The sequence below is a fragment of the Anolis sagrei genome, chromosome 12, assembly GCF_037176765.1.
Source record: "Anolis sagrei isolate rAnoSag1 chromosome 12, rAnoSag1.mat, whole genome shotgun sequence".
In the NCBI taxonomy this organism is placed as follows: Eukaryota; Metazoa; Chordata; class Lepidosauria; order Squamata; family Dactyloidae; genus Anolis; species Anolis sagrei.
This window is the reverse complement of record NC_090032.1, coordinates 19,382,722-19,509,589: the sequence shown is the minus strand read 5'-3', so window position 1 is coordinate 19,509,589 and position 126,868 is coordinate 19,382,722. Positions and strand designations below refer to the sequence as shown.

The 126,868-nt window shown below is 40.9% G+C and overlaps 1 protein-coding gene across 2 annotated transcripts; it reads left to right on the top strand.

Annotated features, from left to right (window-relative positions):
- The first annotated feature begins 26,107 nt into the window (after window positions 1–26,107).
- RASGRP2 (RAS guanyl releasing protein 2) lies at window positions 26,108–121,466 on the top strand. Of its 2 annotated transcripts, none has more exons than XM_067472524.1 (17): window positions 26,108–26,213; window positions 54,519–54,617; window positions 57,825–57,927; window positions 58,176–58,238; window positions 60,317–60,448; window positions 62,355–62,505; window positions 66,536–66,709; window positions 78,029–78,145; window positions 78,258–78,539; window positions 84,385–84,462; window positions 87,110–87,232; window positions 87,533–87,648; window positions 98,444–98,585; window positions 100,799–100,835; window positions 102,495–102,653; window positions 119,351–119,448; window positions 121,124–121,466. In XM_067472524.1, exons 2-16 carry the CDS (start codon window positions 54,545–54,547, stop codon window positions 119,407–119,409), a joined length of 1,809 nt encoding a protein of 602 aa, XP_067328625.1. In that variant the 5' UTR covers window positions 26,108–26,213; window positions 54,519–54,544; the 3' UTR covers window positions 119,410–119,448; window positions 121,124–121,466. The 2 variants fall into 2 exon arrangements, with proteins under 2 accessions (XP_067328625.1, XP_067328626.1); XM_067472525.1 differs by lacking the exon at window positions 26,108–26,213 and adding an exon at window positions 32,624–32,774.
- The last annotated feature ends 5,402 nt before the right edge of the window (window positions 121,467–126,868 follow it).

Below are 126,868 nucleotides of genomic sequence, written 5' to 3'. Positions count from 1 at the left end.
ACCTCGCAAAGCCGCCGATGCAAAGAGGAAGGAGGTGGCCATGGCCAAGCACAGCCCTCCTTGGAGGCCTCGCCCCCAGCGACCTCCGAGGAGCGCTGTGCTTGGCCACGCCCACCTCTCCCTTTGACAGCTTGCCAGGGAAAAGAAAGGTGAGAGATTTTAAAAGTGTTAGTTTTAAAATCTCCAAAGAGTGCTGTGCTTGGTCGTTGGGGGCGAGGCCTCCGAGGAGGGCTGTGTTGGCCACACCCACCTCTCCCTTTTGCATGGAAGCTCGCCGCAAGGGAAGGAAGGGAAACTGTGAGATTTTAATGGTTCTGGAGGGAGGGAAGGGCACCTTCCATTAATGAAACAAAGGAAACAATTCGTATTTCCTGGTATTTCCGATCTTTTTTTAAAGAAAAAATTGGAAAAATTTTAAAATCGAACCTCCAGCGCCCCCTACATACGAAACGAGTTTAGAACCATTTTTTCTTGATCAACCAAGCCTTATATATATATATATATATATATATATATGTATGTCAGAGATTGGCGATCCCCAACGGAAGGAATGCTAGATCAAGCAGACACTGAGTTGCAAAATAAGGACTCTGCAGGCTTTGAGTTACAAAAAAAAACAACAACTAAGTTTACTAAGTACATACATCAGACACGTCTTTCTACAGCGAGCTACAATTCAGGAAGAACAAAGAACTAGTCAAAACCGAAAGTCTCTGCACGTGTGCTTATCTTCTCTTGCTGAGACTGGCAACTCCCTTCTGTTCTCAGCAAGAACACACCTTATCTTACTTTTCTCAAGTTCACTTAATCACAGCCTCAAAGTAAACATTTCTGCATGGCATTTACAATTCACAGTGGCATCCATCTTGGCAATACATAGAAGCACATTGAAAAACACATACATAGAAGCACATTGAAAAACACATACATAACTAAATTAATCCTGACTCTCTCTCTCTCTCTATATATATATATATATATATATTTATATTCACTGAATGCAGGTGGGAGTTGTAGTTTAGCAAGAGCCTCCAGTCTTCCAAAGAGTTTGAGGCTCTTGCTAAACTATATATGACCCCTAGGATTCCATAGCATGACGCCGGCGGCAAGTCAATCCACTGTTATTGGGCCGAGGAGGCAAAAGACTGTGTCAAACTACAACTCCCATTAATAATAATCAAACGGAGCGGTGCGGGATTCGGGAGGAAGGGGAAGGCTCGACACAAAACAATACAATAAAGGTTTTTGAATTACAACCATTTCCTGGAGCTTTCGGGGATTCTCGTCGTTCTGAGATTGTCGAGGTGCGGTTTCTCCGCAGACGAGAGACCTTCGAGGCACGCTATTAACAGCCTTCCGTCATCATTTATTTATATACCGCCATTGCTGTACATGGTGCCTTACGAGTAAAAGGACCGCCAAGCCGTTCCTTGCCCTCGTTTTTACACTCTAATTAAGATGTGATATAAAAGGCAGGATGGCAAGGGAATCAGTCTAGTGGGTACCATCTCTTCTTCTTTCTCTTGCTCGGTCCGGGAAATGGCTGGAGGGATCTCATTCTAAACCAGTGTAAATATTTTTATTTATTTATTTTGACTTGTATACCGCTATTCCCAATTTGGCTCGGAGCGGTTTACAGAAACAGATTAAAACAATACAATTAACTTTAAAATACAATAAAAACAAGAACAGACATAGTCCCGAGTTATTCAGCTTGTCGGAATGGAAAGGTTTTACAGGCTTTCCGAAAAGCAAGTAGGTCTCGGATAGTTCGGGTTTTCAACTGGGAAGGCATTCTATAAATAAGGGGCTACAATCGAGAAGGCTCTCTGCCTAGTAGAGGACAGATGATAAGTCCGGATGTCGGGGACTTCAAGCAAATTTTGGTCTTCGGACCAAAGAAATCTCTGGGGTTGGTAGGGGGATAAGCGGTGCGCCAGCCCCAGACCATATAAGGCCTTAAAGGTTAGTACAAGCACCTTGAAAGAAATCCGGTACTCAATCGTTAGCCAGTGCAGCTTTTGTAGAATTGGGGTGATACGACACCTCGCCGGCACCCCAGCGAGAAGACGAGCCGCCGCATTTTGCACCAGCTTCAGTTTCCGGATCACTGCCAAAGAAAGGCCAATGTAGAGGGCGTTACAGTAGTCAAGCCTCGAGATGACCGTCGCCTGGATCACCGTAGCCAGGTTGTTCCTAGATAGGAAGGGAGCCAGTCACCTAGCCTGACGCAGATGGAAAAACGCAGATCTGCTCACCTGGGCCTCCATTGTGAGCAGAAGGTCCAATAAGACACCAAGGCTCTTTACAGAAGATGACGGACGTAGTGTCTCGCCATCCAGGGTAGGCAGCTGGATCTCCCTCCCACCCGGACGGCCCAGCCAAAGGATCTCCATCTGGGTTCACCCTCAACCTGCTGGCACGCAACCATCCAGTAATGGCCTCAAGGCACGGATGGAAATTTTGGGTACAGAGTCCGGCCGGCCCTCCATCCTCGTCAGCGTACTGGTGGCACTCAAGCCCAAAGCTCCACACCAGTCGGGCAAGTGGTCGCATATAGATGTTGAATAATAGAGGAGAGAGAATAGCGGGACCCCGCAAGTTAGCGGAGATCTCTCAGAAACCATCCCTCCCCTCACCACACGCTGTCCCCGATTCTGGAGGAAGGAGGACACCCATTTAAGGGGTATCCCCCTCACCCCAGTCATGGCTAGATTGTGATCCGTATCCAATGCTGCTGTGAGGTCCAATAACACAAACAGCGCTGATCCGCCTTGATCCATCTGGCAGCGAAGCTGATCTGTGATGGCATCTAGCACAGTCTCCATCCCGTGCCCCCTACGGAAGCCAGACTGGAAGGGATCGAGTCCGGCTGTGTCATTAAGGAACTGCTGCAACTGTTCCACTGCTGCCCTCTCAACCACCTTGCCCAGAAACGGAAAGTTCGATATGCAGGATGTATTTTAATACATTGGACCAAATTGGCACAAATACTTGATACGCCCAAGTGGGGTTGGGGATTGATTTTGTCATTTGGGAGTTGTAGTTGCTGGGATTTATAGTTCACCTACAATCAAACAGCATTCAGAATGCCACCAGTAAGTCTTCTTTCTCTTGTTCAGTCCGGGAAATGGCTGTAGGGATCTAATTCTAGACCAGTGTTTCTCAACCTCCCGAATGCCGCGAGCCCGTAATACAGTTCCTCATGTGGTGCCGACCCCCAACCATAATATTATTTATATTGCTACTTCACAACTTTGTTCCTGTTATGAATTGGCATGTAAATAACTGCTATGCAGGATGTACTTTCATTCATTGGACCAAATTTGGCAGAAATACTCAATACACCCAAGTTCGAATACTGATGGGGTTGGTTGGGGGGAATTGATTTTGTCGTTCGGGAGTTGTAGTTGCTGAGATTTATAGTTCATCTACAATCAAAGAGCATTCTGAACCATGGCATGGATCACCGTAGCTAGGTCGTCCCTGAACAGGGAGGGGGCCAGCCGTCTAGCCTGTCGCAGATGAAAAAAGGCGGTTCTGCTCACGGCGGAGACCTGGGCCTCCATCATCAGCAGAGGGTCCAAAAGGACTCCCAGACTCTTGACCAACGATGACGGGCATAGTGCCTCGCCATGCAGGGTAGGCAGCTGGACATCCCCACTGCCCGGTTGACCCAGCCATAGGATCTCCGTCTTTGCTGGATTCACCCTCAACCTGCTGGCACGCAGCCATCCAGTCACGGCCTCGAGGCACCGATGGAAATAATCGGATACAGAATTCTGGTTGTTTTGTTCCTTATCGAGAATGGGAACTTCTCTTTCCCAACTGATGCTCGGTTAGCAACAATAAGACCAGAATGCGTCAAGATATTGTGACTATTGTGAACATATACAGAAATGCCACGCAGCGATCATACATATAGGCTCCCCCCCCCCTTCCTCTCCACTGTTTACATTTTTGGCCCCTTCTCCATGCCCATATGTGTCTATAAATCTGCCAGCTGAGAATAACACAAATTGGATACGAATTCACAAAAGCTTTGTGCCAAAATAAATCTGTTCCTTTTCCCCTCGGTGCCAGGAGAGTCTCGGCTGCATTGGAGGCAACAGACTAGCGCAGATCTCTCTCTCTCTGGGATCCCAAGAGAGAGAGAGACCAAACTTGGCCAAGCAAACTATAGAAGCCCAGCGATGTTTTGAGAACTTCAGAAACTTTGGTTTGGCTGTACGTCATTCACATGGCAAGGGAATCTATTCTTCACGGTGTCTTTAAGTGGTCTCCAAATCGTGTTGTCAAATCCTTCCAGTATTTTCTGTTGAACGTGGGAATTCTGAGTGCCAAGTTTGGTTCAATTTCTTTGTTGGTGGAGTTCAGAATGCTCTTTGATTGTAGGTGAAACCGGGCCACTACAACTCCCAAATGCCAATGTCTATTTCCCCCAAACTCCACCAGTGTCCATATTTGGGCATATTGAGTATTCGTGCCAAGTTTGGTCCAGATCCATCATTGTTTGAGTCTGCAATGCTCTCTGGATGTAGGTGAACTACAACTCCAAAACTCAAGGTCAATGCCCACCAAATCCAGTATTTTCCATTGGTCATGGGAGTTCTTTGTGTCAAGTTCGTTGGTGGCATCCCAAATGCTCTTTGATCGTAGGTGAACTACAACTCCAAAACTCAAGGTCAATGCCCACCAAATCCAGTATTTTCTGTTGGTCATGGGAATTCTGTGTGCCAAGTTTGGTTCAACTCCATAGTTGGCGGAGCTCAGATTGCTCTTTGATTGTAGGTGAACTATAAATCCCAGCAACTACAACTCCCAAATGTCAAGGTCTAATCTTCCCCAAACTCCACCAGTGTCCACATTTGGGCATATTGAGTATTCGTGCCAAGTTTGGTCCCAATACATCAGTTTCAGTATGCAATGCTCTCTTGATGTAGGTGAACTACAACTCCAAAACTCAAGGTCAATGCCCACCAAATCCAGTATTTTCCGTTGGTCATGGGAGTTCTTTGTGTCAAGTTCGTTGGTGGCATCCCAAATGCTCTTTGATCGTAGGTGAACTACAACTCCAAAACTCAAGGTCAATGCCCACCAAATCCAGTATTTTCTGTTGGTCATGGGAATTCTGTGTGCCAAGTTTGGTTCAACTCCATAGTTGGCGGAGCTCAGATTGCTCTTTGATTGTAGGTGAACTATAAATCCCAGCAACTACAACTCCCAAATGTCAAGGTCTAATCTTCCCCAAACTCCACCAGTGTCCACATTTGGGCATATTGAGTATTCGTGCCAAGTTTGGTCCCAATACATCAGTTTCAGTATGCAATGCTCTCTTGATGTAGGTGAACTACAACTCCAAAACTCAAGGTCAATGCCCACCAAACCCTTCCAGTATTTGCTGTTGGCCATGGGAGTTCTGTGTGCCACGTTTGTTGGTGGCATCCCAAATGCTCTTTGATTGTAGGTGAACTACAACTCCAAAACTCAAGATCAATGCCCACCAAATCCTTCCAGTATTTTCTGTTGGAAAATGGGAGCCCTGTGTGCCAAGTTTGGTTCAGTTCCATCATTGGCGGAGCTCAGAATGCTCTTTGATTGTAGGTAAACTATAAATCCAAGCAACCACAACTCCCAAATGGCAACATCTATTTGCCCCAAACTCCACCAGTGTTCACATTTGTGCATATTGAGTATTTGTGCCCTTCTGGTATTTGCTGTTGGTCATGGCAGTTTGGTTCAATTCCATTGTTGGCAGAGCTCAGAATGCTCTTTGATTGTAGGTGAACTATAAATCCCAGCAACCACAACTCCCAAATGGCAAGGCCTATTTCCCCCAAACTCCACCAGTGTTCACATTTGCGTATATCGAGTATCTGTGCCAAGTTTGGTCCAGATCCATCATTGTTTGAGTCCACAGTGATCTCTGGATGGAGGTGAACTCAAGCTCAATGCCCACCAAACCTTTCCAGTATTTTATGTTATTCCTGGAAGTTCTGTGTGCCAAGTTTGGTTCAATTCCATCATTGGCAGAGCTCAGAATGCTCTTTGATTGTAGGTGAACTATACATCCCAGCAACTACAACTTCCAAATGACAAAATCAACCCCTCCTGCAAACCCAAATGTCAAGGTCTAATCTTCCCTAAACGCCGCCATTGTCCACATTTGGGCATATTGAGTATCCGTGCCAAGTTTGGTCCAGAACCATCATTGTTTGAGTCCATAGTGCTCTCTGGATGTAGGTGAACTACAACTCTGAAAACTCCAAAACTCAAGGTCAATGCCCACCAAATCTTTCTACAACTCCCAAATGTCAAAGATCTATTTTTCTGAAACGTCACCAGTGTTCACATTGGGCATATTGAGTATCTGTGCCAAGTTTGGTCCAGATCCATCATCATTTGAGTCCACAGTGCTCTCTGGATGGAGGTGAACTACAACTCCCAAACTCAAGGTCAATGCCCACCAAACCCTTCCAGTATTTTCTGTCGATCATGGGACTTCTGTGGGCCAAGTTTGATTCAATTCCACCATTGGTGGAGCTCAGAATCTTCTTTGATTGTAGGTGAACTATAAATTCCAGCAACTACAACTTCCAAATGACAACATCAACCCCTCCTGCAAACCCAAATGTCAAGGTCTAATCTTCCCCAAACTCCAGTAGTGTCCACATTTGGGCATATTGAGTATTCGTGCCAAGTTTGGTCCAGATCCATCATTGTTTGAGTCCACAGTGCTCTCTGGATGGAGGTGAACTACAACTCTCCAAGTCAAGATCAATGCCCACCAAACCTTTCCAGTATTTTCTGTTGGTTATGGGAGTTCTGTGTGCCAAGTTTGGTTCAATTCCATCGTTGGCAGAGCTCAGAATCTTCTTTGATTGTAGGTGAACTATATATCCCAGCAACCACAACTCCCAAATATCAAGGTCTATTTCCCCCAAACTCCACCACCACCAGTGTTCACATTTGTGCATATTTAGTATTTGTACCCTTCCGGTATTTGCTATTGGTCATGGCAGTTCTGTGTGCCAAGTTTGGTTCAATTCAATCATTAGTGGAGTTCAGAATGCTCTTTGATTGTAAGTGAACTATACATCCCAGCAACGACAACTTCCAAATGGCAAAATCAACCCCTCCTGCAAACCCAAATGTCAAGGTCTAATTTTCCCCAAACTCCAGCAGTGTCCACATTTGGGCATACTGAGTATTCGTGCCAAGTTTGGTCCTGATCCATCATTGTTTGAGTCCACACTGCTCTCTGGATGGAGGTGAACTACAACTCCAAAACTCAAGGTCAGTGCCCACCAAATCCATCAAATTGGACATGTTTGGTATTTGTGGTCCAGTGAATGCGCATAGTGAGTATTTGTGCCAAGTTTGGTCCTGATCCATCATCATTTGAGTCCACAGTGCTCTCTGGATGGAGGTGAACTACAACTCCCAAACTCAAGGTCATGGCCCACCAAATCCTTCAAATTGGACATGTGAATGAAAATATATATCAGATATTTACATGACAATTCATACCAGTAGCAAAATGACAATAATGTTCTGGTTGGGGGTCATCACAACATGTATTAAGGGGTCGCGGCATTAGGAAAGTTGAAAAACACTGATCTAGTCCAGGTGAATCTCTCCGGAGAGATGGCCCTGCAACCCGTGTTGTTCAAAGACCTCCAAAAAAGGAAGCAATCTAATTCGGTTCTGCGCCAGTGGAAAATAATGTTCCGGCGTTAAGGGAGGATGGCTTTGTGTTGCCTTCTGGGGGAAAAGGAAAAAGGAAAAAAATATTATTTATGCCCTGCTTTCGGAATGGATTACACAGCCTTCGCTTGACAGATCCCTGCCCTCGTTGGCGAGGCACCCCAATTAAGATGCGGCTCCAAACGAAGCGGGATCGAGGCTGACAGATCTTGCCCCGTCTCCTCTTCGCTCCGGGGTAGTTGGGATGGAAAGAAGGCCTTTCCTTGCAAAGTTACTCAACGCTGTCTTGAGACTCAAGAGAGCAGTGATCTGCCTTCCAGGGCTAGAAGGGAAGTTGAGTGTGCCGCATTTGAGATATACAGCCTTACAGCTCCTTTGTTGAAGGACTTCAGCTAGCCATCACGGAAACCTGAACTCCTTTTCCCCTGGAAGTCTACAAAGTTCTGCTTGGTAAGGGTCACTCGCAGAAGCCAGACGCAGTTGGTACCGGGTGTAGGGGCTCCACGCCAACAGAGGCAAAGACAGACTGCCCAGATTAGAAGTTTAGGATTTCCCCATTAGTTACTATACAGTTATGAAGATAGTGCCTGTTCCCTGTGGACAAGATTGAGAGAGAGCCAATAGACTGTTAAGCAAGCCTTAAAGTACCTGTTTGTTTTCATCAATAAAGAACTTTGTTGAACCTTTAAGCAATCTAAAGACTCTGTTTTAAGGAAATCCAAGGGCTTTTAATCTGAGGCAGCCCCGGCGTCCTGTTGGGCACACGGAATTTATGTCCTGTCTACAGTCTTATGCAGAGAATGCAGAGAACAAAACCAACCTCTGTACATGGCATTCTTCGACCTTGCAAAGGCATTCGACACAGTGAATCGCAGCACTCTCTGGACCATCCTCCACAAAATCGGGTGCCCTAACAAATTTGTGAACATCCTGCGGTTCCTCCATGATGACATGATGGCAACAGTTTTGGACAGCAGTGGCTCCCAAAGTGACCCATTTAAGGTGGAATCCGGTGTCAAACAGGGATGTGTTATTGCCCCAACTCTATTCTCCATCTTCATCGCTATGATACTCCATCTTGTTGCTGGGAAGCTTCCCACTGGAGTGGAAATCATCTATCGGACAGATGGCAAGCTGTTTAACCTCAGCAGACTGAAAGCCAAAACCAAGGTTACAACAACATCTGTTATAGAACTCCAGTATGCTGATGACAATGTCGTCTGTGCGCATTCAGAAGAAGATCTACAAGCAACTCTAAACACCTTCGCAGAAGCATACGAGAAGCTCGGCCTGTCACTGAACATTGAGAAAACCAAGGTGCTGTTCCAGCAGTCACCAGCCAATCCCTCTCCAATGCCAGTAATACAGCTTAATGGTGTCACATTAGAAAATGTGGACCATTTCCGCTACCTTGGCAGCCACCTCTCCACCAAAGTCAACATCGACGCCGAAATACAACACCGCCTGAGCTCTGCAAGTGCAGCATTTTCCAGAATGAAGCAGAGAGTGTTTGAGGACCGGGACATTCGTAGCGATATCAAGGTGCTTGTCTATAAAGCTATTGTCCTCCCAACCCTGCTCTATGCCTGTGAGACGTGGACTGTCTACAGACGTCACATGCAACTCCTGGAACGTTTCCATCAGCGCTGCCTCCGGAAAATCCTGCAAATCTCCTGGGAAGACAAGCGGACAAACGTCAGTGTGCTGGAAGAAGCAAAGACCACCAGCATTGAAGCGATGGTCCTCCAACATCAACTCCGCTGGACCGGCCACGTTGTCCGGATGCCTGACCACCGTCTCCGAAAGCAGTTGCTCTACTCCGAACTTAAGAATGGAAAACAGAACGTTGGTGGACAGGAAAAGAGATTGAAAGATGGGCTCAAAGCCAACCTTAAAAACTCTGGCATAGGCACTGAGAACTGGGAAGCCCAGGCCCTTGAGCGCTCCAGCTGGAGGTCAGCTGTGACCAGCAGTGCTGCAGAATTTGAGGAGGCCCGAGTGGAGGGTGAAAGAGAGAAACGTGCCAGGAGGAAGGCGCGTCAAGCCAACCCCGACCGGGACCGCCTTCCACCTGGAAACCAATGCCCTCACTGCGGAAGAAGATGCAGAGCAAGAATAGGGCTCCACAGCCACATACGGACCCACAAGGAAATCCATAATGGAAGACCATCTTACTCGTCCAACGAGGGATCGCCTAAGTAAGTAAGTAAGTAAGTAAGTAAGTATGTACATGCCCAGCGTGTGACAGCACAGACAATGTGGCATGGTCACTAAAGGTGTCCACCTTCTTCTGCACCAGTTCACAACTCACCCGTTCTCCAAATGGAAGAAGCATGCTCCTCTGGCTTTGACATTCCAACACATCCCCTGATTCAATCCGACCTCGCACCATCAGACTCCCACCTCTTTCCAACAAGGAAGTTATTGTTGAAGGGAAAGCATTTCTCAGACGACGGGATTCTGATTTCTAAAGTCACAATGTGGCTTTGGGAGCAACCGGTCAACTTCTACAAGCGAGGTGTTGACGAAATGCAAAGATACAGAATGGGGGACAATGCCTGGCTCGAGAGCAGTACGTGTGAAAAAGATCTTGGAGTCCTCGTGGACAACAAGTTAAACATGAGCCAGGAATGTGATGTGGCGGCAAAAAAAGCCAAAGGGATTTTGGCCTGCATCAAGAGGAGCATAGTGTCTAGATCTAAGGAAGTCATGCTACCCATGCTCTATTCCGCTTTGGTTAGACCACACCTGGAATATTGTGTCCAATTCTGGGCACCACAATTGAAGAGAGATTTTGACAAGCTGGAATGTGTCCAGAGGAGGGTGACTCAAATGATAAAAGGTCTGGAGAACAAGCCCTATGAGGAGCGGCTTAAGGAGCTGGGCATGTTTAGCCTGAAGAAGAGAAGGCTGAGAGGAGATATGATAGCCGTGTATAAATATGTGAGAGGAAGCCACAGGGAGGAGGGAGCAGATCAAGGGTCTGGAGAACAAGCCCTATGAGGAGCGGCTTAAGGAGCTGGGCATGTTTAGCCTGAAGAAGAGAAGGCTGAGAGGAGATATGATAGCCATGTATAAATATGTGAGAGGAAGCCATAGTGAGGAGGGAGCAGATCAAGGGTCTGGAGAACAAGCCCTATGAGGAGCGGCTTAAGGAGCTGGGCATGTTTAGCCTGAAGAAGAGAAGGCTGAGAGGAGATATGATAGCCATGTATAAATATGTGAGAGGAAGCCACAGGGAGGAGGAGGGAGCAAGCTGGTTTTCTGCTTCCTTGGAGATTAGGAAGCAATGGAACAATGGCTTCAAACTACAAGAGAGGAGATTCCATCTGAACATGAGGAAGAACTTCCTGACTGTGAGAGCCGTTCAGCAGTGGAACTCTCTGCCCCGGAGTGTGGTGGAGGCTCCTTCTTTGGAAGCTTTTAAGCAGAGGCTGGATGGCCATTTGTCAGAGGTGCTTTGAATGCAATATTCCTGCTTCTTGGCAGAATGGGGTTGGACTGGATGGCCCAGGAGGTCTCTTCCAACTCTTTGATTCTATGATTCTATGAGTTGCTTCAAAAGATGGGAGAAGGGTGTGTCCCGAGGTGGCACCCATGGAGAGAAGGACACAGAACCGGGCCAAGTCTCATTGCTCTCCGTCCACAGGGAGTGGGTCATAGAATTATAGAATCCTAGAGTTTGTTGATTTCGGAGCCAGGATTGAAACTCTAGGTAGGCTTCCAATCCCCCTGCCACTCGGAGCAAATCCCAGGGCACGGAGGGCACCATCGGGCACAGACCGAGGTCCTCGTGCCATCCCAGGCTCTCGCTTTGCACGACAGCTGCTCTTTTTGCACCCGGGGATTTGGCTATAAAAAGAGCCCCTTCGTCGTTGCACCTGCTGCAATCGTGGCCACCAAAGGCCTTGCCAGGGTTTCCCGTGGATTTATTTACTAGCTTGTTTACTCCGCATTGCCCGGGCTATTTGAAAAAAGTCAGTTTTTAATTGTACACAAAGTTGTGGGTGAACTACAACTCCCATCATGCCAGGTTAACCCTGAGAAACTCCATCAGTACTTAAAGTTTGTTATGTTGGGCAAGTTTGCTCTAGATTTGCATCATTGGTGGAGTTCAGTGTGCTTTCTGGCTGCAGGGTGAACTACAACTCCCACTATGGTGAGGGTGTTCCGTGTGCCAAAGTTGTGGGTGAACTACAACTCCCATCATGCCAGGTTAACCCCGAGAAACACCATCAGTACTTAAAGTTTGTGATGTTGGGCAAGTTTGCTCTAGATTTGCATCATTGGTGGAGTTAAGTGTGCTCTCTGGCTGCAGGGTGAACGACAACTCCCACTATGGTGAGCCAGTCCCCTCAAACCTCTCCAGTAGGTAGAGTTAGTCATGGGTGTTCCGTGTGCCAAAGTTGTGGGTGAACTACAACTCCCATCATGCCATGAGAAACTCCATCAGTACTTAAAGTTTGTTATGTTGGGCAAGTTTGCTTTAGATTTGCATCATTGGTGGAGTTCAGTGTGCTTTCTGGCTGCAGGGTGAACTACAACTCCCACTATGGTGAGGGTGTTCCGTGTGCCAAAGTTGTGGGTGAACTACAACTCCCATCATGCCAGGTTAACCCCGAGAAACACCATCAGTACTTAAAGTTTGTGATGTTGGGCAAGTTTGCTCTAGATTTGCATCATTGGTGGAGTTAAGTGTGCTCTCTGGCTGCAGGGTGAACGACAACTCCCACTATGGTGAGTCAGTCCCCTCAAACCTCTCCAGTAGGTAGAGTTAGTCATGGGTGTTCCGTGTGCCAAAGTTGTGGGTGAACTACAACTCCCATCATGCCATGAGAAACTCCATCAGTACTTAAAGTTTGTTATGTTGGGCAAGTTTGCTTTAGATTTGCATCATTGGTGGAGTTCAGTGTGCTCTCTGGCTGCAGGGTGAACGACAACTCCCACTATGGTGAGTCAGTCCCCTCAAACCTCTCCAGTAGGTAGAGTTAGTCATGGGTGTTCCGTGTGCCAAAGTTGTGGGTGAACTACAACTCCCATCATGCCAGGTTAACCCTGAGAAACTCCATCAGTACTTAAAGTTTGTTATGTTGGGCAGGTTTGCTCTAGATTTGCATCATTGGTGGAGTTCGGTGTGCTCTCTGGCTGCAGGGTGAACGACAACTCCCACTATGGTGAGTCAGTCCCCTCAAACCTCTCCAGTAGGTAGAGTTAGTCATGGGTGTTCCGTGTGCCAAAGTTGTGGGTGAACTACAACTCCCATCATGCCAGGTTAACCCCGAGAAACACCATCAGTACTTAAAGTTTGTTATGTTGGGCAAGTTTGCTCTAGATTTGCATCATTGGTGGAGTTCAGTGTGCACTCTGGTTGCAGGGTGAACGACAACTCCCACTATGGTGAGTCAGTTCCCTCAAACCTCTCAAGTCATGGGTGTTCCGTGTGCCAAACTTGCTCCAGGTCCATCATTGGTGGAGGTCACGGATTCTCTGGTTGTAGGTGAACTACAACTCCCAGAAAAGAAACTCCCAGGGTGTCGTTCACCCTGCAGCCAGAGAGCACACTGAACTCCACCAATGATGCAAATCTAGAGCAAATATGCCCAACATAACAAACTTTAAGTACTGATGGAGTTTCTAAGGGTTAACCTGGCATGATGGGAGTTGTAGTTCACCCACAACATACGCATACACATACAATCTAGGATGAAATTGTCCCCGAATGAAAGCATTCCTTGGGTGGTAGGCAATGTGGTGTCTGTGGAGGATATTGACAGGGCTCTCCGACATGTTTACACTGGGATGTCTGTGGTGGAGGAAATACATACAATCTAGGATGAAATTGTCCCCGAATGAAAGCATTCCTTGGGTGGTGGGCAGTGTGTTGTTGGTGGACAACATTGGCAGGGCTCTTGGACATGTTTACACTGGGATGTCTGTGGTGGAGGAAACACATACAATTTAGGATGAAATTGTCCCCGAAGGAAAGCATTCCTTGGGTGGTGGGCATTGTGGTGTGTGTGGAAGACATTGGCAGGGCTCTTGGACATGTTTACACTGGGATGTTTGTGGTGGAGGAAACACATACAATCTAGGATGAAATTGCTCCTGAATGAAAGCATTCCTTGGGTGGTGGGTAGTGTGTTGTTTGTGGAGGACATTGGCAGGGCTCTTGGAAATGTTTACACTGGGATGTCTGTGGTGGAGGAAACACATACAATCTAGGATGAAATTGTCCCTGAATGAAAGCATTCCTTGGGTGGTGGGCAGTGTGGTGTCTGTAGAGGACATTGGCAGGGCTCTTGGACATGTTTGCACTGGGATGTCTGTGGTGGAGGAAACACATACAATCTAGGATGGAATTGTCCTCAAATGAAAGCATTCCTTGGGTGGTGGGCAGTGTGGTGTCTGCGGAGGACATGTTTACACTGGGATGTCTGCGGTGGAGGAAACACATATAATCTAGGATGAAATTGTCCCCGAATGAAAGCATTCCTTCCTTGGGTGGAGGGCATTGGCAGGGCTCTTGGACATTTTTACACTGGGATGTCTGTGGTGGAGGAAACACATACTGAAATATCTCCTCATCAATAAAATTTAGGATGAAATTGTCCCTGAATGAAAACATTCTTTGGCTGGTGGGAAGTGTGGTGTCTGTGGAGGACATTGGCAGGGCTCTTGGACATGTTTACACTGGGATGGCTGTGGTGGAGGAAACACCATTGGTATCTCCTGAGTAGTGGGAGAGAGTCAGGAACACTGGGATGTCTGTGGTGGAGGAAACACATACAATCTAGGATGAAATTGTCCCTGAATGAAAGCATTCCTTGGGTGTTGGGCAGTGTGGTGTTGGTGGACGACATTGGCAGGGCTCTTGGACATTTTTACACTGGGATGTCTGTGGTGGAGGAAACACATACAATCTAGGATGAAATTGTCCCCGAATGAAAGCATTCCTTCCTTGGGTGGTGGGCAGTGTGTTGTTGGTGGAGGACATTGGCAGGGCTCTTTTACATGTTTACACTGAGATGTCTGTGGTGGAGGAAACACATACAATCTAGGATGAAATTGTCCCTGAATGAAAACATTCCTTGGGTGGTGCGCAGTGTGGTGTTGGTGGAGGACATTGGCAGGCTCTTGGACATGTTTGTACTGGGATGTCTGTGGTGGAGGAAACACATACAATCTAGGATGGAATTGTATATAGCCATTGGTAGAAGTGGGAGCCTGTCTGTGCAAGTGGACACTCCAGCCACACACACACATACATATTTTCACTTTTATTATGTGTATAGATTGGCTCCGGAGGTGGCCAGTTTGAGCCTAGAAATACAGCGTCAATGGGGGCTGGCTCTACTATTAGTCGGAGTGAAGTGATGGCCTTGGGATAGTTAGCTGTCGGCATTTTTCGGTTCATTTATTAAGCCCAACCTGACTCCACTACTTAAAAAAAGGCTCTTAAAATAACTTTTTATTGTTGTTGTGTCCTTTCTTGACCTATGATGACCCTAAGGCGAAGCTATCATGTTTTATTATTTTTTCCCTTGGCACAATTTGTCCTTCTTTTCCAACCGAAGGCGATCCTACGGGTTGTACTTTAGCATTCTTTGGCAAAGAAGGCTCCAAGCCATGGAAAACTACAACTCCCATGATAGCATAGCATTGACTCATAATAGTGTTTCACCATAGCATGAAACAACATTCATCCTATGGTGTTGATCAGTGTTTCTCAACCTTCCTAATGCAGTGACTGGAGGGGTTGAGGAGGCTTTGGGGGCATCGACCTTGAGTTTGGGAGTTGTAGTTCACCTCCATCCAAAGAGCACTGTGGACTCAAACAATGATGGGTCTGGACCAAACATGGCACCAATACTCAATATACGCCAATGTGAACACTGGTGGAGTTTGTAGGAAATAGACCTTGACATTTGGGAGTTGTAGTTGCTGGGATTTATAGTTCACCTAAAATCAAAGAGCATTCTGAACTCCACCAATGATGGAATTGGACCTAACTTGGCACAAAGCATGCCCACAAGCTGTGGACTCAGATAATGATGATCTGGACCAAACTTGGCACAAATGCTCAGTATGCCCAAATGTGGACACTAGTGGAGTTTGGGGGAAATAGACCTTGACATTTGGGAGTTGTAGTTGCTGGGATTTATAGTTTTCCTATAATCAAAGAGCATTCTGAACTCCACCAACGATGGAATTGGACCAAACTTGGCACAAAACATGCCCACAAGCAAGAGAAAACACTGTGAGGGTCTAGTGGACATTGACCTTGAGTTTGGGATTTGTAGTTGCGGGGATTTATAGTTCACCTACAACCAAAGAGCATTCTGAACTCCACCAATGATGGAATTGGGCCAAACATGGCACAAAGCATGCCCACAAGCAAGAGAAAAGACTGTGAGGGTCTAGTGGACATTGACCTTGAGTTTGGGATTTGTAGTTGCGGGGATTTATAGTTCACCTACAATCAAGGAGCATTCTGAACTCCACCAATGATGGAATTGGGCCAAACTTGGCACAAAGCATGCCCACAAGTAAGAGAAAATACTGTAAAGTGTCTAGTGGATATTGACTTTGAGTTTGGGAGTTGTAGTCGCTGGGATTTATAATTCACCTACAATCAAAGAGCATTCTGAACTCCACCAATGCTGGAATTGAACCAAACGTGGCACACAGAACTCCCATCACCAACAGGAATTGGGCCAAATTTGGCACAAAGCATGCCCACAAGCAAGAGAAAATACTGTAAGGGTCTAGTGGACATTGACCTTGAGTTTGGGAGTTGTAGTTCACCTACATTCAGAGAGCACTGTGGACTCAAATAATGATAGATCTGGACCAAATTTGGCATGAATATTCAATATACCCACATGTGAACCAGGGCAGGGAAAAGGGCTGTTGCGCAATCATGCCCGCCATTAACGAAGTGATTCGGAAATTTTGGAAATTTTGGAAATTTTGGAAATTTTGGAAATTTTGGAAATTTCGGAAATTTTGGAAATTTTGGAAATTTTGGAAATTTCGGAGAGTTCCGATTCTTTTTCGGAAATATTTGGAATTCTTTTCCGAACCAAACCTCTAGCTCTCCCTATATCCAAAATGAGTTTTAAACCATTTTTTTGGGATCAACCAAACCTAGTTCAGACTAAAAACCGGAGCGGACTCCTTCTTGGAAGCTCCATCAGCAGGAAGTGGGGGATTCTCCTTTAAGAGTTGTTGATATCTCTTGCAACGGATAGAAAATGAGCATCGGGGAGTCCACGCCGACGACACCCTCTTACTCCTAGGCTGCCCAAGCACGCACTATCTAAAGCCCTAATTGGTTCGTTTCGTGGGGATTAATTGGCTAGGCTTCTGCTGTGCTTCACACTGAGATGTTCGGTCACAGAACGATAATAGAGAAATCTGTGGAAATGGGCAGAAAAGTACTCACTGTGTTGTCGAAGGCTTTCGTGACCAGAATCACTGGGTTGCTGTGAGTTTTTCAGGCTGTATGGCCATGTTCCAGCAGCATTCTCTCCTGACATTTGGCCTGCATCTGTGCCCGGCATGCTCAGAGGTCTGTCGGCAATGAAGCAAGTGGAGGATATCTTATCTATATATAATTCAATCCTAGATTGCATGTGTTTCCTCCATCACAGACATCCCAGTGTAAACATGTCCAAGAGCCCTGTCAATGTCCTCCACCAACAACACACTGCCCACCACCCAAGTGAAGGTTTTCATATGGGGACAATTCCAACCCTAGATTGTATGTGTTTCCTCCACCCCAGACATCCCAGTGTAAACATGTCCAAGAGCCCTGCCAATGTCCTCTCCAAATACCATCCTGACTCTCTCCCACTACTCAGGAGACACCAATGGTGTTTCCTCCACCACAGACATCCCACTGTAAACATGTCCAAGGGCCCTGCCAATGTCATCCACAGACACCACACTGCCCACTACCTGAGAAACACTTTCATACGGGGACAATATCATCCTAGATTGGATGTGTTTCCTCCACCACAGACATCCCAGTGTAAACATGTCCAAGAGCCCTGCCAATGTCCTCTCCAAATACCATCCTGCCCACCACTCAAGGAATGCTTTCATTCGGGGACAATTCCATCCTAGATTGTATGTGTTTCCTCCACCACAGACATCCCAGTGTAAACATGTCCAAGAGCCCTGCCAATGTCCTCTCCAAATACCATCCTGCCCACCAACCAAGGAATGCTTTCATTCGGGGACAATTTCATCCTAGATTGTATGTGTTTCCTCCACCCCAGACATCCCTGTGTTCCTGACTCTCTCCCACTACTCAGGAGACACCAATGATGTTTCCTCCACCACAGACATCCCAGTGTAAACACATCCAAGAGCCCTGCCAATGTCCTCTCCAAATATAAACTTGCCCACCACCTAAGTGAAGGTTTTCATATGGGGACCAAATCATCCTAGATTATATGTGCTTCCTCCACCACAGACATCCCAGTGTAAATATGTCCAAGAGCCCTGCCAATGTTCTCTCCAAATACCATCCTGCCCACCACCCAAGTGAAGGTTTTCATACGGGGACAATTTCATCCTAGATTGTATGTGTTTCCTCCACCACAGACATCCCAGTGTAAACATGTACAAGAGCCCTGCCAATGTCCTCTCCAAATACCATCCTGCCCACCACCTAAGTGAAGGTTTTCATATGGGGACCTAATCATCCTAGATAATATGTGTTTCCTCCACCCCAGACATCCCAGTGTTCCCGACTCTCTTCCACTACTCAGGAGACACCAATGATGTTTCCTCCACCACAGACATCCCAGTGTAAACATGTCCAAGAGCCCTGCCAATGTCCTCTCCAAATACCATCCTGCCCACCACCTAAGTGAAGGTTTTCATATGGGGACCTAATCATCCTAGATTATATGTGTTTCCTCCACCCCAGACATCCCAGTGTTCCCGACTCTCTTCCACTACTCAGGAGACACCAATGATGTTTCCTCCACCACAGACATCCCAGTGTAAACATGTCCAAGAGCCCTGCCAATGTCCTCTCCAAATACCATCCTGCCCACCACTCAAGGAATGCTTTCATTCGGGGACAATTCCATTCTAGATTGTATGTGTTTCCTCCACCACAGACATCCCATTGTAAACATGTCCAAGAGCTCTCCCAATGTCCTCTCCAAATACCATCCTGCCCACCACCCAAGTGAAGGCTTTCATACGGGGATAATGCCATCCTAGATTCTATGTGTTTCCTCCACCCCAGACATCCCAGTGTTCCCGACTCTCTTCCACTACTCAGGAGACACCAATGATGTTTCCTCCACCACAGACATCCCAGTGTAAACATGTCCAAGAGCCCTGCCAATGTCCTCTCCAAATACCATCCTGCCCACCACCTAAGTGATGGCTTTCATACGGGAACAATTCTATCCTAGATTGTATGTGTTTCCTCCACCACAGACATCCCAGTACAAACATGTCCAAGAGCCCTGCCAATGTCCTCTCCAAATACCATACCGATGGATCTGGACCAAACTTTGCATGCATACCCAATATGCCCAAATTGGAATACTGGTGGAGTTTGAGGAAATTAGACTTCGCCATTTGGGAGTTGTAGTTACTGGGATTTATAGTTCACCTACAATCAAGGGGCATTCTGAACTCCACCAATAATGGAATTGGGCCAAACTTGGCACGCAGAGCCCTCGTGACCAGCCAAAACGATTGGCGGTCTTTGGGGGGAAATTCACCTTGATTTGAGGGAGTTGTAGTTCACCTACATCCAGAGAGCCCTGTGAACCGAAACACCGATGGATCTGGACCAAATTTGGTGTGCATACCCGATATGCCCAAATTTGAATACTGGTGGAGTTTGAATAAATTAGACCTTGCCTTTTGGGAGTTGTAGTTGCTGGGATTTATAGTCCACCTACAATCAAGGAGCATTCTACATCCCACCAACAATAGAACCGAAACAATGATGGATCTGGACCAAACTTGGTACACAGACCTGATATGCAGAAATTTGTTGGGTTTTGTGGGGAGTTGGCCTGGGCATTTTGGAATTATAGATACTGGGATGTATAGTTCACCTGCAATCAATGAGCACTCTGAACTCCACCAATAATGGAACTGGGCCAAACTTGGCACACAGAACTCCCATGACCAGCTAAAAATACTGGAGGTCTTTGAAGGAAGGTCACCTTGATTTGGGGGAGTTGTAGTTCACCTACATCCAGAGAGCCCTGTGAACCCAAACACTGATGGATCTGGACCAAACTCGGCATGAATACTCAATATGCCCAAACGTGAACACTAGTGGAGTTTGGGGAAATTAGACCTTGCCATTTGGTGAGTTGTAGTTTCCGGGATTTATAGTCCACCTACAATCAAGGAGCATTCTACATCCCACCAACGATAGAACCCAAACAATGATGGATCTGGACCAAACTTGGCATGAATACTCAATATGCCCAAACGTGAACACTAGTGGAGTTTGGGGAAATTAGACCTTGCCATTTGGGAGTTGTAGTTGCTGGGATTTATAGTTCACCTACAATCAAGGAGCATTCTGAACTCCACCAATAATGGAACTGGGCCAAACTTGGCACACAGAACTCTCATGACCAGCCAAAAATACTGGAGGTCTTTGGAGGAAACTCACCTTGATTTGGAGGAGTTGTAGTTCACCTACATCCAGAGAGCCCTGTGAACCGAAACACCGATGGATCTGGACCAAACTCGGCATGAATACTCAATATGCCCAAATGTGAACACTAGTGGAGTTTGGGGAAATTAGACCTTTCCATTTGGTGAGTTGTAGTTGCTGGGATTTATAGTTCACCTACAATCGAGGAACATTCTGAATCCCACCAACGATAGAACCCAAACAATGATGGATCTGGACCAAACTTGGCATGAATACTCAATATGCCCAAACGTGAACACTAGTGGAGTTTGGGGAAATTAGACTTTGCCATTTGGGAGTTGTAGTTGCTGGGATTTATAGTTCACCTACAATCAAGGAGCATTCTGAACTCCACCAATAATGGAATTGGGCCATACTTGGCACATAGAGCCCTCGTGACCAGCCAAAACGATTGGCGGTCTTTGGGGGAAAATTCACCTTGATATGAGGGAGTTGTAGTTCACCTACATCCAGAGAGCACTGTGAACCCAAACACTGATGGATCTGGACCAAATTTGGCACACATACCCGATATGCCCAAATTTGAATACTGGTGGAGTTTGGGGAAATTAGACCTTGCCATTTGGTGAGTTGTAGTTGCTGGGATTTATAGTTCACCTACAATCGAGGAGTATTCTGAATCCCACCAACGATAGAACCCAAACACTGATGGATCTGGACCAAACTTGGCATGCATACCCGATATGTCCAAATTTGAATCCTGGTGGGTTTTGAGGAGAGTTGGCCTGGGCATTTTGGAGTTGTAGATAGATGCAATTAATTACAGATGCAGGCAAAACGTCAGGAGAGAGTGCTGCTGGAATATAATCATCCAGCCTGAAAAAGTCACAGCAACTCAGTGACTTTGGCCATGAAATCCTTTGACAATACATTGAACATCACTAGTTTGTCTCGTTTGCTATTTGAATCACATGGAGAAAAACAACATCTCTGAGGAACGGTCCCTCGGTCTCAGGTTTTTTTGGCCCGGGATCTCCGGTGGGGCCAACCTGGCAGCCTGGCGCACTCGTTGCGCCCTCCGAGAGAGGCGAAACATCTGCGATAGGTCTGGCCCAACATGGGGTTTGTGTTGGTGTCGTTCCATGTGCGCATCACGCAGATGCCCTTCCTGTCTCTCTTGGGGAAGAGGGTGTTGGGGCCGTTTGCAACCCAAGGCACCTGCACCCCATCCCTCCAGAACTCCCCATAGCAAAGTTTCCAACCCAGGCGGTCCCCGAGTTACAAACATCCGAGCCCTAGTTAAAGACGGGGCTGTGCGTGTGTGTGTGCGCTGGTCCTCCATCCTTCTCTCGTCTCGGAGCCAGTTGCCATGGCAACCGAGGGATGCAGGGCTGCCTTCGCAGTGATGCTCGAGCTTGGAGACCCTCAATGGGTTGCCTTTGTGACTTTGTCAAAGGCGAAAGAGATATATATATATATATACGATCTGATATATTCGCCCACCCCCCCCAGAGGACCCTGCACAAACCAAAAAAGGACCCCCCCCACCAGACACTTCCATTCATCTGGTGGGTCGTGCCCCTCTTTTTCGGGTTCACCGCACACAAATTGACCTCCTTAAAATATAAAGCATGCATATATAATACTACTACTAATAATATAATATTATAATTATATTTTTATATTAAATGGAATATTATTACATATATATATATAATACTAATATAATATAATATAATATAATAATACATATATAATACTAATATAATAATAATTACAATAATATTACATATATAATACTAATAATATTATGATATTATAATAATATATTTTATATTACATGGAATATTATTACACATATAATACTAATATAATAATAATAATAATTATAATATTACATATATAATACTACTACTAATATGATGTTACAATTATATATTTATATTACATGGAATATTATTACACATATAATACTAATATAATAATAATTATAATTATAATAATAATATTACATATATAATACCAGTATAATAGTAATATTATAATAATTATAATAATATTACATATATAATACTAATAATAATATGATATTATAATAATATATTATGTATTACATGGAATATTATTACACATATAATACTAATATAATAATAATTATAATAATAATAATATTACATATATAATACCAGTATAATAATAATATTATAATAATTATAATAATATTACATATATAATACTACTAATAATATGATATTATAATAATATATTTTGTATTACATGGAATATTATTACATATATAATACTAATATAAATACTAATATAATAATAATATTACATATATAATACTACTACTAATATGATGTTACAATTATATATTTATATTACATGGAATATTATTACACATATAATACTAATATAATTATTATTATAATTATAATAATAATATTACATATATAATACCAGTATAATAATAATAATATTATAATAATTATAATAATATTACATATATAATACTAATAATAATATGATATTATAATAATATATTTTGTATTACATGGAATATTATTACATATATAATACTAATATAATAATATTACATATATAATACTACTACTAATATGATGTTATAATTATATATTTATATTACATGGAATATTATTACATATATAATACTAATATAATATAATATAATATAATATAATAATAATATTATGATATAATAATATATTTTGTATTACATGGAATATTATTACACATATAATACTAATATAATAATAATTATAATTATAATAATAATATTACATATATAATACCAGTATAATAATATTATTATTATAATAATTATAATAATATTACATATATAATACTAATAATAATATGATATTATAATAATATATTTTGTATTACATGGAATATTATTACATATATAATACTAATATAATAATATTACATATATAATACTACTACTAATATGATGTTATAATTATATATTTATATTACATGGAATATTATTACATATATAATACTAATATAATATAATATAATATAATAATAATATGATATTATAATTATATATTTTATATTACATGTAATATTATTACACATATAATACCACTATAATAACAATATAATAATAATATTTTTATAATATAATGTTATATAATTATATATAATATAATTAATTTATAATATAATATAATATAATATAATTATAATTATAATTATAATTATAATAATATTACATATATAATACTAATAATAATAATATGATATTATAATTATATATTTTATATTACATGTAATATTAGTAATAATATTACAGTAAAATGTTATAGTACAATATAGTCATATATAATATTAATATTGTGCTGTGGTAATAATATATGAGAAGGGTGGCATATAAATGTCGTAAATAAATAACAACAAAGGATTCCACCAGGCAGCAACCAGCCAGGCTTCAAAACTGCAAGGCCATTCGATGCTAAGAACATTCACACTTGCCTCAAGCAGACAAGAGTTCCTTCAGGGGAATTCCAGACAGAAAACAATCAGGGCCAGCTAACACCTCCCAACAAAGGATTCCACCAGGCAGGAAGCAGCCAGGCTTCGAAGCTGCAAGGCCATTCAATGCTAATCAAGGTGGCCAATTACAACATTCACACTTACCTCCAGCAGACAAGAGTTCTTTCAGGTGAATTCCAGACAGGAAACAATCAAAGCCAGTTAAGACCTTCCAACAAAGGATTCCCCCCAGTCAGGAAGCAACCAGACTTTGAAGCTGCAAGACCTAGAACTGGGATCAGAGTATCTAGAGCTGGTAGAATTGTGGTGCCTAGAATTTGAATTGGGATGACCATACATTGAATTGGGTGGTCTGGAACATGGATTGGGATGCCTAGAACCAGAGTTTGAATCAAGATATCCCAAACTAGAGCTTGAATAGGGGGCACATTGAACTTCAAGGTGTCCAGAACTTGAATTTGGATCAGGGTTCCTAGAACTGAAATCAGGGCTGCTAGAACTGGAACTAGAATTGCAGTGCCTAGAATTCGAATTGGGGTGACCCTACATTGAATTGGGTAGTCTGGAACTTGGATTGGAATGCCTAGAACCAGATTTTAAATCAGGATGTACCAAACTAGAGCTTGAATAGGGGGCACATTGAACTTCAAGGTGTCCAGAACTTGAATTTGAATCAGGGTACCTAGAACTGGAATCAGGGCTACTAGAGCTGGAACTAGAATTGTGGTGCCTAGAATTTGAATGGGGGTGACCATACATTGAATTGGGTGGTCTGGAACATGGATTGGGATGCCTACAACCAGAGTTTGAATCAAGATGTGAGTAGGGGACGCATAGTACTTGAACCAGGGCATCTAGAACACGATCTAGAATTTGAGGTACCTAGAACCTGAATTTGAGGTACATAGAATGGTGTTATACTAGGTGATGGAATCAGGGTACTTAGAACTGGAACTTCAATTTGGGTATCTAGAACTTGAATTTGAGGTGCCTAGAACAGTGTTATCCTAGGTGATTGAATCAGGGTACCTAGATCTGGAACTAGATTTGGGGTACCTAGAACTTGAATTTGAGGTGCCTAGAATAGTGTTATCCTAGGTGATTGAATCAGGGTACCTAGATCTTGAACTAGAATTTGGGGATATCGAACTTGAATTTGAGGTGACTAGAACAGTGTTACCCTAGGTGATGGAATCAGGGTACCTAGATCTGGAACTAGAATTTGGGGTATCTAGAACTTGAAATTGAGGTGACTAGAACAGTGTTATCCTAGGTGATGGAATCAGGGTACCTAGACCTGGAACTAGAATTTTGGGGTATCTAGAACTTGAATTTGAGGTGCCTAGAACAGTGTTATCCTAGGTGATGAAAGAAGAAGAGAGTGAGGCTGTGACTTCCCTGGTTTGGATACTATCCTAATAATTATCGATGCAGCCTAGAATAATAATAATAATAATAATAATAATAATAATAATGTTTCTGTTATCATGTTGTTCCTTTGGCCCATGGCTTGGCTTTCCAGACCTAAGGTCATTTTGCTTGCCCTTGAATCAGGGTTCCTAGATCTAGAATTTGGGGTATCTAGAACTTGAATTTGAGGTGCCTAGAACAATGTTATCCTGTGTGATGGAATCAGGGTTCCTAGATCTAGAATTTGGGGCATCTAGAACTTGAATTTGATGTGCCTAGAACAATGTTATCCTGTGTGATGGAATCAGGGTTCCTAGATCTGGAACTAGAATTTGGGGTATTTTGAACTTGAATTTGAGGTGCCTAGAACAGTATTGATGAAAGAAGAAGAGAGTGGGGCTGTGACTTCCCTAGCCTAGAATAATGCAGCCTAGTATAATAATAATAATAATAATAATAATAATAATGCAGAGTAAAATGATGATGATGATGATGATGATGATGATGATGATGTTTCTGTTGTCATGTTGTTCCTTTGGCCCATGGCTTGGCTTTCCAGACCTGTGGTCATTTGGACTGCCCTTATCCAGATCCTTCTTGAATGGTGGAACCTAGAACCCGGACACAGGGTTGTTCCAGGTGACCCAAAGCAGCAGAGAGCGGGAGCCTGGCTTCCCTAGGCTAGGTTCCCCTTGGGGGTCTAGATTTGGGTCTCCTGCTTGGCTGGAGGCGAGGGAGGGGCTCCCCGGAGGGAGGGGGAGGGCTTTGGGTGGGAATCCCCTCCCCTCTCTCTCTCCCTCCCTCCTCCCTCTTTCTCCTTCCCTCCTTCCTTCCTTTCCTTCGCTCTGGTTCTGCTGCTGCTGCTGCTGCGAGGAGAGAGAGCAGGAAGGCACCGCTGGGCTGGAGCCTCACTGAAGCTGCGGTGAGTAGTAGCCTTGCCATTGTTAGGGGGTGGGTTTCCCCCTCCCATTGGCACCAGGGACCCCTTCCCCAAGACCCTTGCCCATGTGCAGAGTGCCACCCCACCCCTCCCTCTCTCCATGGCCAAGGGAATGCTTCTTATTCCTGCCCTGGGTTTGGAAATTCCATTTTTGGTCACAGCTGCATCAGATGGAGGAGACAACAAAGGCAGGCTTTGCATGCCCAAAGTGAGGTGCCAGAGGAAAGGGAGGGAGAGAGGGCTCCTGCCCATGTGCAGAGTGCATTGCTATATAACAGTAGCAAAGAGAGAGAGATAGTGCTTCTGCCCATGTGCAGAGTGCATTGCTATGTAATAATATGTAACAATAACATAGAGAGTGCTTCTGCCCATGTCCAGAGTGTGTTGCTATATAACAGTAGCAAAGAGAGAGAGATAGTGCTTCTGCCCATGTGCAGAATGCATTGCTATGTAATAACAACATAGAGAGAGTGCTCCTGCCCATGTGCAGAGTGCATTGCTATATAATCATAACATAGAGAGTGCTTCTGTCCATGTGCAGAGTGCATTGCTATATAATAATAACACAGAGAGAGTGCTTCTGTCCATGTGCAGAGTGCATTGCTATATAATCATAACATAGAGAGAGTGCTCCTGCCCATGTGCAGAGTGCATTGCTATATAATCATAACATAGAGAGAGTGCTTCTGTCCATGTGCAGAGTGCATTGCTATATAATCATAACATAGAGAGAGTGCTTCTGCCCATGTGCAGAGTGCATTGCTATATAATAACATAGAGAGAGAGAGTGCTCCTGGCCATGTGCAGAGTGCATTGCTATATAATAATAACACAGAGAGAGTGCTCCTGCCCATGTGCAGAGTGCATTGCTATATAATAATGACATAGAGAGAATGCTCCTGCCCATGTCCAGAGTGTGTTGCTATATAACAGTAGCAAAGAGAGAGATATAGTGCTCCTGCCCATGTGCAGAATGCATTGCTATATAATAATGACATAGAGAGAGTGCTCCTGCTCATGTGCAGAGTGCATTGCTATGTGATAATAGCATAGAGAGAGTGCTCCTGCCCATGTGCAGAGTGCATTGCTATATAATCATAACATAGAGAGAGTGCTCCTGCCCATGTGCAGAGTGCATTGCTATGTAATAATAGCATAGAGATTGCTTCTGCCCATGTGCAGAGTGCATTGCTATATCATAACAGAGAGTACTTTTGCCCATGTGCAGAATGTGTTGCAATATAATAACATAGAGAGTGCTTCTGCCCATGTGCAGAGTGCATTGCTATATCATAACAGAGAGTACTTTTGCCCATGTGCAGAATGTGTTGCAATATAATAACATAGAGAGTGCTTCAGCCCATGTGCAGAGTGTGTTGCTATATAACAGTAGCAAAGAGAGAGAGATAGTGCTTCTGCCCATGTGCAGAATGCATTGCTATGTGATAATAGCATAGAGAGAGTGCTCCTGCCCATGTGCAGAGTGCATTGCTATGTAATAATAGCATAGAGAGTGCGCTCCTGCCCATGTGCAGAGTGTGTTGCTATATAACAGTAGCAAAGAGAGATATATAGCGCTTCTGCCCTATAGAGAGTGTGTTGCGATATAATAATAACATAGAGAGAGTGCTTCAGCCCATGTCCGGAGTGTGTTGCTATATAACAGTAGCAAAGAGAGAGAGATATTGCTTCTGCCCATGCGCAGAGTGCATTGCTATATAATAACATAGAGAGAGTGCTTCTGCCCATGTCCAGAGTGTGTTGCTATATAACAGTAGCAAAGAGAGATATATAGTGCTTCTGCCCATGTACAGACTGTGTTGCTATATTATAATAACATAGTGTGCTCCTGCCCATGTGCAGAGTGCATTGCTATATCATAACAGAGAGTGCTTTTGCCCATGTGCAGAATGTGTTGCAATATAATAACATAGAGAGTGCTTCAGCTCATGTGCAGAGTGCATTGCTATATGATAATAGCATAGAGAGTGCGCTCCTGCCCATGTGCAGAGTGTGTGCTATATAACAGTAGCAAAGAGAGAGAGATAGTGCTTCTGCCCATGTGCAGAGTGTGTTGCGATATAATAATAACATAGAGAGAGTGCTTCTGTTCATGTCCAGAGTGTGTTGCTATATAACAGTAGCAAAGAGAGAGATATAGTGCTCCTGCCCATGTGCAGAGTGCATTGCTATATAATAATAACATTGAAAGAGTGTCCCTGCCCATGACCAGAGTGCATTGCTATATAATAACACAGAGAGAGTGCTTCTGCCCATGTCCAGAGTGTGTTGCTATATAACAGTAGCAAAGAGAGAGAGATAGTGCTTCTGCCCATGCGCAGAGTGCATTGCTATATAATAACATAGAGAGAGTGCTCCTGCCCATGTCCAGAGTGTGTTGCTATATAACAGTAGCAAAGAGAGAGAGATAGTGCTTCTGCCCATGTGCAGAATGCATTGCTATATAACAATAACATAGAGAGAGTGCTCCTGCCCATGTGCAGAGTGCATTGCTATGTGATAATAGCATAGAGAGTGCACTCCTGCCCATGTGCAGAGTGCGTTGCTATATAATAACATGGAGAGTATTTCTGTCCATGTGCAGAGTGCATTGCTATATAATAATAGCATAGAGAGAGTGCTTCTGCCTATGTGCAGAGTGCATTGCTATATAACAGTAGCAAAGAGAGAGCTATAGTGCTTCTGCCCATGTGCTTAGTGCGTTGCGATATAATAATAACAGAGAGAGAATTCTCCTGACCATGTGCAGAGTGTGCTGCTATATAACAGTAGCAAAGAGAGAGAGATAGTGCTTCTGCCCATGTGCAGAGTGTGTTGCGATATAATAATAACAATAACATAGAGTGCTCCTGACCATGTGCAGAGTGTGTTGCTATATAATAACACACTCAGAGTGAGTGCTTCTGCCCATGTGCAGAGTGCATTGCTACATATCAATAGCGAAGGAAGAGAGAAATAATACTTCTGCCCATGTCCAAAGTATATTGCTATGTAACAATAACATAGAGATTGCATCTGCTCATGTGCAGAGTGCGTTGCTATAGAACAATTGCAAAGGAAGGGGAGAGTAAGCAAGCGTCTGCTCATGTCATAGAGAATGCTTCAGCCCATGTGCAGAGTGCGTTGCTATATAATAACATTGAGAGAGAGAGTGCACCTGCCCATGTGCAGTGTGTTGCTATATAATAACACAGAGAGAGTGCACCTGCCCATGTGCAGAGTACATTGCTATGTAATAATAACATAGAGAGAGTGCTCCTGGCCATGTGCAGAGTGCATTGCTATATAACAATTGCAAAGAAAGGGGAGAGCAAGCAAGAGTCTGCTCATGTCATAGACAATGCTTCTGCCCATGTGCAGAGTGCATCGCTACATAGCAATAGCAAAGGAAGAGAGAGAGAAATAATACTTCTGCGCATGTCCAAAGTATATTGCTATATAACAATAACATAGGGATTGCTTCTGCCCATGTGCAGAGTGTGTTGCAATATAATAACATAGAAAGTGCTTCTGCCCATGTGCAGAGAGCATTGCTATATAACAATTGCAAAGGAGAGCAAGCAAGCATCTGCTCATGTCATAGAGAGTGCTTCAGCCCATGTGCGGAGTGCATTGCTATATAACAATAACATAGTGATTGCTTCTGCCCATGTGCAGAGTGCGTTGCTATATAATAATAACATAGAGTGCTTCTGCCCATGTGCAGAGTGCATTGCTATATAATAATAACATAGAGAGTGCTTCTGCCCATGTGCAGAGTGCGTTGCTATATAATAATAACATAGAGTGCTTCTGCCCATGTGCAGAGTGCATTGCTATATAATAATAACATAGAGTGCTTCTGCCCATGTGCAGAGTGCATTGCTATATAATAACATGGAGACTGCTTCAGCCCATGTGCAGAGTGCATGGCTATATGACAGTTGCAAAGGAGAGCAAGCAAACAAGCATATGCTCATGTCATAGAGAGTGCTTCAGCCCATGTGCAGAGTACATTGCTATATAATAATAACATAGAGAGTGCTTCTTCCCATGTGCAGAGTGTATTGCTATATAACAAGAACATAGAGGGAGAGTGCTTCTGTCCATGTGCAGAGTGCATTACTATATAGCAATAACAGAAGGAGAGTGCTTCTGCCCATGTCCAGAGTGCGTTGTCATATAATAATAGTAAAGGACAAGAGAGAAGGTGCTTCTGCCCATGTGCGGAGTGCAAGCAAGTATCTGATCATGTCAAGAGTACGTTGCATTTAGTTATTTCCGTTGATGACTAGCGATCAAAAGAAACAATAGAGAAGAAATCAAAGGTAAAATGAGACAATGTAACGCAGCATCGGAAACAATGTTACATATCGAATTAAGGAAGGGAGGGAAGGAGAGAGCGCACCTGCCCATGTGCAGAGCGCATTGTGGCATGCACCAAAGGTGTAGGGTTCTGTCCCATAACTGGACATCCTTTGGTGCCATAAGGAAGGGCCTTGGGATTCCAATCGCGAAGGTGCTATTGATAATAATAATAATCGTAATAATAATGCTTAAGACATTGGTGGCGCATTTGAGCACATGAAGTGTGTCCAAGTTCATCTCAAATCATGTGCATGCAAAACCATCCCCATAACTGGGTACTGTTTGGGCGCATAAGGTGAAGGTCCTATTGATAATGATGATGATGCTTAAGAAAGCGGTGGCGCTTTTTGGACACACAAAGCATCCTCTTGCTCAGATCACATCATGTGCATGCACAATCACCCCCATAACAGGATATCCTTTGGACCCATGAGGCTGAATAGTGGTGAAGGTGCTATTCCAAGATGTTGGCGGCGCTTTTGTGCACATGAAGTGAGTTCTAGTTGGGTTATTTTCTTCTAAATTTGGGCGCATAATACATGTACAGTTCTATCAATGTGGACATTTGAGTGCATTAAGCATTTTCAATTCTCAGAATATGAAAAACTTGGGCGCATTAAGCATTTTCAGTTCTCAAAAAGTGGACATTTGGGTGCGTAAAGCATGTCCAGTTCTCAGAATGTGGACATTTGGGCGCATTAAACATGTTCAATCCTTGGAATGTGGACATTTGGGCGCATAAACTAAGTTCAGTTCTCAGAATGTGGACATTTGGGTGCATTAAACATGTTCAGTTATTGGAATGTGGACATTTGGGCGCATTAAACATGTTCAGTTCTCGAAATGTGAACATGTGGGCGCATTAAAGATGTTCAGTTGTCGGAATATGGACATTTGGGTGCATAAAGCTTATTTAGTTCTCAGAATATGGACAGTTGGGCGCATTAAGCATCTTCAGTTTTCAGAATGTGGACATTTGGGCACATTAAGTATGTTTAGTTCTCGGAATGTGGACATTTGGGTGCATTAAACATGTTCAGTTCTTTGAATGTGGACATTTGGGTGCATTAAACATGTTCAGTTGTTGGAACATGGACATTTGGACACATTAAACATGTTCAGTTTTCAGAATGTGGATATTTGGGCGCATTAAGCATGTTCGGTTCTCAAAAAGTAGACATTTGGGCACATAAAATGTTCAGTCCTTGGATAGTGGACATTTGGGCGCATTAAGCATGTTCTTGGAATGTGGACAATTGGGTGCATAAAGCATGTTCAGTTCTTGAAATGTGGACATTTGGGTGCGTAAAGCATGTTCAATTCTCAGAATGTGGACATTTGGGCGCGTTGAACATATTCAGTTCTCAGAATGTGGACATCTGGGTGCATTAAGCATGTTCACTTCTTGGAATATGGACATTTACGCACATTAAACATGTTCAGTTCTCAAAATGTGGACATTTGGGTGCGTAATGCATGTTCAGATCTTGGAATGTGGACATCTGGGCGCATTAAGCATGTTCACTTGGAATATGGACATTTGGCGCATTAAACATGTTCAGTTCTCAGAGTGTGGATATTTGGGTGCATAAAGCATGTTTAGTTCTTGAAATGTGGACATTTGGGTACACTAAGCATGTTCAGTTGTCGACATTTGGACATTTGGGCACATTAAACATGTTTGGTTTTCGGAATGTGGACATTGGGTGCATAAAGCTTATTTAGTTCTCAGAATGTGGACAGTTGGGCGCATTAAACATATTCAATTCTCAGAATGTGGACATTTGGGTGCATTAAACATGTTCAGTTGTCGGAATGTGGACATTTGGGCACATTAAACATATTCAGTTCTCAGAATGTGGACATTTGGGCGCATTAAACATATTCAGTTCTCAGAATGTGGACATTTGGGCGCATTAAACATATTCAGTTCTCGAAATGTGGACATTTGGGCGCATCAAGCATGTTGTAGTTCAGTTTGTCTCCGAACGTGGCCATTTGGGTACAGAAAGCATCTTCTACTTCTCTGTGTTTGGTGTGCGAATCGGTGCGCTATCCACCAAGGTGTGTGGGGTGGGCAGGACAAGCCTTGCCGCATGGAGCGCCGCGCATGAAACCGCCGCATCTTGGCTGTGGATGAAGGAAGAGCGGGGAAAGCTTTGCAAGATCCGGGTGGTGAGCCTCCTTTTCATTCCTGCGTTTTCCCCGAATGTGTGCGCTTTGTGTGTCCCTTTGTGTGCATAGCGCACATCACTTGCATGCGCGGACGGCTTTTGTGTGTGTATTTTTTTTTTTTGTGCGGCAAGCTGCTGAATGTTGATCAATGTTTGTGCCACACAATCTGCTTGCGGTGGGTGGATGCTTTCGGGGAGGAAGTTGACATTTTTTGCAATGTCGTTGCCGTCGCGCTTTGGGGCGGAAATATTTTGCAAGGGAATGCAGCGAACGAAGAAACGAGCGAACGAACGAACGAACGGGAGCTTTGCAGCTCGTAATGCCAAACGGCAGGAGTCGGAATCGTTGCTTTTTGCAGCCGAGCGAAAGGTGCATCTCTTGTCTTCGGTCTCCCTTCTGTTCCAGATCCACAAACCCAAAATATCGTTTTTTGCGCCTTGGTTTCGGAGCCCAAATCGCACCGCGTCGGCTCTTGCACACTTCGCTAAAAATAACTCCAACGGGGGAAGAAGGAAGGAGGGAAGAAAAAAAGAACTTCACCGTTTCCGAGCACAAAGGGCCTGTTTTAGGAAGATTAATGCTAATCTGCACAAAGACATGCAGCTGCTGAACTAATGCGCCCAGCCAAAATTCCTTGTAAGGGGCGAGAGAGTGTTGCCATCGAGAACGAGGCTCCCATCATCATCATAATCAATCAGTAACAACAACAACAATATGCTCCCACTGAGTCGCTGAACTTGCTGACCGGAAGGTTGGTGGTTCAGATCTGGGGAGCGGGGTGAGCTCCCGCTGTTAGCCCCAGCTCCTGCCAACCTAGCAGTTCGAAAACATGCAGATGTGAGTAGATCAATAGGTACTGCACCAGCAGGAAGGTAACCAGTGAGATAGGTCTAGTTTCATGGAAAGGTAACCGCTGAGCTGCTGAACTTGCTGACCGAAAGGTCGGCGGTTCAGATCTGGGGAGTGGGGAGAGCTCCTGCTGTTAGCCCCAGCTCCTGCCAACCTAGTAGTTCGAAAACATGCAAATGTGGGTAGATTAATAGATACTGCTCCAGCTGGAAGGTAACCGCTGAGCTGCTGAACTTGCTGACCAAAAGGTTGGCGGTTCAGATCTGGGGAGTGGGGAGAGCTCCCGCTGTTAGCCCCAGCTCCTGCCAACCTAGCAGTTCGAAAACATGCATATGTGAGTAGATCAATAGGTACTGCACCAGCAGGAAGGTAACCAGTGAGATAGGTCTTGTTTCATGGAAAGGTAACCGCTGAGCTGCTGAACTTGCTGACCAAAAGGTCAGCAGTTTGAATGCAGGGAGCAAGGTGAGCTCATACTGTTAGCCCCAGCTCCTGTCAATCTAGCAGTTCGAAAACATGCAAATGTGAGTAGATCAATAGGTACCACGCCAGCAGGAAGGTAACCACGGAGATGCTGAACTTGCTGACCAAAAGGTTGGAGGTTCGAATCCGGGGAACAGGGTGAACTCCTGCTGTTAGCCCCAGCTCCTGCCAACCAAGCAGTTCGAAAACATGCAAATGTGTGTAGATCAATAGGTACTGCTCCAGCTGGAAGGTAACCGCTGAGCTGCTGAACTTGCTGACCAAAAGGTTGAAAGTGCGACTCTGGGGAGCGGGGGGAGCAGATCAATAGGTCCTGTTTCATGGAACGGTAACCGCTGAGATGCTGAACTTGCTGACCAAAAGGTTGGTGGTTCGAATCCAGGGAGCAAGGTGAGCTCATACTGTTAGCCCCAGCTCCTGCCAATCTAGCAGTTTGAAAACATGCAAATGTGAGTAGATCAATAGGTACCGCTCAAGCAGGAAGGTAACAGCTGAGCTGCTGAACTTGCTGACCAAAAGGTTAGTGGTTCAAATCTGGGGAGCGGGGTGAGCTCCCGCTGTTAGTCCCAGCTCCTGCCAACCTAGCAGTTCGAAAACATGCAAATGGGCGTGGATCAATAGGACTTGTTTCATGGAAAGGTAACCACTGAGCTGCTGAACTTGCGGACCAAAAGGTTGAAGATTTGAATCTGGGAAGCGGGGTGAGCTCCCACTGTTAGCCCCAGCCCCTGCCAACCTAGCAGTTCGAAAACATGCAAATGTGAGTAGATCAATAGGTACTGCTCAAGCAGGAAGGTAACAGCTGAGCTGCTGACCAAAAGGTTGGAGGTGCAAATCCGGGGAGCGGGGTGAGCTCCCGCTGTTAGCCCCAGCTCCTGCCAACCTAGCAGTTCGAAAACATGCAAATGTGAGTAGATCCAGCAGGAAGGTAACCATTGACCTGCTGAACTTGTTGACCGAAAGGTCGGTGGGTCAAATCCAGGGGGCAGGGTGAGCTCCCTCTGTTAGCTCCAGCTCTGCCAACCTAGCAGTTCGAAAACATTCAAATGTGAGTAGATGGATAAGTACCGCTTCGGCGCTCCATGCAGTCATGCTGGCCACATGACCTTGGAGGTGTCTACGGACAACGCCGGCTCTTTGGCTTAGAAATGGAGATGAGCAGAACCCACCAGAGTTGGATTCGACTAGGCTTAATGTCAGGGGAAACCTTTACCTTTACGTTGGTCTAAATCACTGGGTTGTTGTGTGTTTTCTGGTCTGGCTGGCCATTTTCTAGAAGCATTCTCTCCTGACGTTTCACCCACACCTACGGCAGGCATCCTCAGAGGTTGTGAGGTCTGTTGGAAACGAGGCAAGTGAGGTTTATATATCTCTGGAATAATGTCCACGGTTGGAATAATAACTCCTGGAGGCAAATCGGAATGTGGCAATTGACCGCCTCTTTAGCATTGAATGGCCTTGCAGTTTCAAAGCCTGGCTGTGAATTCCAGACAGGGAAACAATTAGGGCTGCCTGACGCCTCCCAACAAAGGATTCCCCCAGGCAGGAAGCAGCCAGGCCTTGAAGCTGCAAGGTCATTCGATGCTAATCAAGGTAGCCAATGGCAACATTCACACTTGCCTCCAACAGACAAGAGTTCTTTCTCCTACCCTGGACATTATACATACATACATACATACATACATGCATACATACATACATACGTGCATACACCTCACTTGCCTAGTTTCCAACAGACCTCACAACCTCTGAGTCGGCCTGCCATAGATGTGGGTGAAATGTCAGGAGAGAATGCTTCTGGTACAAGGCCAGACAGCCCGGAAAACTCACAGCAACCCAGTGATTCTGGTCATGAAAGCCTTCGCATGCATACACCTCACTTGCCTAGTTTCCAACAGACTTCACAACCTCTGAGTCGACCTGCCATAGATGTGGGTGAAATGTCAGGAGAGAATGCTTCTGGTACAAGGCCAGACAGCCCGGAAAACTCACAGCAACCCAGTGATTCTGGTCATGAAAGCCTTCGCATGCATACACCTCACTTGCCTAGTTTCCAACAGACCTCACAACCTCTGAGTCGGCCTGCCATAGATGTGGGTGAAATGTCAGGAGAGAATGCTTCTGGTACAAGGCCAGACAGCCCGGAAAACTCACAGCAACCCAGTGATTCTGGTCATGAAAGCCTTCGCATGCATACACCTCACTTGCCTAGTTTCCAACAGGCCTCACAACCTCTGAGTCGGCCTGCCATAGATGTGGGTGAAATGTCAGGAGAGAATGCTTCTGGTACAAGGCCAGACAGCCCGGAAAACTCACAGCAACCCAGTGATTCTGGTCATGAGAGCCTTCGCATGCATACACCTCACTTGCCTAGTTTCCAACAGGCCTCACAACCTCTGAGTCGGCCTGCCATAGATGTGGGTGAAATGTCAGGAGAGAATGCTTCTGGTACAAGGCCAGACAACCCGGAAAACTCACAGCAACCCAGTGATTCTGGTCATGAAAGCCTTCGCATGCATACACCTCACTTGCCTAGTTTCCAACAGGCCTCACAACCTCTGAGTCGGCCTGCCATAGATGTGGGTGAAATGTCAGGAGAGAATGCTTCTGGTACAAGGCCAGACAACCCGGAAAACTCACAGCAACCCAGTGATTTTGGTCATGAAAGCCTTCGCATGCATACAACTCACTTGCCTAGTTTCCAACAGACCTCACAACCTCTGAGTCGGCCTGCCATAGATGTGGGTGAAATGTCAGGAGAGAATGCTTCTGGTACAAGGCCAGACAGCCCGGAAAACTCACAGCAACCCAGTGATTCTGGTCATGAAAGCCTTCGCATGCATACACCTCACTTGCCTAGTTTCCAACAGGCCTCACAACCTCTGAGTCGGCCTGCCATAGATGTGGGTGAAATGTCAGGAGAGAATGCTTCTGGTACAAGGCCAGACAGCCCAGAAAACTCACAGCAACCCAGTGATTCTGGTCATGAAAGCCTTCGCATGCATACACCTCACTTGCCTAGTTTCCAACAGACCTCACAACCTCTGAGGAGGCCTGCCATAGATGTGGGTGAAATGTCAGGAGAGAATGCTTCTGGTACAAGGCCAGACAGCCCGGAAAACTCACAGCAAGCCAATGATTTTGATCATTAAAGCCTTCGACAACAACAACAACATAATAATAATAATAATAGCACCAACAACAATAGTAGATGATGATGGAGTCTCCTTCTCTTAGAATCCTAGAACTGGAAGAAACCCCCATTCTGGATGGTCATCTGTTGGTAGGGTTTGATGGTGTCCTCCTCTTTCAACTCTAGGATGATGATGATGATGATGATGATGATGATGATGATGATGATTATTGGTGGAGTCTCCTCTTAGAATCCAAGAGTTGGAAGAGAAGAAAGAAGCCATCAGATCCCTCCTGGCAGATGGCCATCTGGATTGGGGGTCTCTTCCAGCTCTAGGATTCTAAGTGAAGGAGACTCCATCATCATCATCATCATCATCATCATCATCATCATCATCATCACCACAACAACAACGGAAACAGCAATAGAATCCTAGAGTTGGAAGAGAAGGAAAACACAATCAGATCCCTCCTGGCAGATGGCCATCCAGACTGGGGGTCTCTTCCAGCTCTAGGATTCTAAGTGAAGGAGACTCCATCATCATCATCATCATCATCATCATCATCAACAACAACAGAAACAACGATAGACTCCTAGAGTTGGAAGAGAAGGACGACACAATCAAATCCCTCCTGACAGATGGCCATCCAGGCAGTGGGCTTCCCCCAGCTCTAGGATTATAAGGAAACTCCATCGTCATCATCATCACTATCATCATCAATAACAACAACAACAACAACAACAACAACAACAACAACAACATAGTTCTAGTTGGAAGAGAAGGAAGACACCATTCAATCCCTCCCGGCAGATGGCCATCTGGATTGGGGTCTCTTCCAGCTGTAGGATTCTAAGTGAAGGAGACTCCATCATCGTCATCAACAACAGAAACAACAATAGAATCCTAAAGTTGGAAGAGAAGGAAGACACCATTAGATCCCTCCTGACAGATGGCCATCCAGGCAGTGGGCCTCCTCCAGCTCTAGGATTATAAGGAAACTCCATCATCATCATCATCACTATCATCATCAATAATAATAACAACAACAACAATAACAATAATATAATTCTAGTTGGAAGAGAAGGAAGAAACCATCCAATCCCTCCCGACAGATGGCCATCTGGATTGGGGGTCTCTTCCAGCTCTAGGATTCAAAGAGAAGGAGACCCCATCATCATCATCATCATCATCATCATCATCATCTTCTTCTTCTTCTTCTTCTTCTTCAATAATAATAATAATAATAATAATAATAATAATAATAATAACAACAACAATAATATAATCCTAGAGTTGGAAGAGAAGGAAGACACCATCAAAGCCCTTTCAACAGATGGCCATCTGGATTGGGGGTCTCTTCCAACTCTAGGATTCCAAGAGATGGGGACTCCATCATGACGATCATGATCATCATCTATTTATTATTATTATTATTATTATTATTATTATTATTATTATTATTATTATTATGTAATCCTACAGATTGGAGAAACTCCAAGGAGACCATCTAGTCCAACCCCCTTCTGCCAGGCAGGAAGACCATCAAAGCCCTCTCGACAAATGACCATCCAGATTTAGAGTCTCTTCCAGCTCTACACTTCATCTTCATCTATTATTATTATTATTATTATTATTATTATTATTATTATTAATTGAATTCTAGAGTTTGAAGAAATCCCAATGAGGCCATCTAGTCTGACCTCCTTCTGTCAGGCAGGAAGACATAATCAAAGCCCTCCTGACAGATGGCCATCAGGATTGGGAGTCTCTTCCAGGTCTAGGCTTCTATGAGAAGGAGACACCATCGAATTCTAGAGTTTGAAGAGATCCTAATGAGGCCATCTAGTCTGACCCCCCTTCTGCCAGGCAGGAAGACACCATTAAAGGCCTCCCGACAGATGGCCATCCAGATTGGGAGTCTCTTCCAGGTCTAGGCTTCTATGAGAAGGAGACACCATCTATTATTATTATCAGCATTATCATTATTATTATCAGCATTATTATTATTGAATTCTAGAGTTGGAAGAGACCTCAAGGGGACCATCTAGTCTGACCCCTTTCTGCCAGGCAAGAAGTCACCATCAAAGCCCTCCCAACAGATGGCCATCCGGATTGGGAATCTCTTCCAGGTGTAGGCTTCTATGAGAAGGAGACGTTGTTGTTGTCATTGTCATTATCATTATTATTGAGTTTTAGAGTTGAAAGAGACCCCAAGGGGACCATCTAGTCTGACCTCTTTCTGCCAGGCAGGAAGACACCATCAAAGCCCTAATGACAGATGGCCATTCTTAGTAGTGTTTGTTTTGCTACTGAGGTCCCCCGGTCTTGATCTATAACACATTGTAGGTGTTGGGAGCGTCGGTATCAGCAATGGTGAAGTATGCTGGGAGTGGCAGTCCCAAGAATTGCTGGGTTTTTAATGGACAGACTCATTTTTCATGGCACATGGAGGCACATGCGCAACTCTGCACTTTCGCCACTTATCTTTGAGCAGAAAATGGTCCGAGATAAGGAACGGGGTGAAATCTTGGTCAAAAGTCGCGGTCTGGGCAAGAAGCGAGGAAAAACCAGTTTGGAATCTCTGGGTTGCATTGTGACCATGTGCCTTGTGGTCATTTATTTTGACAAGTGGCAACCCTAAGGCAAAGCCATCACGGTGAATCTTTCAATTGAGGCTGGATGTCTATCTGTTAGGAAGGCTTTGGTTGTGTCCTCCTGCCTGGAAGATTGGGGTTGGACTAGATGGCCCACATGGTCTCTATTATTCTATGATTCTACGATCCCGCAACAACAAACCACAGATGAGCTAGTTTGGAGAGAATAGGCAAAGCCATTAGCGAATTAAAAGGTAACAAAGCCAGCGGACCTGATGGGATCCCCGCTGAAATCTTTAAAGAGGGTGGACCTGAGCTGACACAACAACCCTACAAGGTCACTTAAACCTTACCAAGTGGCAACCCTAAGGTAAAGCCATCATGGGGTCTCTTTAAATTGAGACTGGGTGTCTATCTGTTAGGAAGGCTTTGGTTGTGTCCTTCTGCCAAGAAGATTGAGGTTGGAGTAGATGGCCCACGTGGTCTCTATTCTAAGATCCCGCAACAACAAACCAGGGATGAGCAAGTTTGGAGGGAATAGGCAAAGCCATTAGCGAATTAAAAGATAACAAAGCCAGCGGACCTGATGGGATCCCCGCTGAAATCTTTAAAGAGGGTGGACCTGAGCTGACACAACAACCCTACAAGGTCATTTAAACCCTACCAGGTAGCAACCCTAAGGCAAAGCTATCATGGAGTCTCTTTTAAGTTGAGACTGGATGTCTATCTGTCAGGAGAGCTTTGGTTGTGTCCTCCTACCTGGAAGATCGGGGTTGGACTAGATGGCAAACGAGGTCTCATCCATATCTATTATTCTATGATTCGACGATCCCGCAACAACAAACCAGGGACGAGCTAGTTTGGAGGGAATAGGCAAAGCCGTTAGTGAATTAAAAGATAACAAAGCCAGCGGGCCTGATGGGATCCCTGCTGAAATCTTTAAAGAGGGTGGACCTGAGCTAACATAACAACCCTACAAGGTCACTTAAACCTTACCAAGTGGCAACCCTAAGGCAAAGCCATCATGGGGTCTCTTTTAAGTCGAGGCTGGATGTCTATCTGTCAGGAAGGCTTTGGTTGTGTCCTCCTGCCTGGAAGATTGAGGTTGGACTAGATGGCCCTCGTGGTCTCTATTCAAAGATCCCGCAACAACAAACCAGGGATGAGCTAGTTTGGAGAGAATAGGCAAAGCCATTAGCGAATTAAAAGGTAACAAAGCCAGCGGACTTGATGGGATCCCCGCTGAAATCTTTAAAGAGGGTGGGCCTGAGCTGACACAACAACCCTACAAGGTCATCTAAACCCTACCAGGTGGCAACCCTAAGGCAAAGCCATCATGGGGTCTCTTTTAAGTTGAGGCTGGATGACTATCTGCCAGGAAGGCTTTGGTTGTGTCCTCCTGCCTGGAAGATTGAGGTTGGAGTAGATGGCCCACGTGGTCTCTATTCTAAGATCCCGCAACAACAAACCAGGGATGAGCAAGTTTGGAGGGAATAGGCAAAGCCGTTAGCGAATTAAAAGATAACAAAGCCAGTGGACCTGATGGGATCCCCGCTGAAATCTTTAAAGAGGGTGGACCTGAGCTGACACAACAACCCTACAAGGTCATTTAAACCCTACCAGGTGGCAACCCTAAGGCAAAGCCATCATGTGGTCTCTTTAAATTGAGGCGGGATGTCTATCTGTTAGAAAGGCTTTGTGTCCTTTGTGTGGTTGTGTCCTCCTGCCTGGAAGATTGGGGTTAGACTAGATGGCCCATGTGGTCTTTTCCATAACTATTCTATGATTCTACAATCTCACAACAGTAAACCAGGGATGAGCTACTTTGGAGGGAATAGGCAAAGCCATTAGCGAATTAAAAGATAACAAAGCCAGCGGACCTGATGGGATCCCTGCTGAAATCTTTAAAGAGGGTGAACCTGAGCGGACACAGCAACCCTACCACGTCTCTTCCATATCTATTTTTCTATGATTCTACGATCCTGCAACAATAAACCAGGGATGAGCAAGTTTGGAGGGGATAGGCAAAGCCGTTAGCGAATTAAAAGGTAACAAAGTCAGCGGACCTGATGGGATCCTCGCTGAAATCTTTAAAGAGGGTGGACCTGAACGGACACAGCAACCCTACCAGGTCTCTTCCATATCTATTATTCTATAATTCTACGATCCTGCAACAACAAACCAGGGATGAGCAAGTTTGGAGGGGATAGGCAAAGCCATTAGCGAATTAAAAGGTAACAAAGCCAGCGGACCTGATGGGATCCCTGCTGAAATCTTTAAAGAGGGTGAACCTGAGCGGACACAGCAACCCTACCAGGTCTCTTCCATATCTATTTTTCTATAATTCTACGATCCTGCAACAACAAACCAGGGATGAGCAAGTTTGGAGGGGATAGGCAAAGCCATTAGCGAATTAAAAGGTAACAAAGCCAGCGGACTTGATGGGATCCCCGCTGAAATCTTTAAAGGGGGTGGACCTGAGCGGACACAACAACCCTACCAGGTCATTAAAAAAGTGTGGGCGACCGAGAAAATCCCGCCAGACTTTTTCAAAAAAGGGGAAACACTGGAAACTATCGAGGTGTCTCCCTTCCGACCTCCGCTGGGAAAATCCTCGCGAGGGGTTGGACTGGATGACCTCTGGGGGTCCCTTCTAAGTGTACGATTCAACGACATGGTTATATATGTCCATATTCAGCTGGTGTAGTGACGAGCTTGTTTCTCGGGACTGTTGTGGCGGAAGAATTCCCAGGCCGAATCCCCGGCCAGGCCTGAGTCATCCCTTGGCAGACCCCGCAAGTCCCTGCATGCTTTCCGAACATTCCTGGGCCGTTTGCATGGGAAAGAAAAAGAAAAAAAGCAAACGAAGTCTTCTAATCCTTTTAAACTTGAAATTCTGCAGGAGAGGGGAGTGGGCGGAGGTGACTTTGCACCATGCTGTTCCAAGGACATTTCGGGAAAAGCAGGGATCCTGGATGCTTGCCATAGATGCAGGCGAAACGTCAGGAGAGAATGCTTCTAAAACATGGCCATACAGCCCGAAAAAAGCTACAACAACCCAGTGATTCCGGCCATGAAAGCCTTCGATAATATAGAGATCCTGGAGTTGGAAGGGAACTGCAAGGGTCATCCAGCCCAGCCCCCTTCTGCCATAAAGAAAGAATAGGCATTAGCCAATTAAAAGGTAACAAAGCCAGCGGACCTGATGGGATCCCCGCTGAAATCTTTAAAGAGGGTTAGACACCATTATTACTACTACTACTACTACTACTACTACTACTATTATTATTGCATCAGAAACTTGGAAGACACCCCAAGGGCCATCCTATTTAACCCCCTTCTGACATAAAAGGAATACACCATCTAATCCCTCCCCACAGATGGCCATCCAGACTCTGTTTTGAAAGCATCAGGGAAGGAGACATCTATTGTTGTTGTTGTTGTTGTTGTTGTTATTGCATCAGAAACTTGGAAGACACCCCAAGGGACATCCTATTAAATCCCCTTCTGACATAAAGGAAGACACCATCTAATCCCTCTCCACAGATGGCCATCCAGACTCTGTTGTGAAAGCATCAGGGAAGGAGACATCCATTGTTGTTGTTGTTGTTGTTGTTGTTGTTGTTGTTATTGCATCAGAAACTTGGAAGACACCCCAAGGCCCATCCTATTTAACCCCCTTCTGACATAAAGGAATACACCATCTAATCCCTCTCCACAGATGGCCATCCAGACTCTGTTTTGAAAGCATCAGGGAAGGAGACATCCATTGTTGTTGTTGTTGTTGTTGTTGTTATTGCATCAGAAACTTGGAAGACACCCCAAGGGCCATCCTATTAAACCCCCTTATGACATAAAAGGAATACACCATCTAATCCCTCCCCACAGATGGCCATCCAGACTCTGTTTTGAAAGCATCAGGAAAGGAGACATCCATTGTTGTTGTTGTTGTTGTTGTTGTTGTTATTGCATCAGAAACTTGGAAGACACCCCAAGGGCCACCCTATTAAACCCCCTTCTGACATAAAAGGAATACACCATCTAATCCCTCCCCACAGATGGCCATCCAGACTCTGTTTTGAAAGCATCAGGAAAGGAGACATCCATTGTTGTTGTTGTTGTTGTTGTTGTTGTTATTGCATCAGAAACTTGGAAGACACCCCAAGGGCCACCCTATTAAACCCCCTTCTGACATAAAAGGAATACACCATCTAATCCCTCCCCACAGATGGCCATCCAGACTCTGTTTTGAAAGCATCAGGAAAGGAGACATCCATTGTTGTTGTTGTTGTTGTTGTTGTTGTTATTGCATCAGAAACTTGGAAGACACCCCAAGGGCCATCCTATTAAACCCCCTTATGACATAAAAGGAATACACCATCTAATCCCTCCCCACAGATGGCCATCCAGACTCTGTTTTGAAAGCATCAGGGAAGGAGACATCCATTGTTGTTGTTGTTGTTGTTGTTGTTATTGCATCAGAAACTTGGAAGACACCCCAAGGGCCACCCTATTAAACCCCCTTATGACATAAAAGGAATACACCATCTAATCCCTCCCCACAGATGGCCATCCAGACTCTGTTTTGAAAGCATCAGGAAAGGAGACATCCATTGTTGTTGTTGTTGTTGTTGTTGTTATTGCATCAGAAACTTGGAAGACACCCCAAGGGCCACCCTATTAAACCCCCTTATGACATAAAAGGAATACACCATCTAATCCCTCTCCACAGATGGCCATCCAGACTCTGTTTTGAAAGCATCAGGAAAGGAGACATCCATTGTTGTTGTTGTTGTTGTTGTTGTTATTGCATCAGAAACTTGGAAGACACCCCAAGGGCCACCCTATTAAACCCCCTTCTGACATAAAAGGAATACACCATCTAATCCCTCCCCACAGATGGCCATCCAGACTCTGTTTTGAAAGCATCAGGAAAGGAGACATCCATTGTTGTTGTTGTTGTTGTTGTTGTTATTGCATCAGAAACTTGGAAGACACCCCAAGGGCCACCCTATTAAACCCCCTTCTGACATAAAAGGAATACACCATCTAATCCCTCCCCACAGATGGCCATCCAGACTCTGTTTTGAAAGCATCAGGAAAGGAGACATCCATTGTTGTTGTTGTTGTTGTTGTTGTTGTTGTTATTGCATCAGAAACTTGGAAGACACCCCAAGGGCCATCCTATTAAACCCCCTTATGACATAAAAGGAATACACCATCTAATCCCTCCCCACAGATGGCCATCCAGACTCTGTTTTGAAAGCATCAGGAAAGGAGACATCCATTGTTGTTGTTGTTGTTGTTGTTGTTATTGCATCAGAAACTTGGAAGACACCCCAAGGGCCACCCTATTAAACCCCCTTCTGACATAAAAGGAATACACCATCTAATCCCTCCCCACAGATGGCCATCCAGACTCTGTTTTGAAAGCATCAGGAAAGGAGACATCCATTGTTGTTGTTGTTGTTATTGCATCAGAAACTTGGAAGACACCCCAAGGGCCATCCTATTAAACCCCCTTATGACATAAAAGGAATACACCATCTAATCCCTCCCCACAGATGGCCATCCAGACTCTGTTTTGAAAGCATCAGGAAAGGAGACATCCATTGTTGTTGTTGTTGTTGTTGTTGTTGTTGTTATTGCATCAGAAACTTGGAAGACACCCCAAGGCCCATCCTATTAAATCCCCTTTTGACATAAAGGAAGACACCATCTAATCCCTCTCCACAGATGGCCATCCAGACTCTGTTTTGAAAGCATCAGGAAAGGAGACATCCATTGTTGTTGTTGTTGTTGTTGTTGTTATTGCATCAGAAACTTGGAAGACACCCCAAGGCCCATCCTATTAAATCCCCTTTTGACATAAAGGAAGACACCATCTAATCCCTCTCCACAGATGGCCATCCAGACTCTGTTTTGAAAGCATCAGGAAAGGAGACATCCATTGTTGTTGTTGTTGTTGTTGTTATTGCATCAGAAACTTGGAAGACACCCCAAGGCCCATCCTATTAAACCTTCTGACGTAAAGGAATACACCATCTAATCCCTCCCCACAGATGGCCATCCAGACTCTGTTTTGAAAGCATCAGGGAAGGAGACATCTATTGTTGTTGTTGTTGTTGTTGTTGTTGTTGTTATTGCATCAGAAACTTGGAAGACACCCCAAGGGCCATCCTATTAAACCCCCTTCTGACATAAAAGGAATACACCATCTAATCCCTCCCCACAGATGGCCACCCAAACTCTGCTTAGAAAGCATCGGGAAAGGAGACAACTATTATTGTTATTGATATTGTTATTGTTATTATTATTATTATTATCATTATTTTATTTTACTATATTATTATTGTTATTGTTATTATTATATTACATTATTATTATTATTACTGTCATTGAATCATAGGGCCATCCAATTTAACCCCTTCTGCCATAAAGGAAGACACCATCTGATCCCTCCTGACAGATGGCCATCCAGTCTCTGCTTAGAAAGCACTAGAGAAGGAGACATCTATTATTATTATTATTATTATTATTATTATTATTATTATTATTATTTTACTGACACAAAAAACAGTATGTCACAGCAAATGAGATATATATGCTGGGTTTCATATCAAAAATCAAATTATTGTTGTTGTTGTTGTTGTTGTTATTGTTATTATTATTATTATTATATTCAAACTACAGGAAAGGAGTTTCCACCTGAACATGAGGAAGAACTTCCTTACTGTGAGAACTGTTCAGCAGTGGAACTCTCTGCCCCGGAGTGTAGTGGAGTCCTCTTCTTTGGAGGCTTTGAAACAGAGGCTGGATGGCCATCTGTCGGGGTGGTTTGAATGCGATTGTCCTCCTTCTGGGTAGAATGGGGTTGGACTGGATGGCCCATGAGGTCTCTTCTAACTCAGCGGTTTAAACCGCTGAGCTGCTGAACTTGCTAACCAAAAAGTCACAGGTTTGAATCTGGGGAGCGGAGTGAGCTCCCGCTGTTAGCTCCAGCTTCTCCCACTCTAGTAGTTTGAAAACATGCAAATGTGAGTAGATCAATAGGTACCGCTCCGACGGGAAGGCAATGGTGCTCCATGCAGCCACATGAACTTGGAGGTGTCTAAGGACAACGCCGGCTCTTCGGCTTAGAAATGGAGATGAGCACCAGAGTTGCAGAGTTGGACATGACTGGACTTAATGTCACTACTGGGACCACTTTGACTGGCTTGTTCCTAATATTTTTACAAACCCCGATGACATCTAGACATTTGATGATCCAACAATGTGGAAGTGAGAGAGATGCATTATTATTATTATTATTATTATTATTATTATTATTAACACAACAAGATGAGTCCACAGCAGACACTCTGCTGGCTATTGAATTGGATCACACGTCGGACACTTCCCAAGTGTCTAGGACTGTGTGATGTGTCGGCGAATAATGCGTGCAGATCGCAGTAAGGTGGCCTTTCACAGCTGGCGGATGGAAATTTTGTCAGCACCGATTGTGTTTAAGTGCAGACCAAGGTCTTGAGGCACTGCACCCAGTGTGCCGATCACCACTGGGACCACCTGGACTGGCTTGTGCCAGAGTCGTTGTGGTCGTCGTTGTCTTCTTCTTCTTCTCCTCCTTCCTCTTCCTCTTCCTCTTCCTCTGCTTCTTCTTCTCCTTCCCCTTCTTCCCCTTCTTCTTCTTCCTTTTCCTCCTCCTCCTCTTCTTCTTCCTCTTCTTCCTCTTTGTCTTCTCCTTCCTCTCCCTCTCCTCCTCTTCCTCCTTCTCTTTCTTCTTCTCCTCCTCCTCCTCCTCCTCCTTCTCCTTTCTCTTCTTCTTCTTCTTCTTCTTCTTCTTCTTCTTCTTCTTCTTCTTCTCGTCCTTCTCCTTTCTCTTCTCCTCCTCCTCCTCCTCCTCCTCCTTCCTCCTCTTCTTCTTCTTCTCCTCCTCCTCCTCCTTCTCCTTCCTCCTCCTCCTCCTCTTCTTCTTCTTCTTCTTCTTCTTCTTCTCCTCCTCCTCCTCCCTCCTCCTCCTCCTCCTCCTCCTCCTCTTCTTCTCCTCCTCCCTCCTCCTCCTCCTCCTCTTCTTCTTCTCCTCCTCCTCTTCTTCTTCTTCTTCTTCGTCTTTCTCTTCTTCCTCTTCGTCTTCTCCTTCCTCTCCCTCTCCTCCTCCTCCTCCTTCTCCTTTCTCTTCTTCTTCTTCTTCTCCTCCTCCTCCTTCTCCTTCTTCTTCTTCTTCTTCTTCTTCCTCTTCCTCTTCTTCCTCTTCGTCTTCTCCTTCCTCTTCCTCTCCTCCTCCTCCTTTCTCTTCTTCTTCTCCTCCTCCTCCTCCTCCTTCTCCTTCCTCTTCCTCTTCCTCTTCTTCCTCTTCGTCTTCTCCTTCCTCTTCCTCTCCTCCTCCTCCTTCCTCTTCTTCTTCTTCTTCCTCTTCCTCTTCCTCTTCTTCCTCTTCGTCTTCTCCTTCCTCTTCCTCTCCTCCTCCTCCTCCTCCTCCTCCTCCTCCTTCCTCTCCTCCTCCTCCTCCTCCTTCTCCTTCCTCTTCCTCTCCTCCTTCTCCTCCTCCTCCTCCTTCTCCTTCTCCTTCTCCTTCTCCTTCCTCTTTAGGCCGGGGTCGTTTATCCCACTCTTACGGTCAGGAAGTTCTTCCTAATGTTTAGGTGGAATCTCTTTTCCTGCTGCTGGAATCCACGGAACTCTTTGGCATTCCCAAGGTCTGATTGTTTTGGTTGAGTGACTTTCCCAAGCTCTTGTTTCGATGCTAAAGTTTGCAATTCGGGAGGCTTGGTTGCAGTTCCTGAGGCCTCGCAAAGACAAGAGGAATCGCCGTCTTGGGTGATGCTGATGCGGAATGACTTGTGCTCCGGCGAGTGATTTCTAAAGTGGATCGGAATAACTATGCCCGCCGGGACGGCATGATACGCTCCGTCCCCAATCAAGGGTCGGTCTTTGGGGCCAAGAATCAGCGGAGGGAGCGGGTGTCCCTCCCATAAAGGAATTCCCACTTAACAATAATCTATATACATATAAATGCAATGTTCGTTTGTGGGATTAACAGAACTCAAAAACCATTGGACGATTTGACGCGAAATTTGGACACAAGACACAAAACAGTCCAACGAGTGATCATCACTCATAAAAACACTGAAAAACACAGTGGGAGGGACGTTAAAAGCCAAAAAAGCAAAAGGATGCCGTAGAAAAAAGGGAAGGAAAATGGGGGGAAAGAAGGGGAGAAAGAAAGAAAGAAGGAAAGAAGGAAGAAAGTATAGGGGCAAAGAGCAAAGGAAGGAAGGAAAGAGGTAGAGAAGGAAGAACGTAGAGAAGGAAAGAAAAAAGGGAAGGAAGAAAAGAGGGAGAGAAGGAAAGAAGGAAGGAAGTATAGAGGCAAAGAGTGAAGAGAGGAAGGAAAGAGGTAGAGAAGGAAGAACGGAGAGAAGGAAAGAAAAAAGGGAAGGAAGAAAAGAGGGAGAGAAGGAAAGAAGGAAGGAAGTATAGAGGCAAAGAGTGAAGAGAGGAAGGAAAGAGGTAGAGAAGGAAGGAAGGAGAGAAGGAAAGAAAAAGGGAAGGAAGGAAAGAGGGAGGGAAGGAAAGAAGGAAAGAGAGAAGGAAGGATGGAAGCAAAAAGCGAAGGAAGGAAGGAAGGAAAGAAGCACAGAAGGAAGAAAGGAGATAAAGAAAAGAAAAAGGGAGGGAGGAAGGAAAGTGGTAGAGAAGGAAGGAAGGAGAGAAAGAAAGAAAAAAGAGAAGGAAGGAAAGAGGGAGGGAAGGAAAGAAGGAAAGAGAAGGATGGATGGAAGCAAAAAGTGAAGGAACGAAGGAAAGAGGTAGAGAAGGAAGAACGGAGAGAAGGAAAGAAAAAAGGGAAAGAAAGAGGGAGGGAAGGAAGGAGAAAAGGAAAGAAGAAAGGGGAAGGAAGGAAATAGAAAGAAGGATGGAAGCAAAATGTGAAGGAAGGAAGGAGGTAGAGAAGGAAGAAAGGAGAGAAAGAGAGAAGGAAAAGAAAAAAGGAGGAAGGAAAGAGGTAGAGAAGGAAGGAAGGAGAGAAGGAAAGAAAAAATTAAAGGATGGAAAGAGGGAGGGAAGGAAAGAAGAAAAGAGAGAAGGAAGGATGGAAGCAAAAAGCGAAGGAAGGAAGGAAAGAAGCAGAGAAGGAAGAAAGGAGATAAAGAAAAGAAAAAGGGAGGGAGGAAGGAAAGTGGTAGAGAAGGAAGGAAGGAGAGAAAGAAAGAAAAAAGAGAAGGAAGGAAAGAGGGAGGGAAGGAAAGAAGGAAAGAGAAGGATGGATGGAAGCAAAAAGTGAAGGAACGAAGGAAAGAGGTAGAGAAGGAAGAACGGAGAGAAGGAAAGAAAAAAGGGAAAGAAAGAGGGAGGGAAGGAAGGAGAAAAGGAAAGAAGAAAGGGGAAGGAAGGAAATAGAAAGAAGGATGGAAGCAAAATGTGAAGGAAGGAAGGAGGTAGAGAAGGAAGAAAAGAGAGAAAGAGGAAGGAAAAGGGGGAAGGAAGGAATGAGGTAGAGAAGGAAGGAAGGAGAGAAGGAAAGAAGAAAAGGAAGGAAGGAAAGACGGAAAGAAAGAAAGAAAGAGAGAAGGAAGGATGGAAGCAAAAACCGAAGGAAGGAAGGAAAGAGGTAGAGAAGGAAGAAAGGAGAGAAAGAGGAAGGAAAAGCGGGAGTGAAAGAAGAAGGGAGAGAAGAGAAAGGGAGGGAAGGTTGGCCACAGCAATGCGTGGCGGGTACAGCTAATAATAATAATAATCATCATCATAATCATAATAATAACAACAACTACTACTACTTCTACTACTACTACTACTACTACTACTACTACTACTCCTGCCATGCAGGGACACCAATCAAAGCACTCCTAACATCATAATAATAATGATAATAATAATAATAATAATAATAATAATAATAATATAACAACAACAACAATAACTCCTGCGTGCAGGAACATCAATCAAAGCACTCCTAACAGATGACCATCCCCTTGGACTTGGGTGAGTCACACACTCTCAGACCTGTGATAGGGTCACTCGAGGTCAACAACCAAGTAGGACAGACCATAATAGGATATGTAGCTCTGTCTCCCATATGAGAGGAATGGCAATGCGGGAAATGCCGAGCCTATTGTATCTGTAACTTGAGACTAATACTGAAACGATTTTATTGATCAGCTAATTGGCCTTATCAAAATATAAACACAATGAACAGTATACATCTCTGTGTTGTTGAAGGTTTTCATGACTGGAACCACTAGGCTGCTGTGAGTTTTTCGACCTGTCTAACTGTGTTCCAGAAGCATTCTCTCCTGACAGTCAAAGCATGAAGAGTAACACTCAGAAAACAGGGGAATTCCAGACAGAAAACAGTCAGGATGTTGTGTGTCAGCCTGTGATTGTGTCTGATGTTCATGCTGATGCTCATGATGGGAATGATGTTCATGTTGATATTCATGATGAGAATGTTCCTGTTGGGATTAGGGATGAGAGGCTGCTTGGGCCTGAGCTAAAATCAGAAGAGAGGCCTGAATTTCCCAAGGCCACATTCCTGGGAGAGACCTTTCACTGCTTTTCTCAGAGCAACCATCTGAAAATGATGCTGAGTGTGATTTGTCAGGTGCAGGATAGTGAAACCTTGGACAGAAAGTGAAGTTCTAGTAAACAGAGGCAGAGACTTTGAATGCGATTTTCCTGCTTGGACTGGATGGCCCACGAGGTCTCTTCCAACTCAACGATTCTATGATTCAATTAGTGGAGCGATCACTTCGTCTACAGGAAAAGAAAGATAGCAAACCATTATCTAGTGGGAAAGTCAAGAAGAATGCCTTCCTTTCAGTTTTGAGTTCTGGAAAAGGTTTAGAATGATTCATGGCAGAGAGTTGCCTCAGTTGAGGCAACATTGTTATTTTATCATGGTCTTGCTTTCAAGTGCTCTGAGTTTCATGTACCAAGTTTTTGCCAAGCTTATGTCCTCGTCTATAGGAAAAGGAAGATAACAAACCGTTATTTAGTGGGAAAGTCAAGAAGAATGCCTTCTTTTCAGTTTTGAGTTCTGGAAAAGGTTTAGAATGATTCATGGGAAAAAGTTGCCTCAGTCGAGGCAACGTTGTTATTTTATCATGGTCTTGCTTTCAAGTGCTCTGAGTTTCATGTACCAAGTTTTTGCCAAGCTTATGTCCTCGTCTATAGGAAAAGGAAAATAACAAACTGTTATGTAGTGGGAAAGTCAAGAAGAATGCTTTCCTTTCAGTTTTGGATTCTGGAAAAGGTTTATAATGATTCATGGGAGACAGTTGCTTCAGTCGAGGCAACGTTGTTATTTTATTATCGTCTTGCTTTCAAGTGCTCTGAGTTTCATGTACCAAGTTTTTGCCAAGCTTAAGTTTTGCCTGTTGTTTTGTTTCATGGTTTTAAGTGCCTTTTTTCATGGATTTTCAATGCTAATCAAGCTGGCCAATTGCAGCATTCTTACTTACTTACCTAGGCGATCCCTCATTGCCCAAGTAGGATAATCCTCCAGGGTGGGTATGTAGGTGACTATGGAGCCCTATTCTTGATCTGCATCGTCTCCCGCAGTGAGGGCATTGGTTTCCAGGTGGAAGGTGATCCCGGCTGGGGTTGGCTTGACGCGCCTTCCTCCTGGCACGTTTCTCTCTTTCGCCCTCCATTCGTGCCTCTTCAAATTCTGCAGTACTGCTGGTCACAGCTGACCTCCAACTGGAGTGCCCAAGGGCCAGGGCTTCCCAGTTCTCAGTGTCTATGCTAGAGTTTTTAAGGTTGGCTTTGAGCCCACCTTTCAATCTCTTTTCCTGCCCACCAACATTCTGTTTTCCGTTCTTGAGTTCGGAGTAGAGCAACTGCTTTGGGAGACGGTGGTTGGGCATCCGAACAATGTAGCCGGTCCAGGGGAGTTGATGGCGGAGGACCATCGCTTCAATGCTGGTGGTCTTTGCTTCTTCCTGCATGCTGACATTTGTCTTCCCAAGAGATTTGAAGGATTTTCCGGAGGCAGTGCTGATGGAATCATTCCAGGAGTTGCATGTGACGTCTGTAGACTGTCCACGTCTTGCAGGCGTAGAGCAGGGTTGGGAGGACAGTGGCTTTATAAACAAGCACCTTGGTCTCCCTACGGATGTCCTGGTCTTCAAACACTCTCTGCTTCATTTGGAAAAATGCTGCATTCGCAGTGTCAATGTTGACATTTGTAGACAGTCCACATCTCGCAGGCGAATAGCAGGGTTGGGAGGACAATCGCTTTATAAACAAGCACCTTGGTATTGCTACGGATGTCCCTATCTTCAAACACTCTCTGCTTCATTTGGAAAAATGTCGCACTTGCAGAGCTCAGGCGTTGTTGTATTTCAGTGCCAATGTTGATGTCTGTAGACAGTCCACGTCTCGCAGGCATATAGCAGGGTTGGGAGGACAATAGCTTTATAAACAAGCACCTTGGTCTCTCTATGAATGTCCTGGTCCTCTTCATTGGGAAAAATACTGCACTCACAGAGCTCAGGCAATGTTGTATTTCAGAGTCAATGTTGACATCTGTAGACAGTCCACGTTTCGCAAGTATAAAGAAGGGTTGGGAGGACAATAGCTTTATATACAAGCATCTTGGTATCCCTACGGATGTCCCGGTCCTCAAACACTATCTTCTTCATTCAGAAAAATGCTGCACTTGCAGAGCTCAGGCGGTGTTGTATTTCAGTGTCAATGTTGACATCTGTAGACAGTCCATGTCTCGCAGGCATATAGCAGGGTTGGGAGGACAATAGCTTTATAAACAAGCCCCTTGGTCTCCCTACGGATGTCCCGGTCCTCATTCGGAAAATCCTGCACTTGCAGAGCTCAGGCGGTGTTGTATTTCAGTGTCAATGTTGACATCTGTAGACAGTCCACGTTTTGCAGGCGTATAGCAGGGCGTGTCAATGTTGACATCTGTAGACAGTCCATGTTTCGCAGGCATATAGCAGGGTTGGGATGACAATGGCTTTATAAACAAGCACCTTGGTCTCCATACGGATGTCCCGGTCCTCATTCGGAAAAATCCTGCACTCGCAGAGCTCAGGCGGTGTCGTATTTCGGTGTCGATGTGCAACATTCACACCCGCCTCCAACAGACAAGAGTTCTTTTCTCCCACCCTGGACATCATTCCACAGGGATATAAAACCCACTTGCTTAGTTTCCAACAGACCTCACAATTTCTGACGATGCCTGCCATAGATGTGGGTGAAACGTCAGGAGAGAATGCTTCCGGAACATACATTCCCCTCTTCCTCTCTCTCATTCCCCGAGGCTTCCCTGTCGCTTCTCGGTTCAGTCACTGAGTGGAAATGGATTGTTCTCCAAATATTTTTAACTTCGGCGCGATGGGTCCGATGCATTTACGAGCAGTGGAGGAGCATCGCCGCTCTCGCCTTAAATGCGCAACGCAGGCTGGCGCTCGTTTCCGAAGGACTCAAAGCCGAATGCCCAAATGCTTTCTAGCAGCCGAACAATAACAACGTCCCTCTTTAGACAGCTTCCCATTAAGGAGCACAAAACTCCGAAGGCGGAAAAAGGAGGCCGAACGGCATTCGGGCTCTCGCAAAAGGCAACTGGCTTTTCCCTTGGGTTGTTGTTATTGTTGTTGTTGTTATTGAGGTTCGAAATATAGTGAGGTCCCACTTTCAATGCTTTTCTCTTCTTGTTTCCTTAGGTTTCAGCCGTCGGCGAATTCTGAAAATGTCTTCGACCCTGAATTTGGAGAAAGGCTGCACCGTCGACCAACTTCTCCATGGCTGCATTGAAGCCTTCGGTAATTTATTATTGACTATCTTGGGAACTACAACTCCCATCATGCCAGGCTAACCCCGAGAAACTCCATCAGTACTTAAAAGTTTGTTATGTTTTCCAAGTTGTAGTTCACTTGCTTTCAAGTGCTCTGAGTTTCATGTACCAAGTTTTTGCCATCAGTACTTGAAGTTTGTTATGTTTTGCAAGTTGTAGTTCACTTGCTTTCAAGTGCTCTGAGTTTCATGTACCAAGTTTTTGCCATCAGTACTTGAAGTTTGTTATGTTGGGCAAGTTGTAGTTCACTTGCTTTCAAGTGCTCTGAGTTTCATGTACCAAGTTTTTGCCATCAGTACTTGAAGTTTGTTATGTTTTGCAAGTTGTAGTTCACTTGCTTTCAAGTGCTCTGAGTTTCATGTACCAAGTTTTTGCCATCAGTACTTGAAGTTTGTTATGTTTTGCAAGTTGTAGTTCACTTGCTTTCAAGTGCTCTGAGTTTCATGTACCAAGTTTTTGCCATCAGTACTTGAAGTTTGTTATGTTGGGCAAGTTGTAGTTCACTTGCTTTCAAGTGCTCTGAGTTTCATGTACCAAGTTTTTGCCATCAGTACTTGAAGTTTGTTATGTTTTGCAAGTTGTAGTTCACTTGCTTTCAAGTGCTCTGAGTTTCATGTACCAAGTTTTTGCCATCGGTACTTGAAGTTTGTTATGTTTTGCAAGTTGTAGTTCACTTGCTTTCAAGTGCTCTGAGTTTCATGTACCAAGTTTTTGCCATCAGTACTTGAAGTTTGTTATGTTTTGCAAGTTGTAGTTCACTTGCTTTCAAGTGCTCTGAGTTTCATGTACCAAGTTTTTGCCATCAGTACTTGAAGTTTGTTATGTTTTGCAAGTTGTAGTTCACTTGCTTTCAAGTGCTCTGAGTTTCATGTACCAAGTTTTTGCCATCAGTACTTGAAGTTTGTTATGTTTTGCAAGTTGTAGTTCACTTGCTTTCAAGTGCTCTGAGTTTCATGTACCAAGTTTTTGCCATCAGTACTTGAAGTTTGTTATGTTTTGCAAGTTGTAGTTCACTTGCTTTCAAGTGCTCTGAGTTTCATGTACCAAGTTTTTGCCATCAGTACTTGAAGTTTGTTATGTTTTGCAAGTTGTAGTTCACTTGCTTTCAAGTGCTCTGAGTTTCATGTACCAAGTTTTTGCCATCAGTACTTGAAGTTTGTTATGTTTTGCAAGTTGTAGTTCACCCACAACCTTGTACAAAAATGTATAAGGTTGTGGGTGAACTACAACTCCCACCATGTATGTATAAGGTTGTGGGTGAACTACAACACCCACCCCTGTATAAGGTTGTGGGTGAACTACAACTCCCATCATGCCAGGCTAACCCCTTTTTCATGGTCTTGCTTTCAAGTGCTCTGAGTTTCATGTACCAAGTTTTTGCCATCAGTACTTGAAGTTTGTTATGTTTTGCAAGTTGTAGTTCACCCACAGCCTTGTACAAAAATGTATAAGGTTGTGGGTGAACTACAACTCCCATCATGTATGTATAAGGCTGTGGGTGAACTAACACCCACCCCTGTATAAGGTTGTGGGTGAACTACAACTCTCATCATGCCAGGCTAACCCCTTTATGATGGTCTTGCTTTCAAGTGCTCTGAGTTTCATGTACCAAGTTTTTGCCATCAATACTTAAAAGTTTGTTATGTTTTGCAAGTTGTAGTTCACCCACGACCTTGTACAAAAATGTATAAGGTTGTGGGTGAACTACAACTCTCATCATGCAAGTGCTCTGAGTTTCATGTACCAAGTTTTTGCCATCAGTACTTGAAGTTTGTTATGTTTTGCAATTTGTAGTTCACCCACAACCTTGTACAAAAATGTATAAGGATGTGGGTAAACTACAACTCTCATCATGGTCTTGCTTTCAAGTGCTCTGAGTTTCATGTACCAAGTTTTTGCCATCAGTACTTAAAGTTTGTTATGTTAGACAAGTTGTAGTTCACCCACAACCTTGTACAAAATGTATAAGGTTGTGCGTGAACTACAACTCTCATCATGCCAGGTTAACTCCGAGAAACTCCATCAGTACTCAAAAGTTTGTTATGTTTTGCAAGTTGTAGTTCACCCACAACATTGTACAAAAATGTATAAGGTTGTGGGTGAACTACAACTCCCATCATGCCAGGCTAACCCTGAGACACTCCATCAGTACTTAAAAGTTTGTTATGTTGGGCAAGTTGTAGTTCACCCACAACCTTGTACAAAAATGTATAAGGATGTGGGTGAACTACAACTCTCACCATGCCAGGTTAACGCCTTTATCATGGTCTTGCTTTCAAGTGCTCTGAGTTTCATGCACCAAGTTTTTGCCATCAGTACTTAAAGTTTGTTATGTTGGGCAAGTTGTAGTTCACCCCCAACCTTGTACAAAAATGTATAAGGTTGTGGGTGAACTACAACTCTCATCATGCCAGGCTAACCCCGAGAAACTCCATCAGTACTTAAAAGTTTGTTATGTTGGGCGACTTTGCTCCTGATACATTATTGGTGAGGTTCAGTGTGCTCTCTGGCTGTAAGGTAAACTACAACTCCCACTACGGTTAGTCAGTCCCCTCAAACTCTTCCAGTAGGTTGAGTTAGTCATGAGGGTTCTGTGTGCCAAGTTTGGTCTAGCACTGTCATTAGTGGAGGTCACAATTTACCTGGTTGTGCGTGGACTACACCTCCCATCATGTCAGGTTAACCCCGAGAAACTCCATCAGTATTTAAAGTTTGTTATGTTGGGTGAGTTTGCTCTAGATGCATCATCGGTGAGATTCAGTGTGCTCTCTGGCTGTAAGGTAAACTACAACTCCCACTATGGTACACACACACACACACACACATATTTTCACTTTTATTATGTGTATAGGTGAGATATATATATATTATGATGATATAAATTTTTTATTAGTAATATAATATTATAATAACATTTATTATTAAGTATTGGGTATTATTACTTGCTGCATTACCGACAGACCTCTGAGCATGCCGGCCACCGATGCAGGCCAAGTGTCAGGAGAGAGTGCTGCCCAAAAAACTCACAGCAACCTAGTGATTGTGGCCATAGATATAGATTTAAATGTGGTATTTATTGACTGTTTTTTTTGTGTGGAAACTTCATAATACAGACGTAAAATAAATAATCTATAATATATTATAATATATTATAATATTTGTCACGTGTTCACAGATGACGAAGGCAAAGTCCGGGACCCGCAGCTGGTGCGCATGTTCCTCATGATGCACCCTTGGTACATCCCTTCCTCGGAGCTGGCGACGAAATTACTCCAAATATATCCTTTTTTTCAAAAGCCACCCTTATTTGTAATATAAATAGTGTTGTTATTATTATTATTAATAATAATAATAATAATAATAATAATAATTTATTTTATTATTATTATTTTATATTATTATTATTATTTTTATTCCTAAGTGCGAAAATGCTATTTAATTAAATGCAATATATTATTCCACCGTGGGTATTTTTTGCAGTTGTAGTTTGTCCTTGCTTTGCTTTTTCCTTAACTCTGCCCTGAACTTACCAAGAATCGGATGGGTCCGAAAACAGCTCCCTCCAGATCAAAACATGCCACTTGGTGAGGTCAGTATCAGGGTATTATTATTATTACTATTATTATTGTAATATAATATAATATTATTTATAATATATTATTATAATAGCAATTATTATTTATAATCATATAATAATATTATAGGTAAGTATCAGGGTACTATTATTATTATAGTAATATAATAATAGTAATATTTGTAATATATTATGATGATGATATAAAATATTATTATTTAGATATTATTATAATATAGTTATATTAATAGCAATTATTATTTATAATCCTATAATAATTTTATATCAGGATATTATTATTAATTAGATATTATTATAATATAGTTATATTAATAGCAATTATTATTTATAATCCTATAATAATTTTATATCAGGATATTATTATTAATAATATCCTGATGTATTATAACATATTTATCTGATTATAAATAATAATTGCTACTATTATAATTATAATAATATATAAATAATATAATATTATTTATAATATATTATAATAGCAATTATTATTTATAATCATATAATAATATTTTAGGTAAGTATCGGGGTACTATTATTATTATAGTAATATAATAATAGTAATATTTATAATATATTATTATGATGATATAAAATATTATTATTTATATATTATTATAATATAATTAAAATAATAGCAATTATTATTTATAATCCTATAATAATCTTATATCAGGATATTATTATTAATAATATCCTGATGTATTATAACATGTTTATATGATTATAAATAATAATTGCTACTATTATAATTATATTATAATAATATATAAATAATTATATAAATTTATATAAATAAATAATTTATTTATATAAATAAATAAATAAATAAATAATTTATATAAATAAATAGAATATATTATTTATAATTTATTATTATATCAGTTATTATTTATAATCATATAATAATATTATAGGTAAGTATCGGGGTATTATTATTATTATAGTAATATAATAATAGTAATATTTATAATATATTGTTATGATGATATAAAATATTATTATTTATATATATTATTATTATTATTATATAATTAAAATAGTAGCAATTATATCCTGATATAATATTATATCAGGATATTATTATTAATAATATCCTGATGTATTATAACATGATTATATGATTATAAATAATAAGTGCTACTATTATAATTATATTATAATAATATATAAATAATATATTATATTATATTATTTATATATTATTATGATATAATTATAATAGTAGCAATTATTATTTATAATCATATATTAATCTTATATCAGAATATTATTATTAATAATATCCTGATGTATTATAACATGTTTATATGATTATAAATAATAATTGCTACTATTATAATTATATTATAATTTTATTATTATATCAGTTATTATTTATAATCATATAATAATCATATAATAATATTATATAATAATATTATATAATAATATTATAGGTAAGTATCGGGGTATTATTATTATTGTTATAGTAATATAATAATAGTAATATTTATAATATATTATTATGATGATATAAATTATATAATTAAATTATATATAATTAAAATAGTAGCAATTATATCCTGATATAATATATCAGGTTATTATTATTTATAATATCTTATATAGTTATTATTTATATATATTATTATAATTATAATATAATTATAATAGTAGCAATCATATCCTTCCTGACATAATATATCAGGTTATTATTATTTATAATATCATATCATATAATAATATTATTATTTATAATGTGTAGCAACAATTATTATTTATAATATCATATCATATTTTGTATAATGTATTGTAATATAATCATAGCAATCATTAATAATAATATAATATTATAATAACATTTGTTATTATTTATTTATAATATATTATCATGTACTATTACTATTACTAATAATAATGATAATATGTTGAAGTGGATAAGAAGGGTTTGCTGTTGTGAGTGATCTGGGTTGGGGGAGCTGTGCAGTGTTATGCGGGTGAATCTACACTGTTAAATGAATGCAGTTTGGCACCACTTTAACTGCCTACTGATTTGGGTTTGCCATTGTCCGCCCCACTCTTGGTCCCACCAGGTACTGGATCTCGGCGTTCCCGGCCGAATTCGATCTCAACCCCGAACTGGCCGAGCAGATCAAGGAACTGAAGGTGCTCCTAGGCCGGGAAGGGAATGAGCGTCACAGCAGCCTCATCGACATCGAGAGCGTGTAGGTACCGCGGCGGAGATCGTGGGGTTCTAGAGCGGGAAGGGACCCCCAAAGGCCATCCAGTCCGACAGACGGCCACCAGGACTTGGGGGGGGGGTCTCTTTCAGCCCTAGGGTTCGAAGAGGAGACCTCCTCCTCCTCATCATCATCATCATCATCATCATCATCTCTCTCTCTCTCTCTCTCCTCTCTCTGTGTGTGTGTGTGCGTGTGCGTGTGTGTGTGTGTGTGTGTGTGTATATATATATTCGTTTGTGGGATTAACACAAACACATGCACATATACACATGCACACATATATATATATATATATATATATATATATATATATATATATATATATTCGTTTGTGGGATTAACATAACTCAGAAACCACTGGACGAATCGACACAAAATTTTGACACAATACACCTAACAGTTCAATGAGTGTTCATCACCCCTAAAAACACAAACCCCCCCAGAAGAACGGACTTAAATCCCCCCAAAATACACCATATATATACATACTCATATATATATACACACATACACATACACACAAGCACACACATACATATACACATATGTATATACACATACATATACACATGCACACACAAGTATACACATGCATACATACATACACACATATATACATATACACATACACACAAATATAGATATATACATATACACAAATACGCATATAGACAAGCACACACATATACACAATATACATATACATGTACTTACATATACATGTATGTACGCATATATACATACATATATATACTTATACATATATACCTGCACACACAAATATACACATGCACACATACATACACACATTTATACATATACACATACACACAAATATACATATACTCATACACACACAAATATGCATATAGACAAGCACACACATATACACAGTATACATATACATGTACTTACATATACATGTGCGTACACATACATATATTTATACATATACATATACATATATACATGCACACACAAATATACACATGCACACATACATACACACATATATGTATACACATACACACACAAATAAGCATATAGACAAGCATACACATATACACAAGATACATATACATGTACTTACATATATATGCTCGTACACATACATATATCCATACATATATATATATACATATATGCATATATACATGCACACACACATATACATATACACACGAATATACATATACACATACATGCACAAATACGCATATAGACAAGCACACCCATATACACAATATTCATATACATGTACTTACATATACATGTACGTACACATACATATATACCTACATATATTTATACATATACATATATACATGCACATACAAATATACACATGCACACATACATACACACATATATGTATACACATACACACACAAATATGCATATAGACAAGGATACACAATATACATATACATGTACTTACATATACATGAACGTACACATACATACATATATACATACATATATACATGCACACGCACATATACACATGCACATAAATATACATATACACATACATGCACAAATACGCATATAGACAAGCACACACATATACACAAAAGTACACATGCATGTACTTACACATACATACATATATACATATACATGCACACACAAATATACACATGCACACATACATACATATATACATATATATATACTGATATGGACACATATATGTTCTCTCTCTCTCTCTCACACACACACACACACACACACATATATATATATATACACATACATACACAAATATATACACACACAAAACACATATATACAGACTGGGCCACAGCAATGCATGGCAGGGGACGGCTAGTCACCAATAATAATAATAATAATAATAATAATAATAATAATAATAATGTCTTTCTAGGCCAACTTACAAATGGAAGCGGCAAGTCACGCAACGCCAGCCGGCCGCGCAAAAGAAGCGCAAGACGTCACTGCTCTTTGACCACTTGGAGTCCGGAGAGCTGGCCGAGCACCTCACGCACCTCGAGTACCGCTCCTTCAGCAAGATCCTGGTGAGGAGGGGAATCTTAGCCCCCCCCAAAAAACAACTTTGAAAAATTCCTAAAAATCAGTATAAAATATAATTATATATTAATAACATATTTATAAATATTAATATGAATATGTGTGTGTTTTTAGAATTTTGCAATGTTTACGTGGCTCTCAGAGCACTTGCAGCAGGTCATTCCACAGTTTTGGGGAGGCCAATAAATTGAATGGGGCTTTGACATCCCTCAATCTGGATAGTAGACTCCTCTTAATGTAGTTTATAATAATTATAACTATAATATAATAATATAATATAATAATGTAATAATATATATAATATACAATAATTTAATATACAATAATATAATATTATTAATATATTAATATATTATATAAAATAAAAATGTTATACATAAAGTATAATAAAATATAAGTATATATTAATAACATTTTAATTATAATTATTAATATTAATATGTGTGTGTTTTTAGAGTTTTGCAATGTTTGGGTGGCTCTCAGAGCCCTTGCAGCAGGTCATTCCACAGTTTTGGGGCAGCCGATGAATCGAATGTGGCTTTGACGTCCCTCAATCTGGATAGTAGACTCCTCTTAATGTAGTTTATAATAATTATAACTATAATATAATAATATAATATAATAATGTAATAATATATATAATATACAATAATTTAATATACAATAATATAATATTATTAATATATTATATTAATAATGTATTATATTACATAAAAATAAAAATGTTATTCATAATGTATAATCAAATGTAAGTATATATTAATAACATTTTTAATTTTAATTATTAATATGAATATGTGTGTGTTTTTAGAGTTTTGCAATGTTTGTGTGGCTCTCAGAGCTCTTGCAGCAGGTCATTCCACAGTTTTGGGGCAGCCGATGAATCGAATGGGGCTTTGACGTCCCTCAATCTAGATAGTAGACTCCTCTTGATGTAGTTTATAATAATTATAATTATAATATAATAATATAATAATATAATATATTAATGTAATATATATATATATATAATTTAATAATATAATATAATATTATTAATATATTATATAAAATAAAATGTTATACATAAAGTATAATAAAATATAAGTATATATTAATAACATTTTAAATTTTAATTATTAATATGAATATGTATGTGTTTTTAGAATTTTGCAATGTTTGTGTGGCTCTCAGAGCTCTTGCAGCAGGTCATTCCACAGTTTTGGGGCAGCTGATGAATTGAATGGGGCTTTGACGTCCCTCAATCTAGATAGACTCCTCTTAATGTAGTTTATAATAATTATAATTATAATATAATAATATAATAATATAATATATTAATGTAATATATATATATAATTTAATAATATAATATAATATTATTAATATATTCTATTATATAAAATAAAATGTTATACATAAAGTATAATAAAATATAATTATATATTAATAACATTTTTAATTATAATTATTAATATTAATGTGTGTGTGTTTTTAAAATTTTGCAATGTTTGGGTGGCTCTCAGAGCACTTGCAGCAGGTCATTCCACAGTTTTGGGGCAGCCGATGAATCAAATGGGGCTTTGACTTCCCTCAATCTGGATAGTAGACTCCTCTTAATGTAGTTTATAATATTTATAACTATAATATAATAATATAATAATGTAATAATATATATATAATATATAAAATAATTTAATAATATATTATTAATATATTATATTAATAATATATTATATAAAATAAAAATGTTATACATAAAGTATAATAAAATATAATTATATATTAATAACATTTTAATTATAATTATTAATCTTAATATGTGTGTGTTTTTAGAGTTTTGCAATGTTTGTGTGGCTCTCAGAGCCCTTGCAGCAGGTCATTCCACAGTTTTGGGGCAGCTGATGAATCGAATGGGGCTTTGACGTCCCTCAATCTAGATAGTAGACTCCTCTTAATGTAGTTTATAATAATTATAATTATAATATAATAATATAATAATATAATATATTAATGTAATATATATATATAATTTAATAATATAATATAATATTATTAATATATTCTATTATATAAAATAAAATGTTATACATAAAGTATAATAAAATATAATTATATATTAATAACATTTTTAATTATAATTATTAATATTAATGTGTGTGTGTTTTTAAAATTTTGCAATGTTTGGGTGGCTCTCAGAGCACTTGCAGCAGGTCATTCCACAGTTTTGGGGCAGCCGATGAATAGAATGGGGCTTTGACGTCCCTCAATCTAGATAGTAGACTCCTCTGGATGTAGTTTATAATAATTGTAACTATAATATAATAATATAATATATTAATGTAATAGTATATATATATAATATAAAATAATTTAATAATATAATATAATATTATTAATATATTATATTATATAAAATAAAAATGTTATACATAAAGTATAATAAAATATAATTATATATTAATAACATTTTAATTATATTTATTAATACTAATGTGTGTGTGTTTTTAGAATTTTGCAATGTTTGGGTGGCTCACAGAGCTCTTGCAGCAGGTCATTCCACAGTTTTGGGGCAGCCGAGGAATAGAATGGGGCCTTGACTTCCCTCAATCTAGATAGTAGACTCCTGTTGATGTAGTTTATAATAATTATAACTATAATATAATAATATAATATTATATATATATAATATAAAATAATTTAATATACAATAATATAATATTATTAATATATTATATTAATTTATTATACAATAATATATTATATTAATAATATATTATATTATATGAAAAAAAAGTTATACATAAAGTATAATAAAATATAATTATATATTAATAACATTTTAATTATAATTATTAATATTAATATGTGTGCATTTTTAGAATTTTGCATTGTTTGTGTGGCTCTCAGAGCTCTTGCAGCAGGTCATTCCACAGTTTTGGGGCAGCCAATGAATTGAATGGGGCTTTGACTTCCCTCAATGTAAATGTAGTTTATAATAATTATAACTATAATATAATAATGTTATATATATATATATATATATATATATATATATATATATATATATAATTTAATATACAATAATATTACAGAGCATTTGCAGCAGGTCATTCCACAGTTTTGGGGCAGCTGATGAATCGAATGGGGCTTTGACTTCCCTCAGTCTAGATAGTTGACTCCTGTTGATGTAGTTTATAATAATTATAACTATAATATAATAATGTAATTTTATATTTATTTATTTATTTATTTACGACATTGATATGCCGCCCTTCTCACCCCGAAGGGGACTCAGAGCGGCTTACAATATATTATACATACAATACATACAATAATACATACAATATATTATATTATTAGCATAGTACAATATCAGTTTTAAATATTGCTATATTGTACTATACCAATTATATTGTAATATTATTAGTAATATTACGTGGAATATAAATATATAATTATAATATCATATTATTAGTATTATATTGCGTTACATTATAATATTATAAATATTATATATTTATACAATATATATTATATTATATTATATTAAATTATTAGAATAGCACAGGAGACAAGGTGGAACTGTCTATATTACAGAGCATTTGCAGCAGGTCATTCCACAGTTTTGGGGCAGCTGATGAATCGAATGGGGCTTTGACTTCCCTCAATCTAGATAGTAGACTCCTGTTGATGTAGTTTATAATAATTATAACTATAATATAATAATGTAATTATATATATATATATATATATATATATATATATATATATATATAAATATACAATAATATTACAGAGCATTTGCAGCAGGTCATTCCACAGTTTTGGGGCAGCTGATGAATCGAATGGGGCTTTGACTTTCCTCAATCTAGATAGTTGACTCCTGTTGATTTAGTTTCGCATCTTAATGGCTTTTTTAGCTAGCTGCACCACGGTTGACCAAAGCCAAACACAGCAGGACTGGGACTTGTGGCACTAGACTCCTCTTCCAACCTCTTCGGAGGCAGCCTGACCTTCTCCCTTTGCTTCTCCCAGTTCCAGGACTACCACAGCTTTGTGATGCACGGCTGCACAGTGGACAACCCCATCCTGGAGCGCTTCATCACCCTCTTCAACAGCGTCTCCCAGTGGGTCCAGCTGATGGTGCTGAGCAAGCCCACCGCCCAGCAGCGGGCCCAGGTCATCACCCGCTTCGTCATGGTGGCCCAGGTGAGCGGCAAAGGGTGGTCTCCTTCCCTTTGAAAGATGTATGTTTGGCCAGGTGTCTAACCCTTCCCGACAGATGGCCACCTAGCTTCTGCTTGAAACCTCCAGAGACGGAGACCTCGATGGACTCCTAGGCAGCAGATTCTGTCATTGAACAGCCCTAACCATAAAGACATCCTTCAGATCAAGCATGGGCAGATCAAGCATGGGCAAACTTCGGCCCTCCAAGTGTTTATATTGTGTAGCATAATAATATAAAATTATAATAAATAACCTCTGAGGATGCCTGTCATAGATATGGGTGAAATGTCAGGAGAGAATGCTTCTGGAAATTGGCCAGACAGCCCAAAAACCCTACAATAACCCAGTGATTCTGGCCATGAAAGCCTTCGACAATATATAACATAACATAACATAATATAATATATAATGGTCCATGAAGCGACTGAATGCATAAACAACAATAATATATAACAATAATAATATAATATTCATAATTATAAAAATTATTAATATAAATAGAATAATTATAATATAATAATAGTTCAATAATATGATAATTATGTGATATAATGGTCCATGAAGCGACTGAATGCATAACCAACAATAATATATAATAATATAATATTCATAATTATAAAAAGTATTAATATAAATAAAATAATTATAATATACTAATAGTTCAATAATATGATAATTATGTGATATAATGGTCCATGAAGCGACTGAACGCATAAACAACAATAAAATATAATAATATAATAATATAATATTCATAATTATAATGTTAATATAAATAAAATAATTATAATATAATAATAGTTTAATAATATGATAATTATGTGATAACCATAACATAATAAAATAGTATAATCATGTAATAATAATTATATTATATAATAATCATATTATAGAATCGTATAGTATAATAATATAAAATAATGTTATATATAATATTATATTGTATTATAATATAAATAATTATTATAATATAATTATAATAATAGTGTAATAATATCATAATAATTATGTGATAACCATAATATAATAACAAAATAGTGTAATCTTGTAATAATAATTATATTATATAATAATTATATTATAGAATCATATAGTATGATAATATAAAATAATGTTATATATAATATTATATTGTATTATAATATTAATTATTATTAATATAAATAATTATATTACAATAAAATTATATTTTTACATTATAATTAATAGTAATATAATAATAATAGTAATAGTAAAAGTAATAATATAATAGTAGTATTATATTATAATTAATAGTAATATATAATAATAATATATAATATATAATAATAGTATAATAATATAATAATTATGTGATAACCATAATATAATAATAATAATGTAATATAATATAGTATAGTAAAAGTAAAGGTTTTCCCCTGATATTAAGTCCAGTCGTGTCCAACTCTGCGACTCTGGTGCTCATCTCCATTTCTAAACCAAAGAGCCAGCATTGCCCATACACACCTCCAAGGTCATGTGGCCAGCATGACTGCATGGAGCGCCGTTACCTTCCTGCCGGAGCGGTACCTATTGATCTACTCACATTTGCATGTTTACGAACTGCTAGGTAGGCAGAAGCATAATATAGTATAATAATGTAAAAATAATGTTATATTTTATAATAATATTATAATAATATAGTATAATAATGTAATAATATATAGAATAAAGTATAATAATATGATATTTATACTTATTATAATTGAAATAATTATCATATAATAATATCGTATAATGATATATAATAATTATAATAGGTACCTTCCTGCTGGAGCAGTACCTATTGATCTACTCACGTTTGCATGTTTGGAGCAGTACCTATTGATCTACTCACGTTTGCATGTTTGGAGCAGTACCTATTGATCTACTCACGTTTGCATGTTTGGAGCAGTACCTATTGATCTACTCACGTTTGCATGTTTGGAGCAGTACCTATTGATCTACTCACGTTTGCATGTTTGGAGCAGTACCTATTGATCTACTCACGTTTGCATGTTTTCGAACTGCTAGATTGGCAGAAGCATAATATAGTATAATAATGTTCTATTTTATAATAAGATTATAATAATATGATATAATATAGTATAATAACATAATAACATATGAAATATAATATAATAATATTTATAATTATTATAATTGAAGTAATTGTCATATAATGATATATAATAATTATAATAATATAATATCAGTAATATTTGTTATTTAAATTGTTATTATTGTTTTTATTATTAATATGGGTATGTGCTATTAGAATTTTTGCAATGTTTGAATGTGTGGTGACTCCCCTTGAGCCATGAGGAGTTGCGGTTAAGAAATATAATAAATAATAATAATAATAATTAATGCATTGAGTCCTAGGGTCCAGAGCAGGAGAAAGCAAGCTTTCCTCCTCCTCAATGGGACCTCCTTGCAAAGATTTAAATATGCCTGTCGTGTCCCATCGTTTCCTCGATGTCTGTGATTTGGTCACGAATTGCATGGGCTGCATGACACTTCAGTCTCGCGGTTCTGCTTCATAATCACCCGCGTCCTCCTCTTGCCATTCGGCAGCCTCCTCTTTGTCCTATTTTTACGAGCTCTCCAAAACGACTCCAAAGCGGAAGATAGACAACGGCATTTTGAAGCTGCGGATGCCAATTAGCTCGGCTGGCTGGCTGGGAGGCAGCGATATAAATCAAACCCTTTTCGTGGCGCGGTGTGAAGTTGAGGGCAACCATCCCCGGGTTGCTTTCCTTTGAAGGCGAAGCGCGGCTCATTGCCGCCGCTCGATGAAAATCTATTTATACATTCATAGATCAAGGCGGAATAGCAAAAAAGGATATTCCTCGCCGGGCGAAAATCAATGCACCCGGCAACTCGAGGAAAGTCCTTCCCCCCATTCAGCCTTTGTTAATAGATTCCAGGACACGTTCGAGAGTTGAATACACTGCTTTGGAGATCATTGGAAGGTTTCCAAGCAGAAGCTGGATGGACATCTGTCAGGAAGGTTTTGATTGAGGATGAGGTTGGAATAGATGTCTTTTGGGGGTCTCGTCCAACTAGGTTTCTATGAAGCAGGAGGAGAGGTGGGTAAGAAATAAAATTGGTGTTGCTATTGATGCGGGATATGTTCCAATATAATTAGAAAGCAGCAAGTAAAAAGCACTTAAAAGAAATAGGTAAGTCCAATTAGGTAAGAAGATAAGCAAGAGCAAAAATAATCCAGGGTAAAGTTCAGCAAAGTCCATAAAACATTCCGTCTTTGTTATGATAGATGTGGGATACGATGCACTATAATCAGAAAGCGGCAAGTAAAAAACACTTAAAAGAAATAGGTAAGTCCAATTAGGTAGGAAGATAAGCAGGAGCAAAAATAATCCAGGGTAAAATTCAGCAAAGTCCATAAAACATTCTGTCTATGTTGTTGTGATTGATGTGGGATACGTTGCACTACAATTAGAAAGCAGCAAGTAAAAAGAAATAGGTATGTCCAATTAGGTAAGAAGATAAGCAGGAGCAAAAATAATCCAGGGTAAAGTTCAGGAAAGTCAAAGCAGCAAGTAAAAAGCACTTAAAAGAAATAGGCAAGTCCAATTAGGTAACAAGATAAGAAGGAGCAAAAATAATCCAGGGCAAAGTTCAGCAAAGTCAAAGCAGCAAGTAAAAAGCACTTAAAAGAAATAGGTAAGTCCAATTAGGTAAGAAGATAAGCAGGAGCAAAAATAATCCAGGGTAAAATTCAGCAAAGTCAAAGCAGCAAGTAAAAAGCACTTACAAGAAATAGGTAAGTCCAATTAGGTAAGAAGATAAGCAGGAGCAAAAATAATCCAGGGTAAAGTCCAGCAAAGTCAAAGCAGCAAGTAAAAAGCACTTACAAGAAATAGGTAAGTCCAATTAGGTAAGAAGATAAGCAGGAGCAAAAATAATCCAGGGTAAAGTCCAGCAAAGTCAAAGCAGCAAGTAAAAAGCACTTACAAGAAATAGGTAAGTCCAATTAGGTAAGAAGATAAGCAGGAGCAAAAATAATCCAGGGTAAAGTCCAGCAAAGTCAAAGCAGCAAGTAAAAAGCACTTACAAGAAATAGGTAAGTCCAATTAGGTAAGAAGATAAGCAGGAGCAAAAATAATCCAGGGTAAAGTCCAGCAAAGTCAAAGCAGCAAGTAAAAAGCACTTACAAGAAATAGGTAAGTCCAATTAGGTAAGAAGATAAGCAGGAGCAAAAATAATCCAGGGTAAAGTCCAGCAAAGTCAAAGCAGCAAGTAAAAAGCACTTACAAGAAATAGGTAAGTCCAATTAGGTAAGAAGATAAGCAGGAGCAAAAATAATCCAGGGTAAAGTCCAGCAAAGTCAAAGCAGCAAGTAAAAAGCACTTAAAAGAAATAGGTAAGTCCAATTAGGTAAGAAGATAAGCAGGAGCAAAAATAATCCAGGGCAAAGTTCAGCAAAGTCAAAGCAGCAAGTAAAAAGCACTTAAAAGAAATAGGTAAGTCCAATTAGGTAAGAAGATAAGCAGGAGCAAAAATAATCCAGGGTAAAGTTCAGCAAAGTCCATAAAACATTCCATTTTCGTTGTTATTGATGTGAGATACGTTGCACTACATATAGATTTACACACATCAGGATTCCCTTGATCCACAATCGATATAGAGTGGAGTCTCGCTTATCTGACCTTCGCTTATCCGACATTCCATCTTTGTCATTGTTATTGATGTGGGCTACGTTGCACTACATACAGATTCACAACCTCTGAGGATGCTTGCCATAGATGCAGGCGAAATGTCAGAAGAGAATGCTTGTAGAACATGGCCATATAGCCTGAAAAACCTACAACAACCCAGTGATTCTGGCCATGAAAGATTTCAACAATACTTTGTGATATTTTTTTTTCCTCAGGAGGAGATGATGATTTACATTATCTTTGTAGACAGCTGATTCTCTCACACCAGAAGCTACTTGAAGTTTGCAACCAACTAAACAAAACAAACTTGTCCTTTAGATATGACATCATTATCCACTTAATCATTCCGCAGGTGTGTGTCACATGTCCATTAGAACTGTATTTTACACAATGGACTCACTGCCAGTCCCTTGGATATTACATCACGTGACATGTCCCTTAGATATGACATCATTACACTTACTCATTCCGCAGGTGTGTGATCACATGGCCATTAGAGTTGTATTTTACACAATAGACTCACAGCTAGTCTCTTGGGTATAACATCACGTCACGTGTCCCTTAGATATGACATCATTACTCACTCATTCCGAGGTGTGTGATCCCATGTCAATTAGAACTATATTTTACACAATAGAATCACTGCAAGTCCCTTGGATATTACATCACGTCACATGTCCCTTAGATATGACATCATTACTCCGTTACTCATTCCGCAGGTGTGTGATCACATGTCCATTAGAACTGTATTTTACATAATAGATTCACAGCCAGTCCCTTGGGTATAACATCGTGTCATGTGTCCCTTAGATATGACATCATTACACTAACTCATTCCGCAGGTGTGTGATCACATGTCCATTAGAACTGTATTTTACACAATAGACTCACAGGCAGTCCCTTGTGTGTAACATCACGTCACACGTCCCATAGATACGACATCTGTTGGAGTTCAGCCTGTGGTTGTGTTTTAGGAGCAGGGTGCATTGGATGTGGGGAATGATGTCAATGAGGTTCAAGATGGCAGTGGTTTGGTCAATGCAGAGAATGACATAGAGACACCTGTTCAAAGTATAGTTTCTCATGAGAATGTTCCTACAGGGTATAGGGATGGTGGTTTACTCCCTGGGTTGCTCCCAGAGAGTTCCCAGGATTTGGGGCTTGAAAACAACTCGGCACCTGCAGAAACTAATGAGCATATAGATAGGCGGGAGGAAATTAGTCAAAACAGACAGGTCGAGCAATGCCTTCGGCGTTCTGCCAGGCTCCGACAGAGAAAGATAACGGGTGCCTAATGAAACCAGTTCCTGAGTGCTTGGAATGACTTAACGAGGGGGTAAAAGTTCCAAGCATGGGAAATATAGCCAGATGAAGCATCGTTGAGAATCCTGCTAAATTCTTGTCTTTGTTTCATGGAAGCCTTGCTTAGAAGATTCATGCTTAAGGATTTCTTGTTTCTTGGTTTGGCTATTTGTCTCTTGTGATTACATACTCATGCCCTGGATCAACGTTTCCTGGTTCTTTGGATTTTCTTAGAGAAGTGTAGACTTTGTTTTTGGACTTTGCTGAACTCTACCTTGGACTAATTCGTTCCTGCTTATCTTCTTACCTAATTGGATTTACCTATTTCCTTTAAGTGATTTTTACTTGGTGCTTTCTAATTATAGTGTAGATTCTACTGTATATAGATTGTGGATCAAAGAACCTGATCTGAGCAAATCAACAAAGACGGAATGTTTTATGGACATTGGATTTACCTATTCCTTTAAAGTGCTTTTTTACTTTGCTGTTTTTACTTATCTTCAATAAAAGGATTGTTTTCTTCTCTACTCAACGTGTGGTGTTTTAAAGTCAGAGGGTTATTCCTGTCCTGGAGTGCAACAACATCAGTACCCACTTAATCATTCCACAGCTGTGTGATTATATGTCTATTAGAACTGTATTTTACACAATAGACTCACAGCCTGTTCCTTGGGTATAGCATCACGTCACGTGTCCTTTAGATATGACATCATTACCCACTTAATCATTTGTTAGAGAAGTGTAGACTTTGTTTTTGGACTTTGCTGAACTCTACCTTGGACTAATTCGTTTCTGCTTATCTTCCTACCTAATTGGATTTACCTATTCCTTTAAAGTGCTTTTTTACTTTGCTGCTTTTCCTTATCTTCAATAAAAGGATTGTTTTTTCTCTATTCAACTTGTGGTGTTTTAAAGTCAGAGAATTATTCCTGTCCTGGAGTGCAACAACATCAGTACCCACTTAATCATTCCACAGCTGTGTGATTATATGTCTATTAGAACTGTATTTTACACAATAGACTCACAGCCTGTCCCTTGGGTATAACATCACATCACATGTCCCTTAGATATGACATCATTACCCACTTAATGATTTGTTAAAGAAGTGTAGACTTTGTTTTTGGACTTTGCTGAACTCTACCTTGGACTAATTTGTTCCTGCTTATCTTCTTACCTAATTGGATTTACCTATTCCTTTAAAGTGCTTGTTTACTTTGCTGCTTTTACTTATCTTCAATAAAAGGATTGTTTTTTCTCTGTTCAACTTGTGGTGTTTTAAAGTCAGAGGATTATTCCTGTCCTGGAGTGTAACAACATCAGTACCCACTTCATCATTCCACAGCTGTGTGAACATATGTCTATTAGAACTGTATTTTACACAGTAGACTCACAGCCAGTCCCTTGGGCATAACATCACATCACGTGTCCCTTAGATATAACATCATTACCCACTTAATCATTTGTTAAAGAAGTGTAGACTTTGTTTTTGGACTTTGCTGAACTTTACCTTAGACTAATTCGTTTCTGCTTATCTTCCTACCTAATTGCATTTACCTATTCCTTTAAAGTGCTTTTTTACTTTGCTGCTTTTGTTGTTGTTGTTCATTCGTTCAGTCGTCTCCGACTCTTCGTGACCTCATGGACCAGCCTACGCCAGAGCTCCCTGTCGGCCGTCACCACCCCCAGCTCCTTCAAGGTCAGTCCAGTCACTTCAAGGATGCCATCCATCCATCTTGCCCTTGGTCGGCCCCTCTTCCTTTTGCCTTCCACTTTCCCCAGCATCATTGTCTTCTCTAGGCTTTCCTGTCTCCTCATGATGTGGCCAAAGTACTTCAACTTTGTCTCTAGTATCTTTCCCTCCAGTGAGCAGTCGGGCTTTATTTCCTGGAGGATGGACTGGTTGGATCTTCTCGCAGTCCAAGGCACTCTCAGCACTTTCCTCCAACACCACAGCTCAAAAGCATCGATCTTCCTTCGCTCAGCCTTCCCTAAGGTCCAGCTCTCACATCCGTAAGTGACTACAGGGAATACCATGGCTTTGACTAGGCGGATCTTTGTTGCCAGTCTGATGTCTCTACTCTTCACTATTTTATCGAGACTGGACATTGCTCTCCTCCCAAGAAGTAAGCGTCTTCTGATTTCCTGGCCACAGTCTGCATCTGCAGTAATCTTTGCACCTAGAAATACAAAGTCTGTCACGGCCTCCACGGTTTCTCCCTCTATTTTCCAGTTGTCAATCATTCTTGTTGCCATAATCTTGGTTTTTTTGACGTTTAGCTGCAACCCGGCTTTTGCGCTTTCTTCTTTCACCTTGATTAGAAGGCTCCTCAGCTCCTCCTCGCTTTCGGCCATCAGAGTGGTGTCATCTGCATATCTGAGGTTGTTAATGTTTCTTCCAGCAATTTTCACCCCAGATTTGCATTCATCCAGCCCCGCACATCCTCGCATGATGTGTTCTGCATACAAGTTGAAAAGGTTGGGTGAGAGGATGCAGCCTTGCCGTACGCCTTTCCCTATCTTGAACCAGTCTGTTGTTCCGTGGTCAGTTCTGACTGTTGCTACTTGGTCCTTGTACAGATTCCTCAGGAGAGAGACAAGGTGGCTTGGTATGCCCATCCCACCAAGAACTTGCCACAATTTATTATGATCCACACAGTCAAAGGCTTTAGAGTAGTCAATGAAGCAGAAGTAGATGTTTTTCTGAAACTCCCTGCCTTTCTCCATTATCCAGCGGATATTGGCAATCTGGTCTCTCGTTCCTCTGCCTTTTCTAAACCCAGCCTGAAAATCTGGCAACTCTCGCTCCATGTATTGCTGGAGTCTTCCTTGCAGGATCTTGAGCATTACCTTACTGGCATGAGAAATAAGGGCCACTGTACGGAAGTTTGAGCAGTCTTTCGCATTTCCCTTTTTTGGTATGGGGATATAAGTTGATTTTTTCCAGTCTGATGGCCATTCTTGTGTTTTCCATATTTGCTGGCAAATGGCATGCATCACCTTGACACCATCATCTTTTAAGATTTTAAACAGTTCAGCTGGGATCCCGTCGTCTCCTGCTGCCTTGTTGTTAGCAATGCTTCTTAAGGCCCATTCAACCTCACTCCTCAGGATGTCTGGTTCTAATTCATTCACCACACCGTCAAAGCTATCCTCGATATTGTTATCCTTCCTATACAGATCTTCTGTATAGTCTCGCCACCTTCTCTTGATCTCTTCAGCTTCTGTTAGGTCCCTGCCATCTTTGTTTCTTATCATACCAATTTTTGCCTGAAATTTACCTCCAATGTTTCTAATTTTCTGGAAGAGGTCTCTTGTCCTTCCTATTCTGTTGTCTTCTTCCACTTCCATGCATTGCTTATTTAAAAATAGTTCCTTATCTCTTCTGGCTAACCTCTGGAATTGCGCATTTAACTGGGCATATCTCCCCTTATTATCCCTGTTTCCTTTTGCTTTCCTCCTTTCTTGGGCTACTTCCAGTGTCTCAGCAGACAACCATTTTGCCTTCTTGGTTTTCTTTTTCTTTGGAACGTACTTTGTTGCCGCCTCCTGAACAATGTCTCGGACTTCTGTCCATAGTTCTTCTGGGACTCTGTTTACTAAATCTAGTCCTTCAAATCTGTTCTTCACTTCCACTGTATATTCGCTAGGAATGTTAGTGAGATCATATCTAACTGGTCTGTGTATTTTCCCTGATCTCTTTAGTTTTATTCTAAATTGGGCAATAAGAAGTTCGTGATCTGAGCTACAGTCAGCTCCAGGTCTTGTTTTCACCGACTGGATGGATGTCCGCCACCTTTGGCTGCAAAGGATGTAGTCAATCTGATTTCGGTGCTGACCATCTGGTGAGGTCCATGTGTAAAGCCGTCTTTTAGGTTGTTGGAAGAGAGTATTCGTTATACACAGCGAGTTTTCCTGGCAGAATTCTATCAGCCTGCGTCCCGCTTCATTTTGTTCTCCCAGACCATGCTTGCCTGTGATCCCAGTTGTCATTTGACTTCCCACCTTGGCATTCCAGTCTCCTGTAATGAAAATAATGTCTCTTTTTGGTGTATTATCCAGTAGGTCCTGCAGATCCTCATAGAACTGATCTACTTCTGCTTCTTCAGCAGCTGTGGTTGGGGCGTATATTTGGATCACTGTGATGTTGAAAGGCTTTCCTTGCACTCGAATTGAGATCATTCTGTCATTTTTTGGGTTGTATCCAAGCACCGCTTTAGCGAATTTCTTATTAATTATGAAGGCTACTCCATTTCTTCGATGTTCCTCTTGTCCACAGTAGTAGATATGGTGGTCATCTGATGTGAAGTGGCCCATTCCAGTCCATTTCAGTTCGCTGACCCCCAGAATGTCTATCTTTAGTCTTGACATCTCACCAATAACAACATCCAATTTGCCCTGGCTCATAGATCTTACATTCCAGGTTCCTATGGTGTGTTGATCTTTAGAGCATCGGATTCGTCGTTCGCCTCCAGTACCGTCGGCCGCTAGCCTTCCTTTCGGCTTTGAGCTAGCTGCGTCATCACATCTGGGGCTAGTTGAACTTATCCTCTGCTCCTCCCCAGTAGCATTTTGGCCATCTTCCGACCTGGGAGTCCCATCTTCCAATGGCATACCGACATTTCTCTGGTTGTACTGGTCCATTTAGTTTTCTTGGCAAGGATACTGGGGTGGTTTGCCGTTGCCTTCCCCAGGGATCACGCTTGGTCTGACCTCTCTGCCACGACCGTCCCGTCTTGGGTGGCCCTTCACGGTTTCGCTCATGACATCATTGAGGTGCTCAAGCTCCAGCGCCCCGACAAGGCGGTGATCCTTTGCTGGAGATTTGCTGCTTTTACTTATCTTCAATAAAAGCATTGTTTTTTTCTCTACTCAAATTGTGTTGTAAAAAAAGTCAAAGGGTTATTCCTTTCCTGGAGTGCAACAACATCAGTACCCACTTAATCATTCCGCAGCTGTGTGAACATATGTCTATTAGAACTGTATTTTACACAATAGACTCACAGCCTGTCCCTTGGGTATCCAAGGGACTTGCAGTGATTCTAAGGTGTAAAATACAGTTCTAATGGACATGGGATCACATCACGTGTCCCTTAGATTTGACATTATTACCCACTTAATCATTCCGCAGGTGTGTGATCACATGTCCATTAGAACTGTATTTTAAACTATCTAACAATGCATTTCAATCTATTATTATTGTTATTTCTCAGTGGTAGTTAAAGTGGAGTATAGTGCTATGGAACAGTGAAATGGTGTTGAATGAAGCTTGAATGAACTCACAGTGCTGTTGCTCCCCTTGTCTTCTTCCCTCGGACAGAGGCTGCTCCAGTTGCAGAACTTCAACACGCTGATGGCCGTAGTTGGGGGGCTTGGGCACAGCTCCATCTCCCGCCTGAAGGAGACCCACAGCTTCGTCAGCCCGGAGACCACCAAGGTATAGTTCGGTGGGGTTTGCCTCTATTTGAGGAGAAACAGAAGTAAACAGAGACCCTGAGCTTCCATTTGAGCAGACCCCTTGCTGTTGACCCCTTGATCCTCTTCTCTAGGTCTGGGAGTCCCTCCTGGAGTTGCTCAGCTCGGCTGGGAACTACAGCCACTACCGGCGCCGCTTTGCCGAGAGCGTGGGCTTCAAGTTCCCCATCCTGGGGGTCCACCTCAAGGACCTGGTGGCCGTCCATGTGGCCCTCCCCGACTGGCTGGATCGGACCCACACCTGCCTCAACGGGAACAAGATGCAGCAGTTGTTCTCCATCCTGAGCGAGCTGGCCATGGTCCAGAGCATCCGTCCGCCCTTCGAGGCCAACCCTGATCTTCTCAACCTCCTCATGGTGAGAGGTCCTCCATCTAGCCATATTGGGTTGTTCAATACAGGAAATATGCTGTCTAGGAGTCCAGTAGAGCATCCTCTTCTGGATGACCATCTGTTGGGAGAGTCTTGATGGTGTCTTCCTGCATAGAATGGATGGTCCCTTATGGTCTCTTCCAACCTTCTCTAGAAGGTTTGATACCGACTCTGGATGACCATCTGTTGGGAGAGTTTTGATGGTGTCCTCCTGCATAGTAGGGGTGTTAGAGTGGATGGCTCCTTATGGTCTCTTCCAACCTTCTCTAGAAGTTTTGATACCGACTCTGGATGACCATCTGTTGGGAGAGTTTTGATGGTGTCTTCCTTCATAGAAGGGGTGTTAGAGTGGATGGTCCCTTATGGTCTCTTCCAACCTTCTCTAGAAGTTTTGGTATCGACTCTGGATGACCATCTGCTGGGAGAGTTTTGATGGTTTCTTCCTTCATAGAAGGGGTGTTAGAATGGATGGCTCCTTATGGTCTCTTCCAACCTTCTCTAGAAGTTTTGATACTGACTCTGGATGACCATCTGTTGGGAGAGTTTTGATGGTGTCTTCCTTCATAGTAGGGGTGTTAAAGTGGATGGTCCCTTATGGTCTCTTCCAACCTTCTCTAGAAGTTTTGATACCGACTCTTGATGACCATCTGTTGGGAGAGTTTTGATGGTGTCTTCCTGCATAGTAGGGGTGCTAGAGTGGATGGCTTCTTATGGTCTCTTCCAACCTTTTCTAGAAGTTTTGATGCAGACTCTGGATGACCATCTGTTGGGAGAATTTTGATGGTGTCTTCCTGCATAGTAGGGGTGTTAGAGTGGATGGCCCCTCATGGTCTCTTCTAAACTTCTCTAGAAGTTTTGATACCGACTCTGGATGATCATCTGTTGGGAGAGTGTTGATGGTGTCTTCCTGCATAGTAGGGGTGCTAGAGTGGATGGCCCCTTATGGTCTCTTCCAACCTTCTCTAGAAGTTTTGATACCAACTTTGGATGACGATCTGTTGGGAGAGTTTTGATGGTGTCTTCCTGCATAGTAGGGGTGTTAGAATGGATGGCTCCTTATGGTCTCTTCCAAGCTTCTCTAGAAGTTTTGATGCCGACTGTGGATAACCATCTGTTGGGAGAGTTTTGATGGTGTCCTCCTGCATAGTAGGGGTGTTAGAATAGATGTCTCCTTATGGTCTCTTCCAACCTTCTCTAGAAGTTTTGATGCCAACTCTGGATGACCATCTGTTGGGAGAGTTTTGATGGTATCTTCCTGCATAGTAGGGGTGTTAGAGTGGATGGCCCTTTATGGTCTCTTCCAACCTTCTCTAGAAGTTTTGATACTGACTCTGGATGACCATCTGTTGGGAGAGTCTTGATGGTGTCTTCCTGCATAGTAGGGGTGTTAGAATGGATGGCCCCTTATGGTCTCTTCCAAGCTTCTCTAGAAGTTTTGATACCGCCTCTGGATGACCATCTGTTGGGAGAGTATTGATGGTGTCTTCCTGCATAGTATGGGTGTTAGAATGGATGGCTCCTTATGGTCTCTTCCAAGCTTCTCTAGAAGTTTTGATGCCGACTGTGGATAACCATCTGTTGGGAGAGTTTTGATGGTGTCCTCCTGCATAGTAGGGGTGTTAGAATAGATGTCTCCTTATGGTCTCTTCCAACCTTCTCTAGAAGTTTTGATGCCAACTCTGGATGACCATCTGTTGGGAGAGTTTTGATGGTATCTTCCTGCATAGTAGGGGTGTTAGAGTGGATGGCCCTTTATGGTCTCTTCCAACCTTCTCTAGAAGTTTTGATACTGACTCTGGATGACCATCTGTTGGGAGAGTCTTGATGGTGTCTTCCTGCATAGTAGGGGTGTTAGAATGGATGGCCCCTTATGGTCTCTTCCAAGCTTCTCTAGAAGTTTTGATACCGACTCTGGATGACCATCTGTTGGGAGAGTTTTGATGGTGTCTTCCTGCATAGTAGGGGTGTTAGAGTGGATGGCCCCTTATGGTCTCTTCCAACCTTCTCTAGAAGTTTTGATGACGACTCTGGATGACCATCTGTTGGGAGAGTTTTGATGGTGTCCTCCTGCATAGTAGGGGTGTTAGAATGGATGGCTCCTTATGGTCTCTTCCAACCTTCTCTAGAAGTTTTGATGCAGACTCTGGATGACCATCTGTTGGGAGAGTTTTGATGGTGTCCTCCTGCATAGTAGGGGTGTTAGAATGGATGGCTCCTTATGGTCTCTTCCAACCTTCTCTAGAAGTTTTGATACCGACTCTGGATGACCATCTGTTGGGAGAGTCTTGATGGTGTCTTCCTTCATAGTAGGGGTGTTAGAATGGATGGCTCCTTATGGTCTCTTCCAACCTTCTCTAGAAGTTTTGATACCGACTCTGGATGACCATCTGTTGGGAGAGTCTTGATGGTGTCTTCCTGCATAGTAGGGGTGTTAGAATGGATGGCCCCTTATGGTCTCTTCCAACCTTCTCTAGAAGTTTTGATACCGACTCTGGATGACCATCTGTTGGGAGAGTTTTGATGGTGTCTTCCTGCATAGTAGGGGTGTTAGAGTGGATGGCCCCTTATGGTCTCTTCCAACCTTCTCTAGAAGTTTTGATGCAGACTCTGGATGGTCATCTATTGGGAGTGATTGGATTGTGTCTTCCTGAAGAGTAGAAAGGGAATAGGTTGTCTATAATTAAATCTGTTTTAATGTTTGCCTATTTGTATGTTTTCAATTGTATGTGGATGCTAATAGTAATCGTAGTAATAATAATAGTAATAATTGTAAAATAGTAATAACATAGTAATAATAATACAGATATAATAATAGCAATAATACATATGGTAAGAGTAATAATATTAGTAAAATAGTAATAATATAATAGTAATACAAATATAATAATAGTAATAATAATACAAATAATAACAGTAATAATAGTAATAATATAAATGTAATAATAGCAATAATACATATAATAATAATAGTAAAATAGTAATAATATATTAGTAATACAAATATAATAATAGCAATAATACATATAATAGTAATAATAATACCAATAGTAATAACACATACAACAATATTAATAATAATACCAATATAATAATAATAATAATAATGACAATGACAATGAATCAAATAATTTTAATAGAAATTATGATAATACAAATAATAATAATAATAATTCATATTATAATAGTGATAATAATACCAATAATTCTAATACAAATAAAAATAGTAATAATAATACAAATATAATAGCAACAATACATCTAATAATAGTAATAATAGTAAAAGAGTAATAATATAATAGTAATGCAAATATAATAGTAATGATAATACACATAGTATCAGTAATAATAGTAATAATAATACAAATATAATAATCGCAATAATACATATAATACATATAAAGATAGTAATACAAAAATAATAATAGTAATGATATTACAAATAATAACAGTAATAATAGTAATAATAATACAAATAGAATAATTGCAATAATACATATAAAGATAGTAGTAGTACAAATATAATAATAGTAATGATATTACAAATAATAACAGTAATAATAGTAATAATAATACAAATAGAATAATTGCAATAATACATATAAAGATAGTAGTAGTACAAATATAATAATAGTAATAATAATAGAAATAATATCAGTAATATTAATAATAATACAAATATAATAATCGCAGTAATACATATAATACATATAAAGATAGTAGTGATACAAATACAATAATAGTAATGATAATACAAATAATATCAGGAATAATAGTAATAATAATACAAATATAATAATCGCAATAATACATATAATGATAGTAATAATACCTATAAAGTAATAGTAACAATAATACAAATAATTCTAATACAAATAATAACAATAATAATAATGCATATAATAGTAATAATAATAATAATAATAATACAAATAATAGTATTATTATTATTTTTTTACGAGCCTCTCCTCGTGGCAAAAGGTAGGTTAAAACATAATTAAAGCACATAAACATTGCAAAAAAAATCTATAAATATGCACATTTCTATAAAAGATACCTATTAAAATGTATTTTTTTGGATAGATTAATTGATTGATTAGTCTTTTGAGCGTATCAATGGTAAAAAGACAATAGAAATATTGAAACACCCAGAAGAGAGATTAAATGCAAGAATAGTTCAAGGTCCCTTTCAATGTATACGAGGGTGAGATTTATAGATAGATAGATTTATTGATTGATTAGTCTTTTGAGCATATCAATGGTAAAAAGGCAATAGACATATTGAAACACCCAGAAGAGAGATTAAATGCAAGAATAGTTCAAGGTCCCTTTCAATGTATACGAGGGTGAGATTTATAGATAGATAGATTAATTGATTGATTAGTCTTTTGAGCATATCAATGGTAAAAAGGCAATAGACATATTGAAACACCCAGAAGAGAGATTAAATGCAAGAATAGTTCAAGGTCCCTTTCAATGTATACGAGGGTGAGATTTATAGATAGATAGATTAATTGATTGATTAGTCTTTTGAGCATATCAATGGTAAAAAGGCAATAGACATATTGAAACACCCAGAAGAGAGATTAAATGCAAGAATAGTTCAAGGTCCCTTTCAATGTATACGAGGGTGAGATTTATAGATAGATAGATTAATTGATTGATTAGTCTTTTGAGCATATCAATGGTAAAAAGGCAATAGACATATTGAAACACCCAGAAGAGAGATTAAATGCAAGAATAGTTCAAGGTCCCTTTCAATGTATACGAGGGTGAGATTTATAGATAGATAGATTAATTGATTGATTAGTCTTTTGAGCATATCAATGGTAAAAAGGCAATAGACATATTGAAACACCCAGAAGAGAGATTAAATGCAAGAATAGTTCAAGGTCCCTTTCAATGTATACGAGGGTGAGATTTATAGATAGATAGATTAATTGATTGATTAGTCTTTTGAGCATATCAATGGTAAAAAGGCAATAGACATATTGAAACACCCAGAAGAGAGATTAAATGCAAGAATAGTTCAAGGTCCCTTTCAATGTATACGAGGGTGAGATTTATAGATAGATAGATTAATTGATTGATTAGTCTTTTGAGCATATCAATGGTAAAAAGGCAATAGACATATTGAAACACCCAGAAGAGAGATTAAATGCAAGAATAGTTCAAGGTCCCTTTCAATGTATACGAGGGTGAGATTTATAGATAGATAGATTAATGGATTGATTAGTCTTTTGAGCATATCAATGGTAAAAAGGCAATAGACATATTGAAACACCCAGAAGAGAGATTAAATGCAAGAATAGTTCAAGGTCCCTTTCAATGTATACGAGGGTGAGATTTATAGATAGATAGATTAATTGATTGATTAGTCTTTTGAGCATATCAATGGTAAAAAGACAATAGAAATATTGAAACACCCAGAAGAGAGATTAAATGCAAGAATAGTTCAAGGTCCCTTTCAATGTATATGAGGGTGAGATTTATAGATAGATAGATTTATTGATTGATTAGTCTTTTGAGCATATCAATGGTAAAAAGGCAATAGACATATTGAAACGCCCAGAAGAGAGATTGAATGCAAGAATAGTTCAAGGTCCCATTCAACGCATATGAGGGTGTCGCGGAATGCGGACAAACACATTCCAACGTTGGGAAAATGGGCAAAGATGGCTTGGCGTGTGGGATGGAAAGTCAAAGGGAGAAAGAGTGGGAGTGGGGAATGTGTACGGCTAAACAATAGGCCTCTTGGTGCTTCCGAGAGGGAACGATGGGCTTTGGAGTCGTTTTCAAAACGCTTGACTTGGATGTCTCTTTTTCGATGGCAGGTCTCCTTGGATCAGTACCAGACGGAAGAAGAGATCTACCAGCTCTCCCTCCAACGAGAGCCTCGGAACAAATCCACGGTAACAACCACAACCACAACAACAACAACAACAACAACAATGTAGTAGTTGCTTTGAGTCTTCTTTAAGAGAAGATATAATAGTAATAATAATAATAATAATAATAATAATAATAATAATGTTGTAGCATTTGACTTACTGCCACATTGTTGGATTATCAAGTGTCTAGATGTCATCGGAGTTCGTGAAAATATTAGAAAGTTCACTGAAAATGCGATGAAACAATCATCATTATCTACGTACATTATAAAAGTGGAAATACGTATGTGTGTATGGCTGGGGTGTCTAGTAACACAGACGAGCTCCCAGAGATAGCTCTAGCTCCCACTATTCAGGAGACACCAAAGGCCCTCCCTCCAATGACACGGGCCACGAACATGTCCAAGAGCCCTGCCAGTGTCCTCCACAGACACCACACTGCCTGTCACCCAAGGAATACTTTCATTCGGGGACAATTTCATCCTATATTATATGTGTTTCCTCCACCACAGACATCCCAGTGTAAACATGTCCAAGAGCCCTGCCAATGTCCTCCACAAACACAACACTGCCCACAACCCAAGTCAAGGCTTTCATTCAGGGACAATTTCATCCTATATTATATGTGTTTCCTCCACCACAGACATCCCAGTGTAAACATGTCCAAGAGCCCTGCCAATGTCCTCCACAGACACCACACTGCCCACCACCCAAGGAATGCTTTCATTCAGGGACAATTCCATCCTAGATTGTATGTGTTTCCTCCACCACAGACATCCCAGTGTAAACATGTCCAAGAGCCCTGCCAATGTCCCCCACCAACACCACTCTGCCCACAACCCAAGTCAAGGCTTTCATTCGGGGAAAATTCCATCCTAGATTGGATCCGTTTCCTCCACCACAGACATCCCAGTGTAAACATGTCCAAGAGCCCTGCCAGTGTCCTCCGCAAACACCACACTGTCCACCATCCAAGTCAAGGCTTTCATACGGGGACAATTCCATCCTATATTACATATGTTTCCTCCACCACAGACATCCCAGTGTAAACATGTCGAAGAGTCCTGCCAATGTCTTCCACACACACCACAATGCCCACCACCCAAGGGAAGTCTTTCATTCAGGGACAATTTCATCCTATATTATATGTGTTTCCTCCACCACAGACATCCCAGTGTAAACATGTCCAAGAGCCCTGCCAATGTCTTCCACACACACCACAATGCCCACCACTTAAGTCAAGGCTTTCATACGGGGACAATTCCATGCTAGATTGCATGTGTTTCCTCCACCACAGACATCCCAGTGTAAACATGTCCAAGAGCCCTGCCACTTTCCTCCACCAACACCACAATGCCCACCACCCAAGTCAAGGCTTTCATACGGGGACAATTCCATCCTAGATTGGATGTGTTTCCTCCACCACAGACATCCCAGTGTAAATATGTCTAAGATCCCTCAGGGTAAACATGTCTAAGAGCCCTGCCAATGTCCTCCACCAACACCACACTGCCCACCACCCAAGTCAAGGCTTTCATACGGGGACAATTCCATCCTAGATTGTGTGTGTTTCCTCCACCACAGACATCCCAGTGTAAGCATGTCCAAGAGCCCTACCACGTCTGTGGTGGCGGAAACACATACAATCTAGGATGAAATTGTCCCGGAATGAAAGCATTCCTTATGTGGTGGGCAGTGTGTTGTTGGTGGAGGACATTGGCAGTGCTCTTGGAGATATTTACACTGTGATGTCTGTAGTGGAGGAAACACATCCAATCAAGGATGGAATTGTCCACGTATGAAAGCCTTGACTTGGGTGATAGGCTGTCTGGTGCTGGCGGAGGACATTGGCAGGGCTCTTGGACATGTTTACACTGGGATGTCTGTGGTGGAGGAAACACATACAATCTAGGATGGAATTGTCCCGGAATGAAAGCATTCCTTATGTGGTGGGCAGTGTGTTGTTGGTGGAGGACATTGGCAGGGCTCTTGGACATGCTTACACTGGGATGTCTATGGTGAAGGAAACACATACAATCTAGGATGGAACTGTTCCCGAAGGAAAGCCTTCCCTTGGGTGGTGGGCAATGTGGTGTTGGTGGAGGACATTGACAGGGCTCTTGGACATTTTTACACTGGGATGTCTGTGGTGGAGGAAACACACACAATCTAGGATGAAATTGTCCCCGAATGAAAGCATTTCTTGGGTGATGGGCAGTGTGTCGTTGGTGGAGGACATTGGCATGGCTCTTGGACATGTTTACACTGGGATGTCTGTGCTGGAGGAAACACATACAACCTAGGATGGAATTGTCCCCGTATGAAAGCCTTGACTTGAGTGGTGGGCATTGTGGTGTGTGTCAAAGACATTGGCAGGGCTCTTGGACATGTTTACACTGGGATGTCTGTGGTGGAGGAAACACATACAATCTAGGATGGAACTGTCCCCGAATAAAAGCATTCCTTGGGTGGTGGGCAGTGTGGTGTTGGTAGAGGACATAGGCAGGGTTCTTGGACATGTTTACACTGAGATGTCTGTGGTGGAGGAAACACATACAATCTAGGATGAAATTGTCCCTGAATGAAAGCATTCCTTATGTGGTGGGCAGTGTATTCTATAGCTGTGTGTGTATATACGGAAAATACTAATTCCCTTCTCTTCTTCCAGCCTTCCAGCCCCACTTCGTCCACTCCTCCTCCGCAGCCGGTGATGATGGAAGCCTGGGCCTCGGCCCCCAAACCCAAGCCCGACCAAGCAGTAGTGCGCAAACACATCGAGAAGATGGTGGAGGTATTATTATTATTACTATTACGACGAGGGTTGAATGAAAAGTAATGCCTCCACCTTCGTAACTCCTCAAGAGATGGCAGTGCTGGTATGCGGCAGGAACTGGCTTGTTCAGTAGACTCTCCTCATATTATTATTATTGTTGTTGTTGTTGTTGTTATAGATAATAGTAATAATCTCCCAACAGCCCCAGCTGTAAGGAATAGGAATGCAATAAGTTGCAACTGTAATGTAATTATACCGTCGTGATATATGTAGATGATATGATGATACGATCCGCATCCCCTGTCGTGTCTTTTTCAGTCGGTTTTCCGGAACTTCGATGTGGACGGAGACGGACACATTTCTCAGGAAGAGTTCCAGATCATCCGGAATAACTTCCCGTACCTCTGTAAATTCGGAGACCTGGATGAGAACCAGTGAGTTACATATTTGGTGGGGAGGGTCTGTTGTGTGTATATGTATGTATTGTGTCAGGAGTGACGTGAGAAACTGCAAGTCCCTTCTGGTGTGAGAGAATTGGCTGTCTGCAAGGACGTTGCTCAGGGGACGCACAGATCTTATTTTTTGATGTTTTACCATCCTTGTGGGAGGCTTCTCTCATGTCCTCACATGGGGAGCTGGAGCTGACAGAGGGAGCTCATCCGCGCTCTCCCTAGATTCGAACCTGTGACCTGTCGGTCTTCAGTTTAACCCATCGTGCCACTGGGAGCTCCTAGTCATTTGTGTAAATATTAGACATTGTTGGAGCAAGCACACTCCATTCTTTGTCTTCGCCATCTGCTTCTCTGACCCTGGGACTCAACAAAAAAGCTCCTGTTTTGTAGCAGATTTCCTTGAGTGGTGATGGCACGATCGTCAGCGTAGATGAAACTCTCTGTTTTGTAGCAGATGTCCTATGACATGGGTGAGGTGGTAGTCCTTTGTGATATAATTTTTTCTCAGGAGAAGGCGATGATTTATAGTGTCATCAGCTGCTTCTCTGACCCTGGGAATCAACAAAAAAGCTCCTGTTTTGTAGCAGATTTCCTTGAGTGGTGATGGCACGATCGTCAGCATAGATGGCACGATCGTCAGCATAGATCGTCAGCATATTATAATTTTTTTCTCAGGAGAAGGTGATGATTTATACTCCTAATATTTAATAATACTATTTATATTATTATTAAACAACATTTTAAACAACCCAATGTATAAACACGAGATATGACTTAACCACTAAAATTAAATAGAAAACACAGCCTGTTATAACAGACATAAGACCAAACATCAAACATTGCATGGAAACAACTATCTATCTATCTATCTATCTATCTATAATTTATTCATTCATTCTTTGCTTTATCTCTCCTGAAGGAGACTCGTTATTATTATATTATTATATAAATGATAATATATTTATTATATAATAATATTATTATAATATTATTATTTATATATGTGTGTAATATTTATTTATACTTTGCTTTATCTCTCCCAAAAGAGATTCAATATTATATTAATAATAATATTATAGTATATTATTATTATAATTATAATATTTAAACTATATATATATGTGTGTGTGTGTATGTGTGTGTGTGTGTATAGTATTTATTTATACTTTGCTTTATCTCTCCCAAAACTAAGATATTAATAATAATATTATAGTATATTATTATTATAATTATATTATATTTTAACATATATATATGTGTGTGTGTGTGTGTGTGTGTGTGTAATGTTCATTTGTGGGATTAATTACTGGACGAGTTGACATGAAATTTGGACACAGTACACCTAACAATCCAATAAGTGTCCATCACCCATAAACACACACATACGCACACACACACACACACAAAACCCCAGCGGAGCAGACTTAAAAACTCAAAAAATACACCATATATACATATACACATACACTCATATAAATATGCACATGCATACATTCATACACACACACACACACACACATATATATATATATATATATGCACAAACATACACATATACACACATACATATACAAACACACATATATACACATACACTTGCACAAATACATGCGCATGTACCTATATATATATATATATATATATATATATATATATATATATGCACATGCACACACACACATATATATATCCACATACACATATACACACAGATATGCATATAGACCAGCACACACATATACACAATATGCATGTACAGATATAAACACACAAATACACAAATATATATGCACACATATATATCCACATACACATATACACACAGATATGCATATAGACCAGCACACACATATACACAATATGCATGTACACATATAAACACACAAATACACAAATATATACACACACACATATATATCCACATATACATATACACACAGATATGCATATAGACCAGCACACACATATACACAATATGCATGTACAGATATAAACACACAAATACACAAATATATATGCACACATATATATCCACATACACATATACACACAGATATGCATATAGACCAGCACACACATATACACAATATGCATGTACACATATAAACACACAAATACACAAATATATATACACACAGATATATACACCCACATATATACATAAGCAAACACACATATATACACAAATATATACATACACATACATGCACACACAAAACACATATACACAGACTGGGCCACAGCAACGCGTGGCAGGGGACGGCTAGTGTGTGTGTGTGTGTGTATGTACAAAAACACACACACACTTACACTCTCTCTCTCTGCTTTATCTCTCCCAAAGGAGACTCAATATTGTTATATTAATATTAATAATAATAGTAATATAATAATAATAATAATAATAATAATAATAATAATAATAATAATATGAAATCCAACATATAGATCTTGGTTACTGTGACATACTGTGTTTTGGTGTCAATAAAATAATAATAATAATAATAATAATAATAATAATAATAATACATCACACAGTCCTAGACACTTGGGAAGTGTTCGACTTGTGATTTTGTGATACGGAATCCAGCATATAGATCTCGTTTGCTGTGACATACTGTGCTTTTGTGTCAATAATAATAATAATAATAATAATAGACTCCTAGATTTCAAAGGGACCCCCAGGGGTCATCTAGTATAATAATAATAATAATAATAATAATAATAATAATAATAATATGAAATTCAGCATATAGATCTCGTTTGCTGTGACATACTGTGCTTTTGTGTCAACAATAATAATAATAATAATAATAATAATAATAATAATAGACTCCTAGAGTTCAAAAGGACCCTAAGGGTCATCTAGAATAATAATAATAATAACAATAATAATAATAATAATAATATGAAATCCAGCATATAGATCTCATTTACTTTGACATACTGTGCTTTTGTGTCAATAATAATAATAATAATAATAATAATAGACTCCTAGAGTTCAAAGAGACCCCCAAGGGCCATCTATAATAATAATAATAATAATAATAATAAGAATAATATGAAATCCAGCATATAGATCTCGTTTGCTGTGACATACTGTGTTTTTGTGTCAATAATAATAATAATAATAATAGACTCCTAGATTTCAAAGGGACCCCCAAGGGTCATCTAGTATAATAATAATAATAATAATAATAATAATAATAATATGAAATCCAGCATATAGATCTCGTTTGCTGTGACATACTGTGTTTTAGTGTCAATAATAATAATAATAATAATAATAATAATAATAGACTCCTAGAGTTCAAAGGGACCCTAAGGGTCATCTAGAATAATAATAATAATAATAATAATAATAATAATATGAAATCCAGCATATAGATCTCGTTTGCGGTGACATACTGTGCTTTTGTGTCAATAATAATAATAATAATAGACTCCTAGAGTTCAAAGGGACCCCCAAGGGTCATCTAGTATAATAATAATAATAATAATAATAATAATAATAATAGTAATGGACTCCTAGAGTTCAAAAGGACCCCCAAGGGTCATCTAGTATAATAATAATAATAATAATAATAATAATAATAATAATAGACTCCTAGAGTTCAAAGGGACCCCCAAGGGTCATCTAGTATAATAATAATAATAATAATAATAATAATAATAATAGTAATGGACTCCTAGAGTTCAAAAGGACCCCCAAGGGTCATCTAGTAGTAGAATAATAATAATAATAATAATAATAATAATAATAATATGAAATCCAGCATATAGATCCCATTTGCTGTGACATACTGTGTTTTAGTGTCTGCAAAATAATAATAATAATAATAATAATAATAATAATAATAGGGCTCAGTGTTTCCTCCTTGTAATGAATTCCCTTTCTCCAAGGGATAGGAAGCTTCTCTTTTAATATGTCTAAAGGGATGTCCAGCCAAATTGGGACAGACGGCGGCCTGATTTGACCCCACAAATGCTCCCACATTTCAGAGTAATTGCAGCTGTCTCCATTTCTCCGCAACTCGCCGTGACCTCAGAGGCTGAATTTCACGGAAAGTTGTGGGACTTCGTGTCAATCTTCCTAACAAGCGGGTTGGTTGGACTCGATCCTGTAAAGTTTGTGATGTCTGGCATAAGCTGTTATGGAATGATAGGCTAGATGACCTCTGGGGGACCCCTTTCTCGTTCGGGGACTCAAGGAATGATGGAAGTGTGAGATGCAGTGGGATTGTTTTGGAGGGAAGAGAATGTGGGAGTGGACTGTGTGTTCTTTTAAAAGGACGGGAAGCCGTGCCAATAGTTCTTCTGGGGCATCGGACGGCCTGAGAAACGGGCCTTATTTGGGGCCGCTCGTGCTTCGGTTTGCAGCTGCGTCCAAGGCAAAGGCTCCAACGTTTTGGGTTTTCCTCTTCTGAACTTCGCTGTTGTAGGAACTCCCATCCCTTGCACCGTTTGCTCTTTTCCGTTTACTTGTGGTTGAACCATAGAATCCTCGAGTTGGGAGGGAACCCTAAAGGTCATCTAGTCCAACCCCATTTTGCCAGGTTGGAAGACGTCAACAAAGTCCTCCCATTAGGATGCTCATCCAGCCAAGATCGTCCATCCCCAATCCCTTTCTACCACAACCAAATCCCTCCTGACAGATGATCAACATTAGAAAACGTTGATCATTTCCGCTCCCTTGGCAGCCACCTCTCCACCAAAGTCAATATCGACACCGAAATACAACACCGCCTGAGCTCTGCGAGTGCAGCTTTTTTCCAAATGAAGCAGAGAGTGTTTGAGGACCAAGCTGCTTGTTTATAAAGCTATTGTCCTCCCAACCCTGCTATACACCTGCGAGACGTGGACTGTCTACAGACGTCAACATTGACACTGTAAAGCTATTGTCCTCCCAACCCTGCTGTACGCCTGCGAGACGTGGACTGTCTACAGACATCAACGTTGACACTGTAAAGCTATTGTCCTCCCAACCCTGCTGTACGCCTGCAAGACGTGGACTGACTACAGACATCAACGTTGACACTGTAAAGCTATTGTCCTCCCAACCCTGCTGTACGCCTGCGAGACGTGGACTGTCTACAGACATCAACGTTGACACTGTAAAGCTATTGTCCTCCCAACCCTGCTATACGCCTGCAAGACGTGGACTGACTACAGACATCAACGTTGACACTGTAAAGCTATTGTCCTCCCAACCCTGCTGTACGCCTGCGAAACGTGGACTGACTACAGACGTCAACATTGACACTATAAAGCTATTGTCCTCCCAACCCTGCTGTACGCCTGCGAAACATGGACTGTCTACAGATGTCAACATTGACTTGAGCTCTGCAAGTGCAGCATTCCTTCAAATGAAACACAGAATGTTTGAGGACCGGGACATCCGTAGGGAGACCAAGGTGCTTGTTTATAAAGCTATTGTCCTCCCAACCCTGCTGTACGCCTGCAAGACGTGGACTGTCTACAGACGTCAACATTGAGACTGAAACACAACACCTCCTCAGCTCTGCAAGTGCAGCATTTTTTAAAATGAGGCACAGAGTGTTTGAGGACCGGGACATCCGTAGGGATACCAAGGTGCTTGTTTATAAAGATATTGTCATCCCAACCCTGCTCTACGTCTGCGAGACGAGGACTGTCTACAGACGTCAATATTGACACTGAAATTCAACACCGCCTGAGCTCTGCGAGTGCAGCATTTTTCCGAATGAAGCAGAAAGTGTTTGAGGACTACGACATCCGTAGGGATACCAAGGTGCTTGTTTATAAAGCTATTGTCCTCCCAACACTGCTGTACGCCTGCGAAACATGGACTGTCTACAGATGTCAACACAGAGAATTGAATACAATACCACCTGAGCTCTGCAAGTGCAGCATTCTTCCGAATGAAGCAGAGAGTGTTTAAGGACCAGGACATCCATAGGGATACTAAGGTGCTTGTTTATAAAGCTATTGTTCTCCCAACCCTGCTATACGCCTGCAAGACATGGACAGTCTACAGATGTCAACACTGAGACAGAAATACAACACCTCCTGAGCTCTGCGAGTGCAGCATTTTTCTAAATAAGCCACAGAGTGTTTGAGGACCAGGACATCCGTAGGGAGACCAAGGTGCTTGTTTATAAAGCTATTGTCCTCCCAACCCTGCTATACGTTTGCGAAACGTGGACTGTCTACAGATGTTACATGCAACTCCTGGAACGATTCCATCAGCACTGCTTCCGGAAAATCCTGCAAATCTTTTGGGAAGATAGGTAGACAAACATCAGTGTGCTGGAAGAAGCAAAGACCACCAGCATTGAAGTGATGGTCCTCCGCCATCAACTCCGCTGGACCGGCCACGTTGTCCGGATTCCCAACCACCATCTCCCAAAGCAGTTGCTCTACTCCGAACTTAAGAACGGAAAATAGAAGGTTGGAGGAGAGGAAAAGAGATTGAAAGATGGACTCAAAGCCAAACTTTGGAATAGACACTGAGAACTGAGAAGCTTTGGCTCTTGAGCGCTCCAGCTGGAGGTCAGCTGTGACCAGCAGTGCTGCAGAATGTGAAGAGGCACGAATGGAGGGCGAAAGAGAGAAACCTGGGAGTCATTGTCTTTTTATCCTGTCCCATGTTCTTTCTGTCTTCTCTTCCAGATCATTACATTAAGAGTTTGTTTTAATTATTTTTGCCAGTTTATTTATTAAATGTCTTTTATCTCATTTTAATTATTGCCATATCAATCTAAAACAATTAATTTCATTGGTTAGTGAAGTAATATTGTGTAGGGTGAGAGTATGTTAATGATAATGTATCATAGTAAACTATCACCTAAACTTTTCTCATAGTAAACTTTTCTCCTTTTTTTGGAATGCCACACAGACTTTATATGTGTGAATAATAATAATAATAATAATAATAATAATAATAATAATAATAATAGAATCATAGAATCATAGAATCAAAGAGTTGGAAGAGACCTCATGGGCACCCAGTCCAACCCCATTCTGCCAAGAAGCAGGAATATTGCATTCAAATCACCCCTGACAGATGGCCATCCAGCCTCTGCTTAAAAGCTTCCAAAGAAGGAGCCTCCACCACACTCCGGGGCAGAGAGTTCCACTGCTGAACGGCTCTCACAGTCAGGAAGTTCTTCCTAATGTTCTGATGGAATCTCCTCTCTTGTAGTTTGAAGGCAATAAAAGAAGAAGTAGAGGCACGAAAGATCAGCTTCTGATTGACAAAATAATACTGGAGAATTGCAAAAGCCGCAGAACAAACCTCTATACAACTTGGATTGATTACATGGTTGGATCATCAAATGTCTAGACGTCATCCGGGTTTGTTAAAATATTAGAAAGTTCGCCGAAAATGCAATGAAACAATGGAAAATTGAGTTGGTTGTGGGCAATGAAAGCTATGGAACTGGCACAAACCAATAAAGGTGGTCCAAGTGGTGATCGGCACACTGGGTGCAGTGCCAAAGACCTTGGCCTGGACTTAAACACAATCGGCGCTGACAAAATTACCGTCTGCCTGCTGCAAATGGCCACCTTACTGGGATCTGCATGCATTATTCACCAATACATCACACAGTCCTAGACACTTGGGAAGTGTCCGACGTGTGATCCAATACAACAGCAAGCAGAGTGATCTTGTTTGCTGTGGACTCATCTTGTTATGTTTCACATAATAATAATAATAGTAATAATAATAATAATAATAATAATAATAATAATAATAGGCAATAAAAGAAGAAGTAGAGGCATGAAAGATCAGCTTCTGATTGATAAAATAATACTGGAGAATTGCAAAAGCCACAAAACAAACCTCTATACAACTTGGATTGATTACCTGGTTGAATTATCAAATGTCTAGATGTCATCCGGATTAGTGAAAATATTAGAAATTTCACTGAAAATGCAATGAAACAATGGAAAACTGAGTTGTTTGTGGGCAATGAAAGCTATGGAACTGTTAGCTGGCACAAATCAGTCAAGGTGGTCCCAGTGGTGATCGGCACACTGGGTGCAGTGCCAAAGACCTTGGCCTGGACTTAAACACAATAGGTGCAGACAAAATTACCATCTGCCAGCTGCAAAAAGCCACCTTATTGGGATCTGCACGCATTATTCGCCGATACATGACACAGTCCTAGACACTTGGGAAGGGTCCGACGTGTGATCCAATACAACAGCCAGCAGAGTGATCTTGTCTGCTGTGGACTCATCTTGTTGTGTTTCTAATAATAATAATAATAATAATAATAATAATAATAATAATAATAATAGGCAATAAAAGAAGAAGTAGGGGCACGAAAGATCAGCTTCTGATTGACGAAATGATACTGGAGAATTGCAAAAGCCTCAAAACAAACCTCTATACAACTTGGATTGATTACCTGGTTGGATTATGAAATGTCTAGATGTCATCCGGGTTTGTGAAAATATTAGAAAGTTCACCGAAAATGCAATGAAACAATGGAAAACTGAGTTGTTTGTGGGCAATGAAAGCTATGGAACTGTTAGCTGGCACAAATCAGTCAAGGTGGTCCCAGTGGTGATCGGCACACTGGGTGCAGTGCCTCAAGACCTTGGCCTGCACTTAAACACAATCGGCGCTGGCAAAATTACCGTCTGACTGCTGCAAATGGCCACCTTACTGGGATCTGCTGCATGCATTATTCACCAATACATCACACAGTCCTAGACACTTAGGAAGGGTCCGACGTGTGATCCAATACAACAGCCAGCAGAGTGATCTTGTTTGCTGTGGACTCTTCTTGTTGTGTTTCAAATAATGATAATAATAATAATAATAATAATAATAATAATAATAGGCAATAAAAGAAGAAGTAGAGGCACGAAAGATCAGCTTCTGATTGACGAAATGATACTGGAGAATTGCAAAAGCCGCAGAACAAACCTCTATACAACTTGGATTGATTACATGGTTGGATTATCAAATGTCTAGATGTCATCCGGGTTTGTGAAAATATTAGAAAGTTCACCGAAAATGCAACGAAACAATGGAAAACTGAGTTGCTTGTTGACAATGAAAGCTATGGAACAATGAAAGCTATGGACAATGAAAGCTACTGGTACAAACCAGTAAAGGTGGTCCCAGTGGTGATCGGCACACTGGGTGTAGTGCCTAAAGACCTTGGCCTGCACTTAAACACAATTAGCACTGACAAAATTACCATCTGCCAGCTGCAAAAGGCCACCTTACTGGGATCTGCATGCACTATTCGCCTATACATCACACAGTCCTAGACACTTGGGAAGGGTCTGACGTGTGATCCAATACAACAGCCAGCAGAGTGTCTGCTGTGGACTTATCTTGATGTGTTTCTAATAATAATAATAATAATAATAATAATAATAGGCAATAAAAGAAGTAGAGGCACGAAAGATCAGCTTCTGATTGACGAAATGATACTGGAGAATTGCAAAAGCCACAAAACAAACCTCTTTACTACTTGGATTGATTACATGGTTGGATTATCAAATGTCTAGATGTCATCTGGATTAGTGAAAATATTAGAAAGTTCACCAAAAATGCAATGAAACAATGGAAAACTGAGTTGCTTGTTGACAATGAAAGCTATGGAACAATGAAAGCTATGGACAATGAAAGCTACTGGTACAAACCAGTAAAGGTGGTCCCAGTGGTGATCGGCACACTGGGTGCAGTGCCTCAAGACCTTGGCCTGCACTTAAACACAATCGGCACTGACAAGATTACCATCTGCCATCTGCAAAAAGCCACCTTATTGGGATCTGCACACATTATTTGCCGATACATTACACAGTTCTAGACACTTGGGAAGTGTCCGACATGTGATCCAATACAACAGCCAGGAGAGTGTCTGCTGTGGACTCATCTTGTTGTGTTTCTAATACTACTACTACTACTACTACTAATAATAATAATAATAATAAATAGCATTGGAGCTCCCGGTGGTGCAGTGGGTTAAACCACTGAGATGCTGAACTTGCTGATTGAAAGGTTGCAGGTTCGAATCTGGGGAGTAGGGTGAGCTTCTGTTGTTAGCCCCAGCTTCTGCCAACCTAGCAGTTCGAAAACATGCAAATGTGAGTAAATCAATAGGTACCGCTTCTGCGGGAAGGTAACGGTGTTCCATGAAGGTAACGGCGTTCCATGTTGTGCTGGCCACAACATGGAAGGTGTCTACGGACAACGCCAGCTCTTCGCCTTAGAAATGGAGATGAGCACCAGAGTCCTAGAGTAAGACACAACAGGACTTAATGTCAGGGGAAAACCTTTACCTTTACTAATAATAGCAGTGGAACTCTCTGCCCCGGAGTGTGGTGGAGGCTCCTTCTTTGGAAAGAGGTTGAATGGCCATCTGTCAGGGGTGCTTTGAATGCAATTTTCCTGCTTCTTGGCAAAATGGGGTTGGACTGGATGGCCCACGAGGTCTCTTCCAACTCTAGGCTTCTATGAGTTTGTGAACTTTCTAATATTTTCACAAACCCGGATGACATCTAGACATTTGATAATCCAACCATGTAATCAATATCTATGATTCTAATAATAATAATAATAATAATAGTAGTAATAATAGGGTTGTTGTAGGTTTTTTGGGCTATATGGCCATGGTCTAGAGGCATTCTAGAGCATGGCCATATAGCCCGAAAAATCCAATAATAATAATAATAATACTAATAATAATACTAATAATAATACTAATACTACTACTACTAATAATAATACTACTAATAATAATAATTCATCTTCCTCTTGTTCTTTGCACTATAGGGACGGGTGCATCAGTCGCGAAGAGATGATCTCCTACTTCATGAAGTCCAGCGCGGATCTCAACGGCAAGATGGGCTTCATCCACAGCTTCCACGAAACCACGTTCCTGCGCCCCGTCGCTTGTCGGCATTGCAAAGGACTGGTAAGGCTGAAATAGTTGAAGCAAGTGGGGAGGGATACATAGACTTCCAATGCAAAGATTATGATGACAACTCGCTGATTAGTACACAAAACTTTCTGGTTTTTTATCCATTTTGGTCCCATCTGCCTTGAGGACTAGAAACTTGCATTGTAGAATGGATGTGTTTTGATGCTGCTTAATGACTTCAATGTCATGGAATCCTGCACATTGCAGTTTCGTAAGCCCTGCAGACAGATTCTCTCTGCCTTGTTTTTCTTTGCATTGTGTGGGTTTTATTTTATTTTTTTTGCAAAGGTTTGCACTCTGAATTACAGATGTGGGTGTGTTTTTTTATTGTGTGTTTACTGAGTGGGTTTTTCTGTTGTTGGTGATGGTATGTTCCGGAACGAGAGGTGCGGGTAAACAACCTCATGCAGATAAAGCCAAATAAACAACAACATCCTAGCCAAGTGACTGCAAAATGCTGACAGTTTCCAAAGGATTCTGATAGAAGGGGGTTGGGCTGGATATCCTTTGGGGTTCCCTTCCAATTAGCATATTATTATTATTATTGTAATTTATTATTGTTATTATTATTATTATTATTATTAAGCAGGATGGTCATTTGTTGGGAGGGCTTTATTTGTGTCTAAATGTCCTTTGAGGTTCCCTTCCAACTTGCAGTCTATTATTATTATTATTATTATTGTTATTATTATTAAGCAGGAGTAGGATGGTCATTTGTTGGGAGAGCTTTATTTATGTCTAAAAGTCCTTTGGGGTTCCCTTTTATTATTATTATTGTAATTTAATATTATTATTATTAAGCAGGAGCAGGATATCCTTATTTGGGTTGGCTTTATTTGTGTCTAGATGTCCTTTGGGGTTCCCTTTCAACTAGCATTCTATTGTTGTTGTTGTTGTTGTTGTAATTTATTATTATTATTATTATTAAGCAGTCGAAGGATGGCCATCTATTGGGTTGGCTTTATTTGTGTCTAGATGTCCTTTGGGGTTCACTTTCAACTAGCATTCTATTATTATTATTATTATTATTATTATTATTATTGTAATTTATTATTATTATTATTATTATTATTATTATTATGCAAGGCAGGATGGCCATCTGTTGGGAGGGCTTTATTTGTGTCTAGATGTCCTTTGGGGTTCACTTTCAACTAGCATTCTATTATTATTGTTATTATTATTATTATTATTATTATTAAGCAGGGACAGGATGGCCATCTGTTGGGTGGGCTTTATTTGAATGTCCTTTGGACCCCCTTCCAACTATTATTATTATTATTATTGTAATTTATTATTATTATTGTAAATTATTATTATTATTAAGCAGGGGCAGTATGGCCATCTATTGGGTTGGCTTTATTTGTGTCTAGATGTCCTTTGGGGTTCCTTTTCTACTAGCATTCTGTTATTATTAATGTTGTTGTAATTTATTATTATTATTATTATTATTATTATTATTAAGGAGGGCAGTATGGCCATCTATTGGGTTGGCTTTATTTGTGTCTAGATGTCCTTTGGGGTTCCCTTCCAACTAGCATTCTATTATTATTCTTTAATTTATTATTATTATTATTATTATTATTATTGTAACTTATTATTGTTGTAATTTATTATTATTATTATTATTATTATTAAGCAGGGACAGGATGGCCATCTGTTGGGAGGGCTTTATTTGTGTCTAAATGTCCTTTGGGGTTCCCTTCCAACTAGCATTTTATTATTATTATTATTATTGTAATGCATTATTATTATTCTTATTATTGTTATTATTATTATTAAGCAGGGGCAGGATGGCCATCTGTTGGGAGGGCTTTATTTGTGTCTAGATGTCCTTTGGGGTTCCCTTCCAACTAGCATTCTATTATTATTATTATTATTATCTCGGAAAAGGTCCATTTGGGTTCATCTACGCTGTAGAATGAATGCAGTTTGATCCCACTTCCATGGCTCAGTGCTAGGGAATGTTGGGAGTTGTAGTTTGAATCCTTTGGCAAAAGGGCTTTGCAAAAAACGAGAACTTGCAGGAGAACATTGCAGTTATTAAGAGGCCAAACTGCATTAATGTAATAGGATGCATTCATCTCTTCTTTTTTCTTCTTTTCTCATTCCCTTCTTTTCTCTTCTTTTCTCGTTCCCTTCTTTTCTCTTCTTTTCTCGTTCTCTTCTTTTCTCTTCTTTTCTCTTCTTTTCTCGTTCCCTTCTTCCAGATCCTCGGACTCTACAAACAGGGACTCAAATGTCGGGGTAAGTTTTGGAAGAACGTAAACAAGAGAACTTTGAATATACGGTAAGCAGACACACGATAGTTTGATCCAAATATCCCCAGCACAATCAAATACTACTACTAGTACTATTACTATTACTATTACTACTACTACTACTACTACTACTAATAATAATAATAATAGCATCTTCAGCATAGTCTAATAATAATAATAATAATAATAATATCCCCATCACAGAATAATAATGACGTCCTCATCACAGAATAATAATAATAATAATAACAACAATAATATCCCCCACACAGTCAAATAATAATAATAATAATAATAATAATAATAATATGCCCAGCACAGAATAACAATGACGTCCTCAGCACAGAATAATAATAATAATAATAATAATAACAACAACAATAATATCCCCCACACAGTCAAATAATAATAATAGTAATAATAGCAGCATCCTCAGCACAGTTTAATAATAATAATAATAATAATAATAATAATAATAGAATATCCACGCCACAGTCTAATAATAATAATAATAATAATAATAACAACAATAACAATAATATCCCCCACACAGTCTAATAATGATAATTACAGCCCCAGCACAGAATAATAATAATAATAATATCTCCCACACAGTCAAATAATAATATAGTAATAATAATAGCATCCCCAGCACAATTAAATAATAATAATAATAATAATAATAATAATAATAATAATAATATAACATCCCTAGCATAGATAATAATAATAATAATAATAATAATAATAATATCTCCCACAGTCAAATAATAATATGGTAATAATAACAACATCCCCAGCACAGTTAAATAATAATAATAATAATAATAATAATATAACATCCCTTGCATAGTTAATAATAATAATAATAATATCTCCCACACAGTCAAATAATAATATAGTAATAATAACAGCATCCCCAGTACAATTAAATAATAATAATAATAATAATAATAATATAACATCCCTAGCATAGATAATAATAATAATAATAATAATAATAATACTTGATTTATATTCTGCTCTATCTCCCTAATTGGACACATAATAATAGTAACATCCCCAGCACAGTCTAATAATAATAATAATAATAATAATATAGCATCCCTAGCAGAGTTAATAATAATAATAATAATAATAATAGTACAGCATCCCTAGCATAGATAATAATAATAATAATAATAATAATAATAATATAACATCCCTAGCATAGATAATAATAATAATAATAATAATAATAATAATACTTGATTTATATTCTGCTCTATCTCCCTAATTGGACACATAATAATAGTAACATCCCCAGCACAGTCTAATAATAATAATAATAATAATAATAATAATAATAATAATAATAATATAGCATCCCTAGCAGAGTTAATAATAATAATAATAATAATAATAATAGTACAGCATCCCTAGCATAGATAATAATAATAATAATAATAATAATAATAATAATATAACATCCCTAGCATAGATAATAATAATAATAATAATAATAATAATAATAATAATACTTGATTTATATTCTGCTCTATCTCCCCGATTGGACTCATAATAATAGAATATTCCCAGCACATTCTAATAATAATAATAATAATAATAATAGCAACCCGATCATTCTCTCTCTCTCTGCTTCCAGCCTGTGGGGTGAGCTGCCACAAGCAGTGCAAGGACCTCCTCTCGGTGGAGTGCCGCAAGCGCACCAAGAGCGTGAGTTTGGACGGTCCGGCTGGCCTTCCTGCGCGCTCCTTCAGCTTCTCCCTCCCGCGTCCTGGGAGGACTTCCTTGAAGCACACAGGTATGGGCCCTGCCCCTATTCGTCCTGGATGGCCATCTGTCGGGAGGGCTTGGGTTGTGTCTTCCTGCCTGGCAGAATGGGGTTGGGGTGGATAGTCCTTGGGTGTTTAACGGTAGGATTCTATGCTTCTATTAATAACATTAATATTATTGCTAATAATAGTAATAATAAAAATAAGCAGAGGGTGGACAGCCATCTATCGGGAGGGCTTTGATGGTGCCTTTATAGCAGAATGGGGTTGGGAATGAATGGCCTTTGTGGTCTAACACTAGGATTCTATGATTCTATTATTATTATTGTTATTATTATTATTCTATTATTATTATTATTTATTCTATTATTATTCTTTATTATTATTATTATTATTATTATTATTATTATTATTATTATGGCCATCTGTTGGGAGGGCTTTAATGGTGCCTTTATAGCAGAATGGGGTTAGACCTTGGTCTAACACTATGATTCTATGATTCTATTACTATTACTATTATTTATTATTATTATTATTATTATTATTATGGCCATCTGTCGGGAGGGCTTTAATGGTGCCTTTATAGCAGAATTGGGTTGGGACGAATGATCACGCTAGGATTCTAGGATTCTATTATTATTATTATTCTATTATTATTATTATTCTTTATTATTATTATTATTATGGCCATCTGTTGGGAGGGCTTTGGTGGTGCCTTTATAGCAGAATGGGTTGGGATGAATGGCCTTTGTGGTCTAACACTAGGATTCTATAATTCTATTATTATTATTATTATTATTATTTATTATTATTATTATTATTATTATTAATGGCTATCTGTTGGGAGGGCTTTGATGGTGCCTTTATAGCTGAATAGGGTTGGGATGAATGGCCTTTGCGGTCTAACACCAGGATTATATTATTATTATTGTTATTATTATAATTATTGTTATTGTTATTATTATTATTCTATTATTATTATTTATTATTCTATTATTATTATTATTTATTATTATGGCCATCAGTTGGGAGGGCTTTGGTGTTGCCTTTATAGCAGAATGGGGTTGGGATGAATGGCCTTTGTGGTCTAACACTAGGTTTCTATGATTCTATTATTATTATTCATTATTATTTATTATTATTATTATTATTATTATTATTATTATTATTATTAATTGCTATCTGTTGGGGGGGCTTTGATGGTGCCTTTATAGCTGAATAGGGTTGGGATGAATGGCCTTTGCGGTCTAACACCAGGATTATATTATTATTGTTGTTGTTATTTTTATTATTATTGTTATTGTTATTATTATTATTCTATTATTATTATTTATTATTCTATTATTATTATTATTATTTATTATTATGGCCATCAGTTGGGAGGGCTTTGGTGTTGCCTTTATAGCAGAATGGGGTTGGGATGAATGGCCTTTGTGGTCTAACACTAGGTTTCTATGATTCTATTATTATTATTCATTATTATTTATTATTATTATTATTATTATTATTATTATTATTAATTGCTATCTGTTGGGGGGGCTTTGATGGTGCCTTTATAGCTGAATAGGGTTGGGATGAATGGCCTTTGCGGTCTAACACCAGGATTATATTATTATTGTTGTTGTTATTTTTATTATTATTGTTATTGTTATTATTATTATTCTATTATTATTATTTATTATTCTATTATTATTATTATTATTTATTATTATGGCCATCAGTTGGGAGGGCTTTGGTGTTGCCTTTATAGCAGAATGGGGTTGGGATGAATGGCCTTTGTGGTCTAACACTGGGTTTCTATGATTCTATTATTATTATTCATTATTATTATTATTATTATTATTATTGTTATGGCCATCTGTTGGGAGGGCTTTGATGGTGCCTTTATAGCAGAATGGGGTTGGGATGAACGGCCTTTGCTATCTAACACTAGGATTATATTATTATTATTATTATTATTATTCTTTATTATTATTATTATTATTATTATTAATGGCCATCTGTTGAGAGGGCTTTAATGGTGCCTTTATAGCAGAATGGGGTTGGGATGAATGGCCTTTGTGGTCTAACACTAGGTTTCTATGATTCTATTATTATTATCATTATTATTATTATTATTATGACCATCTGTCAGGAGAGGTTTGATGGTGCCTTTATAGCAGAATGGGTTGGGACGAATGGCCTTGGTGGTCTAACACTAGGATTCTATCATTCTATTATTGTTGTTGTTGTTGTTGTTGTTGTTATTGTTATTATTATTCTCTATTATTGGCCATCTGTCGGGAGGGCTTTGATGGTGCCTTTATAGCAGAATGGGTTGGGTTGAATGGACTTTGTGGTCTGACACTAGGATTCTATGATTCTATTATTATTATTATTATTATTATTCTATTATTATTTATTATTCTATTATTATTATTATTATTTATTATGACCATCTGTTGGGAGGGCTTTGATGGTGCCTTTATAGCTGAATGGGTTGGGATGAATGGACTTTGTGGTCTAACACTAGGATTATATTATTATTATTATTATTTTTATTGTTATTTATTTATTATTATTATTATTATTATTATTATTATTATTATTATTAATGGCCATCTGTTGGGAGGGCTTTGATGGTGCCTTTACAGCAGAATGGGGTTGGGATGAATGCCCTTTGTGGTCTAACACTAGGATTATATTATTATTATTATTATTATTATTATTATTAATGGCCATCTGTTGGGAGGGCTTTGATGGTGCCTTTATAGCAGAATGGGTTGGGATGAATGGCCTTTGTCGTCTAACACTAGGATTGCAAAATCAGTTGAAGGGGAACTCCGGCTTTATAGGAAATTCTGTTTATGCGGATCCTTTGCCGGTCGTCGACTCTTTGTTTGGAACCAGAGGACATTCGTGAAATAGCTTGCGATAGCGAAGTTTCTTATGTTATTTTTAGGTCATTTTTTCTCTCTCTCTGCTTACAAATCACTCTCTAAATTGTTGGTGAAGCAGGTTTCACTCTTTACCCAATTGTTGTGGTCCCTTCCTCCACAATATGCTGCATTTTTGGATTTGCAGCTCCCATCACTCCCAACTAATAATAATAATAACTATAATCAAATGCGGAAATAATCCTTAGAATATCCCCTTGAACTCTCACTATTCACTTTTCCACATAATCCCCAGACAATTGGATACATTTCTGCCAACAATGAAGACGTTTTCTGAAGCCGTCGCAGAAGAAGTCGCCAAAATGGAACTGTAGAGGAGAGTCTACTGAACAAGCCAGTACCTGCTGCATACCAGTACTGCCATCTGTTGAGGAGTTACAAAGGTGGAGGCATTACTTTTCATTCAACCCCTCACACTTTAACAACACAACTGTTCAATGCTAAGGCTTCTCGCCAAAATGAAACTGTAAAGGAGCTGTCTGTGCAGATTTCTATACTTCGCACTTTAACAAGACAACCATTCAATGCTAAGGCTTCTTGCCAAAATGGAACTGTAGAGAAGAGTCTACTGAACAAGCCAGTACCTGACACATACGTTGCTTAAGTTGCAATGACCGACCGTCTGCGCAGGATTCTATATGTCGCAGTTTAACAACACAACCGTTCAATGCTAAGGCTTCTTGCCAAAATGGAACTGTAGAGGAGAGTCTACTGAACAAGCCAGTACCTGCTTCATACGTTGCTTAAGTCACATAGACCGACCGTCTGCACAGAGTTCTATACTTCGCACTTTAACAACACAACCGTTCAGTGCTAAGGCTTCTTGCCAAAATGCAACTGTAAAGGAGAGTCTACTGAACAAAATGGAACTGTAGAGGAGAGTCTACTGAACAAGCCAGTACCTGACACATGCGTCGCTTAAGTCGCATTGACCGACCGTCTGCGCAGAGTTCTATACTTTGCACTTTAACAAGACAACCGTTCAATGCTAAGGCTTCTCGCCAAAATGAAACTGTAAAGGAGCATCTACTGAACAAGCCAGTACCTGACACATACGTTCCTTAAGTCGCATTGACCGACCGTCTGAGCAGAGTTCTATACTTCGCACTTTGACAACACAACCGTTCAAGGCTAAGGCTTCTCGCCAAAATGGAACTGTAGTGGAGAGTCTACTGAACAAAATGGAACTGTAGTGGAGAGTCTACTGAACAAGCCAGTACCTGACGCATACGTTGCTTAAGTTACATCAACCGACCGTCTGCGCAGAGTTCTATACTTCGCACTGTAACAACACAACCGTTCAGTGCTAAGGCTTCTTGCCAAAATGCAACTGTAAAGGAGAGTCTACTGAACAAAATGGAACTGTAGAGGAGAGTCTACTGAACAAGCCAGTACCTGACACATGCGTCGCTTAAGTCGCATTGACCGACCGTCTGCGCAGAGTTCTATACTTTGCACTTTAACAAGACAACCGTTCAATGCTAAGGCTTCTCGCCAAAATGAAACTGTAAAGGAGCATCTACTGAACAAGCCAGTACCTGACACATACGTTCCTTAAGTCGCATTGACCGACCGTCTGAGCAGAGTTCTATACTTCGCACTTTGACAACACAACCGTTCAAGGCTAAGGCTTCTCGCCAAAATGGAACTGTAGTGGAGAGTCTACTGAACAAAATGGAACTGTAGTGGAGAGTCTACTGAACAAGCCAGTACCTGACGCATACGTTGCTTAAGTTACATCAACCGACCGTCTGCGCAGAGTTCTATACTTCGCACTGTAACAACACAACCGTTCAGTGCTAAGGCTTCTTGCCAAAATGCAACTGTAAAGGAGAGTCTACTGAACAAAATGGAACTGTAGAGGAGAGTCTACTGAACAAGCCAGTACCTGACACATGCGTCGCTTAAGTCGCATTGACCGACCGTCTGCGCAGAGTTCTATACTTTGCACTTTAACAAGACAACCGTTCAATGCTAAGGCTTCTCACCAAAATGGAACTGTAGAGGAGAGTCTACTGAAGAAGCCAGTACCTGACACATACGTTGCTTAAGTTACATCAACCGACCGTCTGTGCAGATTTCTATACTTCGCACTTTAACAAGACAACCGTTCAATGCTAAGGCTTCTCACCAAAATGGAACTGTAGAGGAGAGTCTACTGAAGAAGCCAGTACCTGACGCATACGTTGCTTAAGTTACATCAACCGACCGTCTGTGCAGATTTCTATACTTCGCACTTTAACAACACAACCGTTCAATGCTAAGGCTTCGCGGCAAAATGGAATTGTAGAGGAGAGTCTACTGAACAAGCCAGTACCTGACACATATGTTTTCTTAAGTTGCATTAACAGACTGTCTGCACAGAGTGCTATACTTCGCACTTTAACAACACAACCGTTCAATGCTAAGGCTTCTCATCAAAATGGAATTGTAGAGGAGCGTCTACTGAACAAGCCAGTACCTGCCGCATACGTTGCTTAAGTTGCATTAATCGACCGTCTGCGCAGAGTTCTATACTTTGCACTTTAACAACACAACCGTTCAATACTAAGGCTTCTCGCCAAAATGCAACTGTAAAGGAGAGTCTACTGAAAAATGGACACTGTAGAGGAGAGTCTACTGAACAAGCCAGTACCTGTCACATACGTTGCTCAAGTTGCATTGACCGACCGTCTGCGCAGAGTTCTATACTTCGCACTTTAACAACACAACTGTTCAATGCTAAGGCTTCCTGCCAAAATGGAACTGTAGAGGAGAGTCTACTGAACAAGCCAGTACCTGAAACATACGTTGCTTAAGTTGCATTAACCGACCGTCTGCACAGAGTTCTATACTTTGCACTTTAACAACACAACCGTTCAATTCTAAGGCTTCCCACCAAAATGGAACTGTAGAGGAGAGTCTACTGAACAAGCCAGTACCTGACAAAGAAACCCTGCACTGAAAGCTTTCCCAGCCTTTGACATCCTCCCAAAACCTTACAGTTAGAAAGGGGACGAGGAAAACGAGGCGTAACAAGACTTTGTAGAAAAGGAATCCCTTTGTTAACTTTGTACGCCTTTAATCCCCGTTTGAGTTAATTTTCCGACAACGGTCTCTCGCATCTTTTAATTCCCTGCTTTCCCTTTTGTGAAAAACGAATGTTTAACATCCACTGTTTTTTCAACCCTCCAGCAAAGAAGCTTCTATTTCCTTTCTTTACATAAAAAAGGCAAATCAGTGCCTTTTATCTGAAAGATCAACCGGTTTTGATTGAAATCGTTTCCCTTTTTGAGAGCCTTGTTCCACAGTTTGATGTGTCGTCAGATGAAACGGAGAGAAGACAAAAACTCCATGGATGGCTTTGTATCATAGGTTCAAAACTCTGGCATCTCCAAATAAAGCTAGGAGGAAACCCGGTCAAAACGCCAAATTTGTGTGGACCGTAATCAAAAAGTTCTAGTGAAGCTGAAAGAATCAGAAGTCCAACGCTATGAAGCATACAGGCCATCTCCGAGTTGCAAATGTTTCGACTTACAAACCACTGCTAGTTAAGAACAGGGGTGAGACAACAGGAAATGAGAGAAGTCTACCCTTTGGAAGGGAAATTCTCTACTATAGCGAGTTAGGAGTAAGTCAGCAAAGTCATCCACCAATTAAAAAAATAACAAAGCCAGCGGACCTGATGGGATCCCTGCTGAAATTTTTAAAGAAGGGGGATCTGAGCTGACACAACTCCAAAAGCAAATTGAAAAAAAATGACATGATTGTGATGATGCTTTATTTAGGCGATCCCTCGTAGTCCGAGGATGATGGTCCTCCAAGTGTAGTGTCCGGGCGTAGGGTCCGTAGAAGACTGTGGAGCCCTGTTCTTGATCTACATCTTCTCCCGCAGTGAGGGCATTGGTTTCCAGGTGGAAGGTGGTCCCGGTAATCAAAAAGCTCTAGTGAAGCTGAAAGAATCAGAAGTCCAACGTTTTGAAGCATACAGGCCGTCTCTGAGTTGCAAATGTTTTGACTTACAAACCACTGCTAGTTAAGAACAGGGGTGAGACAACAGGATTTGAAAGAAGTCTACACTTTGGAAGGGAAATTCTCTACTATAGTGAGTTTGGAGTAAGTCAGCAAAGTCATCCACCAATTAAAAAAATAACAAAGCCAGCGGACCTGATGGGATCCCTAATGATTTTTTTAAAGAAGGAGGACCTGAGCTGACACAATGCTACCAGCAAATTGAAAAAATGACATGATTGTGATGATGCTTTATTTAGGCGATCCCTCGTAGTCCGAGGATGATGGTCCTCCAAGTGTAGTGTCCGGGCGTAGGGTCCGTAGAAGACTGTGGAGCCCTATTCTTGATCTACATCTTCTCCCGCAGTGAGGGCATTGGTTTCCAGGTGGAAGGTGGTCCCGGTAATCAAAAAGCTCTAGTGAAGCTGAAAGAATCAGAAGTCCAACACTATGAAGCATACAGGCTGTCTCCGAGTTGCAAATGTTTCGACTTACAAACCACTGCTAGTTAAGAACAGGGGCGAGACAACAGGAAATGAGAGAAGTCTACCCTTTAGAAGAGAAATGCTCTACTATAGCGAATTTGGAGTAAGTCAGCAAAGTCATCCACCAATTAAAAAAAATAACAAAGCCAGCGGACCTGATGGGATCCCTGCTGAAATTTTTAAAGAAGGTGGACCTGAGCTGACACAACTCCACCAGCAAATTGAAAAAATGACATGATGGTCATTTTTTCAATTTGCTTTTGGAGTTGTGTCATCTCAGGTCCACCTTCTTTAAAAATTTCAGCTGGGATACCATCAGGTCCGCTGGCTTTGTTATTTTTTAAATTGGTGCTTTATTTAGGCGATCCCTCGTAGTCCGAGGATGATGGTCCTCCAAGTGTAGTGTCCGGGCGGAGGGTCCGTAGGTGACTGTGGAGCCCTATTCTTGATCTGCATGTTCTCCCGCAGTGAGGGCATTGATTTCCAGGTGGAAGGTGGTCTCGGTCGGGGTTGGCTTGACGCGCCTTCCTCTTGGCACGTTTCTCTCTTTCACTCTCTATTCGTGCCTCTTCAAATTCTGCAGCACTGCTGGTCACAGCTGACATCCAACTGGAGTGTTCAAGGGCCAGGGCTTCCCAGTTCTCAGTGTCTATGCCAGAGTTTTAAAGGTTGGCTTTGAGCCCATCTTTCAATCTCTTTTCCTGCCCGCCAACATTCCATTTTCAGTTCTTGATTTTGGAGTAGAGCAACTGCTTCATGAGGCGGTGGTCGGGCATCTGGACAACGTGGCCGGTCCAGCGGAGTTGATGGCAGACGACCATCGCTTCAATGCTGGTGGTCTTTGCTTCTTCCAGCACACTGATGTTTGTCCGCCTGTCTTCCCAAGAGATTTGCAGGATTTTCCAGAGGCAGCGCTGATGAAATAGTTCCAGGAGTTGCATGTGGCGTCCGTAGACAGTCCATGTTTCACAGGCATATAGCAGGGTTGGGAGGACGATAGATTTATAAACAAGCACCTTTGTCTCCCTACGGATGTCCCAGTCCTCAAACACTCTCTGCTTCATTCGGAAAAATGCTGCACTCGCAGAGCTCAGCCGGTGTTGTATTTCACTGTCACTGTTGACGTCTGTAGACAGTCCACGTCTCGCAGGCATATAGCAGGATTGGGAGGACGATAGATTTATAAACAAGCACCTTTGTCTCCCTATGGATGTCCCAGTCCTGAAACACTCTCTGCTTCATTCAGAAAAATGCTGCACTCGCAGAGTTCAGGCAGTGTTGTATTTCAGTGTCAATGTTGACGTCTGTAGACTGTCCACATCTCGCAGGCGTATAGCAGGGTTGGGAGGACAATAGCTTTATAAACAAGCCCCTTGGTCTCCCTACAGATGTCCCGGTCCTCAAACACCCTCTGCTTCATTCGGAATAATGCTGCACTCGCAGAGCTCAGGTGGTGTTGTATTTCAGTGTCAATGTTGACGTCTGTAGACAGTCCACGTCTTGCAAGCATATAGCAGGTGTATTGTAATTTGTTGTTCGGGCTTGGCCCCATGTAAGCCGCTCCGAGTCCCCGTTGGGGGAGAGGGTGGCGGGGTATAAATAAAGATTATTATTATTGTTATTGTTATTGCTATTGTTATTATTACTGTAGTGGAAGGACTAATTTGCTGGTGTTCAATGGAGAGAAACCAGGTTTTCATGACTGGATTGTGAGCATGAGAGGATAGTGCCAAACAATATTTAAGGCCTCCCACCCTATTTGCAAACCCTTTCCGAGGCTAAATTCAACCCACTCTTCCACCGGTGGCACAGTATAAGCTTTTGTGGTCAAATATGATTGTAATAATGATGATGACGACAACTTCCAAAATTGCGTTGTTATTTTTGGATGCCGAGAAAGCTTTTGACAACATTTACTGGGAATTTATGGGGAAAGTATTGATTCGATATGGGGCGGGTCAGCGATTTAGAAGAGTGGTGGGTGCAATTATTCTAAACGAAAAGCAAAACTAAAGCTAAATAATAGGCCTGGGTAACAACGGAAAAATTTGTTTCTAAAATCGATTTGTATTTGGGGTTTTTTTTTGTTTCGATATTTAAAATAATTACAAAATTTTCCTTTTAAAAAGTTCGATATTTACGAAATTTCGTAAATGGTAAAAAATTAACGAATCGATTTCCGAAACAATAACGAATCGATTCGTTAATGGCGGACGCGACCGCGAAATACGCTAAAAAACCTCCAAAACCTTCTGAAGCTTCCCTCTCCCTCTGTTGTTGACTGTTGGTGTGATATTATAATTTTTTTTCACTAATTAAACCATAAAACTGGCCCAGACATGTGGAAATAATAACGAAACGACCTCAAAACAATAACAAAACGAATACAATATCGTTTTTGAAAATTCGTTTTTTTAAATAATTACTCCAGAATGGTTCGTTATCGTTTTGTAATTGAAAAAATTAACGAATTATTAACGAATTACGAATTAACGAAACGAAACCGCCCAGCCCTACTAAATAAGCGAAATAAGGTGTCACTCTTTTGTTGAGAGAGCGACACCTTTGCTTTTGGGACCAGTGTTTCCCAAACTCAACTCTTTCAGAGTTTTTGGATTCCGGATTCCAAAATCCTCTACTTCTTCGTCCAAATGTCAAGGATTCTGGAAAGCTCGGGCAGAGTAGAATGTGTTATTGCCTCTCGGTTTCTCCTTGTGCATTTCAGATAAGATAGGCTCGGCCTGTTTCCTGTATCACCAGCTCCACCCTCTTCAACTTTGTTTTCTTTCTTTGTCATCTTTCGTAAAGCATTGGAGACCGCAGGGGTTGTTTGTCACACATCCGCACCCCTGTTTTTCTCCCTGCGCCCTATTTCCCCATTCGCCGGAAACTGGTTTCCCTCCCAGATAACAGTTTAGCCCAGCTTCGCTTCCTGCCTTGTCTTTTCGGCGGATGACATGCAGACAGGTGCTTCCTCCGCAGGCCACACTTCATATCTTTGGGCATTCGAATGTGCGGTTCTCACCACGTTAGAATCGGTGGGACAGATGTTTTTCATTTTCGCAGTAAGATGGACAAAGTCAAGGGTTCGAATCCCCACTCGTCCAGGCGAAACCAAGGAACACAATATCTCAGCGCCTTTGTGTTTCCATCAAAATTGTCAGTTAGCCATTTAGCTACAGCTGTTCTAAACTGCTGACCCACCCCATATCGAATCAATACATTTTCCCATAAATTCCCAGTAGAGGTTATCAAAAGCTTTCTCAGCATCCAAAAATAACAACACAATCTTTCTATTGGGCTCTTGTTTGGTAACCTCTATTACATTGAACTAGCTGTATCCGGCCACGTGTTGCTGTGGCACCTCAAATGAATTGACTAGCAAGAGGAAAAGCAAAAAGAAAGAGAAATGAGGGGAGTTGCATGTTCCTAGCCACCTGGTCCTTCAGGCTCCTTCTTTGAAGTTACATTGTCAGATTTGCAAACATGAAGCAATCTGGGCTGGAGAACTCCTCCCACCAATGGTTTCCTGCTGGCTAGTAGACGCTCCATCGTCTTGGCACTTTTCTCTCTTTCGCCCTCCATTCGTGCCTCTTCAAATTCTGCAGCACTGCTGGACACAGCTGACCTCCAGCTGGATTGCTTATGGGCCAGGGCTTCCCAGTTCTCAATGTCTATGCCAGAGTTTTTAAGGTTGGCTTTGAGCCCATATTTCAATCTCTTTTCCTGCCCACCAATATTCAGTTTTCCATTCTTGAGTTCGGAGTAGAGCAACTGCTTTGGGAGACGGTGGTCGGGCATGTTGTATTTCAGTGTCAATGTTGACGTCTGTAGACAGTCCACGGCTCGCAGGCGTATAGCGGGGTTGGGAGGACAATAGCTTTATAAACAAGCACCTTGGTAACCCTATGGATGTCCCAGTCGTCAAATACTCTCTGCTTCATTCGGAATAATGCTGCACTCGCAGAGCTCAGGTGGTGTTGTATTTCAGTCTCAGTGTTGACATCTGTACACACTCCACATCTCGCAGGCGTATAGCAGGGTTGGGAGGACAATAGCTTTATAAACAAGCACCTTGGTCTCCCTACGGATGTCCCAGTCCTCAAACACTCTCTGCTTCATTCGGATTAATGCTGCACTCACAGAGCTCAGGTGGTGTTATATTTCAGTCTCAGTGTTGTATTTCCGTGTCAATGTTGACGTCTGTAGACAGTCCACGTCTCGCAGGCGTATAGCAGGGTTGGGAGGACAATAGCTTTGTAAAGAAGCTCCTTGGTATCCCTACGGATGTCCCAGTCCTCAAACACTCTCTGCTTCATTCGGATTAATGCTACACTCACAGAGCTCAGGCAGTGTTGTATTTCAGTGTCAGTGTTGACATCTGTAGACAGTCCACGTTTTGCAGGCGTATAGTAGAGTTGGGAGGACAATAGCTTTGTAAACAAGCTCCTTGGTATCCCTACGGATGCCCCTATCCTTAGCTTCATTCGAGAAAATGCTGCACTCGCAGAGCTCAGGTGGTGTATTGTCAATGTTGACATCTGTAGACAGTCCATGTCTCGCAGGTGTATAGCAGGGTTGGGAGGACAATAGCTTTATAAACAAGCACCTTGGTCTCCCTATGGATGTCCTGGTACTCAAACACTCTCTGCTTCATTCGGAAAAATCCTGCACTCGCAGAGTTTAGGCAGTGTTGTATTTCAGTGTCAATGTTGACATCTGTAGACAGTCCACGTCTCGCAGGCATATAGCAGGTTTGGGAGGACAATAGCTTTATAAACAAGCACCTTGGTTTCCCTATGGATGTCCTGGTACTCAAACACTCTCTGCTTCATTCGGAAAAATGCTGCACTCAGAGAGCTCAGGCAGTGTTGTATTTTGGTGTCGATGTTGACTTTGGTGGAGAGGTGGCTGCCAAGGTTGCTGTCCACGTCTTGCAGGCATATAGCAGGGTTGGGAGGACAATAGCTGCATAAACAAGCACCTTGGTCTCCCTATGGATGTCCCGGTACTCAAACACTCTCTGCTTCATTTGGAAAAATGCTGCACTTGCAGAGCTCAGGTGGTGTTATATTTCAGTCTCAGTGTTGACATCTGTAGACTGTCCACGTCTTGCAGGCATATAGCAGGGTTGGGAGGACAATAGCTTTATAAACAAGCACCTTGGTCTCCCTATGGATGTCCTGGTACTCAAACACTCTCTGCTTCATTTGGAAAAATCCTGCACTCGCAGAGTTTAGGCAGTGTTGTATTTCAGTGTCAATGTTGACATCTGTAGACAGTCCACATCTTGCAGGCATATAGCAGGGTTGGGAGGACAATAGCTGCATAAACAAGCACCTTGGTATTCCTACGGATGTCCCGGTCCTCAAACACTCTCTGCTTCATTCGGAATAATGCTGCACTCGCAGAGCTCCGGTGGTGTTGTATTTCAGTCTCAGTGCTGACATCTGTAGACAGTCCATGTCTCGCAGGCATATAGCAGGGTTGGGAGGACAATAGCTTTATAAACAAGCACCTTGGTATCCCTACGGATGTCCCAGTCCTCAAACACTCTCTGTTTCATTTGGAAAAAAGCTGCACTCACAGAGCTCAGGTGGTGTTAAATTTCAGTCTCAGTGTTGTATTTCAGTGTCAATGTTGACGTCTGTAGACAGTCCACGTCTCGCAGGTGTATAACAGGGTTGGGAGGACAATAGCTTTGTAAACAAGCACCTTGGTATCCCTACGGATGTCCCAGTCCTCAAACACTCTCTGCTTCATTTGGAAGAATGCTGCACTCACAGAGCTCCGGTGGTGTTGTATTTCGGTGTCAATGTTGACGTCTGTAGACAGTCTGTAGACAGCTTCTCGTATGCTTCTGCAAAGGTGTTTAGAGTGGCATGTAATTCTTCTTCTGAATGCGCACAGACGACATAATCATCAGCATATTGGAGTTGTGTATAGCAGGGTTGGGAGGACAATAGCTTTGTAAACAAGCCCCTTGGTCTCCCTACGGATGTCCGGTCCTCAAACACTCTCTGCTTCATTCGGAATAATGCTGCACTCGCAGAGCTCAGGCGGTGTTGTATTTTGGTGTCGATGTTGAGTTTGGTGGAGAGGTGGCTGCCAAGATTGCAGAAATGGTCAACATTTTTAGTGTTACACCATTAAGCTATATCTCTGGTATTGGAAAGGGATTGGCTGGTGACTGCTGGAAGAGCACTTTGGTTTTCTCGATGTTCAATGACAGGCCGAGCTTCTCGTTTGCTTGGTGCAATGCTCATGGACACTAACGCCCATTGGGATGGGATCCGATGCTCATCCAGACTCTTTCCGGTGAATTCCCTGGGCCTGCAAAAGAAGAGGCAGTTGTGTTGTGCTTTGCCTCGGGCAGGAAAATATCTTGGGGCGACTCTTTCCTGTTTCCTGGAGGGTCTCTGCATCTTCCGCCCTGCCCTGCACTACTAACTCCCATCGCAAACACAAAGCAGCATTGCTACAAACGCTGGCACATTGCGGCGGCCAAGGAATAGTGATGCAGCGTCTCCCCCTGGCGTCCTCGGTCGGCCTCACATCCTGGAATCGAGAATATATTTTGCACCAAGCTCTGCGTTGCTGCTCGTAGATAGAGAAAGCATTGAGCTTTGCAACCTTTTCTGTATTAATTCTAATTATTTTGGGGACTACGAATGGTATCTCTTCCCCCCCCCCCCTCTCTCCTCTCCCTCTATTGCAATCGGTTTACGGGGCTGACTTTTCGGTTATATCGTTTTCAATACCCACTCAGATATATAAACCCAGTTTTCCTAGTTTCCAACAGACTTCACAACCTCTAGGGATGTGCCAATTAAAATAACAAAGCCAGCAGACTTGATGGGATCCCTGCTGAAATTTTTTAAAGAAGGTGGACCTGAGCTGACACAATTCCACAGCTCATTGAAAAAAGGACACGATGGTGATTATGCTTTACTTAGGCGACCCCTCGTTGTCTGAGTAAGATTGTTTTCCAAGGCCGGTGTACTGGTGGTGGGTCCGTAGGTGACTGTGGAGCCCGATTCTTGATCTGCATCTTCTCCCACAGTGCGGGCATCGGTTTCCAGGTGGAAGATGGTCCCGGTCAGGGTTGGCTTGATGCACCTTCCTCTTGGCAAGTCTCTCTCTTTCACCCTCCATTCGTGCCTCTTCAAATTCTACAGCACTGCTGGTCACAGCTGACCTCCAGCTGGAGTGCTTCCCAGTTCTCAGTGTCAATGCCAGAGTTTTTAAGGTTGGCTTTGAGTCCTCCATTGTAATCGGTTTATGGGGCTGACTTTTCGGTAATGTCTTTTTCAATACCCATTCAGATATATAAACCCAGTTTTCCTAGTTTCCAACAGACTTCACAACCTCTAGGGATGTGCCAATTAAAATAACAAAGCCAGCGGACCTGATGGGATCCCTGCTGAAATTTTTAAAGAAGGTGGGTCCTGAGCTGACACAATTCCACAGCTCATTGAAAAAAAAAGGACATGATGGTGATTATGCTTTACTTAGGCGACCCCTCGTTGTCTGAGTAAGATTGTTTTCCAAGGCCGGTGTACTGGTGGTGGGTCCGTAGGTGACTGTGGAGCCTTATTCTTGATCTGCATCTTCTCCCGGAGTGAGGGCATTGGTTTCCAGGTGGAAGATGGTCCCGGTCGGGGTTGGCTTGATGCACCTTCCTCTTGGCAAGTCTCTCTCTTTCACCCTCCATTCGTGCCTCTTCAAATTCTACAGCACTGCTGGTCACAGCTGACCTCCAGCTGGAGTGCTTCCCAGTTCTCAGTGTCAATGCCAGAGTTTTTAAGGTTGGCTTTGAGTCCTCCATTGTAATCGGTTTATGGGGCTGACTTTTCAGTAATGTCTTTTTCAATACCCATTCAGATATATAAACCCAGTTTTCCTAGTTTCCAACAGACTTCACAGCCTCTAGGGATGTGCCAATTAAAATAACAAAGCCAGCGGACCTGATGGGATCCCTGCTGAAATTTTTAAAGAAGGTGGGTCCTGAGCTGACACAATTCCACAGCTCATTGAAAAAGGACATGATGGTGATTATGCTTTACTTAGGCGACCCCTCGTTGTCTGGTGAAGATTGTTTTCCAAGGCCGGTGTACTGGTGGTGGGTCCGTAGGTGACTGTGGAGCCCTATTCTTGATCTGCATGTTCTCCCGGAGTGAGGGCATTGGTTTCCAGGTGGAAGATGGTCCCGGTCAGGGTTGGCTTGATGCACCTTCCTCTTGGCAAGTCTCTCTCTTTCACCCTCCATTCGTGCCTCTTCAAATTCTACAGCACTGCTGGTCACAGCTGACCTCCAGCTGGAGTGCTTCCCAGTTCTCAGTGTCAATGCCAGAGTTTTTAAGGTTGGCTTTGAGTCCTCCATTGTAATCGGTTTATGGGGCTGACTTTTCAGTAATGTCTTTTTCAATACCCATTCAGATATATAAACCCAGTTTTCCTAGTTTCCAACAGACTTCACAACCTCTAGGGATGTGCCAATTAAAATAACAAAGCCAGCGGACCTGACGGGATCCCTGCTGAAATTTTTAAAGAAGGTGGGTCCTGAGCTGACACAATTCCACAGCTCATTGAAAAAAAAAGGACATGATGGTGATTATGCTTTACTTAGGCGACCCCTCGTTGTCTGAGTAAGATTGTTTTCCAAGGCCGGTGTACTGGTGGTGGGTCCGTAGGTGACTGTGGAGTCCTATTCTTGATCTGCATCTTCACCCGGAGTGAGGGCATTGGTTTCCAGGTGGAAGATGGTCCCGGTCAGGGTTGGCTTGATACACCTTCCTCTTGGCAAGTCTCTCTCTTTCACCCTCCATTCATGCCTCTTCAAATTCTACAGCAATGCTGGTCACAGCTGACATCCAGCTGGAGTGCTTCCCAGTTCTCAGTGTCAATGCCAGAGTTTTTTAGGTTGAGCCCTCTATTGCAATCGGTTTATGGGGCTGACCTTTCAGTAATGTCTTTTTCAATACCCATTCAGATATATAAACCCAGTTTTCCTAGTTTCCAACAGACTTCACAACCTCTGAGGATGTGCCAATTAAAATAACAAAGCCAGCAGACCTGATGGGATCCCTTTTGAAATTTTTAAAGAATAATAGAATCATAGAATCAAAGAGTCGGAAAAGACCTCATGGGACTTCACAACCTCTGAGGATGCCTGCCATAGATGGGGGTGAAAGGTCAGGAGAGAATGCTTCTAGAACATGGACCTATAGCCCAAAAAACCTACAACAACCCAGCAATACCCATTCAATTCTCAACCAGGTTAGTTCTCATGCTGGTCTTTGTTTTTGATTGCAGAAATCCAAGAGGAAGACACGCAGGCTGTGGAGGACGGGGTCTTCGACGTCCACCTATGAGGCTGATCTTGAGGGGCTGCCTGGAGTCAAGGCATCAAGGTGAGGTTTGCTTCTCTTCTGGAACGGGGTCCATTCCCAGGATTCTGAGATTTTGGTACTAAACGCAGACCACATAAGGCTATTAGTGGTCAATAGAGGTGTGCAAAGCACAAACCAGTAAAGGTGGTCCCAATGGTGACCGGCACACTGGGTGCAGTGCCTAAAGACCTTGGCCTGCACTTAAAAACAATTGGCACTGACAAAATTACCACCTGGCAGCTGCAAAAGGACACCCAACTCTGATCTGCACGCATTATTTGCCGATACATCACACAGTCGTAGACACTTGGGAATCCAATACAACAGCCAGCAGAGTGATCTTGTTTGCTGTGTACTAATCTTCTTGTGTATATCATACTACTACTACTACTACTACTACTACTAATAATAATAATAATAATAATAAGGATTTAAAGATAGAACTGCAAAGACTCTGGCACAAGCCAGTAAAGGTGGTCCCAGTGACCGGCACACTGGGTGCAGTGCCTAAAGACCTTGACCTGCACTTAAAAACAATCGGCACTGACAAAATTACTACCTGACAGCTGGAAAAGGCCACCTTACTCGGGTCTGCACACATTATTTGCTGATGCATCACACAATCCTAGACACTTGGGAAGTGTCCAACATGTGATCCAATACAACAGCCAGCAGAGTGACCTTGTTTGCTGTGTACTAATCATGTTATGTATCTAATACTACTACTACGACGACTACTACTACTACTACTACTACTACTAATAATAATAATAATAATAATAATAAGGATTTAAAGATAGAACTGCAAAGACTATAGCACAAACCAGTAAAGGTGGTCCCAGTGGTGACCGGCACACTGGGTGCAGTGCCTAAAGACCTTGGCCTGCACTTAAAAACAATTGGCACTGACAAAAATACCACCTGGCAGCTGCAAAAGGACACCCAACTCTGATCTGCACGCATTATTTGCCGATACATCACATAGTCATAGACACTTGGGAATCCAATACAAAAGCCAGCAGAGTGATCTTGTTTGCTGTGTACTAATCTTCTTGTGTATATCATACTACTACTACTACTACTACTACTAATAATAATAATAATAATAATAAGGATTTAAAGATAGAACTGCAAAGACTATAGCACAAACCAGTAAAGGTGGTCCCAGTGGTGACCGGCACACAAGAGAAGGATTTTCCAGGGCGACTCAGTGTCACCACTGCGGTTCATCATTGCAATGATCCCACTGCCCGTAATTCTAATAATAATAATAATAATAATAATAATAATAATCCAGCATATAGATCTCATTTGCTGTGACATACTGTGTTTTTGTGTCAGAATAATAATAATAATGATGATGATGATGATGATGATGTGACATACTATGCTTTTGTGTCAGTAAAATAATAATAATAATAATAATAATTATTATTATTATTATTATTTATAACTCGCCCTCTCTCCCCGAAGGGACTCGGGGCTTAAAACATGTTGCAGCATTATTATGCACCTGACGTGATCCGGCTTGTGTTTTCCCTTTTTTGAGCCACATAGTTGGATCATCAAATGTCTAGATGTCATCGGGGTTTGTGAAAGTATTAGCAAGTTCATTGAAAACGCAATGAAACAATGGAAAACTCAGCTGTTTGTGGGCAACAAAAACTACGGAACTTGTGTTTTTCCTTTTTTGCAGAACCTTCTCCTCCTTTCTCCTCTGCCACCAACTGGTTCTCCGCCGTCTTCCAGTGACCTCACTGCCCTTTGAGTGGAAATTGTGTGTATTAAGGGGATTTGGGTGGGTGGGTGACGCAGAAAGGCCAGACCCGGGAAGACCGAGGAGGAGGAAACCCTTCCGTCTGCTCCAGAACACCTTTTTCTCCGCGTCTTCCAAGGGCGGTGGTTTCGTGGCAAATGTGTTCCTTGGTGGGGCCGAGGGCTCCCGCCGTAAGTCTACCCCCAATATGTATATTTGTACCAGGAACTGGATTCAACCGTGTAATAATAATAATTATTATAATAATAAAAAATGGACACTTCCTCACTCTCTTTCTCTCTCTTTCATCTTCCCTTTGGAGTGATGGGCTTGCAATATGTGTTTGAAGTTGGGTTGGATAATAATAATAAGTATTAAATAATAATATTAAATAATAGTATTATTATTATTATTATTATAGTATTAAATAATAATAATCTTACTATAATAATAATGTGTTGCACTCGGACTATTTTTTGCAGTTCAATTTCTGCAATTATTTTAAGTGGGATACTGTGTGGTTTAAGTTGGGTTTAATAATAAATAATAATAATAATAATAATAATAATAACAATAAATGTGTTGCACTAGGACTATTTTTGGTAGTTCAACCCCTGCAATTATCTTAAGTGGGATACTGTGTGTTTTAAGTTGGGTTGAATAATAATAATAATAATGATAAAAATAATAATAAATATTAAATAATAATATTAAATAATAGTATTAAATAATAATAATAATAATAGCATTAAATAATAATAATAATAATAGTATTAAATAATAATAATAATAGTGTTGCACTAGGACTATTTTTTGTAGTTCAACCCCTGCAATTATCTTAAGTGGGATACTGTGTGTTTTAAGTTGGGTTGAATAATAATAATAATAATAATAATGATAAAAATAATAATAAATATTAAATAATAATATTAAATAATAGTATTAAATAATAATAATAATAGTATTAAATAATAATAATAATAGTGTTGCACTAGGACTATTTTTTGTAGTTCAGTCTCTGCAATTATTTTAAGTGGGATACTGTGTGTGTTTTAAGTTGGGTTGGATAATAATAACAAGTATTGAATAATAATAATAATAATAATAAATATTAAATAATAGTATTTAATAATAATAATAATGTGTTGTACTAGGACTATTCTTTGTAGTTCAATTTCTGCAATTATTTTAAGTGGGGTACTGTGTGTTTTAAGTTGGTTTGAATAATAATAATAATAATAATAATAATAATAAATAGTATTTAATAATAATAATAATGTGTTGCACTAGGACTATTTTATTGTAGTTCAAACCCTGCAATTATTTTAAGTGGGATACTGTGTGTTTTAAGTTGGGTTTAATAATAATAATAATAATAATAAAAATATTAAATAATAGTATTTAATAATAATAATAATAATAATAAATGTGTTGCACTAGGACTATTTTTTGTAGTTCAATTTCTGTAATTATCTTGAGTGGGATACTGTGTGTTTTAAGTTGGGTTGAATAATAATAATAATAATAATAATAATAATAATTAAATGATAGTATTTAATAATAATAATAATAATAATGTGTTGCACTAGGACTATTTTTTGTAGTTCAATCTCTGCAATTATTTTAAGTGGGATACTGTGTGTTTTAAGTTGGTTTGAATAATAATAATAATAATAATAATAATAAATATTAAATAATAGTATTTAATAATAATAATAATAATAATAATAATAGTAATAATAATTAATGTGTTGCACTAGGACTATTTTTTTGTAGTTCAATCTCTGCAATTATTTTAAGTGGGGCACTGTGTGTGTTTTAAGTTGCACTTAATAATAATAATTAATAGTTTTAATTTTTTAAAATCATGCCCGAAGCTACTGGAGAACATACTGCAAGTTGCTTCTGGTGTGAGAAAATTGGCCATTTGCCGAGATGTTGCCCACCAGGGGATGCTGGGATGTGTTAGCTGGGAGGCTTCTCTCATGCCCCCACAAGCTAGAGCTAACAGATGGGAGCTCACCCCTGTCTCGGGGATTCGAACTGGCAACCTTTAAGACAGCAACCCTTAGGTCAGCAGTTCAGCCGGCACAAGGTGTTAGCCCATTGCGCCACCCCGGCTCCGATAGTATTAAATAATAATTATATTAAATAATTATATTAAATAATAATAATAATAATAATAATAATAATAATTGTGCCAAGTTTTGGTCTAGAATCCATATATAGAAGATGGCTTGTTTCTGGAGGAAGTAGATTTGGGTTAGAGGAGGGAAATTTGATGCTCCTGCTTTGAAAACTGAAAGCTGTTGAGAGAGCGAAAGAAGCGGGGAAGAAGAAAAAAAAAATTCCTGAATTATGAAAAATATTGATTGGCGCATGGATGGCAGAGGCGATAAGCGCCAGGCAGCCTTGCGGAGGCAGGTGAAGGAGGGCTCCCTGCGCTCTCGCTCTCTTTCTCGGCTCCCCTCTTGCTAAGCGGATTAAAGAGCAGCAACGGAGACGTGACCTTTGCAGGAAGGAGAGGCGTTTGCTGACGACAAGTTTGCCGCTCGCCCATCGTCCCGCCTCGTGGGGAGCCTGGGGTTTGGCCCAAGGAGCCGGAGAGCATCCACATCTCAGCCATGTTTAGCCAGGCAAGTCAGCAAAGTCAATTAATAATAACAAAGCCAGCGGACCTGATGGGATCCCTGCTGAAATCTTTAGAGAGGATGAACTTGAGCTTTGCAGGAAGGAGAGGCGTTTGCTGACGACAAGTTTGCCGCTCGCCCAACGTCCCGCCTCGTATGGAGCCTGGGGTTTGGCCCAAGGAGCCAGAGAGCATCCACATCTCAGCCCGAAAAAACCTACAACAACCCAGTGATTCCGGCCATGAAAGCCTTCGACTAAACCTACAGAACCTATCTTCTTCGTAACTTGGGGACAGCCTGTGTTCTTATAGTGTACCCAGGCAAGTCAACAAAGCCAATTAATAATAGCAAAGCCAGCAGACCTAATGGGATCCCTGCTAAAATCTTTAGAGAGGGTAGACTTGAGCTTTGCAGGAAGGAGAGGCGTTTGCTGACGACAAGTTTGCTGCTCGACCATCATTCCACCCCACAGGGAGCCTGGGGTTTGTCCCAAGAAGCCAGAGAGCATCCACATCTCAGCCCGAAAAAACCTACAACAACCCAGTGATTCTGGCCATGAAAGCCTTCAACTAAACCTACAGAACCTATCTTCTTCGTAACTTGGGGACAGGCCTGTGTTATTCTTGTGTAGCCAGGCAAGTCAACAAAGCCAATTAATAATAACAAAGCCAGCGGACCTAATGGGATCCCTGCTGAAATCTTTAGAGAGGTTGGACTTGAGCGTTGCAGGAAGAAGAAGCGTTTGCTGACGACAAGTTTTCCACTCACCCATTGTCCCGCCCCGCAGGGAGCCTGGGGTTTGACCCAAGGAGCCGGAGAGCATCCATATCTCAGCCCGAAAAAACCTACAACAACCCAGTGATTCCGGCCATGAAAGCCTTCAACTAAACCTACATGGGGACAGCCTGTGTTCTTATTGTGTAGCGAGGCAAGTCAGCAAAGCCAGTGGACCTAATGGGAACCCTGCTGAAATCTTTAGAGAGAGTGGACTTGAGCTTTGCAGGAAGGAGAGGCGTTTGCTGACATCAAGTTTGCTACTCGCCCCTCGTCCCGCCTTGCAGGGAGCCTGGGGTTTGGCCAAAGGAGCCGGAGAGCATCCACATTTCTCGGCCAAAGAGAAATGAGAAGGGTGTTCATCCTTCCCTATGCTATGCAAAGCAATATATAGCTGGAGTTATACTTCATAAATGTACCTGTTCCAACTTACATACAAATTCAACTTACAGAACCTATTTTCTTCGTAACTTGGGAACGGCCTGTGTTCTTCTTGTGTACCCAGGCAAATCAACAAAGCAAATTAATAATAACAAAGCCAGCGGACCTAATGGGATCCCTGCTGAAATCTTTAGAGAGGTTGGACTTGAGCGTTGCAGGAAGAAGAAGCATTTGCTGACGACAAGTTTGCCGCTCACCCATTGTCCTGGCTCGCAGGGAGTCTGGGGTTTGGCCCAAGGAGCCAGAGAGCATCAACATCTCAGCCCAAAAAACCCTACAACAACCCAGTGATTACGGCCTTGAAAGCCTTTGACTAAACCTACATAACCTATCTTCTTCGTAACTTGGGGACAGCCTGTGTTCTTCTTGTGTACCCAGGCAAGTCAACAAAGCCAATTAATAATAACAAAGCCAGCGGCCCTGATGGGATCCCTGCTGAAATCTTTAGAGAGGGTGGACTTGAGCTTTGCAGGAAGGAGAGGCGTTTGCTGATGACAAGTTTGCCGCTCACCCAACATCCCGCCTCGCAGGGAGCCTGGGGTTTGGCCCAAGGAGCTGGAGAGCATCCACATCTCCACCACCGGCCAAAGAGAAATGAGAAGGGTGTTCATTCTTCCCTATGCTATCCAAAGCTATATATACATAGCTGGAGTTATACTTCATAGAGGTACCTGTTCTGACTTACATACAAATTCAACTTAAGAACAAACCTACATAACCTATCTTCTTCATAACTTGGGGATGGCCTGTGTTCTTATTGTGTAGCCAGGCAAGTAAACAAAGCCAATTAATAATAACAAAGCCAGCGGACCTGATGGGATCCCTGCTGAAATCTTTAAAGAGGTTGGACTTGAGCGTTGCAGGAAGAAGAAGCATTTGCTGACGACAAGTTTGCCGCTCACGCATTGTCCCGCCTCGCAGGGAGCCTGGGGTTTGGCCCAAAGAGCCAGACAAGCATCCACATCTCAGCCCAAAAAACCCTACAACAACCCAGTGATTCCGACCATGAAAGCCTTCGACTAAACCTACATAACCTATCTTCTTCGTAACTTGGGGACAGCCTGTGTTCTTATTGTGTAGCCAGGCAAGTCAACAAAGCCAATTAATAATAACAAAGCCAGCGGACCTAATGGGATTCCTGCTGCAATCTTTAGAGAGGGTGGACTTGAGCTTTGCAGGAAGGAGAGGCGTTTGCTGACAACAAGTTTGCTACTCGCCCCTCGTCCCGCCTCGCAGGGAGCCTGGGGTTTGGCCCAAGGAGCTGGAGAGCATCCACATCTCAGCTACCGGCCAAAGAGAAATGAGGTGTTCATCCTTCCCTATGCTATCCAAAGCCATATATATATATAGCTGGAGGTATATTTCATAAATGTATCTGTTCCAACTTACATACAAATTCAACTTAAGAACAAACTTACAGAACCTATCTTCTTCGTAACTTGGGGACGGCCTGTGTTCTTATTGTGTCAACAAAGCCAATTAATAATAACAAAGCCAGCGGACCTGATGGGATCCCTGCTGAAATCTTTAAAGAGGTTGGACTTGAGCGTTGCAGGAAGAAGAAGCATTTGCTGACGACAAGTTTGCCGCTCACGCATTGTCCCGCCTCACAGGGAGCCTGGGGTTTGGCCCAAGGAGCCAGAGCGCAGCCACATCTCAGCCCGAAAAACCTATAACAACCCAGTGATTCCGGCCATGAAAGCCTTCGACTAAACCTACATAACCTATCTTCTTCGTAACTTTGGGACAACCTGTGTTCTTATTGTGTAGCCAGGCAAGTCAGCAAAGCTAATTAATAATAACAAAGCCAGCAGACCTAATGGGATTCCTGCTGCAATCT

Excerpts from the sequence above, each read along its gene's own strand:
- RASGRP2 (XM_067472524.1), top strand. The coding sequence starts at position 54,545 with ATGTCTTCGACCCTGAATTTGGAGAAAGGCTGCACCGTCGACCAACTT. Across the intron at positions 78,540-84,384 it reads ATCTTCTCAACCTCCTCATG|GTCTCCTTGGATCAGTACCA; the intron begins GTGAGAGGTCCT and ends TTTCGATGGCAG. Across the intron at positions 100,836-102,494 it reads ACAGGGACTCAAATGTCGGG|CCTGTGGGGTGAGCTGCCAC; the intron begins GTAAGTTTTGGA and ends CTCTGCTTCCAG.